Genomic DNA, 106390 nt, shown 5'->3' with positions numbered 1-106390 from the left:
ATTTTTGAACCTGTTTTCTATCCTCTGTTGACTCCTGGCTGGAACTCCTTGCTGTTATTCAGTGGCCACTTTAGGGGGGTTTGGTGTCAGCTGTTGCTTTCCTTTTTTCTTCCCCACACCACCTCTGACCTAAGAAAACCACATGTTTATTTTTCTTACAGTCCATTTTCTTCTGGTTTTTTTGTTTTTTGTTTTTTTTTTTGTTTTGTTTTGTTTTGTTTTTTTTTTTTTTTGGTTTTTGGCTCTGCCCAAGGCCTGCAGAAGTTGCCCAGGCCAGGGATTGAGCCTGAGCCACAGCAGTGACAATGCTGGATCCTTAACCTGCTGAGCCACCAGGAAGCTCCCTGGCTGTCACTTCTCATCACAGCCTCCGTAAGGTCACGTCAGGCTACCTCTGCGTAGGCTGGGAGCACTGTGGGGTGCGCTGGCTCCTGGCTGTCCTGCGTCATGCAGTGGACACCTATAGGTGCAGGGGCCCTGGGGTACTTACAGCCAGTGGTCTTTTAATGGCATTAAAATAAAGGGAGACCTGAAGCTGCTGCTGTGCCAAAGCGGAGCCCCAAACCATGGAATATTTTTAACATTTCAATTAAACAAATTAATATGGTTGCCACCAAAAACAACAATGTGGATGCAGGTGAACCCAGAGACACCACTTGGGGCGGGGGGCAGCCACCCCGAGTGCATACAGTGTTTTCTGTTTATGGGAAATTCAAGAGCATTGTTTGTCAGTGGTGGGCCAGTGATGGGGAGGGGGCACGAGGGGGCTTCTGAGGCTGGACGTTCTACGTCTCGATCCGGTGCTGCCCAGCACCAGAAGTAAAAAGCCCACCAAGCTGCTCACACTTCAGATGTGTGCAGGGGGGTGTGTGCGGGTAACGCCTCAAGGCAAGAACACAGTGGTGTGCTGCCACGTGGGTACCTGGGTGGATGGATGGATGGATGGATGGGTCCATGCAGGGCGCTCCTGCGAAGTTGCCCCCTGGTTCTCGGCGGTCAGCGGCCTGTCTCACAGGCGACCACATCAGAGTCTCTGTAGGAGGCCCAGCCCCAGGGCCCTGCAAGAGCCTGGCTCACCGTCCCCTCGGACCACGAGCCTGCGCTCAGAAGCACCCAACCCCGCTACTGCCATCCTAGCCACATGGTCTCCCCACCGCAGCTGCCCTTGTAATGGCAGCTGGGCGCTGGGCTGATTATCTCGCCCATTTATCCACCAGAGCCCAGGCCTCGCGGCCCCAGGGAGCAAATACGATGCTCCAGCTGCTTAATGGCTTCCCCATCAGGAAGGCTGTTTTGCCAGCAAGGGCTGCGTGTCTCTCCCTGGGGACACACGGGAGCAGGCCTGCAGCAGCCGTGGGGCAGCCGTGAGCGAACACAACCTCCTGGTGAGGCCAAAACGCGCCTCCAGACAGAGAGCGGCCGGGGACAGGCCGTTCCCGGGGTGAGGCCACCGTCCAGGTGTGTGCTGGCCGCCCTGCTGTCCCCCTGCTGTCACAGTGCCCAGCTCGGCCCTCGCTTCCCAGCCTCCTGCCCTCTCCCAGCCCGGGACTGCCGGGCACTGCTGACTGCAGCCAGCTTGGGGGCAGAGGCTGGAGCCGCACAGAAAGAAGGGACCCGGGGGGCACCTGACAGAGTCGACGGTGCCTGCTCGCTGCCCAGACACAAGGCCAGGCCGGCTTTGCCAAAGAGCCTCTTGGATGGACTGCCTTTGGCAAAATCGTCCTTGGCAGCCTGGGCCAGACGGAGCCTCCGCCTCCGCCTCCGCTCCCGAATTCCTGGATCTCTCGTCTGATCTTGAAAAGCCAGACGCAACACCAAAAAGAAGCCCTGGCGGAGCTTCCCGTCGCTATCACTAGCTTCCCAAGCTGGGCAGGAGCAGCCCACCTTCCTGAGGCCCCTCAGAGCCAACTGCCACCTGCTCCCGCTCCCGCTCCGGCTGCGGGAGCCCCGTTCCCAGGGACACGGTGGGGGGTGCATTTCATCCCGCAGTTGCCCTGGGATTTCCAGGGCGCTCTCCTCCGTGTCCCCCCACACACACGCTGCCCCCCAGATCCCTCCCTCTCCTCTGATCTGGGTGCTACTGATTCTGCTGTCCTTTCTCGAGAACCGGGTTTTGAATATATTCACCATATACCAGTTCTTAATTTTTCCCTCTTTCATTACATTCTGACTTACTCCCTGCCTGAGCCCCTGGGTTGATGTTGTGGTTATGTTTTGAGCCTCTTGCGTCATCACCTTAAAAACTTACTTTCCATCTTTTTTTCCCCCAAAGGCCTTAACTGTTCCTCTTGACACTGTCCAGCCAACTGTCTCGGGCTGGGACCTTGTGGCCTGGGACCCTCTCCACCCTGCTCTGCTGGGTCCCCAGGAGGGTGCAGGTGGGGCGTGGGAGCAGGGGCGGCCCCTTGCCTTTCCCTCGGGCCCCGCTGGCCCCGGATCCCGCGCAGGGGGCGGGCATAGCGCAGACCCGGGTCTCAGGACTGCGACCGCTCTCCCATAGAGGAACTGGCCCTGCCTGTGGGTTCTCCTGCCCGGGAGCCAGAGCCTTCAGAGGGAGGAAGAAGCCCCCGGGGGAGGGTGGAGGTGGGGGCACAGCGCTCTGCCCCAGACACCACCTCGGCTCCCTCTGAGCTGGTCACTCACGTCCCGCCAGGGCACCTGGAACCCACTCCTGGCTTCTGGCGGATGTCTCACTGTGGGCCCAGGGTGGCCTCTAGGACAGAGCCACCTCGTGAACCTGCTGAGATCCCCGTGGTATGCGGCACGCTCAGCTCTGCACAGGTTCCGTGTCTGAGAGCCTCCCGGCTCCTCTGGGCCGTGCTGCTGCTGTTGGCTGGCGGGTACAGAAGCACACACACCCGAGCATGTGTGTTCATACAGACGCATAGTGCACGTAATTCATTACACAAATATCAGGACACATCGTGGGTACACCAGCACTTAATTTACATGTAAACAATTGACTGTAAATTACACACAAGACATTTGCATAATTCACATTTCTGTGTAAACACACACACACGTAGGCCACACAGAATGACCTCAATCCTGTTGACTGCATTATTCAAATTCCGCCCTGTTTTTCTTTTGTTTCTTGATTCCTTGTTTCTAAGGGAAAAATCTCACCCACAGTGAATTTGCTCATTTCCCCTTGAACTTCTATCCACTTTGCACCATAGGTGTGGAAAGATCGGCGCAGGTGGACGGCCGTTCGCGAAAGCGCTCGCTTCTGAACAGAGCAGTTCCTTTCCCCCGTCAAACACCCCCTTTGTCCTGAAAAGCAGTCCGTCCTGCTGGAGCTGCTCCCACACCTTGCCCTCTGGGAGTGTCTGTCGGCAGGACTTCCTCGTGGTGTCAGCGATTATGTGTCTCGCTGGGGTGACAGAGGCAAAACATAAAGAAGACAAACTTGGTTTTCGTGGTCCTGGCGCGAGGCGCACAGCAGCCTGTGTCCCGGTGACCGCGCGTCTGGACGATTCCCGCCGCCGATTTCCCACCATCCACCTGCTCTTGCCGTCCCTTGACTGGGCTGCTCCTCTGTTGGGCTCCTGCGGTGGTTTGTCACTCCTCCTGCCTCCAGCCTCCCAGAGCGGCGGCTGCTCAGCAGCTCTGTCCTCCTCATGAGCAGGAGGAGACCTGCACTGGGCCAGGGTCAGCTGCGTCAGCTCCCGGGGGACCGGCTGGGGTCTCGATGAGAAGCTGTTGCTAAGTTTGCTTTTTCCATTACGCCTCAGCAACAGCGAGCTCAGCCGTACATTTCAGTGGGTCCTCTGCTTCCGCAGAGCTCGGTCCTGTGCGTGTGTCTGTGTGCTTGTGTCTGTACACATCTGTGTGTGTGTCTGAGTGCATGTGTGTCTGTGCGTGCCTCTGTGTGTGTGTGTGTGTGTGTCTGTGTCGGGGTGTGTGTGTGTGTGTGCTTGGGTGTGTGTGTGTGTGTCTGGGGGGGGGTGTATGTGCCTGGGGGTGTGTGTGTGGGGGTGGTTGATGGGAGGGAAACGGTGTCTTTGGGCCTGAGGGGCCTGCCGGGTGTCCAGGGAAGCTGTCCTCAGTCCTGGGAAGCTCGGCCGCGGGTAGGAGAGGCTTTGGAGGCCCAGACACAGCCCCCGAGCACTGCACGTGTCTACAGCTTTCACTGAAGGAAGGAAGCACAGAAGAGGCAGCCAGGCTGGTCTGGGAAGCAATTTAATGTCGGGTTTTTACAACATTCCAGGTCCTGACGGCTCCTGACGGTTTATGCTGATGGGTCTGTGAGCTGCTGATGCTAAACTGGGTGCCCCCTTCACCAGACCCACCCCCCACTGCTCCCTGGGCTCAACGGGGGAGAGGCGGGGGGTGCCGTGTTCAGGGAGCCCCCGCCGCCTGTGCCTCTGCGTCCCCCCAGCCTGGGCCCGGGGCCAAACACAGGCAGACCCTTCTGCATCTCGGGAGATGGCCCACTGAGGGGCTCAGCCCTGACAGCCAAGGGACCCGGGCCCCACGGAGGCCGCCACAGGCCAGGCAAGGGTCCACGCTGGGTCACGCTCGAGGGCTTCTCGGGGGCATGGGCCAGAGGAGGAGGAGGCCGCAAGGGAACCCTGACTCTCTCAGAGGTGCAGCTGGGCTGCCACACCCCTTATGGTTGCTCCTACGACGTGGCCAGGAGAGAGTGGACGCCCACCATCAGGCTGGGAGAGGCAGCAATGTCTGGGGTCCCAGCAGCCACCTCAACCCGAAGGCGCTGCCACCTGGCCAGAGCCAGCCTTGCCCTGCTCGGCTCTCCTCCCTGGGCACCCTGTGCCTTCTGCTTCACAAGCTGGCCATGAGGGGCGGCAGGCGGTACCCGGGCAGCGCCCCTTGCCCACTGGACGTTCAGGGCTGCGTGTGCCTAGGTGGCTGGTATCAGCCTCTGTCCCACGTCTCCCAGTGGCTGTGGACGGACCAGCCCGCCGGCCCCTGCAGAGCTCCAGGGTGGCCACGGGTCAGTAGTAAGCCCCGAACAAGGCGGCCGCCTTCCGGAGGATGGCCTTGTGGTTGGCGTACAGCGGGATGCGCCGGTCCACCAGCTGCCAGCGGATGGACAGCCCTGGGTCGCGGGAGCACAGGTGCTGCAAAGACAGAGCTGGATCCTGACTCCGGCCCAGGCTGGCCCCACCTCCACCTAGACACCCCAGAACAGCAGGCTGCAGGAGGGCAGCGGGCGCTGCGGTGGGCTCCCCGCCTGGCTGCAGGCCTGGCCTGGGGCCGTCCCACTGCCCTTCTGTGGAACCCTAAGGTCACCTATCAGGCGCGACTCAGAAAATGCCTGCAAAGCCCTCAAGACCCTTGAAGGAGGAGAGAGAGGAGGGTCAGCCTTATTCACAGGCCCCCTGTCCTGTGCGCTGCTCCCTGGTCCCAGTTCTGGGTTAGGGGTGTGTGGGACTAAGGACAGGGGACAGGGTTCCCACGAAGACGCATGAACCTGCCTCCCCCCCCCCACGTGTGAGCCTGGGGGCCCCTGGGGCCCCATCCAGCCCTCCCCCGCCCCCGCCATGTGCTCTGCCCTCTGACCTCTCCGGGCACCCTCCAGGCAGGACACTGGTCCCCAGAGCCCCCCTCTGGTCCCGGCCAGCTCTGCAGGCCCCAGGGCCCCAAGGCCCCCACCCGTCCCCGCCTGAGACCCAGGCCACGTACAGAGTTCAGCCTCTTCAGCTCCAGGTCGCTCTGGTCTGCGAAGTGGATGCTCACGGCCACGGTCTCGATCCAGGCGTTGTCTGTGTTCCGCGGGTCATCCACGTACCCTTTGTACACCTGGAGGCAGCGCAGGTGTGAGCCGCCCCCCGGGGACCCCTGCGCCCCCCGGCTTTCTCCAGAGGGAGGGGCCCCAGATGCTCTGAGCACAGCTGTCCAAGCGCCGCCCGGCTCGCGCCCCGCCCCGCCGCCTCCAGCGTGGCCTTCGGCCTGACGGACCTCACTCATCTCCCTGCGGGTCCCCAGCCTGGCAGCCAGACCCGCCTCCACTGTCCTCAGGAGGATGAGAAAGGGCCGGGGGACGCGGAACCACCGGGCTAAGGGAAACAACCCAGACCGAAGGCTGCACACGACGCCACCCCTAAGAAACGCCCAGGACAGGCAACTCCACGGAGACGGGAAGCAGCTTCCCGGTGCAGGGGCGACGGAGGGGGGGGGCGACGGAGGGACGGGGCCGACGGAGGGGCGGGGGCGACGGAGGGACAGGGGCGACGGAGGGGGGGGGCGACGGAGGGGCGGGGGCGACGGAGGGGCGGGGGCGACGGAGGCGGGGGCGACGGAGGCGGGGGCGACGGAGGGGCGGGGGGACGGAGGGGCGGGGGCGACGGAGGGGCGGGGGCGACGGAGGCGGGGGGCGACGGAGGCGGGGGCGACGGAGGCGGGGGGCGACGGAGGGGCGGGGGCGACGGAGGGGCGGGGGGGACGGAGGGGCGGGGGCGACGGAGGGGCGGGGGCGACGGAGGCGGGGGGCGACGGAGGGGCGGGGGCGACGGAGGGGCGGGGGCGACGGAGGGGCGGGGGCGACGGAGGGGCGGGGGCGACGGAGGGGCGGGGCCTCCTCTTGGAGGTGGAAGGATTTTCCAGCCAGACGGAGGTGCTGATCGCATGCACGCGCTAAACGCCATTCAGCGCTCCCTTCAAAACGGTTAATCTGCTGTTTGGATTTCACCACAGCAAATAAATAAGTTCGGTATTTTTACAAAGTAAAGAGAGACGGGGGTGCTCCCAGAGGGACCGCGGGGACAAACCACAGGACGGCTGGCATTGTGGTTCCAAACCAGAAACAGCCTATCTCATCCTGAGATGCGGCAGAGACACAAGCAGCGAGGACTGGACGCCGCCGCAGTGCATCGCGGCCCAGACGCCACGTGGTCGTGAAAAAGAGCAAAGGTGAGTGTGCGCAGGGGCCTGAAAACAGGGTCTTTGCAAATTAACCGAAAACGCGCATTCAGTCCTGACGGCCAGCCGCGCTCGGGCAAGCGAGTGGGGACAGGACACCTGCTCTGGCCCGAGGGCGGCCGAGGCCGCAGCCACACCCTTGATCCGGAGGGAAAACTGAGCGGAGACAGACGCGGGGGCCCAGAGCGCGGCCGCGGCCCCAGCTCTTCCCCCAGGAGCTCCCCAGTGCCCCGCGGCCGACCTGCGGCGGCAGGAGCAGCACCTGCGGGGCCCAGGACGCCCAGGGGAGCAGGCAGAAGGCTAGCCTACCTCAGCGCCCTGCCTCAGCAAGTTCTCGAAGGAAGCCCAGAACTCATGGCGGAGGACCTGCTTCAGCTTCCGGGGCAGCGTCTCCCCTGGTTCCCGAGAGCCCTGGGCGGAGGCAGGCGGAGGCCGGTCAGCAAGGCCGTCTGGGGACCTGCCTCCTCTGGCCACCTGCCCGGCGTGGGCAGCAGGCCAGCCCCCCGGAGCCACAGGCAGACGTGTGCGTCTGGCAGTGACTGCCTCGGGCCAGAGTGACATTGTCCAGAGCCCGTTGTCCACGTCAGCCCATGGGGCAAGGGTGTCAGGCCAAAGCCAAGGCCTGGGAGGAGCACAGGCCGGGCACCAAGCGGGAGCCAGCACCCGACCTGCACACCCCAGGCACAAGCTGGAAGGCCATGTCTTGTCCGTGTGCTCCCCGTCCTGGTGTCCAGCCTCTGCCTGGACACGGGCCTGTACCTGCAGTCCCCTCCCCATCCAGTGAGGGGACCCTCTCGTCCACGTCACGTCCATCCACAGGGGCCCTGGAGATGCCCTTGCCCCTTGCTGGCTGCAGTGGGAGGACCCTCAGATGCCCCTTGGCACCTCCCTCAGGCTACAGACACCGCTCAGAGGATGCCCATTGGCAGGAGAGACCAAAGTGCGGACGAGGGAGGCTGAACGGTGCCCAAGAAGCCGCGGGGCGGGGGACCTGGCCTGGGCTCAGAACCACACTCCCTCGGCTGGAGGGCACGGGGGTCATGGCTGCAGGAGCGGGAGCCACCTGGAGCCCTGGGACCCTCGCTGGGGTCTGAAGACCCTCGGTGGCACAACTGCCCCTGCACCCATTACCCTGCTGCCCAGCAGGGCCGCGGGGTGGGTTCTGGGACACCCGGGCTTGTTGCTGAGCTGGGGAAACAGCGGACTCCCCGGAAACAGGCTCAGACAAGAGGCCCCAGACAGAGCCGCATCCAGACGCTGCACCAGCCGGGGCTCCTGCCAGGACCAGCTCTCCTGAGCCCAGAGCGATGGCAGGGGTGGATCATGGGTCAGAACCTGAGTGGTCAGGCCCACCAGGGCAGGACAGGCCTGGGGCCTTCTGGAGCCCTGTTCTGTCACCACAAGGCCTCTGGGGTGCAGTCCCTGAGCTGAGGCGCCAGTGTCTCCCATCCCACCCCAGACAACTCCGTCTTGCCCTCGGGCTGCAGCTCCAGCTGGGGGAGTCGCGTCTGCCCCCACCCCCTGAGCTCTGGAGCAGCTCCAGCCATGAGCCCGTGCCCAGAACACGGTGGGCACTTGGAGCTTACACCAGGAGCACCTGGACGGTTCTCACAGCTGCAAAATGAGGAACTAGGATGGAGAAGCCCGCCTCAAATGGCAAGGACCCGCCTTTGTCATTCAGGACCCGGGACAGAGCCCAGGCAGGGCAGGGCAGGGACCTCGGCGGGCCCGGGGATGGTGCAGGCCCTGGCTCACCCCCGGAAGGGCCCAGTGCTCGGACAGGGAGCACTTCACCACCAGCACCTCCAGCATCTTCTTTATGCTCTTCCTGCAGATGGCTCCGTCCTGGTTCCTCTTCCAGCTGCAAAAGGGATGCTCTGATGCCAGCCGCTCCCCTGCCCCAGGGGAGTCCATGGGCGGACTCCTCCTCCGAGCACCTGCTCCAGGGGACAGTGACAGCAGCCTGGTAACCTCCCCCCCCTCCCCAGCCACGGCTCGGCCTTCTTGGAACTTTTTTTTTTTTGTCTTTTCAGGGCGACACCCATGGCGTAGGAAGTTCCCAGGCTAGGGGCTGAATCGGAGCTGTGCTGGCCTATGCCACAACCACAGCAACAGCTGGATCCTCAACCCACAGAGTGAGGCCAGGGATCAAACCCGCATCCTCATGCATCCTAGTCAGGTTTGTTACCGCTGAACCACAACGGGAACTCCTGAGAATATTTTTCTATCAAAAGCTTTAAAGAAGCACAGGCCCTGGACCCAACCATTCCACCCCTGCAGCTCTTTGGAAAAGCCAGGTGGACTTATATGGATTTTCATTTTGTCTGCGTCGTGGGCCCTGGCCCTCCCGTCGTGGCAGGGAGACCCACGGCAAAGTAGGGCCAGCCTGGAGGGAGGGGCCTGGACATTCCTGCCCTGTGAGGCCCCTGCCATGAGGCTGGCACCACGTGCCAAGTGCCAGCTGTCCTCAGGGCTCTGGGAGCCTGGGGGTGGGGCACTGGTGACCCTGCATCCCCATCGGGCTACTCACCGGGTGATCACAGGCTGCAGAGTGTGGTTGGGGCCGAAGCAGACCAGGTCTCCACGACCCCGCAGCCCCGTGCGGCCCATGGGGTTCCTGGACAGAGAGGGCTCCGCTCAGCCCACGCCCGCAGCTGGGAGAACAGGCCGGGGCAGGAAGGATGGCCGGGGGAGGGGGCGGCAGATGGGGCCCCTCCCGGGGCAGCGTGCCGGTTCTGTCCAGGCCTGGATTCTCAGAACCCAGGAGGCTCTCCTGGACAGGAGCAGAGATGAGGCTGCCGCACGGGGCCCTGGACGGACCCGACACCTCTGGCTCCAGACTAGTCTGGCCGACTCTGCGTCACCCACTGGGGTTGCCCCTCAGAGACTCCAGGGGAGAGACGGGGGCTCAGGTTACCTTGGGGTGGGTAAGAAAGGGAGCAAAACGCAGCCCACCGCAGACGCAGGAGGCATCACAGGGGCCACCCCATCCCCAGAAATCACCTGTCTGGCCATCGTACCACATCCAGAGGCCTCAGCACTCCTGCGAGCTGGCGCCCAACGGTCCCCTGTGACACTGTCCTGCTCTCTTGCTGAAGGCCAGGCCCCCCGCCCCCTCCCCTGTGTAGGGCCGGAGACGCCCCGGGTCCCCTCTGTTCTCATGCCCCCCTGCTCCCACCCCCTCCTCCCCCAGCCTCGGCCTGGGCAGAGCCACGACTCCTGTTCCAGAACTTTCCCGAGGGGCCCTCAGCTCCCGCCTGCTCCCTGCATCCAGGCTGCCTGTGGCCCCTCCCTGGAGCTGCAGCCCCAACAACCCTCTGGGGGGGCTCTGACCTCCAAACCCAGGAGGGCACGGGGCAGGGGGTGTTCGCTAAGGGCCTGCAGCCACCTACCACCTATTACCTGTGAGGTGGGGTCACCTAGCACCTTTGGCTGGGCGTCCTCACCTGCGCAGTGGGGCACAGGGCCGGTCCCTGCAGAGGACAGACTAGAAACCCTCGTCCCACAGGGACCCCGGGGCCTCCCTGCTTCCCTCTCACACTCGCGGCGGCGGCCGGGGGTCCACGTCCTTCCCATCGCCACACCGCGGCAACGGAGCCCTGAAGGCCCCGCCGGTGATGAGGGCACGGCGCCCGGCCCCCGGGGCCAGCCCACGGCCCCCTCCCCACACGTGCCCTGGAGACGACCCAGCGTGGGCCACCCGGGGGCGCGAAGGAAATGCTTTGTGGGGTGTCTCTTGTCCTCCCTGGCTTGTGTGTTCTCACCCAAACTGGGAAGAAGCCCCGAGGAGGGCCGGGTGGGGCGGCACTCACAGCGGGAAGCCGTCCCGCAGGGCGTAGGCCCCGTGGAAGCTGCGCCGGTCCAGGTGTCCTTCCACCGCGTTGAAGCTGATCCTGGACAGAGGCTCCCAGGTGCTGGCAACAGACGCTGCCGTGACCCTCGGGCTCAACCCCGAGGGCCCCTCCCCACAGCCGCTGCCCTGGGGGAGGACGGGGCGCCCGGTCCAGGCAGGAGAGGGACACTCACTCTCCCACAGGGTCCACCAGGTCCTTGTCCTTCCTGTCGGCCGAGTAGAAGGGCGGGTCGTAGATGAGGAACTCCGTCTGCACAACACGGGGTCGCCCCCCGGATGTCACTGCCCACGGCCGGCCAGCACCGGGATGGCTGAGCACAGGGCCCAGGCCCCCGGGACAGTCCCAATAGGCGCGGGTGCCCGAGCTCGGCCGACCTGAGGACTCGCACTGGGGGCAGCCGCGGGGCTGGCGAGGGGGGGCGGTGGCGGGGAGCCCCCCAGCGAGGCCCTAGATGGGGGGTAGGGCCACGCTGCGCCACGGGCAGAGACAGCGCAGGGGGGAAGGAGGAGGCAGCAGCCTGGATGTTCCAGGAAACCAGAGGAGGCCTGGGCCCCTGCCCCATCCATCTGTCCCTCTGTCACCTGTCACCTGCACTCAGCTGGTGCTGAGGGGGCGGGGACCTTCCCTGGGGACGGGGGACGGGGGGATGGAGGACAAGTGTGGGGTCAGCTCTGTGTGTCCTGGGCTCACACCCCAGCCCCACCCCCTCCGGCTGCGTGGACCATGTGCGTGTTTCTGGTCGGCCCATGTGTCCCTGTGTGGCCGCAGGGCGCTCAGCCACCCCGAGCCGGGCTGGGTTGGAGTGTTTGGGGGGCACCGCTGGGTCCCCCAGGACACCAGGCCCCTGTGGCCAGGTGGGCGTGGTCAGGACAGCACTCACTTCCCAGGGCACCTTCTCGTTGGGCACCGGGAAACGCAGGACCGGGGAGTTGGGGTACAGCAGGTGCCGGGCATTCACGTGGTAGGCGTCGCCCGGGTCCTCCACTCTCTGCCCGTCGTCCAGCTCCGGGTCCTGCCCCTCTGAGGCCTGCTGGGGTGCTGGGGACAGCCACGTGGAGCCGTGGGCAAAGCTGCTCTCTGTGGCCCTTTCCCCAAACTTCTGGGCTGCCCCCACCCCCCCAGCCCAGACTGAGCCCCAGCCCCAAAGAGGGCCCCTCCCTGCGCCCCCCACACTGCGGCCCCCAGAGGAGGCCTGGGCTTGGGCACCGCTTCCTTGTGCAGCCACGAGCAGAGCCCTCGGTCAAGAGCTGGACGCCGGGGCCCCACAGGAGCCTGTCCAGTTAAGGGGCAGCCTGCTCCTTCAGGGCAAGCAACACCCAGGAAGGGCCACCATGCCCATTTCTTGGCTGGTTGCAAATTTTGGAACAAAGGCTTTGCTTTCTGTTGCCCAGTTGCTAGGACAGTGCTCAGGTACCTCCTGGAGCTGCCCCCACTTTGTAGCTTGATGACAGGAGGACGGGGACTGGGCCAGGCCACCTCTGGATTCCCCCAGTCTGGTCACCGGGAGACTTGGCTGCACTGGGCACGTGCACCCTTGGGGCAGGCCGTGCTGCCCTCCTCCCCACCGACCCCCCCCCCGGTGCCAAAGAACACAGGTGGGCAGAGACTCACCCAGGGTGGGGACGCCCTCCTCGGAGCCAAAGCCACTGTCCCTCAGGGCTCTCACAACCCAGTGCAGCGCTCTGGCCATCTGGGCCACCTGGAAGGCACATTCCAGACAAGGTTTGGCCAAACCTGCCCCTACATGGAATGCCCAGCCCTGCCTGCCCCTGTAGCAGGGCCAGGCCAGAACAGCTGGTCCTGCTGTGGTGACACTGGTGTCCAGGCCGCTCTGCTTCCCTCAGAGTCATGGCCGCCGACCACCAGCAGCGCCTGCCCATGAGACACAATGGCCACTGGTCCCAGACACCCTAGAGGCCTTCAAACCAACGTGAAGCCCATGAGACCTGAGCCACAGGCAGAGGGCACATGACTGAGGAAAGAAACTTCAGGAGGCCACGCATGCTCAATTACAGGGGACAGCGGGAAATGGGGAGATCAATAGTGGCCAGAAGAATGTAGCTCAGCAGTGCTGCACCATTTCAGGGGTATCAGCAACCAGGGACCCACAGGGGAAGGCACCAGGGCAGCCCCCATGTGCAGGGACCCTGGGCAAGGCTGGCTGTCGGTGGACATCCCAGCAGTGCAGGGGCCCAGCCAGGCTGGGAATGGGCAGTTCTCAGGGACAGCACAGGGGCTCAAGTACTGCCACTGGGGGCTGCTGGAGACAGCGGGCACAGTAGGCACAGATCTTGGAGCCAGAGCACCAGAGTAGGGAGGACCCAGGTCGGGTCCACAGGGTGATGGGGGGGATGCAGGATCAGAGCTCCCCGCCCCACCCAGCAGGAGGGGCAGGGAGGGGTGGGGACCCGACCTCTGCCCAATCCACCCTCCTTGTCTGGAGTCCTGAAGCCTCCCAGACCACCAGCCTCTGCGTGCTTACTGAGCCACACTGTGGCAATGAACTTCTATGTCTGCGCCTCCCCCATACTGGGAATGCTCGAGGATGAGACAATGCCTGTCCCCCCGACATTCTCAAGGTCAGCCCTGGACAGGCATGGAGGGGACACATAGGAAACATGGCATGGATGGATGGGTGGATGAGTGATGGATGGATGGGTGGATGGGTGGATGGGTGATGGGTGGATGGATGGATGGGTGATGGGTGGATGGATGGATGGGTGGATGGGTAATGGATGGATGAGTGGATGAGTGATGGATGGATGGGTGGATAGCTGATGGTTGGATGGATGGATGGGTGAATGGGTGAATGGATGAATGGATGGATGGATGGATGAATGGATGGGTGAATGGGTGAATGGATGGATGGATGGATGGATGGATGGGTGAATGGGTGAATGGGTGAATGGGTGAATGGATGGATGAATGGATGGGTAGATGGATGGATGGGTGGATGGGTGATGGATGGATGGGTGGATGGGTGATGGGTGGATGGATGGATGGATGGATGGGTGGGTGGATGGGTGATGGATGGATGGATGGGTGGATGGGTAGATGGATGGATGGGTGGATGGGCGGATGGATGGGTGGATGGATGGATGGATGGATGGGTGGATGGGTGATGGGTGGATGGATGGATGGATGGGTGGGTGGATGGGTGATGGGTGGATGGATGGATGGGTGGATAGGTGATGGTTGGATGGATGGGTGAATGGGTGAATGGATGGACGGATGGATGAATGGATGGGTAGATGGATGGGTGGGTGGGTGGATGGATGGATGGGTGGATGGATGGATGGATGGGTGGATGGGTGATGGGTGGATGGATGGATGGATGGGTAGATGGATGGGCGGATGGATGGGTGGATGGATGGGTGGATGGGTGGATGGATGGGTGGGTGGATGGATGGATGGATGGGTGGATGGGTAGATGGACAGATGGACAGATAAATGACTAGGTGAATGGATATATGGCTAAATGGATGATTGGAGGCATGGGTGGATGGACAGATAAATGACTAGACGAATGGACAGATGGCTAAGTGGATGACTGAGGCATGAACGGATGGATGAATGGATGGATAATGGATGTCTGGACAAATGGATAGAGGAATGGACAGATGATTGGATGGATGAAGACATGGATATTCAGATGAACTAATGCTCACTACGGTCTCTCAGCACTGATCAGGCACCCGAGCCCAGCTGGACTCCAAGGCATGACTCTTGGATGGGAGGCCACTCAGGGCTGCCCAGCTGAGTGGGGGGACAGTCACTGGACCCTGAGGGGGAGGGGCAGGCAGAGGCTGTTCTCCTGTTGCCTACTGGCCTCTCATCTGGGGCTGGTCTGAGACAGCCACGCACCGCTGCCCATCAGTCCAGGTGTCCTCATGGACGGTCCTACACATCGTGGGGGCCCCATGGCCTCCCTCCTCCCAGCGCAGCCAGCAGCCTGAGAAAACAGCCGAAGGCCATTGGTAATTGCCACAGCCCGCTCCCAGTTTGGGTTCCAAGACGGGAGACAGCGGCCATCTCAGAGGACAGCGCCGAGGAGGCCAGAGGAGGGGACAAGAGTTTGTTCCCTCAGACGGACCCGAGCTGTGGCTGCCTCCCAGCGCAGTGCGAACTGAAGCATAGGATGGGATTTGGTGGAATTTTCTGGAGGAGAAAGAAGGCGCCTCTCCAGTTGGGAACAATTATCCCCAGGTGCCACCTCCTTCTCCGGCTCCCTCCCCCAGTGTGCTTATTCTCAAAGCCACCACACTGCAGAGCGACCTTCCAGCCCATCAGATCTGTGCCCCAAAACAGGGCTCCCAGCCCAGAACCCACCTGCTCCTCCAGGGAGGCCAGTCTCTGCTCCATGGAGCCCGACTGCTTCAGACGCGCCATTTCCAGCAGGTCCACCATGGTGTCCACCCTGCAAGAGCACACAGCTGAGCTGGGGGGGCCTGGGCCTGGGGGAGGCCGGCACCCCTTTGCAGGCGGTGCCCAGCAGATCCAGCAGCCCAGGCTCTGAGGCCTTAATTTCCAGCCTCTTCCTCCGCATTTGAAAGTATAACATACATTCCATGCCTTTCTGTAGGGGACAGACACTGCCTAGGACCCCAAAGGCAAGATGTCTTCACTACCGGACGGTCCAGGCTCACCCCCCCGACCCCCAGACCCCTGACCCCCGACAGCTGCGGGCCCCATGGGGCGAGGTCGGGGTGCAGAGGCGCACGCCCAGCTCCTCTCCTCGATTTGCCAACAGGCTGTTGGCACAGCCTCCGAAACCTGACTCACAGATGGCAGAGCTGCCTCTGGGCACCACTGGGGACCCGTGGGAGAAGGAGGGGGCAGTCCCGGTGTTGGGAGAGTGTTTGGTTTTTGTCTTATTTTGCTTCAACACACGAATGTCACCCAACTCAGCCTCTACGTTTATAGGTAAAACCAGGGCCCTGGGTTCACTTTCGCCCCCACCAGGTGTTGCTTGTGCCACGAAACTACGTGTCTGCTCCCTGCCCTGGGCCCAGCCGCTCGCCAGGGTACTGGGTGCTGGACCCTCGTGACTCAGTCCCTGGGAAGGGACCGGCTCCATCGCACAGACAAGCTGAGAGACACTGAGAAAGGCACACGTCCCCAGGGAGGGCGCCCCTGAGCGGAACCCATGCCCTCGTCAGCTCCCCCACGGCCCCAGGGCACCCTCCTCCACCGCTCGCAGGAACCCTGCACAGGGGGCGGGAGCTGCCAGAGCAGGGTGGCACCGTGCCCCTCCTCCTGCCCCCGTGAGACACATGCTGACATCAGAGCCAGCCTTCCCCACATCTGCGCCCCGAGGAGCCAGGCCTGCTGTGCCCGCCAGGACTGAGGGGTCGGGTGGAGCAAAGGGACCCCTGACCTCACACTCTGGAAAGAAGCTGAGAGCAAGAAGCAGGTGCCGAGTGTGCCTGAGCCCTGGGCCTGCAGCAAAGCCCTGTACCAACAAGCTCACTGCGTCCTCCCAGGGCTGGGGGCCTCCTGCGAGGCTGCCTCCCCTCCTCCAGCCTCCCCCTCCCCGACCCCGGCCACCAGGGGAGCTGTCCCTGGGTCCGAGGGAGGGCCGCGGACCCAAGCCCAGTGCAGGGGCCGTGCACAGAGGGTCCCCGCCCAGGACTCTGTCCTCCTCGGGTCCTAGACCCACAGCCCCACGGGGACCGCCTGATGGGTACTTCTCACTGGTGTCCTGGATCTTCTGCTCCGGCCTCTGCTTCTGCTGGAACTGCTGGTCCTGAAGGTAGTTCTCCTTCAGGTAGATCTCCCAGGACAAGAGCGCCGCCTCCTCGTTCTTCTCCAGCTTGCTCTCTGGGGGCGGGGGGGGGGAGGGGGTCCTGACCCACCTGGGCGCAGGGAGCAGCCGAGACCACAGGTGGCCTGAGGGCTCTGCACCCTGCGACCTGCTGAGCTTCCAGGACTCACGGAGGAGCTGCCACCGCCCCCACCAGCGGAAATACAGGACCCCGTGGGCTCCATCCCACAAGTCCTGTTTTTAGGGAACAAGCTTCAGCCTCCACGACCTTCCCAGCGTTCCCAAGGGCAGGCTCGGGCAGTTGCCCAGCAGGGAAGGGAGGGGGTGCAGCGACCAGGGAGGAGCCTCGGGGGGGGGGCCCGGCTCCTCTTCCAGGAAGATACAGACCAGTATGTCGGAGCGCTTCTGCAGCACTAAACCCCCAAAAATGAAGACCAGAGAGGGGGACCCCCAGAACCCGTCCCGGGGCCCCTAAACACCAGCTTAGAAGACGAAAGCGAGCTTGCCTTTACCCTGGTCCTTCTCTCTGCCGCCCTATTTTCCACGCCCAAACTCTAACACCTCCTCCTAACCTCGCCCCACGGAGGGCGCAGTCTTTAGGGCCTTGGCCTGCCGGGGCCTCCTTAGTCTGGCAAAGCAATAAGGCTCTTTCTTTTCTGCTTCGCCCCACACTCTGCTTCTGTGTTTCTACGCCGCCCCGGTGGACAGAGGGCGAGTGTGGGCCTCACCACCCGCTCTGTCCCTGGGGACGCAGCTCCGGGGACGAGGGAGGCCGCTTACTGAACGGCTTGTGTCTCTCGGAGGGGTTCTTCAGGACGACCCTCTGGAGGCAGAGGTGCAGGTGGTTGAGGAGGATGAAGGGGGGCGGGGCGGGCGGCCTGCCCTCGTACTCCTCTATCAGGCCGTGGCGCTGGAACTTCCAGATCTGGTCCGTGCGCTCCTGGACCTGCTGGAACGTGTAGCTGGCGGGGGACAGGGAGCGCCCTGGTTACAGGGGAACAGGAGTCACGCAAGCGCGGTTACAAGAAGCGCCCATTTCCCTGCCTGCATGTCTGCCGTGATCCCTAAAAAGCACACACACCACGCCGGGCGGCAATTCTAGACGCAGGAAAGGGCAGCGGAGGGGCCACCTCAGAGCTCTGCCCTCCCTGGGGCTGCAGGCAGCAGAGGGAAGAAGACCTAGATTTCAGGCGTGGAGACTCCTTAGAGGATGAAACAGAGCCCCGCCTTGGGGAGCGGGAGATGGGCTCGCGCTGGGCTCTGAAGGGGACTGTCACTTGCACTTGACACACAGAAGGGAGGGGGTCTTCAGGAGCCCGACTCGTTTATTCTCCGCACCGTGGGGCTCCTGCGGATGGATTTTAATGGAGCCGAGCCCGTGGCGTGGCGGAGAGAGGCTGTCGGAGGGAGGGAGGAGGCCGCGTGGGCCGAGGCGCAGCCCCTGCCCCTCTCTCCCCATCCGGCCCACAGGGTCTCGCACGGTTGAGAACACAGGTTAGATCAGAGAGTAGCAGATGAAGGGGACGAGGAACGGTGCCCGACCAGGAAGGAAGGGCTTTTCCTTGGGGTCCCAGGTCCCAGGGGCCCTCTGGCAGAGGCTGGGAGGGGCTCTGAGGGCTGGCGATGCCCTGAGCCACGGGCGCGGCCGTCGCCCTCCTTAGCGCCATCGTTGGGGCTGGCCCTGTGCTCCCGTGTCCACACGGCAGGCACACACAGGCTCGTCTGGCATGGTCGGACTTTCGGTGAGAGCTGCCCTGCGCACTGCACAGCTAGAGAGGAGCGCAGACCGGCCACGGCTCGGCCGGCTGGTTCCTTTATCAGCTCCCGGGCCGCACAGAAAGCCCTCGCCCTTGGGGCCTGCTTTCATCTCCAACCTGTGCCACTGCACTTCCTCCAAGGAGCAGAGGCTGAGCGAGGCTGGACCTCCTGGGTGCCAAGCGCGAACCCCCGCTGCCCCTCACACACGGCCGACCCCCCTCCAGGGAGGCTGTCCCGCGAGGCACCAGGGACTCACAGGAGGACCTGGGACCACCAGCCTGGAGCCCACCTCCCAGGGAGCCACTGACCCCAGGGCGGAAGGAGTGAGACCTCCGTGTGCCCCAGCCTGCGGCCTCCGTGAGCTGGACCTGCAGCAGCCGTGCCCTGGATGGCCACAGGGACCGGGCAGCGTGGCCGAGAGCCGCCGGCCTGAGCTGAGCCAGCGTCCTGGGCCCGGGCACGCGCTGTCCCCACCGCCCCGGGAGGCAGGGGCCGTGCGCGGGCGGAGCGCCGAGCGCTGCACTCACTTGAACATGGCAATGAGCAGGTTGAGCAGCAGGATGTTGGTGAAGAGCAGGTAGAGGCAGAGCAGGAGCACCGTCAGCCACTCGGGGAAGGCGGGCTCCTGCCGCGCCGAGTCGCTCTCGGGGCACTTGGGCTTGTAGGGGTCCGTGCCGTTGGGGCTGCACTGGTCCAGGTTGAAGTTCACACCTGCGTCGGGAGGGAGGGGACAGGTGGACGGGAAAGCCACGCGGCATCTCCAGGGTCCCTGGCGATGACCCCACGGGCCCGGACGCCTGCCCCTCTGGGTGACCTCAGCGATCTGCTCAGGCCCAAGGGAAACCCACAGAGGGGGATCCGTCCACACCCACGTGTGCTCGCGGGCAGGAGGTGCGGCTGCCAAGGGAGGCCCGGAGCCGGACCTGACCCCAGGCTGGCACGTGCCCCCGCCGGGGATCCAGCCACCCCGACCAGAGCACTTCCTGGGCCCCAGGAGGGGGCAGCGCCAGGAAGGGCTGCGGCTGTGATCGCCGTCATTGCAGGTCACAGGTCCCAACCCTGGGGAGCAAAAGGCAGCGGGAAAGAATCCAAAGAGAAAATTAACAACTGTCGCCAAGAGAAGGGAGACACGAGAAAGGAAAAGCACTGAAGAGGCAACGTTCCTGGGTGTGGACACAGGGTACACACCAAACACAGACCCACATGTGCAGGCAAGCAAAGGATAAATAAGAAAACAAAAGACACATTCGGTTTGTGCATTTAAAAAATCTCTGGGGAGTTCCCATCGTGGCACAGTGGTTAACGAATCTGACTAGGAACCATGAGGTTGCGGGTTCGGTCCCTGCCCTTGCTCAGCGGGTTAACGATCCGGCGTTGCCGTGAGCTGTGGTGTAGGTTGCAGACGCAGCTCGGATCCCGCGTTGCTGTGGCTCTGGTGTAGGCCGGTGGCTACGGCTCCGATTAGACCCCTAGCCTGGGAACCTCCATATGCCGAGGGAGCGGCCCAAAGAAATAGCAAAAAGACAAAAAAATAAAATAAAATAAAATAAAATAAGAAATCTCTGAGAAAACAGGCTACGTTGACAGTGACTACCTCTGCACGATGGGATTATGAACACCCTTCTTTACACCCGCCTTGAGTTTCTTAAATTTCTCAACAACAAGCACACACTATCTTGTAATCAAATACATTTTCTGGGGTGTTCCTGTCATGGCTCAGTGGGAATGAACTCAACGAATATCCACGAGGATGCGGGTTCGATCCCTGGTCTCGCTCAGTGGGTTTAGGATCCGGCCTTGCTGTGAGCAGTGATATAGGTCACAGATGCGGTTCAGGTCTGGCATGGCTGTGGCTGTGGTGTAGGCCGGCAGCTGCAGCTCCAATTCAACCCCTAGCCTGGGAACCTCCATATGCCATGGGTGCGGCCCTAAAAACCAAACAAACAAACAAAATACATATATATATATATATATATTCTGAAAGTGCTATTAATTTTCTAATTTAGAAACTCACTGTTATAGCTATAAATACCTATATTACAAAGACAAGGGAGTTCCTGTCATGGCGTGGTGGTTGACGAATCCGACTGGGAGCCATGAGGTTGCGGGTTCGGTCCCTGCCCTTGCTCAGTGGGTTAAGGATCCGGCGTTGCCGTGAGCTGTGGTGTAGGTTGCAGACGCGGCTCGGATCCCGCGTTGCTGTGGCTCTGGCGTAGGCCGGTGGCTACAGCTCCGATTCAACCCCTAGCCTGGGAACCTCCATATGCCGCGGGAGAGGCCCAAGAAATAGCAACAACAACAACAAAAAAAAGACAAAAGACAAAGACAAAAGAGCAAAAATCAATAACACAACTTTCCATTTCAGTGAACTGAAAAGAAAAAGATAAACTACCCTCAAAGCAAGGAGAAGGGAGGAAATAAACGAAATAGAGGCTCCAAAAACAAAGAAAATCAACAAAACCAAAATCTGGTTCTTGGAAAAGATTAACAAAATTAAAACCTTTTAGCTAGACTGTTCCGAGGGAAAAAAAAAAAGAAGACTCAAATTATTAAAATCATAAATTAAAGGGAGGACGTTACTACCAACCTTACAAAAAGAGAAAGAACTATAAGGAAATACGACAAAAAAATCATATGCTAAAAAATTGGATAACTTCTTATAAAAATGGACAAATTCCAGAAAGACGCAAACTACCAAGAGCACCTGGAAAAAAAAGTGTAAAATATAAACAGACTTACAACAAGTAAAGAATTAGTGGTTTTAAAACTTCACACAAAGGAAAGTCCAGGCCCAGATGGTTTCACTGATTAATTCCACCAAATATGTAAAGAAGAATTAAGACCAATCCCTCACAAACTTTTCCAAAATATCAGAGAGGAAGGGATTCTTCCTCAGTGGTTCTATGAGGCCCGTATTCCCTGATGCCAAAGCCAGACAAAAAAACATGACTAGAAAAGAAACTACAGACCCATGGCCTTTACGGATGCAGAGGCAAAACTCCTCAGCAAAACGCAAGCAAAGCGAATGCTGCAAGATGTATAAAAAGAATCCTACGCCATGCCCGAGGGAGATACAGCCCAGGAATGCAAAGCTTTAACATCTGGAAATCAGTTCGTGTAATACACCACATCAACAGCATAAAGAGCAAACCCACAGGAACAATTCAGTGGAAGCAGCAAAAGCCCCTAACAAAAGCTACCACTGATTCACGAGAAAAACCCTCAAGAAACTCGGAAGAGAAGGGAACTTCTTCAACCCAATAAACAGCATTTACAAACAATCTTCATACTTAATCGCAAAAGACTCGCTCTTTCCCCTAAGATGAGGCCAAAAGAAGGCGCTGGAGCTGTGGACTTTGAGAGTAAATCCTCGGCAGGGGTCTTCATGACCTCGGGTTAGACCATGACACCGGGAGCATAGGTGATAAAAGAGATTGCTAAGGTGAACTTCAGCAAAACGAAAACTTTGGGGCTTCAAAGGACACATAAAGAAAGGGAAAGGCAACCCACAGAATGGCAGAATATAGATGCAATTCGAATATCTGATAAGGGACTGGTGGCCACACGTAAAGAACCCTCACAACTCAATACAAAGACGAATAACCCACTTTTTAAAACGGGCAAAAGCGAGAAAGAGACCCTTTTCCAAAGGAGATCCAGACACGGCTGAGGAAGCCCATGAAGAGAGGCTCAGGGTCACTGGCCCTCCGGGCAGTGCACACGCAAGCACAGCGGCTCGAATCAGACATCTGACCGACCGTGACGGAGGCTGGCCGGACCGTGCGGAGAGCGGAGCCCTCGCACCTTGCAGGCACGAATGTAAGACACAGCACAACTGCTGCGGGAAACCGTTCGGCAGCTTCTCAAAAAGTGAAACACAGAATCACCACCGTCCCATCCATGCCACGGCCAGGAGCAATGAAAACACTGGCACACAGAAACCTATAGGTCACCGTTCTTAGCAACATAATTCACAACAGCCACAAAATGAAACAACTCAAGTGTTCACCAGCTTAGGGATGAACGGACAGAGTACAGTGCATCCAGCCCATGCAATACTACTTGGCAACAAAAGGGAATTCATCACGGATACAGGCTACGATATGGATGGCTCTTGAAAACATGCTAAGTCAAAGCAGCAAGACACAGAAGACTACTTATTACATGATGTAATTTGTACGAAACGTCCACCAAAGGCAAATTCCATGCAGAGGAAAAGTAGGTTAGAGGTTCCCCACGGCTGAGGGGAGGGGAGTGAGCAGTGACGGCTGATGGGATGGGGTGTCTCTTTGGGGTGATGCAGATGCTCTAAAATGAGGTTCTGTAAATACACTGAAAACCAGGAAGTGGGCACTTTTCACAGGCGAGCTTTACGGTATGTAAATCACACCTCGTTGAGGCTGTTCGAGAACAAATTCAGAACCCAAAGTGTTCTTTCCGCCCAGGGAAGGAGGAGGAGACGGAATAGGGCGGCCGTGGATGCACAGGTGTCAGCGGATGCCCCAGGGCCCCAGACCACGCCTCTGCCCACCCGGAGGTCCCCGCAGCTGCGAGGCACAGCTGGCTGGCGCCCTCCGCCTCAGTGGACCCTGCATGCACCTGTCTCTTTCTGCCTCAGCCGGGGCGGTACTGAGCGCATGGGAAACGCCCAGCCCTCCACCCCCCACTTCTGGGAGCTCACAGGACCCCCAGCCAGGGTGGCAACCGCCCCCCCCCGCCGCCAACAGGGGTCAGGGCCGTCCTACCGTCAATGTAGGCCGGGATCTGCCCGAAGATGGTGAGATATGACTGGTAGACGGCCCCTCGGAAGATCCACTCCACACGCCTCTCGTTGTGAATGAGAATGGCCTGCTTGGCCACTCCGAAGGACACCACCCACACGGCCAACAGGAAGAGGAAGAAGAAAACGTCCTTCATCTGCGGGACAAGGCGGCACCTGCTGCAGACACACGCCTCCGGCTCCCCCGTGGAGCCAGGGGCTCTGGGGGCAGCGCCCACATGCTAGTGGGGCGCTGGGCATCCCACGAGGTGTAGGAGAGCTGGTGACCATGGCCCAAGGAGGAATGACAGGAGCTGTAGCAGGGGTCAGGGATGAGCCGTGGCCATCAGGGAAGGCTGCCTGAAGGAGGCAACACACAGGCAACAGACCCAAGACAGACAAACCAGAGGCGGCAGCCCAGGGGCAGAGCAGGGATGTGGGCTCCTGTGGGGCGGGCGGAGGCCGGGGCAGGCGTCTCCCCCGCAGCGGGCAGTGGGCAGCGGGCAGCGGGCAGCGGGCCCTCGCCCCTCACCATCCGCTTCACGATGATGATCTTGGGCCCCAGCGTCTTGCTGACGGTGAAAATGTGCATCAGCCGCAGGCAGAACATGATGAAATCCAGAGAGAGGATGACGCGCCCGGGGTAGAGCAGCGCCGGGATGAGCCTGGCCCGCGCGGAAGCAGGGACGTCGGCCCAGGTGCAACCCCGGGACCCCGACGTCCTAAAGCCGGTCATGAGCTCAGGGGGCTTCGGGGGGCAGATCCTCCAGGGACCCGAGGGCCCGGAAGCCCAGCTCCGGCAGAGAAGCCAGGCCACGCGGGCCTCCCCGGCACCAGAGGGCTGGGCCGCCCTGCACGCGTCACGGAAAAAGGGGTCACAGCAGGGCAGACACGCGCGGCCTTGGCAGGCAGTGCAGAGGTCAGGGCCAGGCCAGGACACTGGGCAGCGACCCGCCGGGACAGAGCCCCCACGTCTGCGTCTGGGGTGGGGCAGGGCACCACAGGGGGCCGGGCCTCTGCTGCATCCCAAGCCCGCCCCCGGGGGAGCTGCTGCCGGGTGGGACCGGAGGGTGGCCCCGGGCCGGCCGCTCACCTGCAGGTCAGCCCCGCGATGAAGAGCAGGATGGCGGCGATGTCCAGCTTGTTCCAGAAGTCACTCAGGTACAGCAGCACCATCTTCACCAGCCCGCACTCGTCGGGGGGGCAGAAGAGCTGGGGGACAGGTGGGCCAGCCGGGCCTGTTACTCTCCACCCAGCAGACCCTCGCTGCTTCCCGGGGACCCAGCGCAGGAAGGGCAGCAGGTGCAGCTCCCAGACTCAAGAGGACAGGTGTGGAGGAAAGCCCGCGCCACCATCGGGGCCAGCGCCCCTCCCACGGGCGGCTCTGCAGCAGCCCCCACACCCTCCTCTGGGGACAGACCCCTCCAGACAACTGGGCAGGGAGCAGACGGACCCACGGAACAATCGGGTCTCTCGACGGACCCCCATGAAAAACCCTGCCAAGAGGCGGGGACAACGGGAGCTCTGTGCCCAGAATTCCTGGACTCTGCCCTGCACCTCTAAGCTGCGGCCTCCCCTGCAGTAACCCGTAACCATGAGCTGCCAGCCCAGGGCGCTGGGAGTCCTGGAGAGTGACCCCGCCCAAGGGTGGTCTCGGGACCCCCACACTTTGCCATGCCCTTCACAGGGGAGCCAGGGGACTCACACGTTCCCGAAGCCCATGAGGCCACGTGGTGAGGGTGTGACGTTTGGGGTGATCAGAGAGGGGATTCGAGGGAGGGCAGAGCGAGCGCGGGGCTGGCAGACTCAGCCTGTCCTTTCCAGGGGGCCTCGCCCGGCTCTCAGCAGGTGCGTGCGGCTCGCCAGGGACGGCATGGGGCCCCGGGCCACGGCGAGAAAGGGACGGAGCCGGGGCAGGGGTGGGGGCTGGGAGGGGGAGGGTCGTGGGAGGATGGGCCCAGGGCGGCGCCTCACCTGCCGCAGCTCCTCGCACACCAGCGAGAAGAGCCAGAGGTAGATGAGGCACTCACAGCCCGAGGGCGAGGGCTGGAAGTCCACCATGAGCACGTAGGCGAAGAGGCAGAGGAAGGCGAAGTAGGACAGCGTGTTCAGGTGGAAGACGACCACGGGCGCGTTGAAGAAGGCGCGGATGCGGGCCAGGCCCCGCACGGCCTGCAGCCGCCTCTCCCTGGGGCGGGCAGGGGTCGGGGGAGAGCACGGCGTGAGGGGCTGCCAGCCGCCCGACCTCAGCCACCCAGACGGACGGGGCCCCGGCTCAGGGGTCACAGGGAGAAGGAGGCCCAGGAGGCGGCTGCAGCAGCAGGGCCCCGACCGGGCGGCCTGCAAAGGGCCCTCTGGTTCCTTCAGGGCCGTGACAAACACCCCGGCCCAGCAGGTGGTCCGGGCAGGGCGGGTGCTTAGGGAAACGGCCTCAGCACAGGTGAGGTCAGTGGCGGCCGTGAGGACACACAAGACGGTTCCCCGCCCCCCCACCGGGGGTGGCGTTCGGGAAGGAAGGTCCGGAGCCCCCGCACCCCACAGCCAGGTGGGCACCTGAAGGAGACGAGGCCGGTGGCGAGCAGCGGGAAGGCCAGCATGCACAGGACCACCCGCCACAGCCCGTTGTCCACGCTGAGCTGGCCCCACCACACCTTGGTCAGGAATGCCTGCGGACCGAGGGCGCCAGGGTCAGGGCGATGGGCGCCCCTGCCCATCCTGACCAGGACTCCCTGAGGCCCCCGAGGAACAGGGGCTGCAGCTCAAGCACGCCAGGCTGTGGGCAGCTCCGCCAGGCCCCGCCACCCGCCGGCCGAGGAAGGGGCTCTGGGTGGGCAGGGCTGGGCTCTCCCAGAGGGAGGAGGCCGAGAGGCAGGGCTTGAAGTCAGGGCACCCGTCCCCCCTGCCTCCGGCCGGCCCTCTGAGCTCTGTCTGGGGGAGGGGTTTGGACAGGATCCCCCACCACAAGCCTGGAGCCAGCACAGCCCCGCACACGGCGGTGCTCGGGGGCCTGGTGACAGTGTGAGATAAGCTCCAAGGAAGCGCCAGTGTGCAGAGGGGCACCTGCTGGATGCCAGGCTTGCCATGTCACCAAGGCAACAGAGCACCCTGCACTCAGCCTTCTAGGAAGATGCCCCCCACCCCCGATCCAGATCCCTCCAGAGGCCCCGGGGAGAGGGGGTGGGGGGCTGAGCTCTGGCCCTGGGGCCGCCTGGAGGACTGCACCCCAGATGCAGGACTGCCTGTGCCGGCCACGTAAGCGGGATGCCGTGACCACCCCCACAGCACCATGGCAGATGTGTCTAGGCCCCAGAAGGTCACCTGGACGCCCCCGTGAGACACAAACTTCATGTCCTTGGCCTCCAGGGCCAGCTGCAGGCAGGTGGTCTTCCCCCAGGCCTCCGACACACGGACCAGCAGCTTCTGAGCTCGCTCCTCATCCTTCCGGTAGCACTCGGTGAACACCCCTGGGGGACAAAGGCCACCTCACAGCAGCCGGGCCCCGCCGGTGGCCGGGGACAGTGGCGGAGCACGGCCCCTCCAGACGACAGGGCCTGGACACGGGGAGCTGAGCCCAGGGCGAGGGGCCCCAGGGTGACCCGTGGGGAGCCGCGGCTGCGGCCCCGGGAACTCACCGATGGCTCGCTGCTCGTACTCGTCGGCGAGCGCCAGCATCTCCTCGAGGCTGTCGGTGTCCTCCTCCTCCCTGGACAGCTGCTTCAGGATCTTGCTGCAGGCCAGGGCTGCCGCGATGCAGTCCTGGCTCTGGGCACCGAGAGGAGCCATGTGAGGACCTGGCCGGTCCTGCCCCGGAGCCTCAGGCACTGCCCAGGGTGATGGGAGCCGAGGCCCAAGAGCAGGGGCTGCGGGGCGAGGGCTTGCTGTGACCTCTTCTGTTTAAACCCCTTGGCTCACCCCGAATCACACCTAAGCCCTTCTAGTGGTTGGGTATCCGCTCCGGCTGGTGGGCATGGTCTGCTTGCCCACCCGGAACCCAGACTGGGCACAGGCACCAGCACAGCCCTGCTGGCAGCAAGCCCAGAGCTGCCTGGGCATCTGGTCAACCCCACGCATGGCGCACCCTGAAGGGGAGAAGTGGGGCCCTTGCAAGGCCCCATCCAGGCTCAGACACCTGCCTCAGGGGCACCACCCATCCTGGGCACCAGAGGAGGACGAGGAAAATCCCAAGCAAGGTTCTCAAAGCTGGAGGCCCTGGGTCTGAGGGCAGCACTGGCCCCCATCGAAGGGCTAGTGTCAGAGCCTGGAAATCTGTATCTGTCCCCTGAGCCCCACCGGGCACACCCAAGGTGGCCAGTCTGCCGCTGACCCCCTCCCCCAGGCACCTTGTGGGAGGGCAAACCTCCCCGAGCCACGGAGGAGCAGGGAAGGCCACCATAGCCTCTGCCCGGACACTGGGGGGAGGGCTCCTTGACAGTGGTCTGGAAGCACCAGCCCTGAAAGCGGGACTTCTCTGAGAAAAAAATGGGCCTTCCCACGAGAGGAGAGTCAGCCTGAACCAAAGGAAGACCCCACGGGAAGACTTGGGCCCGCAGCTCCGTTTCCCAAGGACCCCAAGTGCCCCATCCTGGGGGATGAAGCTGCACATGGGCCCAGGGATTCTGAGTCTCCTGGCCAGCTGGAGGGTGTGTCCCCACCAGCTCAGAGCGGTGGCATCTGGGAAGTGCCTGTCAGGAAGACTGCTCCTGAGACCCCCCAACCATCAGTGGAAAGATGCAGCCCCTGAGGCTGAGGGTGGAATGTGCCTGCTGAGTCTTCTGACCAGGGGGCCACCGCACACGCACCGCTAACCAGAACGTGTGGGCACAGCAGGCTTCCTCCCCGACCAGCCATGGGCAGAGACTGCCTGGAACTCAATTTAACCTTCTTGCCCAGGGCCAGCCCTGGGCCCCCTGAGTCCCCTGTCGTGTGGACGCCCACCGCCCTCCCTCCAAGGTCCTCGGTGACACCCCCTGCATCAGCATTGGGTTCTCTGGCCAGGATCCCCAGCTGGAGCCCTGTCCCTGGTCCACCCACAGCTGTGCGTGCCCGTGAGCAGGTCTCGTTACCTGAGCCCAGATGATTTCTGCCAACTCCCGGCGGTTCTGGACGATGGCCCAAAGGAGAAGGTCTCGGACTGGGTCCATGGTGAAGGCAACGTGTCTTGGTGAGCGCTTGTACAGGGACCGGAGACTCACTCCCTGTACCTGGTGAGCAGAGGGCAGTCAGAGTCCCAGCCAGGACCCCGTGAGCACCAGAATCCCGGGGGGCCTGCTGGGGACGCAGGTCCTGAGCTCAGCCCCACTGGCCCTGGAGAACAAGCCCTGCATACTGCATTTCCAGCGCCCCCCCAGGTCATTCTCACGCATGCTGGGGGTCTTCAACCACCATTCTGGAGACATGTAGAAACACCCAAAAGCATAAGGCCCAGGAACCACCTGCACCAACATTTGCAGACCCCTGTTCCTCACCAGGCACCTCTGTGCTCCTTAGTTTTACCTGATGGGATCAAAGCTTTTTTATGTGAAGTAAAATTCTAACACAGGGTCCGTTCCTCAAAGGAACCTACACAGGGTCTCCTGCAGAGAAGGCCAGCAAGAGAGAGCTGCTGAACAGACAAGGAGGCCGCAAGTGAGTGGGAGGACCCTGGCCCCAGCAAACTCAACCGCAGCGACACAAGAACCCAAGCTTCCTGGCCCATCAGTAAATAAACACATCCTTAGACAGTCTGGAAACAATTTCCGGACACAAAGAACATTTTTCCCATATCACACACAAACTGCACTTTCTTTAAGTGATTTTAGAAATTTCCTAAAAGCTCATCTTTATTGAAAAAAGCTTGCTCATCTTCTTAAATTACAGTCATGGTTAAGTGTGAGCTTCCACTTAGGACTTTCTCAAGCACCTTCCAACTGGGCATCTTAAATATGCCAGAATCAAGAAAGACAGAACTGTGAATATATAAAACCAAGACACAGTCACGTCTTTCTCAGGGGTTGGGCATGGCTCGCCCAGGACCATGGAGGGATTTGCAAACTGGAAGGAAATGGATAATTTTCTAGAAGGGAAAAAAATCAAATATAATCTTAGAAGAGACAGAAAACCTAAACATCAGGACCAAGAGGAAAGAAAATGAGAAAGTCATAAGAGTTTCCACCCAAAAAGGCCCCAGGCCCCAATGGATTCACTGGGGATTCTGCCAAGCTGGTCAGAAGCAGTGAATTCTGGCCATGTTAACACTTCCAGAGCAAGGAAAGAAGAAAGGCTTCCCAATGTTTTCACAGAGCTAACATAAACTTGATGTCAGAACCTGACAAATACAACCTCCCCCAAATAAACCTGCAATCAAAGAGTCAAACATTCTGATACAAAGTCCAGAAAATATTGGGAATCTAGTGTCGTATTAAATTCATGATGCACCCCAATCAAGTTGAGGTTCCAAACAGAAATAAAAGTCTGTTAAACTAATTCACCAATTTCATAAGTCAAGGAAGAAGAGCAGTTCAGCTTCTCAAAAGGCACCTGACAAAGTCCAGTGGTAAAAGCTGCATCAATCAGGAGATGAGACTCCGGTACCTAAACACACACGCGAAGGCCAGCACTGAGCTTGACGTGGAGAGGCTGCAGGAGGCCCATCAAGTGACGATGCAGACGAGAAAGCCCTTCTCCTCTCATGCTGCAACACACGTGTGTCTCACACAGATACGGGTAGGGTGCACTGAACTGCCGACACAAAACCAGCTACTCCGGTGAGCAGGACTCGGGGTGCAGGGCACGAGGGAGATGGCTCCCCTGTGTGACCTTCTGTATGGTCAGATGGTTCCAGAAAGGGAGTTATGGACTAAAGTGTGTCCCCTAAATGTCCTATGTTGAAGCCCCCCCATGGGGCTGTATTTGGAGATGGGCCTTTAAGCGTGTGGTTACGGTTAAAGGGGGTCGTGGGCGGGGCCTGACCCAACGGGACTGGTGTCCTTGTAAGAAGGGGCTGGGAAGGGACAGCAGGTAGAAACAGATGTTCCAGCGGCCTCTCAGGTGGAAACGGGGAGCATGCCACTGGACACTGGAGGGGAGGTTGCCCTGTCACTAGGGGTGGGAGCCTGGCTGAGCCTCGTTCTTGCATTTGGGGAAGGAACCTGGCTGTCAGCTGAGCCAACCTCCAAGCAGGTGCGGAAGGCGGGGCCGGCTTCTCTTACGGCTGAAGGTCAAAGGCAAGGGGCGAGGGAGGCAGAAGGAAGGTAAACAGGAAGGAGCCGGAACTTGAAGAGTTGGACAATTCCCAGCCAACAGGAGAGCATGCTCTGGAGAGAATGTGAGGGCTGGACCCTCGTTTCAGGGAGCCTGTGGGTGCGACCAGCCCTCAGTAAACAGGACTAGAGACGGGAGGTCCCAGCAGACATGGCCGGTCAGGACCACGGGGCAGAAACATGGGAAGGCTGGCGGGGTCTGGGACTCACAGGACAGGACAACAGAGCCGCCAGCTGGGAACATCGTGACCCTTCAAGAAAAGGGGCAGCTGACCCTGGAGGTGATTCAGAGGTCACCAGGGCTGCCGCTCCCAGCACAGGAGCAAGCCAGCCTCTCTCCTCCCCAGTTTCAGAGGGTGGGGTCCTCTCGTTGGGCCAGAATGCTGCCCCCCAGCACTGCAGGGACCACGGGGTGACAACACTGCCCCACCAGGGCAGAAGGCAGAGCATCAGGCCAGAGAGGAATGTTCTAGAGCCTTAAGATCTCATGGAGTTTGCCCTGTTGGGCTTTGGACTCGCCCTTCCTCCTCCCAGCCCCTCTTTGGGAAGGGGATGGTCCACCCCCCGCCTGTCCTCCGCTAGCCCCAGAAGCACAGGGTAGGCCTGGTTTCTCAGGGTCACGGCTGGAGAGGGATCTGCCTCGGGTGACGTTGCCCGAGTCTCCCCACACCTGATCTAGGTGTGACGTCGGAGCAGATGCTGGAACCAGCTAAGACTCGGGGGCTGTTGGGCTGGAGCCTGTGAGAAGGACACGAACTGGAGGGCTCAGGAGCCAAAAGCCAGGGTCTGAATTATGTCCCCCCGCCCCGTTCATCTGGTGAAGCCCTAACCCCCATTGTGGGTGCGTGCAGAGACGGGCCTTTAAGGAGGTGACCGAGGCCAAAGGACAGAGCCCTGACCCCACGGGGCGGCGTCCCTGTAGAAGGGGAACGGTCGCTCGGAGGAAAGGCTGCGTGCAGTGCTTGGCCCCTGCTGGCCAGGAAGAGAGGCCACGCTGGAAGCCCACCTGCTGACCCCTGACCTTGACTTCCAGGCTCCAGAGCAGGCGGGGAAGAGCCCTGCTGTGCACGCCGCCGCCTGTGCTTTGGCCCGAGCTGACCTTTCAGGACGAGCGAGGGCTACGTTTGAAGCCCTCAGGGCAGCGCGCGTGCAGCCCGCGGCCCGCACTCACATGGAACTTGAGGTTGGGCGCCGGAAGCAGCAGGCGCGGCTGGTCGCTGGAGCGGGGCCGGGGGTACAGCGGCTGCGAGAAGTCGCCCAGAAGCTCCCGCAGCACCTGGGCCACGTGGTGCATCCGCAGGCGGGGTGCCGGGCGCTCGGGCTCCTCGGCCAGCACCTTCTGCAGCTTGTAGCGGAACAGGCAGCAGGGCTCCAGGTTCTCGTACAGGTAGAGCAGCGTGTCGCACGTCCCGAACTCCGTCAGCTGCACCCCGTTCTCCAGGAAGAGCTTCACGAACTCGGGCTTGTTGGCGATGAGGGCGGCTGTCATCATGGGGTGCAGCTCTGAGGGCTGGGGATGGGGGCGCATGGGTCACTGCCCCGAGGAACCCCGACCCCAGACCCTGGGGTGCCACCGTCCCAGGGCTGGACCCTGCCTGCTGCCCTCTCTGAGGAACCGGTGGATCCGGACGAGGCCCAGCGGCGGGTGCCAGGGCTGTCCCCGAGGAGGCCTCACCTTCCACGGCCGCTCATCCGTGAAGATCTCACTGCGCGCAATGTCCACGCGGTTCCACGCCACCGCTAGCTTCAGCTGGTGGTCCCAGTTCTCGTGGCCAAAGCCGTCGTGGCTCCGGGAGGCTGCGGGGAAAAGCACAGGTGTCGGGGCTTCACTCAAACTGCGTCTCAAGCCGCTTCCCGTCGGCATCCCTGCCCACGTCTATCAGAATCGGGGGCGCGGGCGGTCCCCAACCGGGCCTCAGGCACTTCGAGTGAATTCGGCGCGCAGTCACCAAGTCTCCCCCCCCGCCAGGACACCTTCAAAACATCACTTCCTTTCAGTGGCAGAATCAGAGGATCGGGCTTGGTCACCACTCCTGCTCACCCCAGCCCTTGCCCCGTCCCCGCCTCCCGGCCAAGCCCCCTGACCCTACGTGTAAGGTGGACACGAGTCCCTGAAAGGCAGGCATCTGCTATGAACATTCCGAAGGTGGACCACAAAGCCGCCACCTTCCCCCTTCGGCCTTGATTGCGAAACCACCACCTTACCCCGGCTCTCAGCGCAGGTCTTTGCCCAGCTAGTGTCTTTGCTCTTTCTGGGTTAACATTTTAAAACATGGGTTGTTATTTGGGGAAGAAGAAAAAAGAACTTTGACCCTTCTTTCACATGATACCCAAAAATGAACCCAAGGTGACTCGCAGACCTGAACGTGGAAGCTGTGCCTGCGGGGCTTCTGCCGAGAGACAGAGGTGAGCGCCTGAACCCACGGGAAAGGTGAGGGTTTCTTGGGATGCAAAGAACATGAACCCGACCGGGAAAAGCGTGAATTAAAATGCATTAAAATGTAAACCTCTGCTCTCCAAAGACAGCGTGAAGGACTCATAAAAGCCGATCATGCCCCAGGAGAAGACAGCCCCAGCATGGGTTCCTATGAGGACATATCGGGGGAGTTCCCGGCGTGGCTCAGCGGTTAATGAACCCTCCTGGCATCCATGAGGATGTGGGTTCGATCCCTGGCCTCGCTCAGTGGGTTAAGGATCTTGCGTGGCCGTGAGCTGCGGTGTAGGTGGCAGATGTGGCTCGGATCCCGCATTGCTGTGGCTCCAGTGCAGGCCGGCAGCTGCAGCTCCGATTCGACCCCTAGCCTGGGAAGCTCCACGTGTCACGCATGCAGCCTCCAAAAAAAAAGACCACTTCGAGAGCTCTCTTACACGGCCAACATAAGAAGACAAATAACCAAATAAACACAGGCAGACGATCAGACAGACACTCACTGAGACGACGTACAAACGGCCACCAAGCCCAGGATCCAAACCACACAGGGACTTCACTTCACACCCACCAGAGGCCACGGCTTCCAGACCGACCCCGCCAGGTGCCGACGAGGAGGCAGGCAGCCGGACGTGCGGCAACGCAGATGGGCGCGCAGACCCAGGGGGAGAGCCCACCCCCACTAGGCGGCCCTGGCCTGCGTCCCTCCAGGGTGACGGGCCGCTCGGCACAGGACAAAGGCTCGTGGGCACCAGGGATGTCGCAGCTGCATCAGGGCTGGTGGGAGGACAGGGAAGCACCAGCCCCACCACAGGGGCTGGGGGGAGGCGCGGGCAGGGGAGGGCAGAAGGCAGAGGGCAGGCTGGGCAGCGGAACTCGGCCTGGACTCTGCTGCTCGAGCGACGCCCGCTCTCGGACTCAGTCCTGCATCCGAGGCAGAGGCGTTAAACAGCAGATGAAGCATGGGGACATGAGCAGAGGCTCACGCTTCTTGCTTCTACCCTAACATTTTACGAGAAGTCTGAGACCAAGAAGGGGTGAACCAGTGCGGGCTGCGCTCAGGTTTCGGGTAAGAAGGTGAGTGGAGCCTGCACCCCTGCATCGGCGATGGGCCCCACCTGCCCAGCGGGAGGGTGAAGGGGGTCGGGCGAGGTCCCCCACCAGCTGCCCTCTGACCAGCGCACCTGCTCATGGGGTGGCGGGGGAGGGCGCTTCTAGACTCGGGGTCCTGGCACCCTCGTCCGGCTCCTCCCTTGTCCCTGCGTCGCCTGAGCCTCACCTTTCAGCAAGGCCTGCAGAATGGCCACGTCCACGTCCTGCTGGCCGTCCTTGCCTTCCCGGAAGATGGTCAGCAGCTGCCGCCTCCGGACGATGTCTTGGATCTGCAGCGGACGGGCCCTAGTGAGGCCTCCTGGCCTCCGAGGGCGCCTGTAGACTCGAGGTCCCGGCCACGGATCCAGAGCCCCGGGCAGGTGGTGCCCCGTCTGCCCGCGTGGCCGGGGCCACCCCCTCAGCTGCCCACGCCCCAGCGGTGAAGACGAAGAGGTGGGCATTTGCTCGTGGGCAGCCCAGCCCAAAAGGGTAAAGACCCTTCACCTCCCCCATCAGGTGAGATCCACCCAACACCCAGCGTTACTTAACTGAAGCCCTCCCTCTGGTCCTCGCCTGGGGCCTGCCGCACCCACCCATCCACCCATCCACCCACCCGCCCACCTGCCTCCCCATTCACCCGCCCACCTACCTGTCCACCCATCCAGCCCGCCAGCCAGCCCTCCATCCATGTATCTCCCTGCTCATCGGCCTGTGTACCTGTGTGCGCGGATCTGTGGATCTCTCTGCTTCCCCAACGCCCCCGCTGCCTACCTACCCTAACCCTAACCCTAACCCCTAACCCCTAACCCCTAACCCCTAACCCTAACCCTAACCCCTAACCCCTAACCCTAACCCAACCTGCCTACCTGCCTGTTCATACACCCACCTACCCCTGGATCTGGGTATCTATTTAGCTACTCACCCTACCTACCTGTTCGTCTACTGCCTGCCTGTCTAGACATCCAGCCACCCCTCCTGTCTGTCTGTCTAGCCGTCTGTCATCTACTGCCTGTCCCCTGTCTGTCTAGCCACCATCTCTCCGCTGCCACGCCTGCTCTCGATCGCTGCGTCCCTTGACCCCTCACCCTGAGGCTGGGGAGGGGGGCCCCCTGCTGGCTCCCCACACCCCAAAGCTTCAGACTCCTCCCCTAGCTCCCCAGCCCGGCGGGTAGCTCACACCTCTGGACAGACCACCCCCACCCGGGGGGGCCCCTCGCACGCCCCGCCTCTGCCTCTAAGACCCGAACCTTCCCCCTACCTCGGGGTCCGGCTTTCACGTCAACTCCTCAACGGCCCCTGATCTTTCCCCAGTCCCACCCCGTCCTCCAGCCGAACCCCCGGGGTCTAGCCCAGCTCCTGGGCGTTGGATGGGGTAACCCCATGAGCCTGTGTGTGCCGACCGACCAGGGAACCTCGCTCCATCCCTGAGCTGAAGCACAAATGACCCCTCGTTTGCAGGCAAGAGAGCAGGGCTGCTGAGCGAGGCCAGCAGTTCGTCCTGACACCAGCCGGGCGCTGGCCCTGGGCCTGTGACGAGAGCCCCAAGGTGCCACCATGTCTGCCAAGGGCAGCACCCAAGGACCCGGCACAGGGCAGACAGCCCTGGAGGACTGGACCAGCGATCACGGCCATGGGGGTCCCCTCCCCATGGAACAAGAACAGCCACCAGCTCAGGCCCTGGCTTGAGACCGGGGTGTGTGAAACCCGCCTTCAGGCCTCCGCTCAGCAATGGACTGAAAACACAGGCCCCTTGAAACCTCAGCAGGCTATAGTCACTTCTGAGAATCGCCTGAATAATTTACAAACTACTGAGGCCAAGCTGCGTGGCCTGCTGGCCAAGCTGAGCCGACGCCACAGCAAAAGCCCACAGAGAACAGCCGTCTCTAAGGAGGCCCTCTGAGGCCACAAGAAGACAGCCGAGAGCAGGGTCCCTGAGCCGCCCCGAAAACTGCGCTGCCCCCTCAGCGGGCCCACTGCCCTCCCCACCACATCCAGGGCCCCAACCCTCAACCCTTCCCACCCCCACAGCCCCCAGGGAAGCATCCCCCCGTCGCGGGGCACCCAGTGTGGCCCTGTGGTCTCTGCCTGGCAGGCACTGACCGCCCGTATGGCCTGAGGCTGGCCCGGCTGGAGCTACGCTGCTCCACGGACATGTCCTGAAAAGCGCTGTCACAGGCACTGCAGGCTGCGTCCCAGGACTGCCACCGCCTGGCTCAGCACCACGCAGCCGCGTGAAGGACAGACCCCGGCTACCGGGGAAACCAAGGTCAGAGACTGTGACCCCGGAGTCCCGCCAGGAAGTGTAGGTCAGGGCCCTCTGGGCAGTGACCCCAGCCCGGGGCTCCAAGAGCGGCCAGACCACAGGCTCAGCACCACCACCGGAGCCCAAGCTGCAGGGGGCCCTCCGGCTTGGCCCTCCCCCAGAGGACAAGGGCCTCCTGGGCGCCCTGCTCACCGCCCCCCGCCAGGGGTCATGGCCATGGGCTGGGGTCCCTGCAGAGCTCACTCGGGGCCCCAAAACCCGGACTGGAGAAACGGCCACTCTGAGGCCCATTGCAAAGTCCCCAGGCCACCCAACTCAGCCAAACAGCCTCGGAGCAGGAGAGAGAGGAAGTCCTTCTTTTCAGGACTTGGACAGACGTCCCTGAACCCTCTGGCCCCACTCCCCGCCTGCCACGGGCCATCCCTAAGGGGTCCGTACAAAGTCCTCACCCATCTGCAAACAAGGTTGTCTCCGGCTGTGCATGGCAAAGCACCAATGCACTTTGCAGCGAGATTACTGACGCGCAGGGCAGTGAGGTCCTGGGCTGGAACAGCCGTGATCTCCTGCTTGGGGCCAGGAGAGGGCGGGGCGGGGAGGGGTCCAACCAGGGCTCCTGGGGTGGGGGGCCTGGGGCTTACGGTTCCGCAGAAAGCAGGGCCCCTCTGCCCCATGACCACAGCAGCCCCCTCCTCTAGTTCATACAGTGATGTTCCAGAAAATCCTTGGAACCTGGGCTAGCCACAAAATGTCACACATTTTCAAAAAAGAAAAGGAGTTCCCACTGTGGCACGATGGAAACAAATGCATGAGTATCCATGAGGATGTAGGTTCAATCCCTGGCCCCGCTCAGTGGGATAAGGATCTGGCGTTGCCGTGAACTGTGGTGTAGGTTGCAGACACGGCGTGGATCCCGTGTTGCTGTGGCTGTGGTGTAGGCCAGAGGCTACAGCTCCGGTTGGACCCCTAGACTGGGAACCTCCATATGCCGCAGGTGCGGCCCTAAAAAGCAAGAAAAGGAAAAAAGACAATAAAGAGAACAGGCTACTGATGCAGATCCTGGATAGAAAAAGGCCATTAGCGGATCAACGTGAAATGGGACCGGTCAAGTTTAGCGGACGGCCACGGCCCGGAGCCCTGTGGTCGGTTCTGACAAACACACCGCCTCTGGCAGGACAGTGACAGCCGGAGAGCCAGGTGAGGGTGGCCAAAACCCTCGCCATCTGCGCAGTTTCCCAGAGCTCGGATATTGTCCCAAAACAAAGAGGACGGGCGGGCACCTGAAGTAAAGCTGAGTCCCCTCTTCACCGATCTGTCCCCAAACTGGCCAGCCACAGGGCCACGTCCCTCCATCCTGCGCGTCACCCCCAGGGCAGGAAGGATCCCCCTTGGTGTGGAACCAGCTCCCTCCCAGGTCTGGGTCTCCCAAAGCCACGGAGACCAGGGCGGGGCCCCTGGAATGCTCGCTACACCCTCAGGTCCTGGGACGGGCCCGAGTCACTGCTGCCTCCACCGAGGGCCCACGAGGCACCTCCCAGATCGCCACACGCTTCCCAGAGCCACGCCAGGGGCCGCATCTGCCACATGTGCCTGCCCGCCCTGCCAACCCCAGGAGGCCTCTATTGATCTGCCTGGGTGGCCTCGAGGTCACCAGGCCTGGAGGCCAGGACAGACCCTGCCATAGGCTGCCACACACTGCCACCCCTGGCCAGCGCCCCTGCTGCCCAAATCTCAGCTCGGCCCCGACCCCCCGCGGCCTCAGCACCAGCCCCTGGCCCCCAGCACGCCCGGGAGGGGCGGGTGTGCTCACGCCCTGCGAGGCCAGCCCAGGGCCAGGGCTCTGAGGGCAGGGGGGCTCCGTGCACCTCCCTCGCAGGACAGCGCTGCCCCAGCAGACAGCCTCCCAGGGCCCTGGACCCTCCTCCCGCCCGGCTTGAGGCCCCCACCCTCTGCAGGTCACTCCCGTGCCGACCCTGGGCCGGCCAGAGCCCGCGTGTCCAGCCCGCCTACCAGGCCGACGGCGTCTCACTCAGGGCTGCCGTCGGCGCCTGGCGAGCGGCGTGCCCTCACCTTTTTGGTCCACTCCACGATCCTGCTTTCCGTGAAGGTCTCAAACATCTCCGGGAAGAGCGAGCCCAGCTTCTGCTGGATCAGGCAGACGGTGATCTCGGAGATGGGCAGGCCGGCCACCTGGGCGATGACGTCGGCCACGCGGCCCGAGCCCTCCACGATCACGCAGGGGGTGCCGTGGGTGATGGCGTTGTAGATGGTCTGCAACACGGCGCCCGCGTGAGCCGGGCCTGGCTCTCGCCTGCCCGGCCCTGCCTAAGACAGGGTCCCCAGCAGCGCTGCCGTCTGGCCATCGAGCAGGTTCCGGCCATCCACCTGGCAGCGTCCCACTGACAGCGGGCAAAGGAGCTGGTCCTGACACCAAGAGCACATCCAGAAAGAGGCCTGCTGCTCAAGGCCACTGTCGGGAAAGGCCTGGGCGTTTCCAGCCCTTGACCTGTGGACCTGAGGGCCATCTCCAGAAAGAAGGGGCACGGCCTGGGCTGGAGTTGGGGTGCCTCCTTAAAGCCCAGGGCAAGTCCAGGACATGGAGGGAGACCCCCAGACCCAGGCTGAGAGCACCGTGGGGAAGGGCCTCGAACCCCAGCAGGAAGGCCACCCTGCCCTGGGCACAAGGACGCAGCCTGTGCGCTGTCTGCAGGAGAGCCACGGAGGGAGGGCGCCCAACGCGTGGCGCCCCCCAGGGGCCCCCGGATCCTGTGCTGACCTCCCGCAATGACTGAACATAAACGGGCACCTTCTATGACCCTGTGAACAACACGTCCACGCCTCTGCCCCCAGACTGACGGCTGTAAGGTCATCACAGGTTCCTAGAGCAGAAGGCAAGCTGGCCCGCGTTCCGCAAGGGAGAACCACGCGCCATTCACGGGTCCTGAACTGCTGTCTGCAGCAGCGTCTCAGAGCCGCCAGGGCAGCCGCTTTACGTTCGGCTGCTGGTCCCACAGGCCGGGTGGGGACCCTCCCAGGATCCTGCAGAGCCGCAGAATCCCCCAGGGGCTGCCCGCAGTCCTGGAGGAGGGCAGTGGGCTCCACTGCCGCCGCACACCCTCTGGAGCCCCTCTTTGCTCTGAGCCGGCCAAGCGGCAGGGATAAAGCCTGCGCGCCCCTCCCACGGCAGGCCCACCAGGGGTTCCCGACCCGTCCGCCCGAGAGGCTGCCACAGGGTGCCCCCCCACTTCCTCCACCCCCTGGGGCGCAGGCTCCCTGCCCCTCCTGCTGACGACCCCCCGGAGGCCGGGGACAGCACTTTGGGCTGTTGTCCCACCTGCAGGAAGACTCGACCCCCAGAGGCCCCACCCCCAGCCAGCACGCACCTGCAGCGTGCCGGGCCCCCCCTCCAGCACCACGCAGGCAATGGGGATCTTGATGGCCACACCTAGGACGAAGCACAGAGCCCAGCTTAGGACGGAGGGCTCGGGCTGGCCACCCGCGCCTCCCCCGCCTGGCGCTCCAGCCACACCACCGGCGCTCCCGGGCCCTCTAGGGAGCAGGGAAAGCAGGATGGTCAGAGACGCCCTGGGTCCCCGCCCCCACCCCCCAGGCCACAGCGACCAGCCTGCCTTCGCCTCAAATCTGGGCACAGCTGGGGACCCCGCGAACCGCATCGGAACTCCACCCCCTGGTCGCTCGGCCAGCCCCACCCTGAGCCTTTCCTCCGGATGTGGGGGCTTGTGAGGGCGTCAGAAACATCCTTCCCCAGGACGCAAACCTGGTCTCCAAGTGTCCACACGGTCTCACCCCCACCCCACGCGCACCCCTGCCCCGACACGCCCCATCCAAACAGGTCCTCAAAGGGTGGTCCCCCAGGAGCGTGGAAATGCAGGTTCTCGCCCGCTCGGACCCGTGACTCAGAGACCCCGGCGCGGGCCTGCCTCTGAGGACCCTGACATGCAACCGAGCGGGAAAACCTTGGCTCACGGGGGCCTGACCCACCTGCAAATCAGGTGCCAGATCCCGCGCACTTGACCTCCCAATGCCCTAGACTCCAGCCCACCCCGGCCCGGGGAAAAGGCTTGGCCTTTGACTCCAGCTCATTCTGACTTCCGCGCTGAGGCGCGTTTGTGGTGCAAAGTGACCGTCGGACAGTCTGAGACCTGACTGCCCGGACTTTCCTTCCACGGGTTAAAAAGGGCCCAAGAAGGGGACCCCCGACCCAGAGTACACACACCGGGTGCGTCCCGACAACCCCCTCGGCGCCCCGCCCGATGGGCACCCTGCTGGCGGCCAGCCGGACGCCTGGGCCGGCCTGCGCCCCTCAGCGCCTCCTCCGCCTCTCACCCCCTCTCTCCTTGGTCTGCTCCGATATGAACTTCTCCAGCCTCGCCCTCAGGGGAATCTCCACCCCGTAGCGGCCGTGGGTCCCGTCGTCCACGAGGATGAAGTGGGAGTGGTTGCTGTCCAGGCAGGTCAGGTGCCCTTGGCCTTCCTCATCCATGACGTACTCAGCAGGGAAGCCGCCCTGGGGAAGGAGAGGGGTGGACACAGACGGGGAGTTTGACACCTTTCGCGCTGGGAAGGGGCGGCCGAGCAGGCTGGGCCATCGGGTCCTAAGCCCTGGAGGCTGTGGGTGTCCCCTTACTTGGGAAAAGGGCCTCCGCAGACATGTTTAAGCTGAGGACCTGACCATCCAGGTGGGTCCTAGCACTATGACGGGTGTCCCTTATTAGAGGAGCAGAGGGAGATGTGACTACAGGAGAGGAGGCAGAGACGGGAGTGACGCGGCCACGAGCCAAGGAAAGTGGCGGCCACCGGAAGCTGGAGGGAACAAAGAGCGGCTTCTCTTCTACAGCCTCTGGGGCGGGGGGCTGGCCCTGCCGATTTCTCAGTGCTGGCCGAGTGGTCCTGGTTGCGGAGTTCGCGCATCCAGAGGTGGGAGAGGACATTCCTGTGGCTTTAAGCCACCGGCTCTGTGGTCATCTTGGGACCCAGATCCTGAAAGGGTGGCTGCTGGACCAGCACACGGCCCCTGGGGTCCCCAGAGCCTGGCAGGTGCTGCAGCGGGAAGTCTTCCGAACTCAAGATGGGGAGAAAAGTGAAGAGTGACGTTGGAAGTCAGCGCGTGTCCCTTGGCCTCAGTTCCGCCCGTGGGATGGGCATTCGAGACAACCAGTCCCACCCACAAAGCGCATCCGTGATGCTGACACAGAAGGATGGCAAGAGCCAGGGCGCAGGCTGGCCAGAGGACCAGCGCTTGTGACCCACGGAAGGGACCATCACCCAGAGAAGCTCTCGCGGGAAACAAAAGCATGTCGCCAGCCCCCACGGGGCCGTTGTAACCACGCCTCCCCCGCAAGCCCAGGAGACTTGTCTTCAGGGGCGAGCGTTTCTCCAGACCTTCCTGAATTAAGTGGACATGCTCACTATGCCACATCTACTGGCTCCTCCAAAAAACCGTAACTGAATGAATCAAATTCTTTTCCACCTTAAGTCCCCACATTTAAGCACTCGCTTTCGTAGGCTGCAGCTGGCAGAGGCAGGAGGCTCTGTCTTCCAGATCAAGAGAGAGAAGCTCGTGGTGGGGGATCAGGGCATCGTCACCCCCGCCCCCCGGCTGAAAGGTCAGGCTCTGGGATCTGACAGCTCAGATGCTCGCTGGCTGCGAGCTCCTGGCCAAGCGCTTCCTTCGCAAAGTCCGTTCTCATCAGGGCGGCGACAGGAAGGGCCCCGGACCAGCGGTGGCTCTACCGACTCTTGACCCCCAATTAGAGTCCAGCCTGTCAGCTTCACGTCCGGGGTCACCAGGGTGTGTGGCGTGGGGGTTTGAGCCCAGGTCTCCTGTGTCCCAGTCCAGCCGCTTGTACCCTGGTGCCACTGAGCAGCCCCACCTGCCAGCTGCCCTCTGAGCCCGCCCGCTGCAGGGGCAGCCACCCGCTCACCGTGGGGTGGATCAGGCTCTCCCGGTTGTGCACGGTGCCCCACGTGGCAATTCCGATGGTGACGACCTCTCCTTCGCTGTAGCTGCTGCTCAGGCTGAAGCCGCGCACCGCCTCACCCACCTGCTTCATGACGCCTGTGTGGGAGCCCCCAGTGATAATCCAGGCACCTGGGAAGGAGGAGGAGTCCTGGGTGCACCCTGCCAGCCAGCACCCCGCATGCCCCTGGCACTCACTGCCCCAGCTCTGCGGACCCCCTGCTCAAGGGCTCGAAACTCGCTGCAACAAGCCACAAGCCAGGGCCTCAGGGGAAGCGCCTCCACACCCCACCTCTGTGGCAGCCGGGAGCCACGATGCCCCACGTTGCTCAGCTAGGCGGGGGCGGGGGGCAGGTACAGGGACCCTATCTTCTGACTGCAGGCCTTGCCCCTTCTCCCTGCCCCCTGTGCTCTTGGGGACCCGGCATCTCAGAACCTTCTGCGAGGGCTTCTGTTTTGAAGCATCACCCATGGGGAGCCAACCAGAGCTGCGACTGCCACCATGAGCAAGCTGGGCACAACCGCAGGACGTGGGCAGACAGGGCTGGGCCAGTCTGACCAGATGCTGCCCACCTGGCCGGGGCCTGGCCTCGGTGACCCCGGGGGCCAGCAGTCCCAAGGCCCCAACTCTGAGACAGGGCCCCTCCCGCCCACCGTCACTCCTGAGCTGAGCCCTCCGCTCTGGGGCTACCTGTGGTCTGGGCCACCTTGACCAGGCCTCTTCGGAAGATGCTCTTCAGCCTGGGCTTCATGTGGAAGTCCTTGGCCCCACCCGTCACCGAGATGAGGAGGTTGGGGACATCCAGGCCCCAGTGCTGGGTCATGAGGTGGTAAATCACGCTGGGGGGGGTGTCCTGGGAGATTCGCACATACTGGGGCGGGGGGGCAGAGACGTCAGAGGGTCCGTGGGCAGCCCGCCCAGCCCCAGAGCCTGCGTCTTGCACCGGCCATGCCGGAGCCCAACCCTGTGGGCAGTCACCTCACCCCAGCTCCAGACCGAGAGTAAAAGTGGCCATGGCTGCGCCCACACAGGACACCCACGGAATGAGAGAAAGGGGAGGCAGGGCCCCGGAAGACAGGCCCCCAAAGGAGACCACAGGCTCCACCCTTCGGCCCAGGACCCCCCACGCCCTCCCTGCTCGGAGAGGCCAGGTCCCAGTCCCCCTGTAAGGCCGCGCCCTCGGCGCCTCCTGGCAGGTTTCACCGGCCCCTGCCCTGGAGCATCCTCCGCCTCCTCCTCCGCCCAGCGCTGCCCCCGCCTCTGGTGCCCTGGGCATGCCCTGCCCCCATGCGCAGAAGAGCGCCCATGCTCTGCAGAGGACCCCCTGTCCGGCTAAGCCGGCTCAGTCTGGAGGGTCGGGGACAGGGCTCACGGGGGGCTCACGGGGGCGGGGCCTGGAGACCACGCTGGCTCTGGGTCCGGCACCCGCCCCCCACCCCCAGCCCTCCCTGGGATCAAGTGGGCAGCGTCTCAGCGACTCCGAGGAGTCGAGAGGAAAAGTCACTCTCAGCTAGCAGGAGGCTCGGGTTCCAGACCCCCCAGGACTATCACCTGAGAGCTGCCCCAGAATCCTCTGAAGGCTGGTTTCAACAAGTGTGGCTGGGGCCCGACCAGAGTGTCTGGGCGGTTTGCACACGGAGCCCCATCCTCCCCTCCCTCAGCTGGGCGGCTGGGCTCTGTCTGGGGGGTTTCGGCCAGCCTCCCCCCTCCCCCGGCCCAGGGAGTCCCAGCCACTGAGGGACAGCCACGGTGGGCTGTGGCCCACAGTAAGAGCAACGGGATGAACCAACCTTTCCCATCTTCTGGCCCAGGCCCGTGAAGACAATGTCACCAAAGGCGTCCGTGGGCATCTCCTGGACGTGCTTCTTCGGGTCCCACTCCTCGCTCAGGAAGGCGTAGGGCCGGAGGGCCCCCTCCAGGTGCTGCTCACGTGTGTAGCCGCACTCACACACCACCTTCCTGCAAAGGCCACACGGTCACCAGGGGTGACCACGCGCCCCCTCCCCCGCCTGCTGCGAATGCCAGAGGGGGCCCCGTGGGGTCAGGACTTGCACCCCCCCGGTGGTAACAGGGCACCCCAGCCACGGAGCCAGTGGAGACTCATAACTGTCATAAAAACAAAAGAGGAAAAAAAAATCTTGAAAGTGAGAAAGGACACCTCACCTAATAGGGGAAAATAATTCAAACAAGGGATTTTTAATCAGATGCAAGAAACCAGGGCCAGAAAGAAGTGACACATCATTCTTCAAAAGACAAAACTACCAACCCAGAAGGCCACATCCAGCGAATCGTCATTCACACACAAAAGGGACGTCGCGACACACGCAGGTGGAGGAAAACTAGGGAATCCGCCCCCAACAGAGCGACCCCAGGAAGGAGGCCGGAGGAAGGTCTCTGAACGGAGATGAAATGACACAACACGGCATTTTGGAAGATTGCAAAGGAAAAAAGAGCAATGGAAAGAGACACACATGGGTGGATGAAACACATTCTCCTCCTTCTGAGTTTTCTAAATTACGTTTGGTGGTCGAAGCAAAACTGCTCCACCATCTAACACGGTTTTCAGTGAACGTGGAGGAAATGTCGTCACAATTGGACTATAAAAGGGGAAAAAAGGCAGTGTCGCAAGAGGGGGCCGTGTTTCCACACGTCCCTCCAACTGGTCACATCAACGTCAGGAGGCTGCAAGGGTTTATCAGCCGCTCAGTGGATGTCAGGCATGTGTGATCATTCACCCGTGCAATCTAACCCCTGCAACGACCTCTAAAAAAGCCATACCAAGAGCTATGATCAGAAACCACATAGGAAAATCAACACGGAATTGCTCAAGTGACTCACAGAAAGGCAGCAAAAGAAAAACAGAGAGAAATGTAAACCAAAAAATCCAGTGGCAACAGAGTTCCTGTGTGGCTCAGCAGTAATGGACCCGACTAGTATCCATGAGGATGCAAGTTCGATCCCTGGCCTTGCTCCGTGGGTTAAGGATCCGGCGTTGCCGTGAGTTGTGGTGTAGGTCGCGGATGTGGCTCGGATCCCATGTTGCTGTGGCTGTGGTGCAGGCCGGCAGCTGCAGCTCCTAATCGACCCCTAGCCTGGGAACCTCCATATGCTGTGGGTGCGACCCTAAAAAGACAAAAGATAAAACAAACCAACAACAACAAAAAACAGTGGCAGATTTAAGTCCTAATGTATCAACAGTTACACTAGATGTAACATTCTAAACACACTGACCCATGCCGCGGGTGCGGCCCTAGAAAAGACAAAAAAGACACATAAATAAATAAATAAACTAAAAAAATAAGAAGACAAAAACCTCACTACGAACAATGGGGACAGAGGCCCGTTTGCTCCTCGGCCACAAACAGGAGCCACCTTCCAAGAGGCACGACTCGCATGGATCTGAAAGGCAATGCACTGAGCGAAAAAGCCAGTGGCAAGAGATCACGTGGGGTATGAGTCCAGTTATGTGACATTCTTGAAGTGAAACAATTACAGGGAAGAACAGATGAGTGGTTGCCGGGGGTGACGGATCGGGGGACGTGGAGGTGGCTGCAACCCCTGGTGGGACCGTGCGATTGCTCTCGATTTCCTGTAAACCTACAGCTATTTCAAAATTAAAAGGTTAAAAAAAAACAGTGCAGGCTCAAAGCAGAAACTTCGGACACAGGAGTCATGTGCTCCCCAAAGAGAGCAACAGCCTGATAGCACCTCTCAACCACCGCCTCCTCTTATCTTCTTTGTCTTCATGGCTTGAAGTCTTTTTCTTTTTCTTTTCTTTTTTCTTTTTTTTCTTTTTTTTTTTTTTTTTTTTTTTTGTCTTTTTAAGGCTGCACCGCGGCATTAGGGAGGTTCCCAGGCTAGGGGTCAAATCAGAGCTGTAGCCGCTGGCCTACACCACAGCCACAGCAACGCCAGATCTGAGCCGCGTCTGCGACCTACACCACAGCTCACGGCAACACCGGATCCTTCCCCCACTGAGGGAGGCCAGGGATCGAACCCCCGACCTCATGGTTCCTAGTCGGATTCGTTTCTGCTGTGCCACCACGGGAACTCCTGAAGTCTTTTCATTTCTTGATGGCCATTCTTTGGGGTTTCAGAGAGCGAGGGGAGACAGCGATTGTTTTATCGCTTCACAGCTTGTTTAATCGGAGTTCTACACGTGCTTTCAGATCCCTACTTTTGGCTGGTAACCAGTGACCTAGAAGGCTGGGTCCAGACGAGACCAAACCAAGAGTCTAAAACCAGGAGAAACCTGAGCCCGAGGACACGGGAGACACGGCTGGACTTGGACAGAAAATGGGTTTCCTTGCTGCTTCCGGAGCGTGTGACCTCAGGGGCCTCTGTCGCTCAGCTTCTCCATCGTTAAATGGAGAAAACGATTGGGCCCGAGCCTGCAAAACCGGGGCGGGGTCGCTCCAGGTTCTGGAAGGGGCATCATTCATCAAATGAGTGCAGGCTGGCCAACCACGCAGGGGACGGGGATGGCCAGGAGCCCAACCCCTGTGCCCCAGTCCGCCGGGCTCACTCAGGCTGTCCTTTTGCTACCCACGACCCCCAGCCCCACAGCTCAAGCCGGGCCCAGGGCTGGAGCACAGCTCCGAGGAACACAGAGCCTGCCCCGTCCTCCTTCCTTCTCGGCACGACCCCCTAGGGAGGCTCGGGTCACTCCCAGACCTGAGGGATCCTGCAGAGCCCCTGGGGTGAGCCCCCTGGGACGGAGGGGAGAACTGGGTCCAAGGCGGGGACGGCAGTCGGGGGCCGAGGACCCCGCTGGTGTGTGGGGGCCCGTAGCTGCCCCAAACACTCACGGATTCCTGACAGCCTGGAACAGAGGCCCTCCTTCCAGCCTCTCTTCAAGCCTCACCCACCCCCACCCTGCGATCAGATCTTGAATGTACCCAAGAACTTAAATCTACCCAATCATTTCCAAGCCTGGCACAGAGCAGGACACGGCATTAAGACCATTGGCCCAGGAGTTTCCATTGTGGCTCAGTGGTAATGAACCTGACAAGTGTCCATGAGGATGCAGGTTCTGTCCCTGGCCTCACTCAGTGGGTTAAGGATCCAGCATTGCCATGAGCTGTGGTGTAGGTCGCGGATGTGGCTCGGATCCCATGTTGCTGTGGCTGTGGTGTCGGCTGGCAGCTGCAGCTCCGATTCAACCCCTAGCCTGGGAACTTCCCTATGCCACACGTGTGACCCTAAGAAGAGAAAGAAAAAAAAAAAAGACCGTTGACCCAGAAATTGAATAATCAGCGAATTCCCTCCGGCGCCCTCAGCTTATGTGGGCATAAGTGGGGCACCTGCCAGCAATGTGAGCCAAATGAGGAAGGAGCCACTGCAGGCATCAGACCCACTCAGCGCTACCTTGCGTGACGGCCCCTCCTCTGCGGACCCCCTCGGCAGCTCCTTGCGTTAATCCTGAAACTGAGGAAGGGGCTTCTACAAGTTTCAGAGCCAAACTCATCCTGGGCACCACCTCTTCAAAGCAGAACAGAAACACTGAACAAAGACGGAGCCCCGTTCCCACCTCACATACAAACTGCACCCCAACCCCCACTGACCCCTCCACTGTTCAGAGTTCAGAGGGGGCGGAGCCCAGGCCCCCCCCAGATTCCGCAGGGACCGTCCTCACAGAGCTCGGAAACCAGGGGCTCCTGTTGGGAGTCTGCGTATCACGAGCCTCTTCTGCACTGCTTCTTTGCTGTTGTTGTTTCGCTTTGTTTGTATTTCTAGAGCCGTACCTGCGGCATATGAGGTTCCCAGGCTAGGGATCGAATCGAAGCTGTAGCCGCCAGCCTACACCACAGCCCCAGCACCACGGGATCCAAGCCACGTCTGCGACCTACGCCACAGCTCACAGCAACGCCGGATCCTTAGCCCACTGAGCGAGGCCAGGGATGGAACCCGCATCCTCACAGAAACACTGTTGGGTCTTTAACCCACTCAGCCGCAATGGGAAGCCCCTCTGAGGCTGTTTTTTTTGTTTGTTTGTTTGTTTTTTTGCTTTTTAGGGCCACACCCACAGCACATGGAGGTTCCCAGGCTAGGGGTCAAATTGGAGCTATCGCTGCCGGCCTATGCCACAGCGACACTGGATCCTTAGCCCACTGAGCGAGGCCAGGGATGGGACCCGCATCCTCATGAATCCTAGTTGGTTCATTAACCACTGAGCCACAAAGGCAACTCCCCTTCTGAGGCTGTTTTTACAAACCTGTTTTAAAAACCAAAACTGGAGACCCGTGCAAAGTCCTCTGCAGTTGCCAGAATAACCGGTGTGCGCTTGAACTCACCACCAGCAGCACATTTGAGGTCAGGCTCGGCATCCCCGTTGGCGATCATTCTCCTCTGATTCCCAATCACAGGCCTCGTCCGTCCTCCCCTCCAGGCCGCCCCTCCTCCCTGCCTCTTCAGCGCTCTGCGCTGAATGCGGCTTATCAGCCCAGCCGCGGTCAGAGCTCAGGACTCACAGAGAACCACGAAGCCACACGATCACCACGCCCTCGGCACCCGGCATAAAGAGACGCCGAGCGCTGCGGGAGGGAGAGCCACGGCCCGGGCCCCACGGCGGAGGCCGGCTGCCAGGGAGCGGATGCAAGGCCCGGCCCGTGTGCGGCACCGCCCCGACCAGGTGTGCCTGGCGGGGAACCGCAACCACGGACCAACCTCTGTTTGTGGACTACATGGCATCGCTCCGAGCACCCCCGTCGCCCGCTGAGGGCCCTGCTCTGCTCAGCCAGCGCACGTGGGGACAGGGGAGGGGCCCTGAGCCCCGAGCAGGCCACTCACCCAGCATCCGACAGTTTGGACCTTTCCACAAAGTGCACGCACTCTTTCTTCTTGATGTTCTCAGGAATCCATGAGCTGAGGTTTGCTTGCTGAGGGTGAGGAGGGCACTTTGAGAGCCAGGGAATCAAATCAATACTATTCCCGCCCCGCCTGTGCCCCTGACACACCCCCGGCTTCTCCTCACAGGGTGGGAGCCCTCCACCCACCCACCGGAGGCCCGTGGGTGTGGGTCCAGGGGGCGCAGTGGGCCTGGGGATCTGGCCTCCTCCTGGGCCCCTGGGAACACTCACAGCCCTTTACAGTTTTGGGGGGCAGAGGTGGCCCGTGTCCTGCAGGCCGGAAGCTGGGACCCCCTCCTCCCACCCAACCTGGGGGGCTGGGACATTCAAGCGTCTCCAACACAGGCCCGCCCCGGGCTTTCTGTGAAGCCAGTGCAGCTTGGCAGGTGCCCTGGTGCCCCTGGCGGCTATAGCACCGGACATCATCCTGCCACGGGGTGGGGGGGGAGCTTTCTGTGAGCTCCGCCCAGGTGCCCAGGGCTCGCCCAGCGCTTTCCCAGGGACCAAGGACAGGGCTGATCCCCGGGCACAGCCTGGCACTGAGGCTCTCTCCCTTTAGTCCCCTCTGCTAAAGGGCCTTTCTGGTCTGGTGTCCCCAGCCAGGCCGCATCCCTTCCCTCCGTGGGTGCTCCGCCAGGGCCCCGGGGACCGGCAACCCGGAACCTACTTTTTCGCAGTTGTTGAGGAACTGCGGCCTCCTGTTCCTGCAGAGGCTGCTGTTGCTGCGCCGGAGGTTGGGGACCATGCCCGTGGCGGCGACCCCCCCGGGCGGCCCCCCAAAGCCATCCTCCTGCCGGGAGCCAGCTTTCCTCAGCGGCGGCGGCTCCATCCTGAAGGCCTGGCTCCCGCGCCACCACGTCCTGCTGCCCCCACTGCGCGGCTGAGGGGCCGGGAGGCCGGCTGGGGGCTGCTGCAGAGGATCAAGGGAAGGAGACGGCTGTGGCCTCGCACGGAGCCCCGTCCTCGGGCCGCTCTGCACGTTTTCCCGGCTGCCCGAGTTCCGGCCCCGCCGCAGCCCCGGGCAGCCTGGGCCCAGGTCACCCGGAGGGGCCCTGGAGGAGGAGTGCCGTCCCCACCCCGGGCTCCCTGTGGGCCCGTGACACCAGGAGCCACCATGCCCGGGATGAAATTACCCCAAGTTGTCACCCAGGGAGGTGCTCCACAGCCCCGGCTGCTCCGAGGGTGCAAACAGGGCCGCCTTGGGCAGAGAGCAGGTCACGAGGCCCCCCTCTCTCTCCAGCCCTGAAGCCCCTTCTGGCCGCATCCCCTGCCCCACATGTGATGGTCGTGGACAGACCTCCTTTCTCTGCCCGCTGCCCCGCAACGGGCCGCGAAGGCACACTGATTAGCCTGAATTAAAGTGACTTAAGAAAGGACCAGGGCACAAGGGACGCTCTGACCCTCTCTCTGTCCCCGAGAGCAGGACGTCATCTCTCGTGGGAAAGGCGCCCTCCCTTCACCTGGGGTGGAAGGACCCCTGTGTCGCCAGAGTCGGGGATGCGCGAGGAGCCTCATACACGAACACCGTGGCTTCTCTCACTGACTACAGCCCAAACCCTTCAGATCCGCCCCTCACTGGCACCCGAAACCCAAGGTCTTTGTCAATTCCCCGCAAATTTACCATTTTTTTTTTATCTAAAAAGTATAAAAGCGGCCTGCTTTAGCAGCTCTCAGGCCCCATTTCTGTGAGGTCTCCATGGGTGTGAATTTGAATTAGTTTCTTTTTCTCCTGTTCATCTGTCTTGTGTTAGTTCTACTATTAGTCCAGCCAAAAGAACCCAAGATGGCCAGGCGGGGGGGGGGGGAGGGGCATTTTCCCTCCTGACACCATTCCTCCAGCTGCCAGATGTGGTCAGTGTGCTGCGGGGGGAGCGAGACACCTGCCCAGCCCTCACCTGGCCCCCCTGTTCCAACCCCTTCAAGGCCACTCAGCTCGCGCAGGGCACTTGGGGTACAGCCCCACCTGGCCGCCGGCACGCAGGGCTCTGGCACCCCTGCTCCCTGCACCCTCGCTCCTGCCCCTGCCCCGGGCAGCTCTCTCCCCACCCTCGCTCCTGGGCCAGGTCGCTCCCAGAAGAGAGGTGCTGAACCTCCCACGTGAAGGCACTAGGAGAACGTGGGTGCCGGGAGTGGGGCTGCGGCTACAGACACCTGCAAATGCGGAAGCAGCTTTAGACCCGAGCAACGCGCAGAGTTGAAAGCGTTCAGAGGGGCGCGAGAAAAGCCTCCTTGGCCGTGGACAGACAGAACAGGTCTGGGGAAGCTCCGAAGGGGAGCAGGGCTGCAGAGAGAGCCTCAGCCTCCTTAGACCTGAGTGGTGGCGGGCCGAGTGCTGGCAGAAACGTGGACGGTAAAGGCCATTCTGATGAGCCTTCAAACAGAAACGAGGGCCACATTATGGGAAACGGGAGCCAAGGCCAGCGTGCTATAAAGTGCCAACGAGCTGGGCGGCATCGTCCCTCTCCTGGTGCTTTGTGGAAGGCAGAACCCGTACATGATGAGACTGGGAAGCAGGCTGAGCAAACAGTGAAGCAATGAACGTGTTGGAAGCACAGCGCGGCTGCTCTGGAAGGCTCACCGCAAGTGCAGCCGAGGGAAAAGGCAGACAGACGGCCTTGCTAAACACAGGGGATGCAGAGCTTTGCAGACGCTCAGCCTCCGCCTGACACTGAAAGGAACGAGAAAACCCCTTCAGGGAGGCGGTGGAGGGTGTGGCGGGCTTTGCTAAGGATGGAGGGAGGCCAGGCGCCTCAGAAAGCTGGGAGCCATTCATCCAGCTGGGGAGACGGTCAACAGAAGCCGGGGCCCACGTCCACCGCAATGGAAGACAGAGCCCGAGGCACCTGGGGGACCGGGGGGCCGCCCTCCCATCACAGCGCCACAGTGGGTGGGCAAGGGGGACAGAATGATTCCAAAGGAGGGGCCCTGTGGCCCCGCACCCTTCCACTGGGCTCAGCTCCCCCAGTCCAGCACCGCGCTTCTCCGCAGCCCCGGTGGGGCTCCTGCCAGCCAGGCATGGCCAGGGCAGCACCACCCGCACAAAGCTGTCTCTGCCACCATGAACACTGCACGGCTGCTGAGAGGCCCAGCAAAGCCACGGGGGCAGGCTGCCCCAGATGGTAGAGCCACTGGCCCGTGATTCCAGCCCAGTCGAGTGCAGAGTGGGCTGTGGCCGGCAAAGCCACGGGGCAAGACCACCCCCCCGCGGGCCTCGAGGATTTAGACGAGCTCAGCACCTGCTACCCTCCCTCCTCCCCACCCCTCCCTCTGGGAAGGGGACTGTCCACCCACACCTGTCCCTCCACTGGCTCTGGTTTCTCAGGATCATGGCTGGAGAGGGATCTGCCTCGGGTGACGTCGCCCGAGCCTCCCCACGCCTGACCCCACACCTGACCCCACACCTGATCTAGGTGCGACTTTGGGCTTAGCCTTCGGAGTGGACGCTGGAACAAGTTAAGATTTGGGGGCTGTTGGGCCGGAGCGAATTATCGTGCGTGTGACAAGGACGTGCACTTGGGAGTCCAGAGGGCAAAATGCTATGGTCAGACTGTGTTCCCCTAAAATTCCTATATCAAACCTACCCTCAAAGGAGATGAGGTTTGGAGAAGGGGCTTTGGGGGGGGGCAGTTAGCTCATGAAAGTGCAGCCCTGATGCATGAGCTCAGTGTCCTTATAAAAGAGGACCCCCCCCCAGCTCCCTGCCCCTCCCGCCACGGGGGGCACAGAAGCCAGGCAGCCACCCTCATCTCGGACTTTCTGTTCCCAGAACTGAGAGAAATAAATTTCTGCTGGTTGTAAGCCACCAAATAGGGGATTCTGTTATAGCAGCCACACGACAGTGAGGCCTGTGTGGCCTTTTCAGGGCTATCTACTGTCTCTACAGCAGCTCACCTGGCCTCATAACCGGCTTCTCAGGGAAGCAGATGAGCAGGACATGTCCCAGGTGACAGAAGAGGAAAGCGAGACACCGAAAAGCTGTCAATGGCACGGCTAGTCCACAAGGGGCCCTGGGATAGAGGTGGCTCCCGGCTCCCCACTCCCTCTCCGGGGCCCAGGCTGGCACAGGACCAGCAGCAGAAGGATGAGCATAACGGACTTGGTCTCAAGAGACTCAGGTGCACTTGTTCAGGTGCATATTTTTCAGACAGTTGCCCATCTCAGCACACCCATTAGGGTCCTATGAAGATTTTCGCAATCCCAGCTGCCCACAGGTCCCTGGGAAAGGCATCGACCGCCACCCCGCCCACCCACCACCCCACCAGACTCTGCAGGGCAGAGCCAGGAACCACTCCCCTGCCCAGCTGCCCGAGGGACACTGGTCTGACCCTCCCCTTCCCCTGCTCCCCCGCCTGGGGTCCCCCTCCAACGGTCTAGGCCCTGGAAGAGTCCAGAAACGTGGGGCTGACCATCCCCCCAAACAACCTTTTCTGGGGTTCTTCTCTCCCAAATCAACATCCATCACTCTCTTCGCCTAAAAGCAAATTTTACAGCTAAAATTCTCCATAAGCGACTAGCACAGGTGCGCTGAGAAAACTCTAAAAGTAAATGACTTTGAAGGAGAGAGAATCTGACAGCCGGCCAGACAACACAGTCCTACAACAGGCACACCTATAGACCACCTACAGCACAGACACCTGCCAAGAAGGCGAAGCTGCTGTCCTAGAGGGAGGGCACAGCGGGGTCACCCTCCACCCCAGCCCAGAAGACTCACCAGGAAATAGAGCCAGGGACTGCCTGGGCCACACTGGCTGCGGCCGGATGTGAACCCCTCGGCACTTCTCTAAACCTGGCAACTGCGCGCTGCTCCAGCATCCTCTGAAGTCCGGGTTGTGAAAGCTCTGTCCGGACTATAAATAGCCGCAGGCGGGTGAGGGGCAAAGAAAACATCAGCCACAGAAGTGGGCCGGGAGATTTTGGGGGGCGGTGTCAGAGCAAGAGCCGGAGAGGGCCCGGCCTCTGACCCTCCCACCTCGGGACACGCGCCCCGACAGACCGCGCCCAACCCTGCCGCAGCGCCCGCGCCGCAGCCCAGCGGATGCCCGCAGCCCAGGCTGCAGCCTGGGTCCCTGCGCTCCCCCCGCCCCCTGCCCCGCGCACGCCCGCGGCACCCCGCACCTACACCCCAGCGCGTGCCCGCGCCCACCCTCTGCGTCCCAGCCCCCACCCCGCAACCTGCACTCGCCCCCGACCCCCAGCCGCGCCCCAGCTCCCGCCCCCGCGCCCGCACCCCAGCCTCCGCTCCTGTGCCAGCCAGACCCGCGCCCCTGGACCCTGGCGCAGCCTCCCCGCGCCCGCCCCCCTTCCTGCGCCGCCCCCGCTACCTGAGTGTCCTACATCCCTGGCGGCGCGTGTACCTGCCTGGAGAAGCCCGCGCCCGGTGTCACTCACGATGCAGCGCAGGACGGCCGCCCTGTCCCCGCGCCGCCGGGCAGCGCGCTTTGCGTCACGTCTCCGTCTCCGGAGAGCGCAGCCCGCATCGTGCCGCGGCCCGAGCTGCGCGGTCTGCCTCCCCAGTTCCCCTCCCGAGGGGCTGGCGGCAAGGGTTAAAGCCTGCTGCAGATCCAAGTCCTGACCGCATGGAGAGGGGGCAGGCTGGCGAGGGGCTGTGTCCGTGGGGGCCTGGGGTCTGAGTGAGCCACTTCCCCACCGGCCTGCCCCTGCCCTCACCCTGCGGAACCCAAGGGCAGGAGTCCATCCCCTGTAACGCAGGACCCAAGGGGGCAGGAGGAGCGAAGGGCGCGACCCCAGCATCCACCCTGGCAGGTGCTGGCCTGGGGGGCCCACAGCTGCCTGACGCCCACCCGGGCTGCGCTGACTCACCGTCCTCCTGGCTGGGGGACTGAGGGGGCTGAATTCTGACTCTTGAAATACGGATGGCAGCTTTCCCTAAAGGTCCAAGCCCTGCAGGACGCAAGTCTCACCCCGCAAAGGCCCTCTCCTTCCCGGCCGCCACCCCATACGGCCCCGTGGTGGCTCCTGGGCCCCTGCTTAGGGTCCAGGGAAGTGAAGAGGGTCCTGCTGCCTCTCTGGTCCCAGGGCCTGGGGCAGGGGTGCCAGCCGACCCCTCATTTCCTCTCCTGGGTGCACTGACCTAGTGTCCAGACTCCTGCCCAGAGCAGCCTCCTCTAGAAGGTTCTTCTCCCACCCCGCAACCCTGCCTTTCCACGAAGGAGCCAACTGGCAGGGCCCTGGGTCCATCAGCCAAAGATGGCCCCTGTCTCACTATCCTGCCATCGGGGGGCTCTCGGCAGCTTGGGGAAGATGTCAGAACACATCAGAGCCCTTTGTATGGCACTTGATACACGTGAAGGCAGCTGGAGCCTCTCCTCCAAGGCAGGTGGTGCCATGGAATTAAAGCACAGCATCAGGGGTATCAGGCCACACTGCCCTGCAGGGTTCCACGCCGCAGGGGGCACAGCCCTCGGCCCGTCACAGCCGCACCCTCAGAGTCCGGCCAGCAGAAAGCGCTCAGCCAGTGGCCGCTGTAGGACTCCGCCTGCTACAAGGACGGTCACGGGCCCAGGGACACGTCTCAGACCCTGATTAACGGGCCAAGGAAGCAGAGACCCACCCGGGGCCACAGCTGGTAGTTGGCAGGTGTGTCCGCACGCTGACCCAGTGCTCCTCCCCGATGCCCCTGGCCTGAGGGCCACCTCATGACCAAAAGCATTCCGAGGGGCAGTTCATGTCTCAGAGACGGCAGTAACTGCAGAGCCGCCCGAAGGACAGGCACCGGCTGGCTGGCTTTTGTCCCCAGGTATCCCAGGGCCTCCGTGAGAATATGGCCGAGGGTGAGGATGTCAGGAATCAGGCTGCTGACGAAACTTCCGTGCCCATGCGGCCCCCGGGGGCCTCCTCCCTCCCAAAGAACCACATGTTTCACAAGAAGGCCGTGTTCCATCTGCCAGATGCCAGTGCAAGAGCCATTATGAAATGGCCTTTCCATTCAAATAAAAAGCAGGAACCATAAAGCACAAGATCAGCAAGTACCCATCTTGACTGAGGGGTGTTTCAAGTTCAGACAAAGGAAACGCCGAAGGGAGGGCTTGGTTACAGCGCGGACCTCGTGCCCGGGGAGGAAGGCCCGGCTCTGGCAGCAAGAGACACCACCGTCGCTGAAAAAGACGGGAGCTGGCAATTGGCACCACAGGCTCTGGTCACAAGTAGCACAGTGAAGCCGGCTGCCAGCTCCTTGGAGCAGAGGCGGGCAGACTGGGAGTCGGGGGCTGGGGGGCCGAGCCTGGAGCAGGGGCTGCAGACTTTTTCTCCGTGGTCCAGACGGCAAACCTTCAGGGTTCGTAGGGGATGGTCTGTCTCCAGCGGAACTGCTCACCTCTGCCCCTGCGGCCAGCAAACGGGCCCTGGCAGGACGCAAGCACGTGGGCCTGGCCGTGTGCCAGTAAAACGTTATTTACAAGAAGAGCCAGTGGCCGAGTCTGGGCTGTGGGCTGTGGGCTGCTGACCGCTGGGCTAGAGAGAGGACCAAGAGAAGCGGGCTCCGTGCAGGGGGACAGCGTCGCTTTCCTTCACCACTTCATCTCCAAAGTCAACAGATGACCTGTGTTCTAGAAACATCAGAAAGGACGGCCAGGGAGTTCCCGCTGCGGTGCAGCGGAAACAAATATGACTGGTATCCATGAGGATGTGGGTTCGATCCCTGGCCTCACTCAGGGGGTGGGTTGGGGCTCCTGTGTTGCTGTGGCTGTGACGTAGGCCGGCAGCTGTAGCTCTGATTCGACCCCTTGCCTGGCTGTGGCCCTAAACAAAATAAAATAAAGTAAAATAAAAAGGACGGCCAGGGGATAAGTGGGCGAGGTGGCGCTGTCCAGGAGGGTAAAGGCCGTGGATGCCCGGGGCTGCGTGCCTGCTCAGAAAGCTCTCCCGGGCGGCCTGTTCATTCTGCAGGGACAGTGGTGAAAACAGACCTGGAGGAGGTCCCCTTGTGCCTTAGCAGTAACAAGCCCGATTAGGAACCACGAGGAAGCGGGTTCAATTCCTGGCCTCGCGCTCAGTGGATTAAGTATCTGGGGTTGCCATGAGCTGGGGTGCAGGTCACAGAGGTGGCTCGGACCCCGCGTTGCTGTGGCTGTAGCATAGGCTGGTGACTGCAGCTCCAATCTGACTCCGAGCCTGGGAACTTCCACATGCCACACGTGGCTCTAAAAAGCAAAAGAAAAAAAACAAAACAGGAACAGAGCTGGAAAGGACCCCTGACAGTCTAGACACCGTATAACACGAGTACACAAGGCTGTTCTCTTACACAAGTTCGTTCTGTGGTTTTGCTGGGGAACCACTGCCCGAAACTGCCCACACTGGCCAGGCACACTGATAACCACTCAAGCAAGCTGGCTCACAACAGGAGGTCCCCAAAGGAACATGGTGCTGCCAGCCGAAAGCTAAAAAAAAACAGGGGAATTCGGGAGGGGCCCAAAGGAGGGAGGAGACGCCATAACACGTCCCACCAACCTCCCAGAACCCCCCGCGGTGGAATCCTTCGGGGCTGAGGGCACGTGCGCCACCAGGAAGGGCCTCGAGTTGGACCAAATATGGGCCGAGCGAGACCACCGGCCAAAGACAACTTGGAAACCCCCCATTCCTGTAAAACCCGGGACTACCAGCCACGGGCAGAGCAGTTCTCCTGGTTTCCTGACCCTGCCGCTCTCCCCCAGGGGGGCCCCTTCCCAGAAAAGTCTTTTTCTTTGTCAGCACGTGTGTCTCCTCAAAAATTCACTTCTGAGTGTTAGACAAGAGCCCACACTCGGCCCTGGAAGGGGGCCCTCTTCCTGCAACAATTTGCCACAGACTTCGTCAGTCCCGGCCACTCTCCTCACTGGCCACGGTCACCTGTTGGCGAAGGAGGGCAGAGGGGCTCATTCTTTCACTTAGGTGACCCCTGCACCCCTGCCGAGCACCCCCCCGAATTCCCCACATCCATCTGCAGTCTTTGCAACCCAGTGTGGGGGGGGGCTTCTCCCCCCAGCGGACGACAGGGAGTGGGGACTTGGGGACCTGCCAGAGCTGGCTCTAAAGATACCTGCTGACCATGTGGCAGGTCAGTCAGCCAGCCCGCAGGCCTCTCCTGAAGCCTCTCCACGGGCAGACCCTGCCTAGGGGCTGGGGCTCCAGGGAAAAGAGGAGCCCAGACTCGCAGGCTGGGGGAGAATGACAGACGCCGGCTCGGGTCGTGCTCAACATTGACGAGTTCAGGGGAGCAGGAGCTGGAGGTCACCGGTCAGTGTCAGGGCGGTGGGAAGGCCTGGCTGAGCAGGGCCCGGAGGAAGAAGCGGGTGGAGCCAGAACCACCCGAGGCATCCGGACCAGGGAAGGGCAGGTGCAGCGGTCCACGGCGAACTCAGGCCAAGCGCCTGCGGATCAACAGGAAAGCCACGATGACCGGCGGAGCGTGTGCCGGGAAGAGCGGCGCGAGCCGAGGCAGCCGGGGCCGGATAGCACAGGGCCCCTGAGCGGGTCTCTCAGGTGGGACTCTGTGCCCCTGGACCAGACCACCGTGCGTCCCAGCCACGTGGCCACCCCACCTCTGACCCGCCAGCCCGCAGCAGGCTGGCTGAAGACCGAGGCTGATGGCCGTCGCGTGGCCGAGGCCTCGCCCTCTAAGGCTGTCCAGTGCTCCGCCTGTGCTGGATGCCCCGGTAGCCCTGCTGTGGGGGTGGGGTACGGGAAGCTCTGCCCCGCGGGGCTCCCCGCCCAGGGCCTCTTCTAGACCTTGTCCCCGCATCTCCGGTCTCCTCTCAGGACCCCCGCCGGAGGGTCGGGCCATTCCTGCGCACCGGTGAGTCCACACAGAGCGGAGAAGCAGGCGCCCCCCCGTGGGGCGGGACCCCCGGGCTCTGGCTCCCCTGCAGGTCTTGCTAACACGCCAAGGCTGCGAGGCACATCCTCAGGTTGTTCCCACAGCTGTAACCTTGAGACCTGAGGAACCTCACCCTGGACTGAGGTGAGGACTGCACCCTGCTCCTTCCCAGTCCGTGTGCCCCCCGTGGCGTGGGCGGTGAGCATCCACCGAGCCCCTCACACCACTTCTGCAGAACTTGGGGTGGGGACTGATGCCGACCAGCCTGGGAGTCACAGTCTCCTGCTGGCCTCTATGCGGGAGGCTGGCATCATCCACTTTCTGCCCACCCACCCGCTGATCGCGGGAGCCCAGTGTGGCTAGAGGCACTGGCACAACAGTGCAGGTGGTATGGGGGCTCTGGGCCAGCTGGGCTCCAGCTTGCTACACCTTCTGCCTCGCCCTCCTCGAACCCGGCTCCACTCTCTTAGGACGGTTGCTGGGCCCTCTCACCTCACGGCAGGACCCGGCATGGATGAGGGGCCCCGGGCAGGAACTGACGGATAGACCCGTCACTACACTGCCCGTCCCAGCAAAACACAGCACATGGGATGCTACTGTATGTGCAGTTGTGAGGGGCCTGCTATGCAGCCTGGAGGAGCCTGCCAAAGTGCTGATAACCCAGGTGGGAAAAGACTCCGAAGGAGGACAGACGTGTGTGCGCGCGTGACTGAGTCGCTTTGCCGAAGGGCAGAAACGAACGCCGCGGTGTAGACCAACTCGACGCCAACGACATTTTAAAAAAGCGAAGACCTTTCCACGCCGCCCGGACAGGGTTGGTACGGCATGGTTCTCGACTCCCAGCGTAACCGAAAGGGAAACGGTCACGGTGCCAGCGCCCTTGATGCAAATGAAAGAGGAGCAGGTCCTCCAATCCCCTGCAGCAGGGACCCCCCGAGGTGGCACCGGCCCGGACGTCCAAGTGCAACCGTCCGTCTACGGAAGGAAAAGCGACGGCTTCTCATTCATGAATCTGAAGAGGACTTGGGAGAAGCGTCTGCCGGCGGCTTGTGCCACCGCTGCCGTTGAAAACCCAGCTCATGTCAGTATGAGATCCTCCAGGACCACTGGCCGTGAGCTGGGCTCAAGTTTGCTGCTGCCCCTGGAGCCACTCCTGTTGCTGCCGTTTCACTCCTGGAACCTTCACGAACCAGGTCCAGGCAGCCTTCTGGGAACCAAGGCCTCTCCCAGCTGACCACCAGCCTCTCACAGGGACCTCTTAGTTCACCCGCCTACCGGTGCTCTCTGTGACAAGCCTCTCCCCTGTGCTGTGTGGTTACTGCCACCCGGGCAGCAACAGGGGAGCTCACCCGTGGGTCTGACGTGGTGGATGGTCCCCCGGGAGGTTCTGCGCGTGCCTGCGTGGCACCATCTCCCGTGCACGCCCACGGGAGGCCACGCCTGACCTCTGCTTCTAGAGAGATCCTGAAGAGACGGGAGAGGAGGAGCAAGAGCAGCTGAGAAGCCTGCGACCAAGGAGGCATTTCAGGGTGAATGGGCCGCTGCAGCCCCAGGTCACCGCTACTCACCTGTGGTGGCAGGTGGGTGCCTCCGTGCCCATCCGGCCGTTCCCTATACTAGATTCTGAATGCTTAGCCTGCCACTGAAGACTGGGCTGCAGCTCCCACTGCTCAGGCCACCAAGTGGGTAGGAACAGCCACTGAGGGGTCTTGAGTTCTTCCACAAACTCTTAAAATAAAAATGGGTGGATGGAACGTCAACGGTTTCTAAAATGAAAAAAAAGAAAATGCAGCAGTTGTTAAACTACGGTGCGAATGCTTCTCTTTTTAGAATTCCCTGTGGTCTTCCTAAGGACAATGGCGGTGTTGGATGGGATGGGAGATCCTGCAGCAAAATCCCACTGTCCCCACTGAATCATGACCCCTCCTCACCACAGAGGTCCCTCCAACAGGGAGATCCTCCACAGCCCTGGGCTTCGGAGGTGACTCTGAGAAAGCCATCGCTGACCTCTGTGAAAGAAAACGATGATTCTGACCAGTTGGTAAAAGCGTTATTCAAAATTATTGCAGTGAGAGGAGAAAGAGAGCGCTCAACTCCAATTCAACAAAGACGGGGGATTTATGGCCAAGGCGCATGAGAGGCCAGTGGGTGGAAAGCTCCTGAGAGACGTGACGGGTAGGGGACTGAGTCACGGACTAGATTCCGCGGGAGAGGGGGGACGAAGAACGCATCAGGTGTCCGGGGTGATCGGAGATGGGCTGGGGTGACCAGCAGGATCTTTGCTGAGACCGGGCTGGGCGGGCCGAAGCCGGGACCGGGGCCGTGGGGACGAGGTCCCAGAGGAGGCCGGTCTCGGTCTCGTCCCCCCAGCAGTCTGAGATCCTGGATCCCTGTCCTAGCGCCCTCTGCAGGCAGCCCAAAGAACTTGACTTCTAAAGCATTCAAGTGCCGTGAGGGCTCCCTTCGGGCTGGCCGGTATCTTCGGCACCTGCCTCCTTCCGTAAGTGCCGAGACGAAGGGGTCAGGACAAGTCCTTTCAACTCTTTAACTCTTTGTAACCCGGGGCAGTTAAGAGCCCACCCCCTTGACGCTCGGCGAGGGCGGTGGGTCCCCAACCCCGGCGCGGAAGGATGACGTCAGAGCCTGGCCTCCCACTCTGCGCAGGCGCAAGACCGGCGGCGCGCCGCCGGGGCAGGGCGGAGCGGGCGGGGGGCGGAGCCAAAGCGCGAAGAGGAAGCCCGGGCGGCCCACTGCGCTCGCGCTGACCCGCCCCCTCGCCGGCGGCCAATGGGCTCTCTGGACCCGCCCCTGGCGACATAGGCCCCGCCCCCTGGAAACGCGCCGCGGCGGGGCCGACCACCTCGGGTTAGCGAGCGGTTCGAGAGCTCTGCCGGGGTCTGGGGTCCTGCGGCCGCCGCCATGAAGCTGACGCGGAAGATGGTCCTGTCCCGGGCCAAGGCCTCGGAGCTGCACAACGTGCGGAAGCTCAACTGCTGGTGAGGCCGGAGGCCGTCCTCCCCCCTGTCCGGCACCCTCTCCCCGGGAACCCAGCCCTAGGGCAGAGCTATCGGAAAACAGAGACCCCAGCCCAGCACCTCCGCCCTGGAGCGAGGACCCCCGCCCCGCATCTCTGCTCCGGGGCACAGCCGAGAAGGGCCTGGGAAGGATGCCGAGGATTTCAGGGACGGGGGTACCTCCGGCCTCACCTTCCTGGCCGTTGCTGGGTCCTGGGGGCTCACAGGATGTGGGAGTTGCTGCCATTGGCCCAGGCGGCCTTTGGCAAAGATCATTCCAGAACGTTCACCCCTCCTGAGTGAGTGGTGGTGTCTCATGCAAAGCTCCAAACCTGCACTCCTTGCTGGAAACAATTGGAGGGAGTTACCTGGGAGAAGCTGTTGGGCTGTAGAGAGCTGCAGTGGGGCCGACAGTTCCCTCCATGGACAGGTCTCATTTCTGACATGGGCAGCAGCCCCTGGGAGCCAGGCCTGATGAGGTGGGAGATCATGGGAATTAACACCTTTTCCAGGGGAAAGAAAGGAAACTGGGACCCCAGAGAGAAGCTTCAGCAAACATTTTTGTGATTGAGCCCTGGGGGGAGGGGCGGTCCCCACGAGACAGGAGAGATACAGGTGCTGTGGGGTCGGTGTCGGCTCAAAGGCAAGGCAGCCAGCCCTCGCAGAGCCAAGGCAGGACCCGAAGTGCTTCTGAAACTCCTGAAAGGTCTACACGTGTTCGCTGGGGATTCCGAGCACGTCTCCCAAGTCTGTACCCTGGACAGTTCAGGTGCGGCTGGGCACTCGGCCAGAGGCAGCCGCCCTCCAGCCAATGCAGCACATTGACTGCGGAGCTCTGCCTGTTCATTAAACAGCCTTTCTCTCTGCCCTGCACATCTGGCGTTTTGGCCACAACATCCCTGTGGTTTGTTTTCAATAATGCGTGGCGTTGTCGGGCTTGGCGAGGTCATCCTTCCAGAAGCTGCGAGGAACAACGGCCCTATTTCAGGCTGAGTGCGTTCACGAGTCGCGTGTTTGGGCCCAGAAGTGGCCTCTTACAAAGAGGCCCTTGTTTATCTCCCTCGGGGCAGCTGCCTTGAGAACCAGTAAGTCTTCGTGTCCTTCAGATGGGGTGGCCTCCGCCGTTTCTTCATCCGAGAAGGAGCCCTTCAGGATCAAATCATTTTGTCCACAGTCAACCAGGACTCGCTTTTGGCGCCTTTGTCAGTTATCCGAGAAAGCCTTCTTTTACTTTGTCATTGAAATCCCAGACTCTTACCGTTTATCATTAGTTTTTGGAATTTGTCTGCAACCTGAACAAAGTGAGAGTGTGTCTGTCTTTTCTTTCCCCAGGGGCAGCCGTCTCACGGATGTACGTATCACGCACACCATCTCCAGGTGGTCCCCGGCCCCCGAGAGGACTGTTCAGTTGACAGAACTGCACCCACTCAGTCCAGGCCCCGGTCTGGTACTTTGTGGGTTCAGCGGTTTTTGTAAAGCAGAACCACTCATGAAAAAAACAGTTCTAAAAAGGTCTGTGGCACCGGGGCTTATTGTGGAGTTCCAGCATTCTCCTGCGGGTGAGCGGACCGCCTCACAGAGGAGGGAGCAGGCCCCGGATGAGACCTCGGTTTACTGCTCCCTCAGCTGGGAGGAGTACAGCTGTTACAGGTTCCAGGACTTCCTGTCCCCAGGAGCTTCCTCACTTCAGCTCTGCCCCAGTCAGATCCAGCCTCACCGTCCCACCCACCCCCTTGGCAGGAAGAGCTGGGGCCTGGGGGCGGCAGAGCACCTGCTGAGCTGAGCCGAGGGTCTGTGAATAGATTTCTCCCCACCCCCACTCCTGGGATCACTGTCCCCACCCTGCCGTCTGCATGCCAACCCATGGGTCCTCGTTGACTTCTGTTTGGGGACTTGAGCGGTACCGTTCCTGAAAAACAAAGCTAGAAATGCTGAGCTGCTGGGCTGCCCAGAAAAGCTGATTCTGCCTCCCTCTCTAGCTGAAATGCTGCACTTAGCAGCAAAAACAAACCAACCCAAACAAATCTTGCGAACATGAAGCAATCTGACCAGACAAGGAGTTTGTTGGTCCCAGGGCCCCATCTGCCCCGGGGCCTGGGGTCTGGCAGGTGCACAGAGACTTGGGGCTTCACCCCTCATCACCTTGCCGGTTAGGGAGGCTTCGCGGATCAAGCTGAGTGGCTCTTTTTCACTGCGTCAGTGTTACTATGGTCGGAGATTCAGTTTCAAGCCCACCTCCCTTTTGGCACAGCACTGTCAGCAAGAAGGGGCTTCTGGCCTTTCCCTGGGTGTCAGGGACAGCAGGAAGAAAGGTCCTCTGTCCGTTGAGGTCCCTTACTGATGTTCCTTGAGGGCATCGCACATTAGGCATGCTCCATCTGGATGGCTGGCAGCATTTGGTTAAGGTCCTAAGGTGCCCGTTCCTATATCGGGTAGCGGGGACGTCCAGGCTGCAGGGCAGAGCGGGCTGCAGAGCCCTGCGTGCTCCCGGTGGGGCAGGGAGGCCACTCCACGTGGGCCCTCGACGTGGGGCCGACCCCAGCTCCCGCCAGGTTCTCTCTCTGCTGGGGGGGGGGATGACGTCACACGTCTGGTGCCAGGCCGCGTGCCGTCCCGTTCTTTTCCTCCTTAGATCTCCATCTGCCGGGAGATGCCCAGCCTGGAGGTGATCACCCTCAGGTAGTGAACACTGCCCGCCCTCGCCACTCGAAAGTCCCTGGGGCTTGAGGAGGAGGAGGAGGGGATGTCAGGTCCTCCCTGGAGCTTGCGGCCCCTTGGATACCTGAGCACGTCCAGCCAGGGTCCGGGAGGGCCGCTCCCGCAGGCAGGCTGCAGGCCACCCCGGGGTGGCCCTGGTCTCCTGTCTTAGAAGGGGTGACCCCTCCCACGCCCATGCTGAGTTCCCGCAGCCGCAGCAAAGCCGGGGAGCTGCTCCCACCTTCAAGTGAAGGGGCTCCCACCAGGGCTTTCTCCTGGGCCCGGGGTCTCCCTTGCCCCTGACTCGCTAGGGCCGGTGCTGCCCTGTGAGGGCAGTGGGCACAGCCCGGCAGTGCCCTTGTCTCCGGGGGGCGGGAGGGGCTGCTGGCAGGCCTGACTGTCTTCCCGCAGCGTCAACAGCATCTCCACCCTGGAGCCCGTGAGCCGCTGCCGGCAGCTGAGCGAGCTCTACCTGCGCAAGAACCGCATCCCCAGCCTGGCAGAGCTCTTCTACCTGAAGGGCCTCCCGCGCCTGCGCGTGCTCTGGCTGGCAGAGAACCCGTGCTGTGGTGCCTGCCCCCACCTCTACCGCATGACCGTCCTGCGCAACCTGCCGCACCTGCAGAAGCTGGACAACCAGAGTAGGTGCCCGCAGCCGAGCCCGCCGGTTGCAGATGCTGCACTGCGGCTTCCTCGGAGGCACCCTGGTCGTACCCCCCACCCCAGCTCTGCCCCCAGCAGAGTGCAGGACCTCAGGGAGTGGCACGGTTGTTTACCTGTCCCTCTGTAGAAGCTCTGAGGGGCCACTTTTTATCCTGCTAAGTACCTCCTGCTCTGAATGCTCAGTCGTGCACCTTGGGAGCACGTGACACGGTCTGGGCAGCCAGGCAGCATCACTGCTGGGCCGTGGGGACCCAAGGTGGCCATGCGCCATGCTCCTGTCACTTCTTGGTGCTACCCCCACCTCCTGCCCTGGCATGGGGTTGCCTTCCTGTTGGAGGGTGGAGGCCGCCTCCTCCATCACCCACAAGGCAAACAGCTCGCCGCTCATACTCCTGCCTCTGGGGCTTCCAGCCCGTCCCCAGGGCTGGGCCCTTTCCTCCTGGGCCCACTGTCGTCCTCTGGGCTGGTTCCTGACCCTTGTCTTAGGTACATAATTATTCTCGCCCAAATGAACTGGGTTTTTTTAATGGCTGCACCCGTGGCATGTGGAGTTCCCAGACTAGAGATCAGATCTGAGCCGTCCCTGCAGCAATGCCTGATCCTTTAACCCACTGCACCAGGTCGGGGCTCGAACCTGCACCACCTCCGCAGTGACCCAAGCCACTGTAGCTGGATTCTTAACCCTCTGCGCCACGGCAGGAACTCCCAAACAGTTTTAATATGAATAAACTTCGGGGAAGTTGTCACATAGGGATGAAACGTATTCTGTTCCATTTTGAAAATTGTCTTAATTTGGGTATTTCTATGAGTATCTGCTTTTGCCAGAGGCTGAAGTTCAGGTTCACAAGCAGTCACTGGCCATCTGCCGTGTCTCCAGCACCTGCCGGGATGGGGATGTTTCCGTGGCGGGGCCTGTTGCTCCCGGGAGCTGGCCGTCGGGGTGGACAGACAGACACCTCTTCTCTGAAGCAGAGTGTGCTGGATGCCAAGGCGACAGGGCCGAGGTTCATGGGGCTCCTGTGCGGGGGAGGCCACTGACACTTCTGCCCCTCCCCTTCCCAAGCTGTGACGGAAGAGGAGGTGTCCCGAGCCCTGACAGAGGGAGAGGAGGTCACAGCCCCCAGCAGAGAGGACACGCGGAACGGCCTGCCTGAGCTGCCCTACGCCCTGAGCACTGTGGACACCGCTGCCACCGAGACGCCGCAGGACCCGCTGAGCCTCAGGGAGTCGGAGGCCAGGTGCGGCTGCTGGGCCTGGGCGGGGGGGGCGCCCCGGGGGTTCTTTCTGGTCCGGTTCTCAGGGTCCCCAGCCTGGCTCAGCCATGTGTCCAAGGTCCAGGGCAGGGAGTCCGTGCAAGTGCAAGGCCATCCCCGCGTGCAAAGTGGTAGACTCTACACAGCGGATTGGTGGGTGGGAGGGAAGGCTGGGGCCGGGGCCACCCAAGCTGCTGAGCAGCTTCAGGGAGCCCCAGGGACAGCACGGTGTGCTTGTCGTGGACATTCGTGGGCAGACACTGAACGTGGGGAACGTGGCGGAGACTGTTCACAGCAGGGCCCAGGCTGGCCGTCCACGCTTGGCTCCCCTGCGGCATGGGAGGGCGTGAGCTGTCCCCAGCGGGGGCGTTTGTGGCCCTGCTCTGTGTCTGGGGCTCTCACGTCATGTGTGCTGGGACCCGCCCCTCCTGTCCCCCCCCAGGAGCTCCAGGACAGGCAGCTGACCCCACAGATGAGAGAAGTGCCACCCACCCTCCCTCTCCTCCATCTGCGCTCCTGCCTCAGAGGCAGTGTCACCGAGTGGGGTCCCTGAGGACAGGGGCCGGTTCACACCTAGGAGCCTCTTCCTCGCTGAGCCCCGAGGGGCTGGTGCTGTGCCCAGACGCGTGAAAGGTGCCAATGGGCACTGAGCGTCCGGGCCTCACGCACCGTTGTCCTCCCCCAGCAGCATCCAGGGGCAGCTCAGCCCGAAGCCCCCTCCCCGGGACCGGTTTCCCTCCTTCTCGCAGAGGGAGGCGGCCAGCAGTTGCAGGAGCAGGGTGAGTGAGGGGGCCGCCCCGGCCGGAGGGCCGCTGCTCCCCTGCCCACATGTGGACGCGACGCGCTGGGGGTTGGGGGACAGGGACACGTGAAGCCGGGCTCTGGAGTGTGGGATGCCAGCTCCAGTGTCTGTGTCCAGAGCTAACGTGGCTGGTGGGTGGAGCTGGGGAGGGGCTGCCTGAGTGCACTCTGCGCCGAGGGCCGTCCTGGCAGCGGGAAGATTGCTGGGGCAGCACGTGGAGCCTCCTGCCCGCCGGTAGAGGTGGGACCCTCCGTGCGGGGGCTCTGGGCAGTGACCACAGGCTTCCCTGTAGAAAAGCGGGTTGTGGGCTGAACAATAAGTATGTTGGCGGGGCAGCTGCGTGACATCGTGGAAAACCTGGGTCCCTCCCGGCCTCTGTCTGCCGCCCACCTCCCCTTCCTGGACTCACCCTTGCCCACACGATGGCCCAGCTTCAGGCTCACGCCAGCAGAAGGACACAGCCGTTTCTAGCCGCATGTCCTCCTGTCGGCCCACAGCAGCTTCCCCACGCACCCCCCCCCACAGGCAGGGTTTCAGGTCCTGAGCCGGAGTCACTGTTGTGCCCAGGCCCGAGCCAGCAGTGGGCATTGGCAGGGAGAATGGGGGTTACCTGCGGTTAGCTCGGCCCCAAGGGGAACCTGGTCGTGCGGGATCGGGGGCAGTCTGAGCAGAACCAAGGTCTGTGGGGGCCGTCCGGGACCCCCAGCCCCTGCCGAAGGCCGTGGCTCGGCCTGGCCACGGGCTGGGCCTCACTCTTTTGTTCAGTGACCACCTGAAGTGCACATGGAGCGCGGGAGATACAGACGTGGGCGGACGGAGGCCCTGTCCTTGGGTGTGCCAGCCGCCCCCCCAGGGCGTCCCCCAGAGCTGCAGACAGATGCGACCGCAAGCTGAAGGCCCGTCTAGGCAGCATCACTGGGCCTCCCCAGGCTCCATGGCCAGTCTTGCCCGCCCCGCCCCATCAGGTCACCATTCTCAGGACCCGCCTCGTCCTCAGCGAGGTGGCTGCCGTGCAGGGGCCCCCCACACGCTTCCCACAAGTTTTGGGAGGAGGCCTGAGGCGTGTACCATCCCGGTGGCAGGTCTGCCCGGCAGGTGGGCTGGGCGGGAGCTCCCCACCCCCACTGCCATGCCGGGGCCTCTGCAGAGGAGAGCAGACCAGGGGTTGAGAACCGATTCAGCTTTACACCTAAGTGCAAAGAGAAGCCCCTCAGACCTACTTAAACAGGACACCTGCTCGAGAAGCAGAGGACAGAGGGCCCCGGTCAGGCTGGGTGCAGGTGGCCAGGAAGCCTGGAGACTCGGGGGCCGGTGAGATCTGAGGGGGGCAGGAGCCTTAGGGCATCGCAGAGGCCAGGGGTCAGTGGTCAGTGTGAGCCGCTGTGTGAGGTCACGTGTGCACATGCTCCAGCTCGTGGCCCTGCCTCTGGTCACCCCACAAGACGGATTGGCTCAAGTAGCCCCTCCATGCAAAAATCCTTCCAGAACCTTTCCTAGTAGAAACAATGCAGGTGGAAACTGGACGTAGCTCTGTGGGCACGCGGGCATGTGGGCACCTGTTCCTGAGGGCCAGCCTCCGGCCCTGCTCCATCGCTGACCAGCTTTGTGACCGAGAGGCCCGTTACTGGGCCTCTCGGGGCCTTAGGGTTGCGAGCAGCAGGTAAGTCAGGCTGCAGGAGGCCCTGCAGCGGTGAACGCTCGGTCCGCCCCAGTCTCCGTCCATCGTCCGAGAGCCGCCCTCCCGAAGGCTGCGGCCCCCTGATGTGCGTCTGCCCTGGCCCGGCCCGGAGTGTCGCGGGCAAGGCGTTCAGCCAGTGACCCTCTGTCCCCAGAACAACATCCTGACCGCCATCCTGCTGCTGCTGCGGGAACTGGACAGCGAGGGGCTGGAGGCCGTCCACCAGACCGTGCTCGGCCGGCTCCAGGCCCTGCATAAGCAGGAGCTGCAGGAGGACGTGGAGTGACTCAGCAGGGACCCCGAGCTGAAGCCCAGCACCTTCCCCGGCACCAGGGAGGTGGGCGCTCCCGGCGCAGCCCCTGCCGGACCCCCGGCTGAGTCCCAGCACAGGGCTGCGTCCTCAGGAAGCCTGGCTCACTGTGGATGGGCACCCGCGGGGCGGCAGGCACTGGCCGGGCAGACACGCTGACCGGGCGCCCTCCTGTGGGCAGGACCCACCTCGACTCGGCTTTTCTGAAGGCGGGCTTTGCGGCCATTCTCGCGAATAAATATTTTCCTGAAGTCGGAGCTGGAAGCAGGCGTTTCCTGAGTGGCAGACACGGCCTCCACATTCCCGTTAAGGCAGGAGCCGGCGCCCACACGGGGCCCCATGAGCGCTGGTCGCCTGGCTCGGTCCCGGGATAGATTTCCGTCGTCCATGGGCAGCTTCCAGAGCAATGGCTGCTTAGGGACAGGCCGCATGCCACCTCCGGGCTTCGCCTCCAGGCTTGCTGTCTCCCTTCTGGGAGCCCGCATGGAGCAGGGGTCTGTGCTGCCCCTGGGACAGGCCTGGGCCGGGCAGGCCTGCGCTTCTGTCTAAGGCCCCCGGCGACCGCGGCGCACAGCTGCGGGGAGGGACAGCCCTCTGGGAACCGCCTCGCGTGTGTTCTCTCATGGGGAGCCCAGGATGTGGGTGGTGAAACCGCAGCCGGGGGGTCTGCCAGAGCCTCCAGCGCAACGGGGGACAGTGCCCTCCAGGCTGACAGGGGAAACAGGGCATCCTGTTGCAGTGGGAACATCCGCAATCCTGTGGGCGCCGAGGGCTTGGTCAGGTTGCCCGAGGAGGCACGGACCCCAGAGGGACAGACCACAAGGTGTGCGAGAAGCCAGCAGGCAGCTGGAAGGGCAGCGGCTCCTCGGAGAGGGGGCTGCACCCGTGCCCGGGAGGCGGTGGCGCACCTGCAGCGTGTGTGGGGCTCGGGGCGAGTTCTGGCCGCGGGGCATCCGGCCTGCGCGTGTGCCTGCTTCTGTAACGGCGGCCTGGCGGGCGCTCTCAGTAAAGCCCCGTCGTGGTTGGAACAAGTTGGATGTGACTGTGTTTGTTAACCCCCCGCCCAGCAGGCGCGGCTGACGCCCGCCTCCCCTCCCCGCCCCACCATCTGCTGCATCCCAGTCGAGGACCCGTGACACGGACCCCAATGGCCCGAGCCTCCCCCTCAGCCCATCCACTCCTGACCCTTGTCCCACCATCGGCGCCCCCCGCCCCAGAGCCTCCGACAGCTCGGGGTCCCGCCCCGCCACCTGCTCCGCGCCTGTCTCGAGCCCTCAGCCTGGACGAGGACAAAGCACATCCACCTCTGGCCTGGGGCCCAGGGCTTCCGGTCTCTAGGGGGCCAGGGGCGCGTCTCAGTCCCTGCTCTGAACGTCTCCCCAGCTAACCCTGGAAGCGGGGTTTCCGAGCAGAGCCGGGGGTGCCATTGTGCCCTGTGTGCGCCCGGTGGGCTGCAGTTTACAGAGAAGAGGGCAGAGAGCCTGGAGGACACGTGGCTCAGCTGAGATGCCAGTCCGAGCAGCCAGAGGCGGGATGCACCCTGTCCCTCCACGGAGCTGCGGCCCAGGAACGAGAGCCGTCACTGCGCCTTGGACCCCAGCACCAGGTCACCCGGCCAGCAGCCAGTGTGCGGTGTACAGGCCCCAACGCTCATCTGGCAGCACAGGCCAAGAGCCGGGTCCTGTCCTGGCCAGGCCACAGCAAAACCAGAGCCTCCCATGGTTGGGCGACGCCCCATTCCCGACGGCCTGGTGGGTGGGAACCCCGATCCCCCCAGCACAGCTCCGTGCCTGAGCTGCAGACCCGCCTCCCTCAGCCCCCAGCAGGCCAGGAGGTGAGCCCTGAGTTCTGGCGAGGACACAGCGCAGGGTGCCCTCTGATCATGCCGACCAGGGTGACCTTCAGGAGGAGCCGAAACGGACGCAGCCTGCAGGGGCCGCTGGCCCTCGTCCCCGAGCCCAGGGCTGCCCTGTTTGCAGGACACTGGTGCCTCCCTCTGGTGGTCATCCAGGGAAGCAGTGGTGGGCCACCGTCCCCAGAGGTGTCTGTGGCATGCTCCCAGGTCCCCTATCAAGCCAGTTGGGAAGTTAGGCAGGAAACAGGGGGTCCTTGCTGCCAACATCCCCCCCAGGACAGTGGTTCTCCAGGACGCAGTGAATGGGGGCCCAGGGCATGGGACCACCTGGGCTTGCCAAGCAGAGTGCCACCGTGGCGTCGCCGAGGCTCCAGGTGTGGGGCGGTGCGCGTGCATGGCCCGGCCGACCGTGAGCGTCGTGTGTGCCCGCAGCCCTGCACTCCCGCAGCCACACAGCCAGGCAGGACCTCGTGGGCACGCGGATCCTGTGCTTGGGCTGTGCCCTGCTGTCTCCATCCTGAGTCTGCATCCTTTTTCAGCGAGGGCCCTGGTCCCCGGGAGGTCAGCGTCTCTGCTCCTTGGGGCTGTGGCTTTTTACATGAGAAGAAAGTACTCTTGGACATACAGGGCAAGGCTGCCCGTCACAGCCTCACTCAGGGGAGGCAGGCAGCCGGGGTCTGGCCCGAGGAAGCTGAGCAGTGCCCTCCCCGGTCTGCGGGGACAGGGTAGGAGGAAACACACCTGTGACCCTTCGCCAGGCCAGGGGACAGTGTCTGCATCAGAGCATTAACAGGTAGGAAAGCCAGGAAGTGTCACCGCATCGTCCACACATGCCCGATGGGCAGGCCCGCCGACCGTGAGCATGCCGACAGGTGCGGGCGCCACCAGGTGAGCACCCTGATGAGTAAGCGCCCAGGCAGGTGAGCGCCCCAACTCCACCATCAGACGGACACGCCGCGTGTGGCCTTGCTGTCCCCCAGCCAGGCTACCGGGGTCTGTGACAGTGTCCAAGGGCCTCCCGCAGCCCTGTGGTGGGGGCGGCTGCGCAAGACCTCGGGGAGGGGGGGGGCTCAGAAAGGCCCGCCAGCACCCGCCACGCCCGCCGTGGGCTGAATGACAGAGAAGGGCTCTAGTTAAACTTGCCTCATCAGCGTCCACTCTGCTGCTCCAAGTTCATCCCCCGCGAGGCTGACTCATGGCTGGCACTCCCGGGAAAACGCGCGGGGCCTGGAAGTGCGGTCTCCTGGGAGTGACACGGATGCAGAGGCTGAGACAGAGACCCCCTGCGCCCAGAGCCTGCCCGGCTGCAACCCCACTCAGGGAGGCGCCGGGGGCTCGTCCTCCTCCACAGGGGACCAGGGCTTCGGGGCAGCCGCCCTCCAGGGCCGCCCTGGGTTTCAGGGGAGTAGCTGTTGGGGTTGAGAGGGCCGGCCCCAACCTAGCCAGAGCTAAGTCAGGGTGGCAGGAACTGTGGGGTTCGGGCTGCTCCCCAAGGCGGCTGGGACCGTTGCCTCTGCTCTCTGGCCTTTGTGGACACCTGCCCAACACCCAGTGTGCAGTAGACCCACTCAGCCCTCCCAGGGCCCTTCCCACCTCAGGCAGCCAGAAGGTGAGGCCTGGTCCCTGGCTCACCGGGTCCTGGGCCGACAGCACCCTCCTTCCGCAGCCATGTCCCCTGAGACGTGCCCCTGGCCTCATGCCCCACCCCCACCATGGCGCAAGAAACTGCTGGGCACATGCCTGCATGTGGGGCGCAGGATTCTCAGGTGGCCTCAAGGTCTCAGACCCCTGGTGTGCCCACCCTCAGTGATCCCCACCCCCTGGAGCTGGAGGGCCGAGTCTCTGCGTGTGATGGAAATCCTGCCCTATGTGGCCAGGGCGAAGGGGTCAAGGCCCCTAATGAGCTGACTGAGTTAAAAAGTTGTGTCCTGGTGGGCCTGGCCCAATCAGGTGACCCAGCCCTCCCGAAAGGCGCCCTCGGATCAAGGCTAAGCAGGCCGTGGCCCTGCCCTCCCTGAGCACAGACACCTTCCAGCTGCCGCCAGAATCCTGTCATCAGGCAGCTCAGAAGGGCCGAGGTCCAGGTGTGACCGTGCCTGTGGAGCCCCCCTTTGCTTAGGGAGTTCAGGGCTGCCTGAAGGGAGGAAGGGGGGGTGACGGGGGAAGCAGAGCAGGGGCAGGGCCCAGACGCCTCAGCCTTGGCCTCCCAGCTGCAGGACAGGCGGCCCAAGGCACCCAGACATCCTTCCAGCCTGGGAGGCAGCCTCCTATGCGCCATGCGGCAGGCCCTGCGCGGCCGGCGGGTGCAGGGGTACCGGCAGCCGGCCCAGAGAACATGCTCCAGCTGGGAAGGCAGCAGGGGACAGGTCTTCACTGCTGCGCGTTCATTTCACCAGCATCTGCAGACACTGCACCCCCAGCAAAACCCAACCGAACCCTCGGCAAACTAGTCTCGCCAAGCTCCTCCATCCCCAGGAGGCGCACCAGGCGCCCTGCGAGGGCCTCCCCACAGTGCTGCAGGGGTGCATGCGCATGAAGGACAATGGACACGGCTTGCCCGCAGTCAGGCCTCCCCCAGGGGAGCCGCCACCAGAGCACCCGCGTGTGCACACACACACATAGGCCCAGGCACACCCGCACACGCACACTCAGGTTTCTGGCCTGGAAACCTGCCCCTGGTCTCTTGAGACAGAGGCTCAGACGCCTGGGGGTCCCTCCTGGGGGACTCTCCCCCCTTGGCCTGCGCCACGGCAGAGCAGACAGAAGTGGGCACCCGGGAGCCCCAGGCCCTCAGCTCTATGGTGAGGCCTGCTGAGCCCTGGAGGGACCAAGGCTCTGCCACAGTCCATGGGGACATGGAGGCAGCTGGGGCCCAACCAAAACCCTCCCCCCAAAACCTCACGAGTGTCAGAACCTCATCCTGACCTCTGGGTGCCAAGGGAAGGAGCGGAGGCCAGAGTGGCCCTGGACAGTGCCCAGGTGACAGCGGTGGGGACAGACGTGGATATGCAGCCAGCTCAGGGGACGGGGACCCGCCAAGCATAGCCCATGTGTGGCTGACATCCAGCTGGTCCTCCTGGGAGCCCTGGTGCCAGCACCACGCTGCCCAGCGAGGCACAGCCCTGCCCCAGAACTTCTGGTGGAGCAGCAGTGCTAGCAAATTTCTGACAGCTTTCCCCTCCCTTGCCCACCCCACCAGCGTCTCCTGGGATGGTCACCCCATCAGCCACCACCAGGGTCCTTGGCTGCTCCTGAGACCCTAGGCCAGGCTCAGTTTGGGTGAATGTTCTGGGTCAAACTCAGGGCCTGGGAACCAGGCTCAGAAATCCTCCCAAGAAAGTGGGGGTGGGGAGAGGAAGAAGAGGCCAGAGCTGTCACCCCTTAGGATGGGACAGGGGGCTCAGGTCACCCCTCAGCATGGGGGGTTCAGGTGCCCCCATGGACAGGGTGGGGCTGTGGGTCCTGGGAGGGGAGTGTGGCCGCAGAGGGTGCATGTCCCTGAGACTGGGCTGAGCCCAGAGGCAGAGAAGGACCCCAGATCTTGCCTGCCATGAGCCCACCCACCCTTCCTAGAAGGTTCCACAGGTTCTGCTTCCTGACACTGATAGCACTCCACAGTTGGGGTGACTTTATTTCTAAAAAACGTGGCAAACTCTGCGTCCACAGTGGCCAGGGCACGCAGGAGCTGGGTCACAGCACGAGACCCACCCACAGGAGCATGCCCCCCCCTTCCCACATGGAAACCCAGCCGCCAGCCCCCGGGGCTGGGGAGGGTGCAGGGCGGGCTGGGAAGGGGCTCAGGGCCACCATGGGGTGGGGATCAGCTGGGCAGTGGTATTCAAACACGGATGTCCCCACGTGCCCCTGGACCGGAACGTGGGTGCTCTGCCCTGGGAGAGGACCGAGCGGGCCGCAGGATGGAACGGGGCCATGAGACACCGAAGCCAGGCTAGAACGCCAGGCCTTGCCTGCCCGAAGCCCACCTGCCCACAGGCCCGAGGAGGAGGGCGGAGGCAGGCGCAGGCAGGGGCGGGGCGTGGACACGCTTCAGAAGCCGGTTTCGATGCTCAGGGTGCGGCGGGTGACGTGCTCCAGCTCCCCGGACACGTAGTCGGCCATGCTGATGCGGTAGTGCGCCAGCATCTTCAGCATGAGCCGCAGGTTCAGCCACCACTGCTCCCGGGGCATGCGGTGCCTGCGGAGGGACGGGGCGGGGGCGGGGTCAGGGCGGTGCTTGTGGGGGCGGGGGCGGGGCAGGCCAGGGGGCGGTGCCTGCTGCCGTGGGACGCGCAGGCGCGGGGAAGGACGTCAGGGGCGGGGTCTGAGATGCTGCGGAGGGGGGAGTCTGGGCGGTGCCTGCGGCGGGGTCGCGTCAGGGGAGCTGCCTGCTGGCCGCGGGCGGGGCGTCGGGGGCGGGGCCTGAGGCGGGGCGGGGTCCAGCAGGGTGCCTACTCTGGCGGAGGTGGGCAGGGGCAGCTTCTCTGTCGCAGCCCCGACTCTGGCCCTACATGCCCCCCTCAGAACGCCTGGCCGCTGGCCCCTGCTGCTGCACTTGAGAGATGCTGGCGGTGCTGTGTGGGGTCCCCAGCCCCCTGCGGCCTGGGCCCAGGAGGGGCTCAGCGCAGGCTGTGCGCCCTCAGACCTGACCACTGCTGACCCCACCGTCATCCTCGGCCCTGTCAGGGGTAGCAGGAGCCTGAGGTCAGTCCTGGGCGTGGGGGTGGGAGGCCCTGTGGGGTCAGGGTTGGCGAGTGGCCATACTGCTCTCAAGTACACCCGCCCCGGGGGGCTGGGCCTGGAAGTGCACCCCTCTCTTCGGAAGGACTCACTCAAAGTCGGTGTCCTCCTTGAGCTCAGTGACCGGGCTGAAGGCCACCGCCTTCTTCTGCAGGCCGATCACGCAGGCCGAGTCGGGGGCGTTGGCAAACACCCGCCCTGTGGACACAGGCACGTGCTGAGGTCCCAGGCCAGGGCCTGGACAGAGGGCAGGTCGGACCGGCCATCGCCTCCCCTCCCCCCACGTTACCCTTGCGGTAGACTGCCCGCAGCTTCTCGGACATCCAGAGGATGGCCTTCACCCCCAGCTTGGTACCGTAGTTCCGGTCGAAGGGAGTGGGAGCTCCGCCCTGGAAACATCGTGGGTGAGGCCAGGTCCTGGCCGTCCACCAGGAGAGCCGGCGGCGGCAGCCCCAGCCCTGGCAGGAGCCCAGCAACCTGGCCTCCGCTGTGACCTCGAGGGAGCCCTCCTGGGCAATCCATCCCCTCAGCCAGCAGCACCCCCCGGCCCCTTTCTCCACCCCAAATGGGCCCTAAAAGCCACCTCCAGAGGCAAGGCAGTGGGCTGCCTCCTCATTGAGTCGGGGGTCGGGGGTCCCCCCTGGGCACTGGCATCCAGCAGGCAGGTCCTGCAGACAGTGAGCTGCCCCGGACAGAGTAGCACGGAGTCCTCACGTCTGGCTGGGAAACCCCGCAGCAGGCTTCCGCAGGGCCACCTCCCACGAGGAGGCGGAGAGGGGAGGGGCTCGTGGGCGTGGCCCCGCCCCCCCCCTCAGGCTGAGGCCTGAGCAGGACCAGCCTGGGTGGCCTCCCCTGCAGTGCCGGTGTCAGCACTCTGGTCAGGGGTGTGAGAACGGCCAGGTGCCCCGCGAGGGCGGGCACAGATGGGGCCAGGCAGTGACCTTCCAGAATCCGAGCGCCCCCACCCTGTACCTGCTGCAGGTGGCCCAGGACGTTGGTCCTGCAGTCAAAGATGCCCCTCCCCTCGGAGGAGTACAGGTTGTAGAGAAACTCCGTGGTGTAGTATTCGTGGCACTTCTCGTTTCTGGGAAGAGGCATGGGGGGCCTGAGTCTCCCCCACATGCTGAGCCCCTCTGGGCGGGGCCCCAGGCCCTCGGGAAAGCCCGCCCCCGGGCCCCCCAGCCTCGCTCCACCCAGGTGCCGCTGCCGGGGGTCCGGGAGCCGCCAGCGGAGCCTCACCGGAGCACCAGGCCCCTCTGGATGTCGGTCTTCATCTTCTCCGTCATGTGCTCCACGTTGGCCTGCGGGGGCGACACCCGGCGTCAGCGGAGTCGGGGCAGCAGCCAGCACTGCACACCCGCTCCCGCAGCCTGAGGCTGCCTGGGAAGGCGTGTTCCAGACTAACCAACACGACCCAGGTCAGCCAGCGGGGGCAGGCGGGTTGGGGGCGCCAGAGCCCTGAAGGCCGGGGGGGGGGGGGGGGGGCGGGGTCACGGGCTGGGTCCCCTCAGGGGGCCCTGGCCCCAGCCCCTCTGCCTGGCCTGCTCCCGCGCGACTTAGGAGGGGTCCCGTCAGCCCCGCCAGACGGTCTGCAGGGGGAGACACGGGCGGGGGCTCCGCTCACCTTTAAGTCCTGGATGTTGAAAGGGTCCTCGAAGACGTAGGCAGCGTCGGCCCCCACGGCGATGCCGGTCACGGTGGCCAGGTAGCCGCAGTAGCCCCCCATGGTCTCCACGATGAACACGCGGCGCTTGGTCCCCGAGGCCGACTGCTTGATGCGGTCACAGCTCTGGGGGCCGGGGGTTGGTCAGAGCCCTCCCCATGGGCTGCGGGAGCCGTGACGCCGAGGGGACCCGGGTCTCTCTCCCGAGCTGACTGAGGACGGGGAGGGGCTGGGACACGGGTGCAGCCCTCACCATGTGCCCTCCAGGCGGCCACACGCCATCGGGTCCTCAACCCGGGTGACTCTGCCCCCGGGGACAAACACCTAGCACCTAATGGGTGGAGGCCAGGGACACATGGGGCCTTCATGTTCTCATCTGCCAATAAGGAAGACACTCTTGGCACTGGGGGTCATTGAAAACAGGGGCCCAGATGACACGTGAAGCAAGTGCTCTGCAGACACTAATGATAACGTGCCACATAATAGCAATCATAACCCTGAATGGTTTCAGGAAGTTAAATAAACTTTAAACAAAGATTAAATAAATAATCGCAGAAAGAAAAATAAAACAGATAAGCAGGTTATTGGTGTCTGAATTACGAGGACAAACCCCAGATAACAAGGAACAAAGGAGAGGAAATAGCTGCAATGTTTAGCAGAGGGTCCATATCCTACCTATGTAAAGAGCACTTATAAATAAATAAGAAAATGTCCCCAGAGAAAAATAGGCAAATGGTGGGAAAAAATAATTTTTAAAAAATCCCACACATGGACAATAAATGTATAAGAAAATGCTTCCATTCAGCAGAAATCAAAGCTTCGAATGAAGACAGCCAACACTGTCCTCCCCCACCTGGCGAGGGGCGGAGGCACCAGAAGTTTCAGAGGAGCAGTGGGCCACCCACAGCCGGTGCAGATAGGGTGAATTCACAGAAAACCCCTGAGGCTCATGGGACTTCTGGGGGGGGAGAGGCTGGGGGAGGACCTCCTCTAGTCTCTCGTTTTACTTATTTTTTCTCCTTTAATGATACACAGAACCTGCTTGAGCCACCTCCCCCTCTCCAGCCTCGGACCCTCCAAAAGGGAGGTGCTGACCCCCTGGGGAAGCTGGGCTCACGTGGGGTCACCGAGGGGAGTGGGAAAATTCTAGAGGGTGGGGAAAAGGGCATGGAGCCCCGGGTGGGGTCGGCCTGTTGGGGCCCCTCCAGGAACAGGGCTCGTACTTCCCATGTCCCAGCCGGAGCCCTGGCCCCCAGAGCTACAAGCGGCTGCTCTCCTGGCTGTCCACACCACCACAGGAGTGCCCTCAGGGCGGCTGCAGCCCCGACCACTGTCACCCTCACACCCTGGTAACCCCAGGGCCACACTCCTCCCTGCCATCCTCAAAGCCCTGGTGGGCAGCCAGCTCCTGCCCACGCCCCACGCAGACAGCCAGCCTTGGTGGACCCCACAGCCTGACCCCCCGGCTCGGCAGCCCTCTGGGGGCGGCGGGTCCCGTCCCCACCTCCATGGCAGCGTTGACGGCGGTGTCGGAGCCCAGGCTGAAGTCGGTGCCTGGCACGTTGTTGCTGATGGTGGCAGGGATGACACACATGACAATGCAGAGCTCCTCGTAGCGCCCGCGGGCCTCCACCAGCTGCAGCACCCCTTCGTAGGCCTGTGGGGGCAGGGGCTCAGGGCAGGTCCTGGACAGGACCCTTGGTCCTGCTCCCCGCTCTGTGCCTGGGCTGGGTGTCCAGACCCACTGGAACCCCCAGGGCCACCACCAGGTGGGCCCCACCCAGGGGCTCGGCAATCCCATCACCAGGAAACTAGATTCCAGGGAGGACAGGACGGAACCCCGCCCACCTGCCCACCTGGACCCCACCCTACTCAGGCAGCCTGCGGGCTCGGACCCTCCAGGAAGGCGCTAGGGTGGACATTGGCCATTTGCTGTGACTAAACAAGCACCCACACCCCAGCAACGTGCCCCCACCACCCAGGACGCTGCCCAGGCTGCTCTGGACCACGTAACCGGCCCGGGACTGAGGCCACTGGGCCGCTGGGCCCTCCCGCCCTGGCTGCCCCCCCATCCCCCAGCTGAGGTCGGAGCCGCCCCTCCCCCGCTCCTCCTTCACCTCCCCCCGGCCCCACACCCCTCACCCGCACCCTGGTTCCAGCGCGAACCAGAACCTTGTGAAGCCGTCGGGAGAAGGTGAAAACCCTTTCCAGTCCACACTTATCCTGGAGGCCTCATCGGGCCAGCTGGCCCGAGGTGACTTCCCGCACGTGGGGCTTCTGGAAGGGCCACCTGAGCAGCCCACGCCTGGGGTCTCCCCCACCCCTGTTTGTGCCCTGTGGCGGCCCCTCACCTCGAAGCCACCGATGACCAGCAGGGCGTGGATGTTGTAAGTGCGAATATTTTCCACAATTTTCTCCAAGTAGGCCTTGGGCAGCGTCCTGCAGGGGGAGAAAAATCAGATGAACCCGAAGCATCGCAGAGAACGCCGGGCTGGAAGCACGCATGTCCGCACTGCATCTGACTTCGGGAGCAGGCAGGCCTGGGACGTGGCAGCGTGACTCCCAGTTAGAGGTGGAAGCAGAGGTGAGGCACCCGGGGTGGGGGGCCCAGCAGCAGGCTGAGTGGCCTGGCACCCACTCAGCACCCTCACTGGGCACTGGCCTTGGCTCTCCTGCCCACCTGGCTAGAGGCTTCACTTCCTGCCCGAAGGGACACTTTCTGCAGGTGCAGAGCACCCAGGCCGCCTTCCTCTACACAGGCGACCTCAGGTGAGCGCCCAGCTAAGAAGCCCCAGGTACGAGGGTCTGTGTCCCACTCTGGACTGGCCATCAGCAAGGGGAGACCTAGCTCAGGGCCACTGGGCTGGTTCCCCTTGCACCCCACCGCCCCCAGCTGCCCACAATGGCCAGGGGTCTGGGCTGGCGGCCAGCTGCTCACCTCTTGGTCCCCAGCATGGAGCCACCACGGCCCAGCCAGCCGGCCACGTCATGCCAGCCCACTTCTTGCACCTGCAGGCAATAGAGGGAGGCACAGCCTCAGGGGGACAGGCTAGGGACGCTTGCCCGCTTGGACCTGTGCACAGGGCGACCACCTCCTGGGGGGCACAGAGGCTGTGCCAGGCACTGCCCACCCTGCCGCAGGTCCAAGTAGGCTCTCGGGGCCTGGGCTGGGCATAGGTCACATTGACTCGGCGGCTCCCCTTCCACCCAGGGAGCAGACCCACCTTTTCCAGTGTGCCCGCATCGTGAGCCACCTCTGTCCTTGTAAGCAAGCCAGGGGCAGGTCATATACTGACCAAGGACAGCCCGCCCCGCCTGCACAGACCCGGCTCCACCTACCTGGCCCTTGGCCAGGCCCTCAAAGCCGTCGTGCACGACGTACACCGTGTGGCCCTGGGAGATGCCGGAACGCACGGCCGAGCGCACAGCTGCATTCATGCCGGCCGCCGGGGCGCCCACGTTCAGGATGGCCAGAGAGAAGTTGGTCTTCAGGGAAGCGGGAGAGACAAGAGCGTGAGCACAGAGCTGGGGAGAGACGTGACCCTGACAGAAGTCAGCAGAGACAGGCTGCTGGAAAAGGGGCCCCGGTCCTAGCAGCAGCCTGGACGCTGCCCAGCGACTGGACTCCCCGGGAATGACAAACACCTGTCCTCCCGGCTCCGCCAGGCTCTGGCAAAGACCACGGAGCCGTGGAGCAGAACCCGCTTAAAACCCGCGGAGTCCTCGGCCAGAGGCAGAAGCAGGACTCCCGCCACTGTTGGAAAAGCATGGCTCGTGGGGGCAGCAGCGGCTTGGGCCACTCAGGACTCAGGGCAGCAGCACCCCAGAAAATCCCTGGAGAGCCCCATGGGTGCACAGAGAAAAGGGGCCACCGCGGCCACATAAGGACGTGCAAAGAAGCAGGTGACGCTAATTTGAACTCTGGTGTTGACTTAACCTGACACAACCAACATATCATCATCTCAGCCCCAGAGGCGTGTGAAAACCTCCTAGGGGCTCTGTCACACCAGTTTCCCCACCGCTCCTCAGAGCCTGTGTGTGTGTGTGCAGGCGCGTGTGCGCATACGGCACACCTTGCCAAGACAGCCACACCCCAAGCACTCCCCAGCCACGTGCGGCCACAGCTATGCTGGGCGGTGTGGCTCTGGTGGGTCCTGGTGACACCAGCCTGAGGCCCCAGAGGGTCACGCCCCAGCCGGTTCTGGAAGGGGATGCAGAGACACTGCTGAGCTGCCCACCCCTGACCAGCACCCAGGATAAAAGGGGGGCTGGGACGCCACTGCCCAAGACTGTCTTGTGGGACCCTTTCCTTGCCCCCATAATTCCAGAAAAAGACTCCTGCTCTCATCCTTATCTTGAAAGGAACCCGTCTCCTACAGTTTTCAGCTACTTTGGACGGTGCCACAAGTCCTGAGTTCATCTGTGGACCAGCCTTAACCCCCTCCAGCCGTTTGACAAGCGCCGGGCCCGCGAAAGCCCCAGGCTCAGGCCCAGGCTGTTTGGGAGCTGCGGGTCAAGCAGCGGCCAGCACGGCCCCCTCGGCTCACAGCTCAGGCCCCAGACAGGAAGGAAGGCGGGTCCCGGCCTCACTGGGGGGGCGCCGGCGGAGGCGCAGGCTCCCCTCACCTTCTCCTTGGAGATCTTCTGGTGCGCAAGCAGCTTGTAAATGTTCCAGTTGTTCTCAAAGCTCCTGGAAGGGAAGCCGTCATGCACCGTGCATCGCAGCCCAACAGCCCAGCCGAGCGCGGGCCCGCAGCGCCGCCTCGAAGGCACTGGACCAACCCCCACTCTGGTCGCCAGGTCCTGGCTGGGCGCCACGGCCGGGCGGCAGAGACCCCTGCGAACACGCGATCCCAGAGCCCCCTCAGCGAAGCGAGCGCCTGCATCCAGCCTGCATGGGGTGGGCAGCTCCGTGGCCCGTGGGGAAGCGCAGCCATGGGAACCAGCCCCGCGTCCCCCATCCCAGGCTGCGTCCTCCTGTGCTCTCCCCTCGCCCCACCACCCCCACCACATGCCCACCTGGCCCTCCAGAGCTGTGTCCCTCCACTGTGCCCTGCAGCCCTGCCCAGGCCCACACGGTGAAGCCACCCAGCCTGCCTCTGGGCCGCAGGGACCGTGGGCCCGTCCCTCCTGCTCGACTTCAAAGTGCCCTGAGCGGGCCCCAGGAGGGGGGGCAGAGCACCATCTACACGTGGGCACCTCCGTTGTCGTGAGCCCGCGGAGCAGACAGGCACCCGAAGCTGGGCCCTCACCTGCCCCGTAGCTGGATGGCCTCGTCGAACCTCTTCTCGTCCATGGCCTTCTGCACCTCCTTGGTCTTAGGGAAAACGAGAGGCACAGGCTGCAGGAGGCCTGGCACCCGCGGCCGAGCCCGGCTCCGTGGGGCTGCCCCTCACCTGCCTGCCAAGACTGTCACTGCCCGCAGGCGGCAGGGCTGGCTGAGGCCGAGGGGCGCCCCCGCCCAGCCACAGGGTCCTCCCTGCCCCCTTGCTCCTCCTCAACCCCCAAGGCACAGCCAGGGCCCAGCCACAAAGGGAGAGGCTGCTCCAGCCCCCAGACCCCCTTCCCAACAACAACCCACCTGCACCAAAGCTGAGCCCAGGAGAAGTCACTGCAGGAGGCCCCCTGGGAAAAGCCTCAGGAGGCCCCTCTCCTGCGCCCACCTCCCTCGGGCAGGGCCCACTCTGCCCCCAGCCACAGGGCCCCCAAACCTGCACGCCCACAGTGGCCCCTGCTCCAAGCACACGGAATGTCCCCGTGGTTCTGGCGACCCCCTCCCCTTCACCTCCCATCCTCGCGCCAGATCCCACGCTGCCCACTTTGCAAGGCCTGTCCCAGGCCACTGCCTCTGGGATGCTAAGTGACCTTGGAGCCCCCAGAATCTGGCTCCCAAGGGCTCCCTGTGCTCCCACGCCTCCTGGGGCCCAGGGTACCTTGGGGGAACCTTGGGGTGGACTCACCCCCCCCACACCCAGAGCACGGCAGGCTTGAACACCCTGAGGCCCGCTAGGGGGCAGCAACGCACCCAGGGAGCCACACCAGGAGGTGGCGACGTGTGTGTGCCACCCGCTCCATGTAACACAGCCAGAGGAACAGCAGGACCTCGAGGGGGCCAGTGGGGAGGGGGCCTGCTGGCTGGGCCCTGAGAGGCCTGCACGACAGGCAGCTCTGGGGTTCTGGGGGTGGGGGGCGCGGCTGAGCCCAGCGGAGCACAGGCCCTGGGCACCTCCCTTGGGGCCCGTCCTGGGCAGGCCACATGGCTCACCATCTGCACGCACTCCATCAGGGGCAGCCGCACAGACTGGTTCCCCGAGAGGCTGACCACGCAGGCCGGCGTGTCGGGCGTGGCCTCCAGCAGCGCCATCACCGCCTCCATGCCCATCTTGCTGCTCTGAGCGGGGAGGGGGTGCACAGGATTCAGGCAGGTGCACACCTTCCTTGGGATGCACGAGCTCTCAGCTTTCAGAGACCCCCCCCCCCGAACATACCAGAAGCTTCTAGAATAAGTGGCCCCATTCATTCTAGAAACAGAGACTTAGCACGGCCACCATCCGCTCCCCTCCAGCAGTACGCCCCGGGTCTCGGCCAGCCCTGCCAGGAGGGTGGCCCTGCACCCCGGGGTCGCAGCAGCAGGGCCAGGGCTGGACCTGGGTCTCCGGGGTTCTCCCCACTGTGCCAAGTTTCTCATTTGGGGCTCCTTTGTCACAGCTGTCCTGCTGTGTGTGCAGATGTGGGCTGATGGCAGGGGCCGGCTACAACAGGTAGGGGCTGCTGCCACGAGGACAAATCACAAATGCGGGTCCCAGCACAGCCAAGAGGAGCAGACGGTGCGTGAGACCAGGCCCAGGGTCGGCCACCAGCTCCGCTCCGTGACGCAGCGACAGGTCCCACGGAGCAGCGCCCCCGGGCCCCAGCACTGCCCAGGTGTGTGTCGGGAGCAGCCGGGAAGAAAGCTCCCGGGCCCCTCGAGAGCCCCGTGAGACCGCCCCGCTCCCGAAACCCAGTGTGCAGGTGTCGCCCTGCGGGCGTGGGGACAGCACTAACTGCTCCTCCAGCTTCACCGGTGTCCCCGAACCCTCAGGCAAGCCCGTTCTCCTGCCCCTGGGGCGACCCCAGACCCATCCTGGCACCTCCATGCTCCAGGCCTGGTGGGGGCCAGCGCTTGGCTCACTGTCTCAGACCCCTCAGGAGGCTCCTCGAGGGGCCCTCACGTGGGAGCAGTGGGCACCTGGCCAGGTCAGCAAAGCCCCTTCTGAGACCAGTGGCCCCACTACCGTGTTGGGTGGGGACGTGCTGAGGCCTCCTGGGGAAGGCTCAGTCCAGCAGCTCCCCCAGGCCCAGCACGGCGGCCCGGGCACAGCTCCCATCTGCCCTGCGGTCCCGCAGGTGACCAGGGCCTCTCATGCTGGCACCTTGCCACCTGGGGGCCATCCTGGCCCCAGACCCCGTGTGCATCTGGCTGCAGCGGGGCTGCTATACCCTGCAGAGGGTGAGAGGGAGCAGCAGACATCAGGACGACCACGGCCCACTCAGACCAGCACCCAGCCGCCAGCCCCCGAGAGCTGGGGTGTCCAGGCCACGGGCCAGACTCAGAACAATCAGACATCAGACCCGGAGGCCCTTCTGCTCCCCAGCTCCCCCCCCCCAAAGTCCTGCCAAAGCCCCACAAGAGGGGCGGGGCCGAGCTGCCAGGTCTTGGTCTCAGCCCCGTGCCCTGGCAGCAGTGAGGAAACACCCAGCACACCCAGGCGTGCACACTCCGGCCGGAGGGACGCCCCACCTACCAGGACGCGGTCGAACGCCGACGGGGTCCCTCCCCTCTGCACGTGGCCCAGCACAGTCACACGCGTGTCGAAGCCCAGCCTCTGCACCACCAGCTGCTCATCGGGACAGAGAAGGGGTCCTTGAGTTTGTCGCCCCACCCCCCACTGCCCTTCCACCCTCTCCCCTCCCCCTCCTGCCTCAGGGGATTCATGGCGGGCGCCCCCCCAGGGGACCCCCAGTTGGCCCAGGGCTCATGCTTAGAGTGTGTGTGTGTTTCCATGTGAGTGTGCAGCTGTGTATTTCCGTGTCACTGTGTGGGTGTGTTTCTGTGAGACTGGGTGGGTGTGCTTCCGTGTGAGTGTGCGTTGTGCGCCCACACGTGTCGCTGCAGGAGCTCCTGGGGGTTGGCCCCCCCAAACCCGTGGCGGGAACACAGCGCACAGAGAACGAGCAGATGGGGGCGTTCTGGCAGCGCCTGGCTGGGACACAAAGGCGAGGTGGGGGGGCAGCCAGAGAGGGGCACGGAGGCTCCCGGGGGCTGTGTCCCACTGGGGTGGGCCAGGCCTGGGGAGACGGCGGGGGAGCCGGTTCTCTGAGAACCCAGCTGCTCTGTTATGAATCTGGCAGAATGGGCAGTGGGCGACCCTGTCCCTGAGGGACATTGTTGGGGGACAGGAAGGGGCCTCCGGGGTGGGGGCTGCTCTGAATGAAGCCCGGGGACCAGAGAGCGGGGCTCCCAGCAGGCGGGGGCCGGACCTCAGCCTGGGGGCCCAGGGCCTCTCGGGGGTCCCGGCCACACCCACCCCACGTGCGGCCCTCCCCCACCGTGGGCGGAGACTGGCGACAAAGGGAGCCCCGCCCCGAGACGCCCCCGCGTGACCCAGCCCCCACTCACGTCCTTGACGTAGCGCGAGGTGATGGGCTTCCCGTGGCGGTCGATGGCGCCCTCCGCGATGATGATGATGTTGAGTCGGGACCCTCGGCTCCGCGTCTGGGTGGGAGACACGGCAGGGCTCAGCCGCCAGCCTGCAGACCCTGCCCCCGACACGGCCGCCACCCGCAAGCCCTCCCCGGGGTCCACACCGCGGGGCTCACGCAAATGACAGGCGAGGGGTGGCCTGAGGCGGGCGGGCGAGGACCCCGCCGCCCGTCCTGGATGTAGAGGTGGGGAGGGGCGGGGACCCTGGGGGCTGGGGGAGTCCTCCTCCCCTCCCCCTCCAAGTGAGAGAAGATGTCCCACATCAGCGGGGGACAGAGGCATCAGCATCACCGACTGCGGCACATGCAACGCCCTTTGGGAATTTTAAAGAGCTTTTTACTCATTTATCTCTTAACAACCATCTGTGGGATTCACTCTGATCCACCGCCCCAGGTTTGCCCCACAGCACCCCAAGAGTCTTAGAGAGAAAGATGGGATCAGAGCAGCTCCTGGGAGACCCAGATGCAGAGGGAGGGGGAACCAGGAGTGGAGGACTGCCTGGAGGAGGTGGCACTGGTAGCCAAGGGAGACAGTCGGCACTTCCCTCAGCCTCCTTGCTGCAAGCCAGGAGGAGGGCAGGGCAGAGGGGGACCCCTGCATGTGACAGGCTCAGGGACGCCCCGGGCCTGAGGGCCTCGCTCAGCGCAGGAGGGCGAGGGAGCTCAACCCTGTATCCAGGCTGCTTCCAGGAAGGCCCAGCTCCACGTTCCCAGGGACCAAGTCAAAGCCAAGGTCAGCCAGAGCCCCGCCCCCACAGTCAGGGCCACAAGGCCAAGCAGGGTACAAGGGCTCCACCCAAGAAGAGGACAGAGGCTTCTGGCCAGCGTCACCTGCTGGGCTCAGCTGGGCCTGACCCTTGTCTTCACTGGGAAAGGTTCCAGAAGCCCGTTATGACCCCTGGCCCCTCCCACTGCCCTAGAATGCAAAGCACAGGGGTGGGAGGGAGCATCACCCAGCAGTGGACAAGAGTAATGCCACTATCTCGGTCACTTGAGCACAGGGACACTAGAGAGCCAGCCCCAGGCCCGCTGGCCTCCCCATCAGGACCACCTGGACTGACCTCCCAGGCTTCCAGAACCACAGGCCCCGCCCGGGCAGCCTCCACGCTGGGCCGGCCGCAGCAGACGCTATGGGTGGACACAGCCTGTCGGGGCCCCAGACTGGGCCCCAGGGGAACCTGGAGCAAAGCTCAGGGGCTCCACTGCCTGAATCCAGACCACGGCCCTCGAACACCCTATCTGAGGGCGCCTCTCACCGCGTGCCTGGCCTCTGGTCCACCACGGAGCCCTGGCCTAGCACAGGGGCCCCCAGGCAGAGGAGCTGCCGGTTCTGTGCCAGCGCACCCAGCACCGCCCTGAGGGGCCCAGAGAGCCTGGCTCCAGTACCCTGTCCCAGGCACCCTGCTACTCCCCCGGCTGAGGCCTCGGCCCCTCGCCTGCTCCTGCTGGGGCCACTGCTCCATGTCCCCGTCCACCTGCCTAAACAAAGCCATCTCCCCCCACAGGAAGCCAGCTTGACCATGTCCCCACTCCCGCCCACTCCCCCTCGTCAGCACTGACACACACAGTAGAGGCTGGGGCAGAGGCCTGAGTATCCCCTCGGCGCCCCCTGCCCTCCGGGATGACCCCAGGTGTGCCCAGCGCGGTTAGCGCAAACCCTCTCCACTCCGCGCTGGTGCCGCCCTCAGAGGGACACTTGGCCCCCAGGGACGTCCAGCCTCTCTCGCCAGCCGAGCAGCTGGCAGCAGGGACCCTGGGAGGTGACCCTCAGCCGCTCACCTCGCCAAGCCGCTCACACATGAAGTTCTCCCAGCCGTCCTCGGGGGGCGCCTCAGGGATGAACAGCCAGTCGGCCCCCGAGGCCAGGGCGGACACCAGGGCCAGGTACCTGGAGGGGCAGCAGGGTGAGGCTGCAGCAGGACCCTGGGTCCCAGGGAGGCACAGCCCTGAGCTGCATCCAGGACTCCCCACACCCCAGCTGGCATGCCCACAGTGTTAAGTGAGCACCTGCTATGTGCCAGGCACCGTGGAGGCGCCACGGCCCTGCTCCCCACTCCCCGCCATGCCCTCCCCCGGCCCCCACCAACCAGGGCAGCCCCCTTACCCGCAGTGCCGCCCCATCACCTCCAGAACAAAAGTCCTCTGGTGGCTGTGAGCACAGAGAGGACAGAAGGCATCAGGGCCCAACCTCCCTAGGGCCACGGGGGCTGTGCCACCCACATCCCCAGCTATGCCAAGGGTGTGTGCGGGGACAAAGAGGACATAGGAGCAGCTCAAGGACAGCAGCCCTTGTCACTCCCAGGGCAGCCAAGTCTCTGTGCTACGAGCACCTCTGTCTTGGGCTCCCAGCCAGCTGCAGGCCACGCACCCTGCCCGGCCTGGCCGGCACTAGCCCGTAGCCTGAGGAACCCCTGCGGGCTGGACTGTCACCCCAGGGCCACAGGCTCTTGTCAGAGCCAGCTGGGGGAAACCACAGCCCCTTTGGCGGGGTGGGGACCAGATCCCCAAACCTCTTCGCTCAGCCCCCTGTGCATCAATCACCCCCAACTGGGGATTTAGGGCAGCAAGCATGGATTCTAGGGACCGAATGACACTGATGTGTCCCTGACTCTGCAGCGTGGGGTTGCCCCGCCCCCCCCAGGAGGCGGAGTCCTGAGCTTGCCCCCCACCCCACCCTGCCGCCCGGCAGGCGCGGGGTCCCCACCCCCCCACCAGGAGGCGGAGTCTCCTGAGCTCGGCGCCCCCGCAGCCGGGCGGGGCGGGGCCTCGCTCACCTCTGGGCGGGGGCTGACTTTGCCCCCCCCACCCCCCACCCCCGCAGCCCGGCAGGCGCGGGCCCCCACCCCCCACCAGGAGGCGGGGTCTCCTGAGCCCGGCGGGGCGGGGCCTCGCTCACCTCTGGGCGGTGGTGGTGATGGCGTCGATGACCTCCATGATGCGGTGCAGGGCCGAGTCGGTGCCGATGGTCATGTCGGTGCCGCAGAAGTCGTTGTCGATGGAGCCCACCAGCCCGGCGATGCTCAGGTGTGAGTAAGTCTGGGCCGTGCTCTCTGAGATCCTGCCTGGGATGGAGGAGCCGGCGGCTGCAGCCTCGGGGGCCCCCATCACACAGCGCTCGAGACCCCATCCTTGCCCTCACCCGGCCCACCCGGCAGCGCAGCCCCGCAGGTCCCCGGCTCCCCCTCCCCAGGCCCTGCAGTGGGGGGCGGGGGAACAGCGGCTGAACCTCCGATGCCCGTGCAGGCCCGTCACCCGACCCGGAGACCTCCGGGGGGGCCCCTGGAGAGAGCACCCCTCGCCTCCGGGTCCCCCACGAGCTGCACACGAACTGACAAAGCCCACCGCTGACACCTCAGGACAAGGCGTTTGATGTTACCGAGTTGTACCTATTACACCTCTGCAGACGGCGCACCCAGCCGCCACCCGAAAGGAGCCACATGGCGCAGGTGGGTCAGCCCGGCAGCTGCCGCCCAGCACCGCCTGCAGGTCCCCAGAGCTCAGGCTCCAACCTTCTCACTCCTGCCCAAACCCAGGCTTTCAGCTCCCAGAACCATCCAGACTCGGCCTGCCGCTGGTCTTGGCCAGGCCCCCTCCTGGCCCGCGTCTCGCCTGCCTCTGGCCCTTCCTGTGCCGGCCCGAGCCGCTCCGTCCAGGCTCCAGGCGGGGCGCCGACCCACCTTCGCTCACCAGCTCCGCCAGCAGGCTGCCCCACTCGCTGCGGAAGATGTTGGCTCCCGTGAGGCTGCCGTCCCCGCCAATGACACACAGGTTGGTGATGCCACGCTGGACTAGGTTGTAGGCCGCCGCCAGGCGCCCCTCCCGCGTGGTGAAGGCCTTGCAGCGGGCGCTGCCGATGACCGTACCGCCCTGCACGGAAGACGGGGAGCCTGGGCCAATGCGGCACCAGATGGACCCTGGCACCCGGCAGCAGGGGGCGGGGGGCCCGGAAGAACTGAGGGTGGGGGCTGAGCCGGCCGGGTGCTCCGCCCCGGCCCCCGCCCTCGGGAAGTAGGATGACGTGAGGGGAGGGGGCGCTGAGAGGCTCGCCTCCCACTGAGCATCCTCCCCCCACCCCAGGGCCCGCAGCTGCGGACTGAGAGTGAGCTTCCCTAGCAGAGACGGCCCAGGCCACCCCACCCACGGGACCTCCAACCCCTGTGACATCCCTCCCCCCGACCCCAAGGCAGCGGGATGACAAGGCCAGCCTGGAGCAGAGCCCCCGCGGGATGGGGTGTGCAGCTGTGTTCCCTCTGTCCCTCTGTGTGTCTGTGTGTGTCTCTCTGTGTCTGTGTGGATGCCTATGTGTGTGCCTGCGTGCACGTCCCAGTGCGCGCGCTCACAGCAGTAAGCGCCGCGGGCACAGGCCTTACCAGCTGGATGATGTTGGAGACGCTGAGCCAGTTGGCCGGCTTGATGTTCTCGCCTCCTTCCACGAGGCCCTCATAGCCCTGAAACCGAGGGGGCAGGTGTGACACGGGCGCCACAGCAGCCAGAGGGCACGGCGGACAGAGCAGGACAGTGGGCCCAGGGTCTTGACCACCGAGGCCCCTCCACCCCAAGGGCCTGGGGGTACAAAGCCAGGGCCAGGGCTGCCCGGGGAGAGGCTGAGGCACACGGACGGGCCTCCCGGAACACCCCGTGCAGGGCCTGCAGGGAGGTTTATTACAGAGCGTGACTCGCTCGGCCAAGGGCACCTCTCACAGGTGGCCCCTCTGATCAGTGCCCGAGAGCCATGCCTGGGTCACTGCATGTGGGTCACCGTGCCCAGCTCAGAACCAGAGCCAGCCCAGTGCCCAGCGGCACCTCGGCCCTGCCAGGACCCTCCCCCAAGAGGCCCCTGCTGCCCCGCCCCCCAAGGGCACTGATTGGATGCGGAAATGAGAGGGGCGTGCCCAGCGCCCAGCAGCCACTCTGCACCTGGCCTCTTTCGCTCAGCCAGGCGTCCTTGGGCGCCCCACGCGGCCACCTGCAGCTGCGTCTGTGCCCCCTGCTGTGCGGGGTCCCCTGTGCCTGCCCAGTCATGACCTGTGCACTGTTGACAGCCCTTCCGGAGGGACCCGATCGGGGCTGCTGGAAATAATGCTCCTAAGAACACTCTGGCCTCCTGGGGCAGGACACCTGGGTCACCGGGTGTGCGACCAGCCACCAACGGCCCTCACTCGGCGCCCCCGGGTGCTCGCGGCGACCCCGTCCATCAGCAACGCAGCCAGGGGCTCTGGGCGCTCCGCCCCCGCCGCCAGGCCGTGCTGGTCTCCAGCCCAGAGGCTGCGTGTGGCCCTACAGGTGGGTCTTCCCTGAGCTTCCCTGACAACCACATGCTGTTTCCCTATGACATAAGCCACCTGGACAGCTCTGTGAGGGCTGCCCTTTCAAGGGTCCCGCCTGTTTCTTCACCGTGGCCGGCCCCTTCTTATCAGCAGGAGAGCATTTTATACAGTTTGGATAATAATCTTCACAAACAGTGAAAGCTGAGATGAAAGGGCCGCCTCCTCCAAGCAGCCCTCCCAGCTCCTCCAGCCCCTCCAACAAGGCAGCCACGAGGCACTGCGCCTGCCTTGGGCTCCGCCCAGGGCATCTGATCTGTGACTCACCTCCTCCGTTCCCGCCCTGGTCATCGGATCTGCACGTCCTGGGCGGCAAGGGCTGGGGGGCTGGGGGGCAGGGGGCGAGGGGTCCCACCCCGGGGCTGGGGGGGAAGCAGCACTGGGAGAAGGGTCTCAGGGCCAGAGGACAAGGCCCCACCATCAAGCTGCCTTCTCCAGTTCAGGCCAGGCCTGGTCCCCCTCTCTCCCTCTCTGATTAGGAATTCGGCCACTAGGAAACACACCAGCCCCAATGCCACCACCACCTCCGGCAAAACAGGAGAACAACCTGAAAATCCAGATACTGCCCAGAACCGGCAGCTCCAAGACAGGCAGCACTCAGTCTACAAAAGCCCAGCCAAGAGCCAGCCTCGCCCCGGCCCCACTGTGCACCCCAGCCGTCCCCAGAGCCCCAGTGAGGCTGGTTTCCCAGCTCGAATCAGTCTCAGATACAACCCTCCTTTCCTGGCCTGGGAACCTTCTAGAACGTCTCTGCACACCTCCATCCACTTCGAGTCATCCCCTCCTGCTTCCCTCCTGAAAAGCGCCTTCACCTCCAGTGTTGCAGGAGCTTTTGGCCCCAACTTCCCCGCTTCACAGAAGGGCCCGGGGGTTGTGGAGGTGACGGGTACACCTGTCACAGGGGTGCAACCTCCAGGAGCCGGGCCCCAGACCCACCCTTCCTTGATTGGAAGCCACTGTCCACAAACCCAAGAATCCCACCCTGCCCGTTTGAAGGTTCTAGACCACCATCAGGGCGTGGGTTCCATCTGCCCAGCTCCCAAGGCCGCGAGTCCCCAAACACCCTCTAAAGCTCTGCAAGGCCCCAGCCTGGTCTGAGGGTCTGCATCCCGCAGGAGGGAAGGGCCCGCGGAACTGCCCGCCCATGTGTCCATGCAGACAGCGGAGTACACCAAGGGCCTGACCTGGGCTGCGGGAGGGACAGGGAGGCGGGCACGCCCAAGGCGCGAGGAGGGAAGGTCTGGGGAGCAGAGTGGCCTGCGGTTCGCTTGGTTCTAGTCAAGAGTGAGAACAGAGTAATGACCCAGCTCTGAAACAGGGACGAAGCCGGGGGCACCAGCTTCAGCCAGAATGCAATAGAACAAGGAAGCTCTTTGCTGCTGTCGCCAGGGTCACTCGGTTTAGGTGACAAGGGTGCAGGAGGGCTGGGGATCGGAGGACAGGTGGGTGAGAGCCCAGGCCTCAGACAAGGACCGCAGCTTCACGCCCTCCTCCCTCTCAAGGGACATGCCCGCCCGCTGGCAAGGACCCAGGCTGGAGGCCGGGCTGCCCGCCCACACCCGAGGGCAGGGCCGGCCCCGCCCCGTCCGTCCTGCGCAGCTTCTCTCTGGGCTGGGGCCTCAGGGACTGAACCATGACCAACGACCACCACGGTGGGACAGGGTGGGACAGGGTGGGCCGCCCCCCCCCCCCGCAGGCGGAGCCAGGACGCGCCCCTTACCTCGCAGATGAGGAAGACCTTGGCCCCCACGTAGATGCCCATGCGCGTGACGGCTCTGACGGCGGCATTCATGCCTGCGAGCGAGTCGGGGAGACGCCCGTCAGTGGAGGCGCGGCGTGTTGGGCCCCGGCTGTCCCTCCCCGGGTCTCGGGGGTGCCCAGCCAGGAGCCTGCATCCAGCACGGGATGAAGCCCCAGCGTCACTTCAGCTTCCGAGCATTGGAAATGAGCTGGCGCCCTGGGCCTGACTCCGCGTGCACCTGCCTGCCACGTTGTCCAGCCTCATCCTCGCCCACGCTCACCCTGGGCCTCTGCTGCTCGGTGCGGCCCCCTCCCCAGCCCACACGGCCAGGCCCTGACCTGGGGGATCTCAGCAAGGCAGGCACGTGGGCCCAAGGAGAAGAGGGGGCAGCCCCCTTCCAGCCCCCAGCCGCTGCCGGACCCCCGCCACCCCTCTGGAGGACAGATCGGGGAGCACACGGCAGGTTAGCCCTGGGGCCGTGAGCCCCCTCCCCACCCGGGGGCCTGGAGGGCCGGCTTTGAGGGACAAGGAGGCAGGCAGTGCCCCTGGGGCCAGGGTCCGGCTGCTGGAGGGTCTGGCGGCCCCAGGCAGTGTAGCTTGTGGGCGGCACCCCTGCCCCCCGGCCTGCACACACACACCTGGCCACCAGGCTTGGCGGGTCACCTCTTCCCTGTCCCCTGGCCCCAGTAGCTGCCCCACCTACAGCAGCTGCCCCGTACCAGCCGCTTCCTGGAAAGGTGACATTCATGGGGCAGGAGGGGACAGCTCATGAGAAGTGCTCAGAAGCGCCGAGAGGAAGCTCAGTCTGCCTCCCTCGTGGTCAGTCCTGAGACAGAGACCCACCGAAGGCAAACATGTCCCTGAGGTCCCTCCATGGGGGCCTGTCCCACTGTGTGCCTGGGGCCTGGCACAGAGTCGGGCTCCCAAGGCACCGACAGAAGCCCTGTGGGCAGCAGCACGAGACACAAGAGGCACAAGCACCAGCCGTGGCCCCTGCAGTGGTCCTGCCGCGGTCTGAGGGTGGGACTCGGCCTTGCCCGGGGAGCAGGCCTCCAGGGGGCCCCGGGGCCAGGGCTGCCGCTGCTGCGGGCCTGGAGGACGCCAGGCCAGGTAGCCGTGGGCGGCCCTGTGCGGGCACCAGGGTGGCCCGGCCCCCACACCCATGGCAGCCTGGCGAGCACCCGGGCGGGGGCCCAGGGAGGGCCAGGGGATGGAATTGGGGACTTAATGATGTGCCCCAAACCTTCTCTCCCGTCACAAAAGAGACCAGCCGTTCAAGACCCAGAGGCCGGCGGGTCCCCCCTCCTGACCCTGGCCCGTCTCCAGGCCTGGGTCCCAGCCTGATGCGGGGGCTGGGCCGGGTCACAGAGGTGAACTGTGCTTGGTCCCGTCCTGGCGACCACTCCTGCTCCCCGTGCCTTCCCGGCGGCCTGGCCCAGAGCAGAGCACACACACCCGGCCCGGGTGTGTCCCTAAGGCTCTGAAGGCCTTTCCCTGGAGGAGGCCCGCCCTCCCCACCCCCTGAGCTGGCCCAGGGGCAACGCCCATCAGCTGCAGGAGTCCCGTCGCCTCCAGCGTCCCTTGAAGCATGTGTGGTCCACAGGGTGACTCTCGACCTTGACCCTGGTTCCATGGGTCTCACCCTGTCCCCAGCCTGGAAGGCGGGCCGTGGGGAGCAGGCACCCGGGGCTGTAGAGCGGATAGGACCTTGGGAAGCTCCCACTCCCAGGAACCCGGCCGGGGGCACTCGCCACTGTCCCCATTCTGCTGATGAGGAACCGAGGCCCCAGGGTGGGGTCAGGGGAGCTGCTGGAACCCCAGCGGGGGAGGGCAATGCCAGGATGTACCCAGGGTGAGCTGCCCTGTCCCCACCTGGCAGCTGAGGCTCCTGCTGCCGGCCATCCAGGCCAGGGGCTCCTGGGACGGGGGCACCAGACGGGCCCTGAGCTGGCCACGCTCACACTCACAGTTCTCTGCCTTTAGCAAGAGAACTCCACTTCCGAAGAAATCATAAATGTCTCATGTCCCCCAAAGGGATGGAAGTGGGGGCGCGGAGACTGAAGTTAGGTTCAGGAGCCCAGACAGCGCGCCCCGACACCCCCATCCAGCTGGGCCGCCCCGGAACCGGGATGTGAAGGGGCAGAAAGTCCTGATGCCTGAGGTCAGGGGGCTGCGAGCTGTGCCCTCCTCGCCCCTCCTGTCCTCACGGGCGGGGATGGTGAGGGAGCTGAGACACCCGCAAGCCCGCCAGCCCAGCCCCCCCGCAGGCCTGCAGAAGCGTTCAGCCGCCCCACGGGCCTTGGCCAGCCCAGGCTTGTCCCTCTCAGGCACCTGCCTCCCCTGGCCGCCCTCGCCGGGGTGCAGCCACTGTGGCCTCGCTGTGGGCTCCCGGTCCAAGCCCCACCTTCGGCAGCAGGAGGGAGGCCAGCAGGTCCGGATGGGGTGAGGAGAGGGCAGAGGGGAAGGGCAGTGGCCAGAGACCCAGGCCATGATCCAACACAGAGGTCACAGCCTTCCTGCTGGCCACCCAGTAGACTTGTCCACAGCCCCAGGGACAGCAAAGGGCCCCAGGCTTAGGGGGCTGCTTTGTCTTGCCAAAGAGAACAAATGACCATATTACTGCAAAACTCTTGAATCTTAGATCGGGCTTGTGGCTGCTGCCATGGAGATGGACGCCCAAGGGCGTGGGCTTCCCTGTAAACCGCTATCAGCTGCCTTTCTAAGAGGGCTTCTTTAATTTCCCTTTAATCTGCTTTTCTTTCTTAAAATAAATCCTGGGCAGCAGCCACAAGCCCCACAGGTCAGAGGAACAGGCGTGAGGCCGCAGCCACCAGCCGATGACCGCCCCTGGACCCCTCGACACTCGACCCTTAACCTTTGACCTCTCCACCCCGACCCTCAGCCCTCCAGAAGGCCTGCAACGGATGACTTCCTGTTGGAGGAAATGGATCCACAACCAAACTGATGTCTGGGTGGGTGCACCTGCCCCTAAGGTGACTGTGTCACCATTAGTTTCTGGGGAAACAAAACGTCCAAGAGAGACGTGGTCCCGGAGGACACGGGGCCCAGCAGGTGTGCGCTTCACCATCAGGGGACGCGACGACGCGGCAGCGTCCTCACCGGCAGATACCGGGCGGCGCTGCCCACACGCATACCCCGGAGAGGCAGGAGCTGCGGGCTTGGGAGGGACGGGGAGCGGGTGGATGGAAGCGGGGGCCGGGCACCTTTGCACAAAGAGACATCCTCGAAGTGCCTTCCCTCAACTCACAGGCACTGACCCTCGGCCAACAGGAAGTGCGGGGGACACGCTTCCAGGCTGGAAGCTGCCGCAGGAACCTGCCAGAGCGCTGGCCCTGCCCACTGCCCATGGTTTACAGAGGGAAACTGAGGCCCGAGGGCCGAGCTCAGGGCAAGCGGCACAGCTGGTCGAGGGCAGCCCGATCAGGACGGGGCTGGCCTCCCGCCGTCAGCCTGGCTGGTTTCACTCATTCCAACCAACGCAGACATTGGCGTCTGGGAAGAAGGGACAGCAGACTGGGTGCCCATTCTCCACGGCTGCCCCAGCTCTGTGCACGCGGGAGGGCACACGGGGGAGGGTCCACGTGGCACCATCGGGTCCCTAGAGGCCAGCCTCCATTTGGAAGGGGGCCCAGGGGCTCAGTGGGGGCCCCGAAGGAAGACTGAGCCCCACCGTCTGGGGCCAGTTCCCTGGAGCGGAGCTGGCGAGAGTGAGCGGGTGCAGGGCGGACACTCACTGGCCGCCTTCAGAACTTACGAAACAGACAGGCTCTCTTCCCAGCTGGCCCTGCATCTTCCTGCAGGCGCGGCCCGAGCCCTAAGCTGGGGGAATTTGCAAAGGCTTCCTCCCTCACGGCCCCAACTAGAGAGACGTGGTCACTGCTCCAGGGTCTGGGGCAGCGAGGGCACCACAGGAGGTGGGGCAGCCAAGGTCAGCCCAGATGGCGGTGCACTGACGGCCGCACTCCAGCGCGTCCAGGAAGCGCCGCCCGGTCTGTGTCGGGCACCAGGGCTGGGCAGGACGAGTGGAGACCCACAGGTCAGGCAGGCTCTGCCTTCAGCTGGCCCGCCTGCCATGGGTTCCTTCCTCCCCGGCCCTTCAGCAGCCCCCACTGAGGCCACGTCCTGTTAGGTTCGTGCCAGGGGAGCGGGACACACCACCCAGCGGGCTCTGTGCCGCCACCTAAATGCATGTCCTATGCTTCCCAACCCCCCACCCAGTGCCGGCGTCATCGTCTCCATGGTGCAGACAGGAGACTGGGGCGAGACCCCTGTGCCCAGGCGAACCCAGGCCTCCCTGGAGAGGCGGGGCCTCCCTGGAGAGGCGGGGCCAGCCCCCTCAGGATGTCTGCCCTCCACACACCCGGCCCTTCCTGGGCTCCAAACTCACAAGATGATGCTTGCCCAAAACCACCCTCCAAGCCTGCTCTCCTCAGGCCCCGTGGGCCCCCCGGCCACATTCTAAGAAAAGCCCCACTGCCAGCAACAGGCTGCAAGCGCTCCAGCCACGCGGGTTGCAGACATGCAGCAGAGCACAGTGCCCGCCCGCCAGGCCGGGTCCAGAGAGCTGAGCCCTGCGCAGGCCGGCGGGATGCAGGCAGCGCTGATTCCTCCGGCCTCCTGGGCTGGCGCCCTGGTGAAAGCCCCTCCCTCCTACCTCTTCCCTCTTGGGGGGGAGCAGGGGCTCAGGGCCTGCGGCAGGCCCAGGAGGTGTGTGTCTGCGCTTTCTGATCTGGAGGGAGGCAGACCAGGCCCAGTCATGAACACTGAAGGTGCCAGCTCTCTCCCTCCCAGGCAGGCCTGCCTCCCGGGCTATGTCAGGTCTCTCTCTGGGTTCCAGGAGTGCGGTGCGGCCATGCGGCCAGGCACAACAGGTGCCGCCCTGGCCATCCCAGGCGGAGGCGCTGGAGAGCAGCAGTCTGACCAAGACCAGGCCTCCAGGAGGGGCCGCCTGGAGGGGCACTTGCCCAGCTCTGCCAGGTCCTGGCTGCAGGGCGCAGGGCAGGCCACGAGGAAGGCCACAGTCTTTGGCTCCCCATGTACCAGGGGTCGAGAAGAGGGCCGCGCTAAAGAAAAATGCCCCAGAGCCACCCTGGAAGCTGGTTTGGGGTTAACCCTATGCCCCCAGGTCGTGTTTCAGAACCAGGAAGAGCCGGGTTCTCCCGGCCTGCGGGGACCTGCCCAGCCTTCCGAGGCTTCCGCGCAGCGTGGCCTCCAGGAAAGGCGGTGGCGGTTCCTGACCCCGCCACCGGGAAAGGGCGCAGAGAGCGACCGGGGGGCAAGAGCGCCCTGTCCCGGCCGCAGCCGGCCGCACAGACACACCCCCGGCGGGCGGGGCGCAGAGGCCGTGGTGGGTGGCACGTACGCGGGCCCGGCGCGTCGGGGCGGGTGCAGGACTGGAATGGGGACCCGGACGGGGGCACGAGGACTGGGAGAGGGCGGGAGGCGGAGCCCGGCTGGGGCACCGGCTGGCCGCGCGCCTCAAGTGCTGGTCGAGGGTGGCCAGCGCGCCCCAGGGGCCCGGGGAGCACACCCGCTGCCCGCGGGCGACCGGCGGTGCGCCAGCACCCACCTTGCGCATCGCCGCCGCTGGTCAGCACGCCGATGGCCTTGCCGGCCCCCGACGTGCGCAGCTTCTCCAGGTCCACGGTAGCCATGGCGGCGCCGACTCCGCCGAGCTCGCTCTCCCGCCCCGCGCCGCCGCTGTCGCCAGGCCCGCCCCGCGCCCTGCGCCCCGCCCCGGCGCCGTGTGAGGTCACCGGTGTCCACGCCGGCGGGGCAGCGGGGGCGGAGCGCGGGGCGGGGCCGACGTGCCTGCGCCACCGCCCCCGGTCGCAGGCGCGCACCCCGGGTACCTGCGCCGCAGGACTGCGCCTCCTCCCGACCGTGCCAGCCTCCTCGGCCACGTTTCTAAACCTGCTCCGTCTAACAAGTGGGGAGCGTTTAGGGAGGGGCTGTCGGTCACAACTTGTGGCCAAGCTGGTCAAGTACGGTGGCCAGACGAGAGGCAAGTCGGGGCGGCCAGAATGTGTCCCTCTGCCAAGCGCTGCCTGCCTGGCTCCTCGGAGGAATTTGTCTTTCTGGGCGCCGATCTGCTGCAACTTTGTTCCTTACACGTGACCGCCCCCAAGCTTTAGCTGAAGGCCCACCCAGAGGCGTCTGACTGAGATGCAAAAGGAATTAAGAGGCAAACCCGTCAGCATTCATTCATTCATTCATTCAGCTGTCACTCCAGGCAATGTTGGCTGGACCCTTGGAAAACTTGCACACTTGCAGCGCCTGGGCGGGGCGGGGGGGGAACCTGGGGTGGGCACCTGAGTCCGGGCGGTGGGCTCTACTTTGGCTGGTCAGTAGGGGAGTCACTCGGAGGGATGGAGCCCCTCCCCCATCCAACCCGCCCCTAAGTGGGGAGCCTGCGCAGTCACAGGAACACATTTGACCCCTGCTCTCCATAAGCCTGGTCACTGGCGGGAGGGTACCCGTGAGCCAGATTGGGGGCTGCAAGGAAAGGCACCCATCCTGACCCAGGGCTGGCAGTGGGTGGGGCCCACTAGGAGGCTGGTGGAGATGCAGCAAGTGTGTTCTGTTTCTTGAGCTGAGCGGTGACACAGGTGTGTTTGCCTTAGGAAAACTCAGCAAGGCTATGAGTTGGGCTTTGTGTGTGTTATATTTGTTCTTTATATATGTTACGTTCTAATACGAAGTTTACCTAAAACTATTCCACTGTAGGGGGAGAGCAAGTGGGAGGTGTTGGAGAGAGAGAATTTCTGTTCTGCAGAAATTGAGCGCGTCCCAGAGCCAGCCGTCCAGCCGGTGCCAGGAGTTACTCACTCCGTAGCGTACACTCACACTTGGCCGAGAGGTGGACTTTGCTAAGAGTTCTTATCATGAGTAACAACAGATGTTTCTTACATTTTGACAGAAGGGAAAGAGGGACCTCATCACTTCCACTTGTACCAAGTCAGGCACGGGTAAGAATCTGGGCGCTCAACTGACCTTCTGGCCTCAGGTTGAGAAGACGGGAGGGCTGCAGGGGTTCTGGGGGAAGACAGCCCACTTGGAATTGTCTGTGCCCTCAGGAGCCCACCCCTGCCTTGGGGTTGGCGGGCAGTGGCCCTCGCCATCAGGTGCACAGCTGTCATCCTGGGATCTCTGTCTCCATCTGTCTCCCTGCTGAGTCTCGTGGCCACCAGCCCCCACGTCACCCTCCCTCATCTGGGGGGGGGCGTGTCCACCAGGAGCTCCCTAAGAAAGGGCATCACGTTTCTGCACGTGTGAAATTGGTCTTACTCCACCCTGGTACTTGATGAAAGACTTGCTATGTCTAGAAATTCAGGCTAGAAGTCATTTTCCTGCAGAATTTTGGTGTCTCCCAGCGTTCCTTGCTTCCGGGATTGCTAGTGAGAAATCAAAGTCACTCGATTCCTCACTGTTTGCACAAGACCCGATAGTTCCTCCCTAGAAGCTGGCAGAACCTTCCTCTCCCAGGGGCAGTAAATTTCCACAGGAAGTACCTTGCATGGGTCTGTTCCCAGCTCCCTGCCCACACACGCTGGGTCCCGTGGAAAGTAACATAATGTCTTTTCCATCAAAGGAAATCTTGGTGACTCCATTTTGCTGAAATGCCTTCCTGAGAAACCCCCCCCCCCGCCTCCTCCTTCCCATTTCTCCCAGTAACAATCTGTTTCAAATTAGCCAGTGGGAAGCATGTGCGCCCTGACCTGACCCATGGGAAGGGGACAGGTGCATCACCTGCGTTAGGGAGAAATAGAGGAGGGTCCTTTGTTCGGCGCGTGCACTTTTTGGAGTGCCTGTGCCCTTCTGCGGAAGTAAGGAGCCTTGTCAAGGTCTCCCCGTGTGCATGTGTCTCATTTTTCGACACTAACGATCCGAGCCATGTGCCCAACAGTCCTTTTGTTTGTTTGTTTTTCCCCCTGCCATGGCACATGGAAGTTCCTGGGCCAGGGATTGAACCAGCCCTGGCCAGAGCAGCAACCCGAGCCACTGCAGTGACGATACCAGATCCTTAACCCACTGTTCCAGAAGGATGCAGCCGCATGCAGAGAGGGCAGGGATCCAACTCTGGGACTTTTGATCACAACAGCACGTGTGTCCTCTCTGGGACAAGTCCCTGCACTACTACTCCCCTGAGGACTCCCTCTCTGTCTTTCCTGTCACTCTTTCTGCAACTCCTGGTACATGCACTTCGGACCTCCCAGCTGATGGCCTAGACAGCTTTACTTTCTATTTTTGGAAAGTCTTAGCTTTCTTTTCCTATTTTATGACTCGTTTTTACTCTGCATTCAGAAAGCTTTATTTAGCTTTGCTATCCCAACCTTGTGTAAAGTTCTCCATTTCTGCTGTCATGGTTTTGCTTTCCAAGAATGGTTGTTGCTCTCGAAATGTTCCTTTTAACTGAGTCTTATTCTTGTTTCATGAATACAGAGCCTACCTCCCCAAGAATCTTCTAGTTTTATTTGATTTTTTTTCACTTTCATGCCTCCTTTCTGCATCTGTTTTTGTCCACCCCACTTTCTTTCTTTCCCTTGGTCTTGGTCTCCGCCATTCTAGAAGCCTCCTTTCATGTCTGGGAACCCTTGGCTGTCTGTGCTTAAGAGGCAGAAATTCTGAATGTCACAGGCCACTTGACAGGTGTTGGGTCTAGTTGTGAGGTGAGCCTGCTGGGTCACTTGGGGGTAACTCGAGGACTGCTATCCCTTTGGGTTGGTCAGATTCAAGAAAAGACTCTCCCAGTCTCTTGTCTGGAGGGGCTCGGAGCTGAATGAAGAGGTGGAGCCCTGCACACAGCCGTCTGCCTGTGGTGACCCCGCTATGCACTTGCCACGTGGCGCCCCTGCCTCAACTGTTGGTGGCATTGCCAGGTCCACACGCTCTGCTTGCCCCCTCCTGGCCTCTGCTGGGGTGAGGGAGGGGGTGTGGGGCTCCACTCCTCAGCCAGCCTGCCCCCTCCTCTCCTGCTGTCTGAGGTTCCCCCACTCACAGAGCTGGGGTCTCCACCAGGCGCCTCGGCTGAGGCCTCAGGACCCCTCAACGCTTGGCCAGAAGGTCCTGTGTTTACACCTGGGGTTCATCTGAAAGACCGTAGTAAGCAGACTGGCTTGCATGTCAGGGGACCCTGGCCCTGAACTGGCGCATCCCAGTTGTCTACACTGACTGCAAAAGCACCCCAGATCCCCACACATCAACCACAGATCCTGGGCTCCCACCAGAGGCCTCGTCGCCTGCCAGGGCCTCGTGGGCACCAAGGACACAGGTGCAGCACACCAGGTACAGAGAGGAGACTCGGGAGGGCACCCTGCCCGGGGAGGTGGTGGGGGTTGACAGGGAGCGTGCAGAATGGCTCCTGGGTGGGGGTGGGGTAGCAGGACAGACTGGGCTGGGAGCTGGGTCTTGGGTTTCATCATCCCCCTGCAACTTGGGAAAGCCCCAAAGCCCTGTGGTCTCGGTTGGCGTGGGGGGGGGCTCGCTTCTCCGTTTTGCTGCGGGGGAGTCCAGCACGCACTCAGGTGGAGGCAGCTGTCCTGTGGCCGCATGGCCGCTCTCCAGCCCCCTCTGGAGGGTCTTGCAGGAAAGGGTACCTTCGGGAAGAGGGCTGTGGGGGGAGGAGGGACGGAGAGGGGCGTGCGGGGCGGGGGGGTGGGGGGGGGTTGTGCAGAGCGGCGGCGGGGCGGGGGCAGGTGGGGACCAGGGAGGGGCGGGGCCAGCGGGGCTGGAGGTCCGCCCCCGCCCCGCCTCCTGGGCGCCCCTTTGGCTCCCGCCGCGCTGGAGGGTCCGGGACTGCCCCCATCGCCCTGCAGTCAAGTCCGCGAATGAGGGAGCCCATCGCAGAGAACAGGTGCCGCTAGTCCTCACCCGGCGCGGGGGGGGGGGTAGGGGGGTGGGGAGGGAAGCCCCGCGCAGCGGAGGGACCGCGACCCCGGGCCTGCCCACCTCCGCTCACACTCACGCAGCGCGGACAGGGCGGGAAGCAGCTGTCTTTAGGAAACCTTCCTTTTTTTTTTTTTTGGTCTTTTTGCCTTTTCTAGGGCCGCTCCCGTGGCATATGGAGGTTCCCAGGCTAGGGGTCTAGTCGGAACTGTAGCCACCGGCCTACGCCACAGCTCATGGCAACACCGGCTCCTTAACCCACTGAGCAAGGCCAGGGACTTGAGCCCGCAGGGACAGAATCCAGTCGGATTTGTTAACCACTGCGCCACGACGGGCACTCCAGGAAATCATACGCTTAAAGTTGTTTAAACATTAGTCAGAGTGGCCGAACAGTTTATCATCTATAATCCTTGCTTTAACGCCACTGTCGTTTTTTCAGACTTCTCCAGCCTTTCCCTCCACATACAGGCATACACGTGCCGTGCACATGCGCAGGCGACACACGTTTATACACATGTACTCACATACATGTTTATATATGTATAAATGTACACTTTCCAAATATGTACACGTATACAGTTGATCCTTGAACAACATGAGTTTGAACTGCAGGTCCACCTGCAAGCCACAGATGGAACCCACGCCACAGCTGCCACCTAAGCCACAGCAGTGACAACGCCAGATCCTTAACCTGCTGCACCACCAGGGACCTCCTATGCTGAGTTTTTTCAGTAAATATATTGGAAAAAAATTTGGATATTTGCGATAATTTAAAAAAACTCACAGATGAAATATCAAGGAAATATCAAAAGGAAGGAAATATCAAAAAAAATAAGAAAAAGCTAAATATGTCATGAATGCATAAAATATAGGTAGATATACATATAACACAAAATATATGTTAATCAACTGTTTATAAGACTTCTAATCAGTGGACTATTAATAATGCAGTTTTAAAGGAGTCGAAATTATGCTCAGATGTTCTACTGTGTGTATGTATATATATATACACACACATACGTACTATGTGCATGTATACATATATTTTACATATATATATGTAATTTAATCCCTATCTGTTCACCAGAGTTGCTTTATCATTCTTTTGTGTGTGTGTCTCTTGGAGGCTGCACCTGAGGCATATGGAAGTTCCCGGTAGGGGCAGAATCAGAGCCATAGCCGCTGGCCTACACCACGGCCACAGCAATGCCAGATCCGAGCCGCAGCTCACAGCAACACTGGATCCTTAACCCACTGAGCAAGTCCAGGGATCAAACCCGCGTCCTCATGGATGCAGGTCGGGGTCGTTTCCACGGAGCCACGTCGGAACTCTTGTGGTATCCTTCTTGCTGTCTGGGTAACGTCTCAGTCTCCGTGATTATTTCTCAAAATGTCCCTTGGATACTGAATATTTCTTTCATTGTCGGAGTCGTACTCACAGTTCTGCAGTGTTGGTGGCCTCCGCCCCACGCGGATCTGGAGGGACTAGTCAGCCAGCGGCCTGCAAAGAGGGCCGTGCCCTGGGGGGTGGGGAGGCGGCCACGCAAGAACAAGGCGTCTTCCCGAGACTAGGCTGCATCATGCACGGCCTGCGTGGGACGGGTTTCCTTGGCGGGGGGGGGGGGGCGGGGGCTCTGTCAGAGGGCTGGGGGGGTGCAGCAGGGCCACGTGGAGTGCACCGCTGTGGGCGTCACTTATCCAGCAGCTTAGAGCCAGGAAAAGCTGCAGGTGGCACAGAGTGGCCATCAGAGCCCCAGCGGCCTTGTCCCCACTGAGCCCCTGTCCCCTGGACCCCTGTGGGACCCCTGCCTGCAGTGCCCACACCAACCTCCCAGAGGGGCTCTGAGTCCCGTGCGAATTAAGGGGGTGAGGCTTCCCCCGACGGTGCGGGCAGCTCCAGGTTAAGTCAGATGGCGAGAGCTGGGTTACAGGGCGTGGTGGGTGAGGCTGCGTTCAGTCCAGCAGACAGCGAGCCAGGAGGTCCAGCCCTGCTTTGTTTTTGAGAGTCTAACTAACCACGATCCATTCTCAGCCTCGGTAGCTGACCTCCTGGCCCGCCCTCAGGAAGGGTCCTGTTGAGGCCTGAGTCCCCTCGTCCCTTCGCGTTGTTGCTGCTTTTTAGGGCCGAACCTGCGTCGGCCACCTACACCACAGCTCATGGCAATGCCGGATCCTTAACCACTGTTCGAGGCTCGGGGCCCACGTTGCTGTGGCTGTGGTGCAGGCCGGCAGCTGCAGCTCCGATTCGACCCCTAGCCTGCGGACGTCCGTATGCCGCCGGCTCAGATGGCAGGAGTGATGCTATTCCAGGGTCCCCCTGAACGGACTTGGCAGGATTCTTGCTCACACTGACGAAGGACCAAGGACAGAAGGTTGGGCCGACCCAGAGGAGCCTGACTAGAGGCGGGCCAGGGCGGCGCACCCCGTCCCACCCCCGAATTCAGGTGCAGAAGCCCCAGCCCGCAGCACCTGCGAGCGTGGCTGTGTTGGGAGAGAGGCTGTGACGACGGGCACTGGCGTTCTACAAAGGAGAGGCGTCAGGACACGGACACACAGAGGGACGACCACGTGAGGACACAGGAGAAGACAGCCGTCTACACACGCGGGAGCGAGGCCTTGGGAGGAACCAGCCCTGCACAAAGTGGACCTCAGACTGAGAGGAGATAAAATCTGTGGTCTGAGCCACCCGGTGGGTGGCGCTCTGGCACAGGAACCGTGTTTTGCAGACGGATGTACCAATGTAACCGCTGGCTGGTGCCCGCTTCCCCTCTGGGTGGACAAACGCCTCAGGGGGTACATAGCCGGATGCTGTTGATGCTGGACCAGCAAGACCAGCTTCCAGCCCCATAGAAAGACAGACAGAAAGATGGACGGTCAGCTCCTGAACCTCAAAGCAAAGCACGGGGGCTTCAACCAGCACTGCCAGCCCCCTCTGAAGGCGGACCATCTCTGCGGGTCACCCACTGTGCTGAAAATGCTGGGTGAGCACAAGGCCACCAGACGCGGCTGCCAACAGCGGGCAGGCCTGGAGCTGCAGCACACACAGCCCTCCACCGCCTCCCTCCATGCGCACCGCGGATGGGACTCCAACTGCTGCGTGGCCCTGGCTCGAGTCCTGAGTGACATTTCCTGAATTTGAGGGAAGTGACATGGGTGCAGTGGAGGCCACCAGGCCGCCAGTGGGAGCACTGAGTCCGGGGCTGGGTGTCTGTGGGCTTGTCGGTGGAGGGATTCTGCTGAGGCTGGGGTCTCCAGATGCCGAGGTGCTACTCCGTGGTGCCAGGGCTGCTGTGGGCTGAGAGGAGGGCCAGGCATGCCTGTGCTTAG

At 63.0% G+C, this 106390-nt stretch overlaps 3 protein-coding genes and 2 long non-coding RNA genes across 13 annotated transcripts; 2 read left to right on the top strand and 3 right to left on the bottom strand.

The window, feature by feature from the left end:
- On the bottom strand, window positions 2923-53897 carry TRPM2 (transient receptor potential cation channel subfamily M member 2). Of its 7 annotated transcripts, none has more exons than XM_021071509.1 (33): window positions 53579-53897; window positions 49535-49777; window positions 48809-48915; window positions 43810-43978; window positions 42710-42890; window positions 41984-42150; window positions 40386-40566; window positions 39422-39483; window positions 38109-38309; window positions 33966-34068; window positions 31934-32055; window positions 31430-31768; window positions 28084-28221; window positions 26653-26782; window positions 26339-26484; window positions 25574-25686; window positions 24995-25208; window positions 24114-24232; window positions 23553-23685; window positions 23007-23178; window positions 18789-18972; window positions 17284-17487; window positions 16434-16559; window positions 15069-15156; window positions 12351-12438; window positions 11620-11777; window positions 10912-10988; window positions 10698-10799; window positions 9416-9502; window positions 8641-8746; window positions 7195-7296; window positions 5650-5766; window positions 2923-4132 (listed from the first exon to the last, which is right to left on the bottom strand). In XM_021071509.1, the coding sequence occupies exons 2-33, from the start codon at window positions 49694-49696 to the stop codon at window positions 4130-4132; spliced, it is 4401 nt and encodes a 1466-aa protein (XP_020927168.1). In that variant the 5' UTR covers window positions 49697-49777; window positions 53579-53897; the 3' UTR covers window positions 2923-4129. The 7 variants fall into 7 exon arrangements, with proteins under 7 accessions (XP_020927168.1, XP_020927165.1, XP_020927161.1 ...); XM_021071506.1 differs by having other exon boundaries at window positions 2926-5084; window positions 8689-8746; window positions 53579-53885; XM_021071502.1 differs by having other exon boundaries at window positions 2926-5084; window positions 49535-49774; window positions 53579-53884.
- Window positions 6508-15642, top strand: LOC110256556. The gene is made up of 3 exons (XR_002338190.1): window positions 6508-6876; window positions 8720-8851; window positions 15322-15642. It is a non-coding gene; the product is annotated as an uncharacterized LOC110256556 (long non-coding RNA).
- LOC102158266 lies at window positions 56944-61388 on the bottom strand. The gene is made up of 4 exons (XR_299372.3): window positions 60610-61388; window positions 60247-60444; window positions 60028-60142; window positions 56944-58232 (listed from the first exon to the last, which is right to left on the bottom strand). It is a non-coding gene; the product is annotated as an uncharacterized LOC102158266 (long non-coding RNA).
- Window positions 61495-69352, top strand: C13H21orf2 (chromosome 13 C21orf2 homolog). 2 transcript variants are annotated; one of them, XM_021071512.1, is made up of 7 exons: window positions 61495-61674; window positions 63025-63043; window positions 64325-64371; window positions 64801-65030; window positions 66116-66290; window positions 66994-67084; window positions 68940-69352. In XM_021071512.1, the coding sequence occupies exons 1-7, from the start codon at window positions 61598-61600 to the stop codon at window positions 69069-69071; spliced, it is 771 nt and encodes a 256-aa protein (XP_020927171.1). In that variant the 5' UTR covers window positions 61495-61597; the 3' UTR covers window positions 69072-69352. The 2 variants fall into 2 exon arrangements, with proteins under 2 accessions (XP_020927171.1, XP_020927170.1); XM_021071511.1 differs by having other exon boundaries at window positions 66991-67084.
- On the bottom strand, window positions 74548-98949 carry PFKL (phosphofructokinase, liver type). Of its 2 annotated transcripts, XM_021071510.1 has the most exons (22): window positions 98748-98949; window positions 93137-93210; window positions 90463-90540; window positions 89770-89959; window positions 88989-89154; window positions 88197-88241; window positions 87872-87980; window positions 86010-86105; window positions 85135-85227; window positions 83616-83741; window positions 82603-82667; window positions 81977-82040; window positions 80690-80836; window positions 80289-80359; window positions 79702-79789; window positions 78855-79007; window positions 77312-77476; window positions 76927-76988; window positions 76660-76771; window positions 75977-76076; window positions 75780-75885; window positions 74548-75145 (listed from the first exon to the last, which is right to left on the bottom strand). In XM_021071510.1, the coding sequence occupies exons 1-22, from the start codon at window positions 98830-98832 to the stop codon at window positions 74998-75000; spliced, it is 2343 nt and encodes a 780-aa protein (XP_020927169.1). In that variant the 5' UTR covers window positions 98833-98949; the 3' UTR covers window positions 74548-74997. The 2 variants fall into 2 exon arrangements, 1 of the variants encoding a protein (XP_020927169.1); XR_002338189.1 differs by having other exon boundaries at window positions 74565-75145; window positions 75977-76771; window positions 98748-98906.

The sequence above is a fragment of the Sus scrofa genome, chromosome 13 (assembly GCF_000003025.6).
Source record: "Sus scrofa isolate TJ Tabasco breed Duroc chromosome 13, Sscrofa11.1, whole genome shotgun sequence".
Lineage (NCBI taxonomy): Eukaryota > Metazoa > Chordata > Mammalia > Artiodactyla > Suidae > Sus > Sus scrofa.
The sequence above is the reverse complement of the archived record's forward strand: the minus strand, read 5'-3'. Positions and strand labels throughout refer to the sequence as shown.

What these genes read in the sequence shown, in the direction of transcription:
- PFKL (XM_021071510.1), bottom strand. Translation starts at nt 98,832, where the DNA reads ATGGCTACCGTGGACCTGGAGAAGCTGCGCACGTCGGGGGCCGGCAAG. An exon ending in TGATGGAGTGCGTGCAGATG is followed by an intron (nt 82,668 to 83,615) that starts GTGAGCCATGTG and finishes GTTTTCCCTAAG; the next exon opens with ACCAAGGAGGTGCAGAAGGC. An exon ending in CAGAGGGGCCTGGTGCTCCG is followed by an intron (nt 76,772 to 76,926) that starts GTGAGGCTCCGC and finishes GCCTCTTCCCAG; the next exon opens with AAACGAGAAGTGCCACGAAT.
- TRPM2 (XM_021071502.1), bottom strand. Translation starts at nt 49,696, where the DNA reads ATGGAGCCGCCGCCGCTGAGGAAAGCTGGCTCCCGGCAGGAGGATGGC. An exon ending in GATCCCGGCCTACATTGACG is followed by an intron (nt 18,973 to 23,006) that starts GTAGGACGGCCC and finishes CTCCCGACGCAG; the next exon opens with GTGTGAACTTCAACCTGGAC. An exon ending in GGAGGGCGTCCCCACCCTGG is followed by an intron (nt 11,778 to 12,350) that starts GTGAGTCTCTGC and finishes GGCTGTCCCCAG; the next exon opens with CACCCCAGCAGGCCTCAGAG.
- C13H21orf2 (XM_021071511.1), top strand. Translation starts at nt 61,598, where the DNA reads ATGAAGCTGACGCGGAAGATGGTCCTGTCCCGGGCCAAGGCCTCGGAG. An exon ending in GCAGAAGCTGGACAACCAGA is followed by an intron (nt 65,031 to 66,115) that starts GTAGGTGCCCGC and finishes CCCCTTCCCAAG; the next exon opens with CTGTGACGGAAGAGGAGGTG. An exon ending in CTCAGGGAGTCGGAGGCCAG is followed by an intron (nt 66,291 to 66,990) that starts GTGCGGCTGCTG and finishes GTCCTCCCCCAG; the next exon opens with CAGCATCCAGGGGCAGCTCA.